Consider the following 138,443-nt stretch of genomic DNA (forward strand, 5'->3'; position numbering starts at 1 on the left):
TGAATATGTGATATATAATAACGGTTGATTTTGGTATAAAAGAATGACCTCATTCGTTTTGAAGGTCACTATAAAGGAGGCCATAAATTGAGTCTATGAGCTTTAGTATAAATTTGTGATGGAATCAAATTAGTATCTTGCCATGATCATGATTCCGAAAGAAAATTAAAAATACTGAGCTTATAGCTTACCATGATTAAATGTTCATGGATAAAGGTATGTACTGATATTAAGGTGGAAAAGTTACTATCCTAATACTTAAGTGGATGATGCTCTACTAAGTAGAGTGGTGATTAGAATATGCTACTAATATTATGAGATTTCCTATCATCATTAAATTAAATTTAAAGTAATCTTGGTGAAAGCCTCTTATGTTTTTGGGCATCAATGTACACTAAGATTGGACCAAGAAAGTGTTAGGATCATCACTTGAGATGTAAGTTGTTTAAAGTGATACAATAAGAATAAATATTAAGATATGCTGTTCTATTAGCAAATTATGTCTAATACCCTAAGAATAAAGTTGAGATAAAGTTAAGGAAGACGTTCCTTATGCTTCAATCTTTTGAAGCTTATGCATGAGCCTCTAAGTGATTGACTTTGCATTTGTAAGCCGGAAATCCTTATGTGTTTAATATTATCCAAAAGAGGTCCATTGGATAATGTACAAGACACCATAGCATGCTTGTTTATTATAAATTATTTAGCTAAGAGTTCTATAAGAGTGTATGGATGTAAAAGTGCACATTAGATTATGTCCTTCATTCTTGCAGAAAAGAGCAATAATATTGAGAGCTCTAAGCAAACTTGGCATAATGAAAAGTTGAGATTGCATAAGGCATGTTTTAAGTTATCAAGCTTTAGAATTATATTCCGGTGTTAAGTTTATGGACGGCAAATTGATACTGCTATGATTGCGGTATTCATTCGAGTAACAACATAATTATTGATGATGTCTAGACTACTGATGATTAAATATTATGTTGTGAAAGAAAGGTCCCAGAATCAACTTATTAAAGTTAAAGAAATAAGTTGAGTTTATGCTAGCAAATATTATTCAAGACTTGTCACTCATCCCATTTAATTTTTCGCGAAATTAAGTATGGGATTTGTGAACAGTCTTGGACCTGATTTTGGATACATGATCATTCCCAAATAAGTAATAAGCGTTCTATCGAGGTATTGTAGTGAACTGTGGGTAATGGAATCCCGGTAGTGAATTAAATACTACTGACGACGCATTGGTCCGGTCTTACTGTTGTACTGAGTGTGAACATAAGTTTAAAGCGAACCTAAGTTGTTAACCGTTCGATCAAGTGGGAGAATGTTGGAAATTTTGTGATCTCAGGATAACAACCTAGATCTGCATGGCAAATAATTTCCACAAATTAGAGATAACATACCAAATAAGTCATGTACCGTGATTGGCAGGTACACCTAACATTTCCATCTATAAGTCGGCCCCGGTCCCACAGTGCTATATATAAATATGAGGTAGAGGGGAACCCTCTCTAACCCTAATCAGCTAATCTCGCGATTAGCAAAACACCAATCAATTAGGGCACTGGAGGGACTGGAAGCGCGACTTCCTCATCTTCTTCGTGGCAGGCACCGGCGGGAGTTGCTGGTCATCATCGACATCAAGATCTTCATCAACAAGAGATCCAAATCTCTCTAATTGGTGAAGATTAAACTCTACTTCATCTACATCAGCCCTACTACTACAACTACAGAGGCGTTCATGGATTCAAAGGTTCTGGTCAGTATTAATCTAATTAATTTCGCATTAAGTAATTAGTGATCATGATTAGACTAAGCTGAGATCTTGTTCATGGATAATTAAAACTAACAGGGGCAGCTCTCCGGCCGCCAGCAGATGCACCGGCCTGGCTGCTGGAAGACTAGTGCGCGCACACTTTCGACTCAATTCATGTTGCTTTATTTGGTCTTGATTTTTGACCTGAACAGGGGGTTGCCAACACCATCATCATGTGCAGCTCGTCGTCCACGTGCATCCTGCCTCCGACCCTCCGGCCGTTCGCCGCTGCTGTCAGCAGCCAGTGGCCCCGTCAGTCCTGTTCTTGTCGGCCGTGCTCTCCATATCATAACAAGCAGCAGCAGCAGCAGCAGGAGGAAGGGTCTCGGTTCACGACGCCGCCGCGTCGTACGCCGTCCAGCCCATGTGGAAAACCGGAGCAAAGGCCGCCCATGTGTCATGCGTGTGCTCTCTGCTGCATGCGTCCACGGAGCTGCATACAGATGCTGCGTGCGAGATCGATGGCGGACCGGACCGGACCACCGCCGCGCGCAGACGACGAAGCGTTTTCCACGAGCTACTAACAGAGGCCGCGCGAGCGACGGCATGCACGCGTCGTCGTCGGCGTCCATCGTCCATCGTTCAGTGAGAGCGCTGATGAGCTAGAATGAACGACCCAGCGCAGTCGATCCTGTGCGTGCACGCACCATCTCCGGCTGGCGAGCGAGCGAGAGGCCGGCCGTACGTACGCGCGTGACCGCGAAGGTGACGGGGGGTCGGGGGAGACGACGACACGCACCTATACAGGCCCGCCGGTAGCTAGTACTCTTCCATAGGCGTTTGCAGGGAGGGAGAATTTGCCAGGGGACACTCTTCAAATGTGGTTTTTGCTCCAGAACACTAAAAAATGTGGTCTTTGTCCCAAAACACTAAAATTTTGTGGCCATTTGCCACATCACACTAAGAAGAATGGGATGGATGGTCTTATTAACACCGTTAGCTACAGTAGTTAAAGGGCCCACCTGTCATCCTCTCCAACGATATCTTCCCCTTATATTCCCAAGCAACGCAAGTGGCCGTGGCGGCTGGTGCCTAACCGCGTCTCCTTCCCCCGTCTCCACGCCTGAGCTTGCTGAGCTGCTGCCGCAGGGCCTCCGCCGCCCAGCTCCGTGCGAGCTCGGCGACGAGCGAGCCCACCGCGGGCCTGAGCCCCCCTCCCCCGTCGTTGAGTGCCCAGCTGCCGACGGCCGCACCTGACTGGAGCCCCCATTCCCCGCCCGCACTGCTGGCAGGAGGAGGAAGGAGGCACAGCAGCGGTGCGACGGCGCGGCATCGTCAGGGAGGTGCGGCGGCCACATCAAGAGGTGGCAACATCCAGGAGGAGCGGCGGCGCCATCAAGGAGGAGCGGCTCCTCACTGCCGGCAGCAGTCGCACCTGCGGGTGTCGCGAGCAGGAGGAAGAGGATGGAGGCACGACAGTGACGCGAGGGAGACGGAGGGCAACGGTCATGTGCTGTGGTAAATGGCCACAAAATTTCAGTGTCTCTGGGCAAAGACCATATTTTTTAGTGCTCTAGAGCAAAAACCACCTTTGAAGAGTGTCCCCCAACAAATTTTCCCTTGCAGGGACGGATCGAATGAAACTGATGGCGATGGCACACATGCACGGTGCAACACAAGTACTCAACTGAAACAGACCGGGTTCCCGAAAGGTGAACCCGACCCTCTGTATCGTCGTGATAGTCCCTGGATCAGTAGCTATCACATACAGAACTCATTTCAGTTGAATATCACAGACATAACTCACGTTTACTACATCACATGGGTTTATTTATTACATAATTCAAATGATTGTAATACAAATCTCAGATTACAAGCCCCTTGGGCTAAAAGAAAACAACAGAAAGCGGAAACGATATCTAATCTTCTGGGCAACTTCATCTTCTCGAATCTTCTCGATCCTCCTCCACAGGCAGCTCGGAGTGTAGCTCGGGCCATCCTTCACATCTCCTTCGGCTGTCGTCCTGTCGACTCCTTCACTCGGATATCGCATCTATCAGGCTATCCCCAAGGATGGGATAGGTTCACGTCACCATCCGTATGCAAGCTTTATGTGGATGCAAACGGTATAAGAGTAATGCCAATGATAGGCTATGTTTTCCTATGCAAGCAAAAATATATAAGTAATCCAAAACACCTTTCAACACGGTAGCTCCGGCAACCCGGACTCCCGGTCTCCTATCTTCCACTACAACTGTCTCAACCCTGTTTCGGTGTGGGAACTCCCTCTCCCCGCACCTTAGCTGCTATCCAAGCAGGAAAAGTGGTACTAGAGGGAGGTAGAAAATTATATGTGGTTCTAACTACAGTGTGGTGCCAGATCCAGAGTTGTACATGACCGAGTACGCGGATATACGTATAGTTTTCACCCTGCAGGGATTGTACACCTGTACCCACTCGCCCCGTCACCAGCCGACCCGTCGACCGACTGACTCCGAGGCACCAGTCAACGAAACTAACGGCTACGGCACCATCCTACTCCCGGTCTGGGGTGCGTCCTCCCGCAGTAGGTCGCCCGGGGCTGTGAAGCTATCTAGAATGGAATCTCCATGGATCCTGGGATCGGGGGATAAAGGGTCCTGTCCACTCCCCCTGACACTGAAACACTATCCTCCTGCAGTAATGCTGCCGCGCGTAGCTAGCTCGGGCTGGGTCCCTCCTCATAAAGGATAAGTGGTTTGCACGTTTGACATAGTTCCGTCACTAGGGCCACAAAGTCAAGTCCTTAATCCCGTTGAGGCGAGCGTCTTCGTCCAAGTTGGCATTCCGTCAACACGGTCTACAATCAATACCCATTACAAGTATCTCCTCCAAAACTACACCTCTACTATGTTCCCACAGGAACGGTCTAGCACCCGCCACAGGTGCCCGTCACCCATTACAGGTGCTCATAGGATTGTGCCCAACACACAATCCCCGGCTCCCGATCCGAAGATCAGGGAAAAGGGTCCGCTCGCCCCCGCTGTAACCTAATCACCAACTCCCATATATGTGGAGGCATCTTCCAGCAAGCAAGGACTATCACATCATATATTCCCATACCCCAATTCTCACTCATAGTAGCAATAGCATGCATCAATCAAAGCTAAGTACGGAAAACAAGGAATACGGAAAACAAGGAATACGAAAAGTAAATGGCCATGCAAGCTCATCTCATCACTCAATTTGGGAGCGCAGCGTATCTAGCAAGCAATGCCTAATAGGTATTCAATCGCGAATGGGCGTGAACCTGATAGGTCTTCGTAGTCTTCCTCAGTCTCTGACGCCTTCTAGTCGTTCGGTACATTCTTCTGGGTCCTCCGGGTGTCGGGGTAGTCCTTCTGGATCTTGTGGTCGTCCGGGACGTCGGTCAACTCCTCCACGTCAGGACCTAGTCGTAAATACACATAAATACCGGGGGCAAAGTGAAAGAATGCACAAAACTGCTCAAATAAGATCCAACTCACAACAAAACCTATTCTATCGGGTAGATCATGATTTTAGAAGAATTATGAAACTGATTTCATAATTTTCGGAGCTCCGGTTGAATTACTATGAATTTTCTAAGATTAAAGCATTTTCTGGAATTAATAAATGATTATCGAAAAAGGGAAAAACACAAAGGTGACACGTGGCAGCACCAGAGCGTGCCACGTGGCATGATGATGACGTCAACATCATCATGACGTCACCTGGGATCAGCTCTGTTGACGTCAGCAGTGGGCCCTGCTGTCGTCAGCGTTGACCGTTGACTGGTCAACCAGTTCAGTGGGTCCGCGAGTCAGTGGGCCCCAACGGTCAGTCTCTCTCCAGTCGCTTATGGGTGGGGCCCGCGTGAAAAGGTTAAACCAGAAAGAAAAAAGGGTAAAAGGATTTAAGGGTCTTTGGGCCGGAAGTGTTCCAGCGGCCCAACAAGGATCGGCTCAGACTTGTGGATCGGCTCAAAAGCGAAATTGGGCCAGCTCATGGCCCACTCGACTTGGCTCACGAGGATGGGCTGGCTCGGGACAAAAGGGCCGGCTCGGCTTTTGGCTTGTGGACTGGGCCTGCGGGGCATTGGCGGCCCAACCTCTCCTCTCCTCCTCTCCTTTTCCTTTCTTCTTTCCTTCTTCGGCTGACAGTCCAGGGCCACCCGTCAGTGCCTCCCTTTCCTCTTCCCCTCTTTTCCTCTGCTCCTCTGCTTCCTTCCGCGATGGTCAGGCCCGCCGGCTTCAGTGGTGGCGATGATGCGGTTCCAGGTCTTCGACGAAGCGGAGATGAGGTCCCACGGTGGCGGCGCAACCGGTCAAGGCAGAGCAGGGCAAGGCGGCGATGAGGTCCAGGCGAGGTCATGGCGGAGGGCGGCTTGCGCACGCGGAGTCTGGGTATCCCCGGGCCACGGCGGTGGGTGTGGCCCAAGGGCTAGGCCGTGTGCGCGCAGGGAGTTTGTGCAAGCGGCGGAGCTCGATGGCGGCGAGGTAAGGGCCTGGTCCGGGTGCGCGCTAGCGCGGCGGCGTCGGCAGAGAGGCTGGACGGCGGAGCAGAGCGGTGGCGACTGCGACGTCGGGCTTCCTCCTCTTCAAGGCGGCGACTTGGCTCCTTCCATGGCGGCAGAGCGGGGACTTGTCGGCAGCAGCGAGAGCAATGGGGCGAGGGTAAGGCGGAGCGGAGGCAGACCGAACGGCGACGGCAAGACGAGGCGAAGCAAGGCAGCTCGACGTGCGCGCAGATGAGGCAAGATGGCACATGCGTGGGCGCGTGCGCATGTACAGGTTGTGGCGTGCGCGCGGTTCCCCGGTAACTCAGGGTCGCGACGCGGCGGTGGGCTCGACGGCCTCAGCAGGCGACGGTGTGTGCACGACGTGTCGCGGCCATGGCGAGGCGAGGTGCGTGGCCAGGGTCGGCAGAGCGGCGGAACGCCGGTGCCAGGGGTGTGCGGCTTGTGGCCGGCGTGCGGGTCGGGTGTACGCACGGGGCGCGGACGGGCTTGCGTGCGCACGATGTCGTGCGCACGACGTTCGCGGCGAAGGCTCGCGATGGCTGTACACGACTCGAGCTGCTCGGGCTTGGTTCCAGGAGAGGCAAGGATGGGGTCGAGGTGGTGGACAGGGCTAAGGCACGGTGAGGTCCGGCAGCAGCGGCTCGGCGAGCACGATCGGAGGCTCGTGACGCCGGTGCAGGGCACGCCGGCGGCACACAGCCATGGCGAAGGCCATGGCGTGACCACAACGGCGTCAGGACAGGAGGGACGGCGTTGGGCTCCTGCAGACGAGCACGGTGGGGGGCTCCTAGGGTCTGCTCTACGGGTGGCTCATCGGCGCACAGGCCGGTGGCAACACAAGGGGGCGAGGAGCTGCGGAACGGCGGCATACCTCTTGGATTGGGGAAGAATGGAGCGGCTCCGAGACGATTTGAGGCCGTGGCGAGGCGATGCTATGCAGTGCAGCTCACGATCGTCGAGGTCGTCGTACAGGGCGCTGATCCGGTGGTGGCGACGTGTTCCGGGCAGCGCTCCTCCGTCTCCCCGGCTTCCCCTCCTTGGTTCTTCCGTCTCTTGGCGTGGCGCTGGACCGGCTACAGCGGCGCTCCTCCTATTCTTCTTTCTTGGCCCCGGGCTCTCCTCTCCTCCACTGCTCCCTCTCCTCCTCTGGTTCTTGGTGGCTGTGGCGGCGGAAGGGGAAAAGTACCCCGCGGGGGCTCTAGGGTTTCCCAGCGCTCGATTGGGCTCTTATAGGCGCGCTCTAGGGTTGCGCAGGCTTGGGCGAGGCCGGACGGCCGATGATTTTCGGCGTCCGCGCCGGGACGCGTGGAGGCATCCGGGGCTTTCGCGGTGGGTTCTTGGCGCGCAAGGCGTGGGCGACAGGGAGCAGACAAGGCGGGCAGATGGCAGGCGGCTTTTCAGCGGGCATCGCGGCGCGGCGACCTGGTGGTTGCGGAGACTTGTCGCGAGGCGGGGGCGATGGCGTGGGTACCCGGGTGGTTGAGGCCGCGGCGGCATCCGCGCGGCGTGAGGCGAGGCGGAGAGGAAAAGGTGGTGCGGCGGCCTCCGCGTGTTGTCGCGGAGCAGAGCGGGCAGGTGACGCGAGCGCGGGGCGGGCGGCAACGGCGCGCGGGGCGAAAAGCAGAGCAGGCGACGCGTCGCGGCGAGAGGGAAGGGAAAGGGGAATAGATCCCCTGGCAGGCGGGCCCGGGGCGGCAGGGAGGCTGGCGGGCGACACGGCCGTGCTGTGCATCCGCGCGGGCGAGCTGGGCCATGGTGCTGGCAGAGACGGCCAGTTGGGCGAGCGGGGCGAGCTGGGCCGCGTGTGCGGGAGCAGGCCGGCGTGCACGGGTGTGAAACGGGCCAGGCCAAAAAGAAAAGAAGGCCAGACGGGCCGGTTGCAGAGCTGGGCTAGGTTGCTGGTTGGTTTAGGTGTTGATGGGCTTAGGTGGTTTTGGGTCCAACCGGGCTGGATCGGTCCTGGGTTCGGACTGGGTTAGGGTCGGTTCAGGATAGGGTTTGGATTTAATTTGAATTGCCTAATTCAAATTAAATTCAACACAAGTGTTAGGAGCTGAAATTAAATTGAGGGGCACATCTCAATTTAATTTCCACACAATTTTCACACAATAAAATAAATCCAAATCTAACTTCGAATAAACAAGGTAGAGCCAAATAAATTCGCTAACTCCAAATATTCTCACACTAGCAACACATTATCCTTAATTATATTAGAAGTTTTTAATTACTAGGATTTTTGAGAAGGCAGAAATCCTACTTAAATTGATATTTACAGCATTGCCACGAAAAATTTTGAAATTCACATTTTTCGACTTTATAACATTTCGGAAAAATCCGGTACGTTACAACAAACAGTGGGTGCGTGCCCGGTCCATCCATGTGCCACGATGTCGGCAGCTAGCCGTACGTCGATCGTCACATGTTAGCTAGCTTTGTTGCCCTCTTGCTGCATGCAGGCCGTCGGTGTGGCGTCACTACAAGATTAGGAGTTTATAGCGACTATACGTATTAAATGGCCGACATACAGTATTTTAGCCAACAGTACAGTGGTACTCTTGTCGGTGATTGCTGGTCGGCAAATTTTGACCGCTAATGCATCATCACTCTCGGCGACAATTATTGTACAAGTCAAATATAGAGACCGAAATTATTCCGGAACAAAATAAAATATTCCAAGCTAGAGTAAAAATATTCTAAAGACATAAATTATTTTGGAACAAATTAAAATATTCCAAGATAAGATTAAAATATTCTAAAGATAGAAATTGTTCCGGAAAATAAAATATTTATATTATCTAATATAACCAAGGGCGATAGTATAGCTTTTAGTCACACGTGCGATGAATAGACGCCCCCTCTCTCCCATTTGGAGTAGCTAGTGCTAAAGTTTAGCACTTCCATCCATTAACACTTGAATCCAACAAGGCCTTACTATAACCCTTTTCCCATGCTAAAAGGAAAGAAAATCCAATTTACACCCTTGAACTATTGCAAAAATTCAATTTTCAATCTTTAACTACTAAATCGGACCACAGAGGCCATCCCACTGTCGAAAACCGAGCAAATTTTGTCCTTGGGCTGATTCCGAAGTTAGTTCTATATTTTGTAAAAAAATAAAAAATTTAGTTAGATTCAAAAAATCAAAAATAGTTTATTTTAAATCAAAAAATATGAACCTAGTACCAATTTTTTCTAAATATGCAACATATCTATTATTGCTCCATTCAAAATTTTGAATCTTAGGTATTCAAAGAAAATAGGCATAACTACAAGCAACAAATATTATGAATATTAAAAAATTGGATCTGAATAACTGACAAGTATTGTACCAATAGATATGCTATATTTTTAGAAAACTTTTGATAGCAATTTCACAATTTTTAACTTAAAATGAATTATTTATGGATTTTTAGTTTAAATTTAAATATTTTCAATTCTCACAAAATGGAAAACTACCTTAGAGGCTAAATTTATCCGGTTTCAATAGTTGGATGTCCTTATTTGTTATCCAGTTTCGCAGTTGAAAGGTGAAAATAAGACTTTGTGATAGTTTAAGAGTGTAAACCTGACTTTTCACTGGCTAAAAACTTAGTAAAGATTACAATTCCGTCAGCCACCTCAAATAAACCCTCTGCAAAAGTTGTGTGTTCTGGTAGTGCGAGGCGACGGCCTGCAGCAGCTAGCAATATGGGATGATCATTCTGTCACAAAAGAAACCTTAGCTAGCTAGCTAATTCTCGAGCTTCGATCAATCGGTCGCCTTCGGAACCTCGTTCAAAAAAAGATAGGATCGGAGCCACACCACCACAAAGCTAACCACCACTAGTGTACATGCATGCGTGCAGCTCTTCAATTCATGTCTCCGTCAGTCGATGGCGTTGCCGTTGCCGGCTGCCCCCATCGTCGTCGATCGAGATCTATCTCGATCCAGGCCAGGTCCCCAGGCAGGCTGGTAGCTCCCATAGCCCCATTACTGCAGCCGATCGTACCGGCTGCCCCCATCGTCGTCGATCGAGATCTATCTCGATCCAGGCCAGGTCCCCAGGCAGGCTGGTAGCTCCCATAGCCCCATTACTGCAGCCGATCGTACTTGCAGTTGTGGCACCGGTGCACACACAAAGGGTCTGTTTGGCAGGGCTCCGGCTCCACCAAAAACGACTCCGGCTCCGACTTCTCTGGTGGAGCGGCTTCTCTAGTGGAGCTGGAGCCGTTTTGTAAAGCGTTTGGCCAAACGGCTTCATGCTGATTTTTATAAATGGTGTAAGGATCACTGGGGTGTCCGACCCTAGAGGGGGAGGGGGTGAATAGGGTCGCTAATCGCTTTTTGTCCTAAGGCTCAAACTACTTGCATAAGATAAACCTAACACGTCCTACACATGCTAGTTATGACTAAGGTTTATCTATGCTACTCTCTACTTACCCCTAAAAACTTGTAATCTATAGCCAATCCTAATCAAACTAACTAGAAAAGTAAAGGCATGCAAGATAGAGTAAATGCGGAAGCATAATACGATAAGTAAAGAGGTAAGTGCAAGAGGGATGCAAACTCTCGAGTAGACACGGTCATGTAACGTGGTTCGACACAAACGCCTACGTCCACGGGACACCGAGGCTCTTCCGATCACGTCTTGCACTACGCCACCAAGGCGATGCCGGCAAGCAAAGGCAAGTGCCCACAAGACACTAAGTCTCGTGCACCGCCACCGTCTCTCTCGGTCACCCGGCCGAAATCCACTACGGAGCTTTTCAACCAAGGAGGGGGCCTCCTCTTCCTCCGCACAAAGTGTCGTTGCCACTCCACACCAAGACGGAGGGTCACAAGACGGATCACAAGTTGCTTGCCGCAGCAAGGCTTCTCTCAAGGGAGCTCTCGCAAGAACTAATCCCTATTACAAGCACTAAGCACTCTCACAAGTGTGCTTAAGCCTATATGATGTATAATGAAGCTCTAGGATGGTTGGAGATGATCTTTTACTCTTGTATGCTTGTATGGTCTCCAGCAACCTCAAATGACCCGGCCTTGGGGGTATACATAGGCAGCTCAAGCAAATATAGCCGTTGGAGAAAAGCTGCCAGAAAAACACTTAATGTCGGTTAATCCGACGTACCTCCAAAGCCATCGTCGGTTCAACCGGTGATACTAAACCGCCTGCCTCAAAAACTAGCCGTTACATATACAGGCAATCAACCGATGCTACGTCGGTTTAACCGGTGAGTGTAGTTGTCCTGTGAACTCTGAAAACCAACTCTCTGGACAACTGCACCGACGTTCACCAAGACCCTATCGTCGGTTCATCCGGTGTATAGAATTTCCTCTGTCTTCATCTGTCAATGCACCGACGTATACAAATTTCCTAACGTCGGTTCAACCGGTGAAACCAAACTTCCAGACGTGCTCCAAGTCAATGCACCGACGAGTGTAGAATACCCAACGCCGGTTAATCCGGTGCCAAACCCTAGCTCGCAGGCCTTCTCTGTGATTGCACCGGTGAGTTCATTTTGCCCTACGTCGGTTTAACCGATGATAGCAAAATACCTCAATCCTTGTCCCTTGGACCGAAACCCCCGTAGAGGCGGCCCTTCGGGCCTTGCTACGCCTCTCTTCTCTTTGTCATCACTTGAACCTAAAAGCCTGAGAATAGTCATCTTAACAATCACATTAGTCCAAGTGTTGTGCGTGTCATCAATCGCCAAAACATTATATTGAAATATGGCATGAGAGGCCATTTTCGCTACAAATGGATAGAACATGTGAAATGTCCAATATGCCCTTTGCTATTTGACATGTTTGTGTACTAAATTATATATATTTGTACCGAGTTTAAATCTTGAAGTCATGTGAAAATAAATAAATAAATAGGTAAATAAATAAATAGAAATATTAGTTAGGTAATAACAATTTGTTTTCTCATAATAATAATTTGTCTTCTCAATCGTCACATAAATCATATAACCATGGATACAAGCTCATGATGATTTAGTTATTGCCCGTGCAAGGTCATCACGGAATCTATTCATAGACAAATCGCTAGATTCTGGAGTTGATGTATCTCCTACATTTTGGATCCGTCGACTTCTTTTATACCTTTCCGGTATAGTGGGCATATAATCTGGATCCCGATCACATTTAGCAAAATGTTTATCTTGCGCATTATTCTCACGAATGAAGTTATGGAGGCACATGGTTGCAGCAACAATCATCTTTTACTTTTTCATTGGGAAACTAGGCATCTTGAGAAGTAATCTCCACTTCATTTTTAACACACCAAAAGCACGCTCTACTGCATTGCGAGTACTTGAATGCAAATGGTTAAAGTGTTCATGCTCACCACTTGGAGCGGGACCTTTCTTCCAATCTGGAATATGATACCTTGCACCCTTGAATGGTGCCAAGTATCCAGGCCTATTTGGGTAGCCAGCATCAACAACGTAATATTTTCCTAAAATAAAGTAAAAAAAATATATGAGCTACTTACAAATAATTTACATGTGCAGACTTGGGAGTACAACCAATGTTCATACCTGCAGGGGGGTGCGGAAACGTGTCCTCATCATGCCTTAGTGCATGAAATAGTACATTAGTGTCATGCATAGATCCAGGTCGTCCAATTGATGCATATGTGAATCGCAAGTCAAAATCAACAACAGCAAGAACATTTTATGTCGCTTTGCCAGTTCGGCCAATGTATCTAACAAGATCATGTGGAGGTGGTGTTGCCAAAATGTGAGTACCATCAAGAGCTCCAATGCAATCTTTAAAGTATGGCATCAGCCTACAATCATTAGTAATTCTTTGATGCGTAGTACGGAAGTTAGGATCAATTGGCCTTATGTAGTCCCCACACATAGCCACCACACAATTCAAGACCTCATCGAATTTTCTACTAATAGTCTCCCCAGAATGGCTAAAAATACCATGTATTGCACTATTGGACATACCATGCCCACATATAACAAGAAACATAGCAAGTGATTCTACAGAATTGATATGCAACGATGACCGGAGACCGTAGGTACTCACTAGCAAATCATGAAGCCGGTAAAACAGATGTGCATCCATCCTGAACATCTTAGGGCTTTGCCCAGTGTTAACTCTTTCCACAGTCCAACTAAAGCCACTCTGTATTGGAGTTATAGGATCATTCTTGTCATGATAGGTCATGAAATATTTGGAGGAAACAAGAGCAGTAGCAGATAGATTATTCTGAGCAGCCCTCATAAATGACATAGTTTTCATTGTCCAATCATCATCAGAACTAGTATCATCACTCTTATGAGAAGAACAATTAGATCTGTGCATGAGATAAAAACAGTCATTAAAATAGTATCATTATTACAGCAAATGTTCAGAAAACCCATTAAAATTGTACCATACAAACCAACAGATAGACAACATGTCAAATGAACCACAAAGAGATCAAATTCGAAGGATACATTGGTGATGCCACAAAGAGAGCAGTAGCAATGCTTTCTACTTAGACACATAATTTCTTGTCATCCACTCATGCTTCCTTGTCAACTATTCAAATCTCTCTTCATGAGTTTCCAAGGTCATGAACATCTCTCGTTCAGCCCTTTTGGTAAAAACAATAGATGCTATGAAATGCTCATTTGTCGATGGAACAGCACCACATTCCTTAACCAAAGCCATGACATCCTTAATGGAGCAACCAGATTTATCCTCCCTCCTTGCAATTGACTCACAAGAAGCGGTTGTTCTCTCATTCATCTCCACAATCTTACCCATCTGTTCATGAAACCATTGCCCAGTACTTGTCTTCGGTTTCTTTTCTTTGTTGTTATCAGCCCCTTTACCTCTCTTCCCTTTCCCACTTGTAGGTGTTACCTCCTCCGGCTCACTATCATTCTCTTCATTCACGGCTTCATCTTCGTCATCAACAGGAATGGGAGATGGTGGCGAGCTGAACTGGGAAGGTGCTACACCACTAGAGGCACACCAATGGTCATCACCGGTGTTACGAATATCTTGAAACATAATTTCCAATTGTTCCTCATTCTGAATGCCTCTATTCTTGAATCTGGTACAACCCTTTATTTTCTATAATGGAACAAATAATTTTCAGTTACATAACAAAGCATGACAATGGAGAAACAACTAATTTTCAGTCGCATACCTTTGCTTTTTCCTTCCACCAAGCCTCTGTCATGTCAATATCTTTCCCTGATGCACTCCATCCCAAACCAGTCTGCTTAGTGAGTTGCTTCCAAATACCGTAATCAACTTTCAGCTTATCCCATTTATTCTTAAACTGTTTTCTAGTATACAGAAACTCAGTCCTATCCTTGAACCTTGTTATCATATTCAAGTAACCAGTCTTACTCAAATGAGTTGTATCACGATTTCCTTTTTCCACTTCGTCTGCAAAAAGCTCACACACTATTCTAGTGTTCTCATCACACCAATCAGCTTCTCTGTTGCCAAGAATTCAGTACCATAAGTTACTATATCAAGTTACTACACAATCCATTTGAAGTACTGCCCATTCCATTGTGAAAAAATGCAAGCACACAATGGGTTCCATGTTCACATTCTAATGCATGATATGGCACTCCAATATTATCTAGAAAATTGGTAGCAAGGAAAGTGTTCTTACATTGGATCAGTGAGATCAATGTCGACGGTAGCACTGGCAGCACGAGCCGCTGCCCGCGGCCTAGGTGCACGGCCACCACGTCCTGCTCGTCGGCGAGCAGGGACACCTTCAGCGGCCTCTGCTTCTCCTATGGTTGCATGGTTCCCGATGGATGTCGAAGCCGGCGCCGGCGCTGCAGTCAACACGCTAGCGAGCCACTCCGGCCCGAGTGCCGCCGCCGCCGCTGCGTTGGTCCACCAATCCGGCAACCCACCTGCCATGGCACCCCCTCTGCCAAGCGCGCCGACGCTAGGCGGGAACGCGGTTGGGGCAGCCGCCGAGGAATTCGGCCACGCCGCGTCCGCGCTCCTCCCTCGCGCCGCACCTTGGCCGGCCGCCGCGCCATGGCCGGCCGTCACGCCTCCTCCTGCACCTTGGCCGGCCGCCGCGCCATGGCCACCCGCCGCGCCTCCTCCTGCGCACAGAGTGCCATCCGGCTCGTAGGAGAACCCTCCGCCGCCCCCAATGCCCGGATCGACCTCTGCAAGTGTGGATCCGTCGATTCCGGTGGCCGGGGAGCCCTCCCTGCGCGCCGCCGCCGCCGGCCGCCGGAGAGGATTCATCGCCTCTCTCTGGGAGCAGGGGAACGGGAGCAGGGAGCGCTCTTTTTTTTTTCTCCCGTCACGGGGCTTGGAGGGTTGGGGGAGGGGCAATCGTGGGATGAAGGGCGATGTCAGCTCCCGGAGCCGCGCGGAGCCTCGTTTCACTGGCTTCACGTCGCCTGTGGAAGCCGTCGATGGCTCCAGCAGGGGCTTCACATGTGAAGCCGGTTCCCGTTCGTCCGTTTGGCACGGCTCCTAGTGGAGCTGCTGGCGGAGCCGCGGGAAGAGCCGTGCCAAACGGGGCCAAAGTAGGTGGTAAAAAGCTGTCAAATTTGACTTAGATAATCTAAGGACGGAGTCTGACTCTAATTCTATATAATTTTAAACTAGAAAATTAAAGAGTCTAATTGGACTATGAAATGACTACTATGATGATGACCCATTACCACTCTGGCTATTGTTCTGTTCATTTCCGTCCTTTGGCTCCTTGATTGGCACGTGCGAGCCGGCAGTGCAGGCAAGCGGAGGACGGCTACGCCGTCGCGTCGCTGGCCGCCTCTGCGTGCGCGCAGGGTTGCGGACTTGCGGTAGTAGGTAGCGCATGGTTGGTTTGGCCTGGCACGGCACGCCGGGCATCACCAGGGTTTACCTTTTCGTTTTTTTTCCGAATCCCGCCATTTGCCGGAAACGAAATTTCGGCCGAAATTTCGCCGAATTTCGCTAATTCCGAACGGAAAGAGAATTCAAATTCAAAAAACGAAATTTCGGTGAATTCCGACCGAAATTTCGGTGATTTCGACCGAAATTTCGGTGATTTCGACCGGAAAATGATGTCCGTTGTGATTTTCGTACTGTTCCCGAGGTCAAATGAAAAACTTTTGAATACCAACTTTGTTCAGTTTTTCGAGATCTACAACTTTTGTTTCAGGAACTTTTTCATTTGAGCAATGGTTTGAAAGTTATTTAATTATTTCAAAAACTACCAATTAAAAGTCTTGTCATTTCATGCGACAACTTTCATTTTCTCTCTTAGGCCTCAACTGGACTTTTATTATTCTTGTTATGGCGGATATTCCTATAAATTTTTAGGGACATTAGTTGATCCAATTGAAAGTTGTTTTAAATCCAGGACAAACATGATTTGGCATCACAAGTCCCACCAAACACACATGCGGATCGAGGTCCGCGCGATGCCGCGCCCGGGCAGGTAGGTAGGTGCGCCCCGCGGTTGGTCGCGGCGACGCCCTGCGCCTGCTCACTCGCGACGGGCCACATGCATGGCTGCGCCCGGCGCCACGCACGGCAGCGGCACGGCACGGGAAATTAAAGATCTTGCGCGAGCTCGCGCTCGGGTCCTTGTGGTTGTGGTCGGTGCGTGGCTGCGTGCGTTCGTGCCAGGAGCACAGTAGATATCGGCCGGGGTGCTGCCTCCCTCTTTGATGATTAAACCACAAGGGGAAAAGATTCGTGTCCACTGGGGATCGGATCAGGAATAACTGGCGGCGTGTTGAGGTTAATTCCTCGAGTTAGAGGCGGCTACTGGAATTTGGAAGTAGTGCCCTCTGCAGCTGTACTCCATATGGAACATGATACTCTGTTCAGCTGGCTTGTCAGCTAACCAGCCAGCAGTGTTTTTCTCTCATTTCAAATCAGCACCAGCCATCAGCCTCCAACCAGCCAGAAGTACTTTTTTTTCATAACGAATCAGCACCAGCCACCAACTACAGCCACCGAACAGAGTGTTTACAAGCAAAGGCACTGACGTCATAAAGAACATAGAGTAATCTTTAGCAATAAGGTCTGCGCGGTCTCTAGAGTAGGAAATATTGTGCTCGTGTTTCGCATGGAGCCTCCATCAGCCTCTAGCCAGCCAGCAGTACTTTTTTTCCATAATGAATCAGCACCAACCACCAACTACAACCACCGAACAGAGTGTTTACATGCAAAGGCACTAACGTCATAAAGAATAAAGAACATAGAGTAATCTTTAGCAATAAGGTCTGCGCGGTCTCCAGAGTAGGAAAGGTTGTGCTCGTGTTTCGCATGGGCCTACAGACTGGCCCACGATTTGCTTTCTCCAGCCCACTAATGGCACAATTTCAGCCCATTATAAGCAGTACAGATGTGGTCGGCCCACGGGCTACAAGCCCAAAGTTATCCCAGAGTGCACCTAGAGTGCACGCCGGCGAGGGAGGAGGGCTCTGGACGTGGAACTGTGGAAGCGTCGCCGGATCCCGGAGGTGGACCCCCACTCCCGCCAGGCGCCAGCTCGTCTCAGTTAAGCAAGTTGGAAGAGCGTCGGGGCCAGACGCTTTGGCAATGCTAGTTTGGTCATACCAACCTCTGGCGCTCGAATCTTGATCCAGCACAATACCAACCTCTGGCGCTTGAATCTTGATCCAGCACAATACACATTTTAAGCTTCGCATACTCTAGCTCGTCTGGAATCTACTATGGAAATGGATAGTATTCATGTATGCAACTACAGCTAGACTGCTAGAGATTCCAGAACTGTAAGGAATCTCAAGCCGTGAAGCTCTGCAGTCAATAGTCGCGGAGGCAGGGAGAATTCGTTTCAGGTTTCTGAATCCTCATTTGACAATATATAGCCAGAGAAATTCAGAGTACCGCGACACAATTTCGTCCAAGAACACGTCGCCAAACCCAACAAAAAGTTACGAAAACAACGCAGCCAGACAGACAGCACGGGAAACATAAACGTGGAGATTAGAGCTGTGAACTCAAACAACATTGACATACAAAATCATTCAAATTTCAACAAATAAGAAAAACAACCACAAGGTAGCAAGGGGGGGATTAATTCACACAGCATGAGCCAACACACTATGCAGCAGCACTAGTATGTACCAAGCGGAGAACGGACAAGTGCATGATGAAGACTACCCGCTCGGCTACTTGGGCGGCAGCCCTGGCGGCGGCGCGGGCGGCGCGAACTGCTGCGAGGCGGCGGCGGCGGCCGCCTCGGCGCGGCCGCGGTTCCGGCCGAGCAGGTAGCACCCGAACGCCAGCACGATCAGCAGGAGGATCGCCGGGATGGATATCACGACCTCAAGCATGGCTGGACCTGGACCTGGACCTGCTCCAACCCTTCCTCAGCTTCCTCTTCTTTCCTCTGCAGGACTCAGAGCGACGTCTCAAGAACCCAACCCAAGAAACGATAAGCACCGACACCAATCCAGAACGCTGATGGCTCGCACAAGCTGCGCGAGTGTTGACGCTTCGGAACGAAATGACGTACAAGCCCGGGCTCCGGATCGTCTGACGGATGGAGAGGTGAGAACGCCGCGACAAGAGTTGTTAACCGTTCCGACGTCAAGAGAGCCCGGGCTTGTCTGGAAGATGCCAGGAGAGTGCAGGAAGGATCGGTGCTTCCATGGACGCATCATCCAGCGTGGCGAGTACAAGGACCTTGCAACAACCTTCTCAGCTACAGATGGACTGTCAAATCCAGATTTTCGGAGGATATGAAAAAGTTACTGGGTGAAAAATAGCCAGCATTCCGAGTAAAATCTGCTTTGGTAGATTTATGCATTTGATGGGTCAAGGGCTTGAGAGTTTATCAGATCAAATACCAGTATACCACAACTTACCGCTTGGTCACAACAAAGGCACGCAGCCCTGGACTCAATCGGCGATGAACTGATGAATGATACACCCTGCGAGTACAGGAAATCAGGAATGGGTGGAACACAGTACAGGAAATCATGAATGGGTGGAACACAACAGAATCACGGTGCGTCCACGAAGCACGGCTTGTATAGCAAATTAGCACAATCATATACAACACAGAAAGTCGATTTCACACAACATCGAGTTGTCCTCCCTCACTAGACAGAAACACCAGGAGACTTTTAGCTTCCAGGGAAGATACAGAAATGGCTACACGGTAACAATTGTCTAATTAGTTTCTTCTCTGTTACTCAGTTGACAACTAATTGAACCGATGAAATGACACGGGCAAAATGATCACAAGCAGATTTCGTCCAACCATGGCTATGTACTGTCTCGCCCAAGATAGTTTCCGTCTTGGAAAAGTGTCTTCAGATTACTGCAAGGCATAGAAAGCTGGCATTATAATCCAATGAAGATTCTTTAACCTCAAAAAAAGGAAAAGAAGAAAATAAAGGCAAAGAGGAGACATAGAACATCCAAGAGGTAGTGATGGAAACTATGGAGTAGTTTCAGTCACAGATGGCAAATACAAGTGACTGCAAAATATTTCAGGATAAATATGCTCATCTACACAGATAGCTTAATGGAAGTTTGTGCATGGATTTGCTACTGTATACTGTATCTACTCAACTATATTCATGAACTTGCATCTTCACAAAAAGATGTAACTTAAAAGTATATCTGCTTGTATAGCCATTTGAGTTCCTCACAAATACTGATTAAGGGGAGCATATGACAGCTGGAAACAGTTTTAGCTCAATCAGATAGTGCTTAGTCCCAAAAAGGTAAGAAGTTCGTACCTTTGGAAGAACCCAAGGAGATACCGGAGAATGTACCAAAAGAGGCAAACCATCAAAATATCTAATTATAGTCAAGGGATAACATGTTATTTTACTGAGACTCATAAGTAATCAGAACTTTAGGAGCATTTGGAGTGGCAAAAGGACTGCATCATTCGAAAACTTTAGAGCTCCTGCTATTCTTCATTGCAGTCAAAAAGCACCCAAACTTCCATGAAGACAGTAAGACACTAGAGATAGTTAAAAGGCTTTGTGCATGTATCAACTAAAGCTTTTTCTGTCAGCAATAAATATAAAGTATGAAGGGAACATAAAATATTTACTAAATAAAAGGTTGTGGGTTGCCTCCAAAATTTCTTGCACAGTTACAGGCTTGAGAAAGTGGGCACTGTAAATATCATTATCTTGTTTTCCAATATATGTGGGACATGAACATTAGCATTTATAGAACTTGGAATGGGATGTTGAAAGCGACAAGGAAGAACAGGGTGCATAGCACTCTTCATTGCAGGATAACCACGGTTGCATACTGTCCAAAAGCAGTAGCTTGAGGAGTACACCATGATCAGGGCAGGGTTAGCCTGACTCAGGGACACGAGGAATACTTTTATCTTAAACAAGATTCAAGTCCCCGACCTAGCTGTCTAGTGGTACGATATTTTTACATTCCTGCTGTTTTCTCTGCAGTTTTCAGAAAGAAAACGGCCATGTTATAATCCATATTCAGACTTCCTAAAATAGAGCTTTGAGTCACGTTAAGCCGGGATTACTGTAGGAGCTCTGCTAGTGATTGACAGACAAACGCACGCAACATCTGCAAGATAACTTTCTGAATTTCCTAGCTAATAATATATAAATTGCTATAAAACTCATATTCTCTGGATGTTTGGCGCTAAAGAACTATAGTCCTATTACTAGTGTAATCCATCAAAGGAGGCTCTCGTATTGGCAACTATCTATAGTCTTAAGAATTGCAGCGGGGAAAGGAACAAAGGCTGTAAATGAATGCACGCTGAAAGATCCCTAAATTCGACAGATCATAGGATATACATCCGCACGGTTTTTCCAGACTTAGCAAAACAAAAAAAAAAAGAGGAAAAAAATTACAACTAAACTGAGGCACTGAGCCGGGTGCTAAATGGATCTACCGAGTAATCGGGAGAGATGGGAACGAGACTGCAAGAGAAGCAATCGGGGGAAAGGATACTGAAGAGGTAGCGCTCCCACCAATCGAGCATGTAGAGGCCGATGGTGACATTGTATAGGTGGATCTTGCGCCCGATCCAGTTCATCCTCCCTAGTCCTCGCTCCTCCCCAGATCCAGAAGCGGCGGCTTGTCAAGTGCTTGAGAGGTAGAGGAAGGCGGTCTTGCTCTCTTGATGCGGGTCAAGGCTAGTCTCAGCCGTTAATCCTGATCCAACGCTCCAGATCGACACCTTGGGGCCCACCGATACAGAAAGCGTTCGATCTCCTGTCGACGGTCGAGATCGAGGCCCCACAAGTGGAGTTAGAGCCCAAACAGTACTACTACTCCTTTTTTCTTTTTTGAAAGAAAAGTACTACTCCTACTTAGTTAATGACTTAATGAGCTCGATCAGACAGAGTGGTGTAACCAGCATAAACTCCAACCTACAGAAACCTGTACAATTTCAGCCTTTCAGTTTCAGATGAATCGCCGGAACCAAAAGCTGATTGACAGGTGTAGGCAATGTTCCACTGAGATGATTGATGAACGTTAAGTGATAAAGATCACATCGCACAAGTTCCATAATCAGAAACACAAGCACAGCATACCGTGATCAAAATACAGCAGTTGGCAAGTACATACTCCAGTTAACAAACTCATGAAACGTGTGCTCATGCGCCATCACCATGCCACATAAGCAGCGGTTCCAGACTACTGGTTAATCCTCCAAAAACATAGATAAGTAGATAAGCTACAGTCTTCAACAGATACATGGCTTCCTCAAACCCCAGATCAAGGTGGCTTGCTGGACGCTCACTTTGGGTTTCTCAGCACGATGATGACTGAGTCACCCCTGAGGAACATCTTGCTGATGAACCTGTCCTTGTTCACAGGCAGAGCCTTCTTCTTGCCCTTGCCGGTCTTGGGGACCTGTGAAGAAATGAGACATGGTCAATTACGCTTTCGAAAATGAAGGACTTGAAGGATCCTAGGAAACAATCATAGCTTTAAAGCTCAGTTCGTTACCTCTGTCCACATTTCCCGCACGTTCTCAAGCACCATGTTACAGTGGCGATCAAAAGCACGAACACGGCCGAGCAGCTTCTTGTTGTTGCGGCAGTTGATAAGCACCTGAAGACATTCAGATATTGAAGTTTTAGCTTTGCTGACAAATTACGGACAAAATTCAGCAGTCAAAAAAGAGCTGCACATACTTGACCTGTTGACCATTAAATTGTTCTGAAGAATAAAAAGATACACAGGAACGCAAAACAAGACCTGATGGCAGATGAATATGCTGTAAAAAAAACTACTAGAGCATGCACAAAGGATAGATACTATATATAGAAACTTAAAACAATGCTTTTAGGCACCATAGATAGTCAGGTTCTTAATTGGGAGCACAATGAAATTAGATCTAACGTGAATAATGCTTTTATGCGCCATATGATAGTCAGGTTCTGAATTGGGAGCACAATGAAATTAGATCTAATGTGAATAACAGAGGCTGAGCAATATATGAAGTTATACCCATATGCCAACTAGTATCTATATATTTCGTATGGAATCCCAAAAAACAAAATCTAAGAACACAAGGAGCATAGTTTTCTAGCAAATAGCTGCAGGGGAAAAGGATAAAGTTTGCACCTGGGTGTTGTTCTTAACACTCATCATTAGGACGGACAGAGGACCTGTGCTAAATTCCTCCTCCTCTTTCTTTCCAGCCTGCTGTAAATAAAAATATAGAGTTAGCATTGTCCCAGTATACCAGAAGAGGTTAGAAATGCAATAGACATCAAAATCAAGCACACCAATGACTCTAGAAAGAAAGCGGATTTCTCTGCGATATCATAACAGCATCTATGCCCATGCAGAAAATGTTTCACTATCTATGATTTAACTGGTTGATGCAGCGCATAAGCTTAAGGCCTTTATTAGTTCATTACTGTAATAGGCCATTATGAATTACCAGGACCGATTGGTCCACTCAATCAAACAAAAAGCAATGCTTCTCTGTTGGCCTAAATGGATCTGATTTCATTCAAAGAGGACCAATGGGCAGTCTTGATACATATATATACTCCAAGACGGCATATTCTATTCTGGAAACGATAACACAAATAGGTTGTGGATCCAAAAAGTTGCAAGTGCACAGAAATAGCACCTTGCCTAAAAAATTGAGCATAAGGATTCACTAAGTATTTTCACGAAATATAATTGTTGGGGTTAGACAATTCAGGGCTCTGAGTGAAAAATTCCAAGGTTAAACTAACTAACTAGCCTAGGCCTAGGGTAAGGAAAACAAGATGGAAAAAAATACAAGGCTAAAAGCCTTCCAATATATCTTAAACTGAAATTCTAACCTAACGAATGGGGTTCCCTACAGTGATATCTACTTCTAAAAGCAGAACAGCAAATCCAAACAAGAAACCTGCAGCATAAACAGCACTAAGAGAGGAACTTACATTCTCTTCCGCCATCGCGTAGCCTCCTCCGCTCTCCTGCGAAGGGGGAAAACAAAGGGCAGCCTAGTTAGCCAAGCTGACACGCGCCGAAAAAAAAAACACAAACGCAAGAGAGATCAAGCCCGCATCTAACGGTCCGCGCCCGACGCTCAGCAGAAGCTAGGAACTAAATCAGAAATCTAGCGGCAACACAAAAACCCTAACCGAAGGGCGGGGGGGGGGGGGGGTGCCTAGCGCGCTTGGATTGGTGGTACAGCGCCGGCTACGTACCTCCTCCGCGCCAACGGCGAGCCGCTCCGGGTGGCGCTGGTGCGCTGCGAGAGGCGAAAACCTCGGAAATTTTTTGGCCGTGCCTCGCTTCCCTTCCCCCTCGCCTGCGTTTTTGAGCGGCGGCGTGGGTGTTCGGCACTGCGCCGACCCTGCCACAGCAGGGCAGCAGAGGCGGTTCTAGTGTTGGGCCGGGCTGCCACTTGGGCCTCCTCGCGTAGTTGTGTTTTCTGTTGGTCCGGGATGATATTTCGGCCCAATTGAGAAGACCAACCAATCTGGTTGGAACTGAACTGAATTGTATGTAGTAGAGAACTAGCCTGACAAAATCCTGAAGATGTAAAATTTGACACGCTGGCTGGGTTTTACAGCCATTCTTCTTCAGTGGGGGAATTGAGCGTAGGCTGGTAGCCATCACAGACTCACAGTGCGTTCACGCTTTTTCCCACCATGTTGGATCAAAGACAAAGAGCTTGGCAACCTCATCCTGTCGGGGAACTTTGCAAGAAGCACCAAGATAACTTTTTTTTGTGTGTGTTTCTGGAGCCAGAAGCAGCAAGACAACTGACGTACGCACGATTGATTTGCACGTAAAGATCGACCGGTAAGATCGTAGGCCGTCCGGCGGCGTCGCGCCCAGTCGATGGATCGGAACTAGCTCGGAATCTGACAAAAAGGACACTGCGATTCGATGCGAGAGAGATCTGCCGTAGCGTCGCCATGGCATTTGTCAGGATACGCCCGTTACGGTTCTGGGCGCAGCTGCAGTGTGAGGAGCATGCTAAGAACACACTCTCCGTGATGAGCAGAAACACAGAGATCATTGTTATGGAGCTAGTCAAGGGAGGGTGGAAGCATAATTATCGTTTGCTTTAGTTCTTTGTCTGGTTTACAAATTGGCGGTGCTTTTCTTTCTTTGTAAACGTTGTAATAATTGGCTGTGTACGTACACGGACGTAGAGGCCGGATTTATAATCCTTTTTCTAAAAAAAAGGATACGCCTGCCGGGCTACGCACCCTATCTTGATTCGGGCTGGCAGTGTTCGCTGGACTTGGTTGGGCGTCACATCGATCGATCACACAGCGACCGCCGTACCCTTTCCATTTTCGTGCAACGGGCAGCCCGGTCCAGAGAGAACATACACGGAGACGGAAAAAAGTCGTCACTGCAGCACAAGCTCGCCACGGGGACCTCGCGCGCAATACTCTACGTAGCTTCGTTCAATGTGACAAAGAGTACTAGCTGCTAGGTAGAGATGGTAGCCGCCGGCCGGTTTGGATTCTATGCTCCGGCAGCAATCAGCTGCAGCATCAGGGCATGCATGCAGTCACCTCGGCCCTCGGGCTCCAAGTGTAACACATGCGGTAGAATTTCTGTGGAAAGTGGCGCACACGATGTGCATAAACTATGGGGAAACACAGTTTACTAAGACATTCAGAACACATTATTAGCAATGGAAGCAAGGGAATAATGATGGGCGTGGAGCGCGCCCGCTTGATCAGCACTCAGCGGTCAGGTCAGTGATGAAGAGCAGAGCTTGCTGTGGGAGAATGCAACACATGCTTGTTACGAGACAAGACATGGGATATATCCTAGCTAATTGAAGCTGTGCTTTCTCTATAGATCTTGTTCAGGAAGAGGAACGCGCCTTGCTAGGTTTCCGGCTCGTAACTAAAAAGATGAGAGAGATTTGGACGACCGAGGAGAATGGTACATTGATTATTGGTGCTCGTAGCATGGACGTAAGTCAGTGAGCCTTGCTGTGCTGTTTACAGTGGTCGGGTCGAGGTGGATCGGAGAAGGCAGAGAAGGCCGAGCTATGCACCGGCCGTGCGTTTGTGCATGATTGTCTTTCCGGAGGACGCCCCACAAAACTTGTCGGGAAATTACTGTTGCAGGAACACCTTGGTAAGGTAGGTTGAAGGTAAGTTTGCATGAATACCTGTAGTGGTTGTTTAAGGGATCATACATGGCCATGGAGGATGCTAATTACGGGGAAGCAGAGTACTCCGGCAAGTACTGGCGTCGATGGGTTTCTTGTCGAAATTGCTCATTGATGGCTCTGCCTCGCCGTAATTCAGCTGTAACTGTAGTATACCTTTTTGGCCCAACTTAGCTAAAGATAAGCTGTGCCTGCACTTAAGCCTTAACCCCCAACCTATCCATCCATATCAGGCTATCGGCACCAAAAGCTTCCAGCTAGGGCTCAGTGCAGTGAAAATACCTTTAATTACTACTAATAGTTAGTAGACCGGCCCGGATCTATGTCTAATCAGCTGAAGCAAGGACCAAGCTAGAGACGATGTCCCTTGCTTGCCCTGCCGTATGTCCATGAGATTCAGTAACTCCATCGGCTAGTTTTACCTTTTTGATATGCCACTTTGTTTGATATACCAACAAAATGAACCAAACAGAATCCACAACCTGCTTGCAATCCGCCAGCAGGACGTTCCGATAGACCCTCCACCAGGCCTCCACTGTGCTGCATTTGATGTATCTGAATCCGGAAAAGCTATGGCTCACACGAGCGTTTCTGGTCTGTCTCTCACTCGAATTTCTGTCCGTCCGATCTCTTTCCGTCTTCGCTGTGATGTCTTTGTTCCTCTCCGCACTCCGCTTTGTCTGACCTGTGGGGTCATCTTTTTTTAAACATTTTGTCCGCGCCCGCCGCTTTTCTACGGCTTCCGCGCCCGCCGCGCTTTCTACGACTTTCTTATACATAGCTTTCTCTTTTTGTCTCTCTCAGCTCGTGTTGCTTTTCCCTTTCCTCTTGCACAGGTGAGGCGATTCTAGGGTTCATCCTGATTTCTTCCTTCACCTTTTGATTTCCACCAATTTGTTTGGTTGCTTGCACTCTCCACCCCGATCTGTTTGTGCTTCTGTATTTAATTCCATTTTATTTCCTATTTTGGTCTCGTTTTCTCCGTTAATTTTCGCAGTAATCTCGCGGCGCATTTGGTTGTTTCCTTATTCGAATCAGGCTCGCGGTTATTTGGCCTTTATGGTGATTTTGGCCTTGCCGTGATTTTCCTCTCTCTCTCCGTGACTTCTGGAGATGATGGGGGGCAGCCGGCGAGGGAGACCCCATCTGAGGCTTCCTCCAACGGGCACCGCAAAGCGCCCCCACCCTACGTTACGTAGGGGGGCTTTGGGGGGAGCGAGCGGTCCAACGGCTCCCTCCACAGCTCCCCCTATATACGAGGGGAGTTGAAACTCCCTTCATATATAGGGTGAGTTTCAACTCCCCCTATATTTCTAATCACACTGTTTTTTCATGATATTAATCTCGTTTGAGCCCCGTAACATGATGATAATGCGTATTATGACAATACAAATATTGTCTGATTTTTTTTAAATTCAAAAACGATAAATAAATAGTTAGTTAATGAGTGATAGTATATAGAGAGAATAGATATGGGGGGAATGGTTGGAGAGCAGGAGTTATAGGGGAATGAATCTTTTAGAGAAAGGTAGTAAAATATAGTAAATAGTACGTTTGGGGGGAGTTGGATGGGGGGAATGGTTGGAGAAAGCCTGATCTCTCTCTCCGGCTGTGTTTGGTTGGGGGTGTAAAATTTTTCATGAAAACTTTTTGCCCCTTTGACCACTAATTAGGGATAGTAAATGAAGTCTAATTACAAAACCACCTCCACAACCCCCCGTGTAAATCGCGAGACGAATCTAATGAGGTCTTTGACCGCGTGATTAGAGGATGGTACTGTAGCATCACTGTAGCAAATCATCAATTAATTATCGTCATTAGATTCGTCTCGAAAAGTTATATCCATCCCTGAAAAGGTTTTACAAATAGACTTCATTTAGTACTCCATGCATGCGAGATTCTCTTCTCGAAAAACGTGCGTGAAAATTTCACTGTTGTATCCAAACACGGTCTCCCTCTCTCTCTCCCCGTGACTTTTGGAGATGATGGGGGGCAGCCCGGTGGGAGACCCCATCTGATCTCTCTCTCTCCTCTCTCTCTCTCCTGCTGGAGCGTGCACCACGGCAGCGACCACAGGCGGCGCTCGTTGGAGGCCGAGGGTGAGGCGGCACTGAGGAGGCCTCGGTGCCGGGGGGGCTGCTGGAGCATCCACGTCGCGGCTACTGCCTACCTGATCTCTCATATGAGCTTGTTTTTGCATGTGGATTTGGCTTATTTGATTCTGCCTCCCCCTTCTATTTGATTTGCTTTCAGAATTTCAGTCATTTCCATGTTTCGTTGTAGTTTCTATTTCCCCCCTGATTCATACTTCATAGCTGTTGTAGTTAGATCTGTACCCATTTCGGCTAGTTCCTTTTTTATCTAACTTATTTTAGAATAGTTTTGTACCTGAAAATTGCACGAAATGGATTAATCAATAGCCGCTGACTTGTATGCCACTCATTTTATCTGTAGCCAAATTTATTTGTTACGACTTTATTTTATTTATTTTCTTGTTTTAATAGCTAATAAATTCTATATATTGCATTCTCCCATGGAATGTATACTTTGTTGTTTTGCTGATTTTTTTCTTCTCTGTTTTTAGCTTCTAGTGTACTTAGGTTTTTTACGGCTTACCTCTTCTGATTTGTATACACAGTTACATCTCTAATGAATAGGAATTGGTATTGTCTCTAGTGGGATTTGCACTGCATCCCATCCTTTGTAGATGCATTGTGCCATTTGTTTTGACAGCCTATGTTGTTTGTTTGGTTTCAGTACTACAATATAGTTTTTAAGATTTAAATCAATGAAGCATTGGTGGATGAATAGTGTTTTCTGAATTTGTTAGGTACTATTTGTTTCAAAATGGTTGGGGCCTAATGTGATTGAAAATTTGGATCCTATGCTAGGTATAATGCTGCCGTAGATACTGCTATTCTTGCTGTCTGTCTGTTTGTCGCTTCTGCTATCCGTTAGATGTAATCAAGTGACAATGTTCAGTGAGATTCATGCTCTGTTCCCTTCTTTAAATGTGTGGTGCTTTTGCTACCTTTTCCTATTAGTTTTCCCTTTTACTGTCACCTCAGTTTGTTGTTCATATAGGAGCACACCTGTACACTAGCAATTTTTTTGAAAATAGTACGGAGATTTCATTACTTTTGATGAATGACATTATCTGAACATGTTTGTTCATTACTTTTGATTAATGGCATTATCTGTTGTAGGATATCGATGCATACCTTTGCTGATTCGCATCACTGGTCATTTTGAAATGTATGTTACATGGTTTTGATGCCTTTTCGTAGGATTTTTTCTTTAATAATTTCTGTTGGTTCTTAATATTAGCTTTGTTGCATCAAAAACGTCCAGAGTATTCTAGTTTGACTCGTATTTTGGTATTAGTTTTAATTATTCTTTTTGTAGATGGCAAGGAAGAGGCCTAAGGAATTTATCGACCTTGACAACAGTTGGGATTCTTATGGTTTGGACAGTGAAGATTTGTCTGCTTATCTATCTGACAGTGAGAGTAATGACTTCGAAGATGACTTCGAAGATTCAGAAGTAAGTTTTTCCTCTTTGTGTTCTTTTTTAAATTTGCCTATACCCCTCTATCTTGTATTTCTAATTGTGTTTCCTGTTTTTATTCTTGTTTTCTATCAGGTTCACAGCTCTGGGGGCATTGAAAGCATCCAATTTGCTGCTTATCAACAAGTTTTGAAAAATGTAATTTACTTTATTTTCCCTCTTATTCCTTTTTGGATTTTCAATTTTAGTTACACTTAGACTAATTTTTTATGTTCCTTTTTGTGGTTTCAGTACCATGAATTGAAGGTTTTGAAGAGGCAGCTCGCGAAAACTATATCTCTTGAGGTTCTTATCTTTTTAGTCATAATTAATGATTTACTTTCTTTCTTGTTTTCACTTTCTTATTTTGATTCAATGTTATGTTTTATAACAACTTTTTCTTCTCTGTTAGGAGGCAAAGAAGCAAAAATCTGCTAAAAGGCCCAAAGAAGTTTTTACCAGATTTTCAGTCTCAAGCTTTTCATCTATTTTGGATGCTCTTACACCTGAAAATCGTGAAGTCATTGAAAATTCTGGGCTGGGATCTCTTTTGCTTTTCTGAAAGTGCTATGTGCCTAATAAGTTTGTGAAGTGGGTAGCTGAGCTAGTGAATTATAGATCAGCTGATATAGTTGTTGATGGCAAGGTTATCTCTCTTACAAAAGAATCTGTGCATTTAGTTCTTGGCCTTCCAATGGGAGATAAACATTTCCCTTCCGATCCTTCTGCGGGTAAAGCAATTGTGCTGTCAATGTTTGAGAAGCAGTCCTTGCCTTCAGTGAAGTTTTTTGCCAACAAAATTCTAAAGCATCAAACTCAGTCTGATGAAGAATTGATCATTTGTTTCATTCTTGTTGCAATGAACAGTTTTCTATGTCCTAATACTTCAAGTGTCCGTAGCTATCGATATTTTGGTATTTTTGAGGATATTAACAATCTGAATCAATATGATTGGTGCGGTTATATTCCGGACTGGTTGCTTGATTGTGTTAAATCCTTTAATCATGGCAAAAGTATAAGTTCAGGCTTTGGTGGTAGTCTTGGTGGTTGCTTGTACTACCTTGCTGTAAGTATTTCCTTTTTCTTGACTATAAATTTACTTTACTGTTAATATTATAGTTTATTTCTTACATATTCAATTCAAACATTAACCTATCTCTCCTTTTTTGTGTGTTTTTACTTAAACTGTTAGGTACTGTACCTAGATTATGTTGATTTTGGAGTTCGCCAAGTCTTAGATTCTATTCCACGTATTACTATTTGGAAGGATTCAATGATACAGACCTATGCTCAGCTTGACATGAAGTCTCCTGGTTCTTATGGATATCACCCCTTACTTGATGTTTCTCATACCTTCTATTCAAAGGTATTTCTCATTTTTTAAATTTTTAACATGTGCATTTGTACATATCACTTTTTTATGCTTTTTTTATGTTATTTCTATGTATGTATATTATTTACAGTACCACCATTCTCTTATTATATTATCTTTTTTTGGCCTAACATATTTGATCTCTCACTTGATCAGCATTGAGTTTCTTTTGCTTCAATTTTGGTTTATCTTTTTTTGACTTTCTTTAATATTTCTATTTTTTGTAGGATTTAAGGTTTCTTTACAATCCAATGTGTGTCAATATAGATTCTCATTTTGCTGAGAATTTGGACCAATTTTCTGGTCGCAAGCTTCCTGATTCTTTGAAGGCAAGCATTTGCAAGCTTATTCAGAACTACCTCTTCAACTCTTGGAGTGTCTGTTAAGCTGGATGTCAATCATGTTAGTGCCATGCCAGATTTGCTGAAATCTATGTTCTGTAAACTGTTGAATCATGTGTATTCCATTGATTCTCGCATTGAAAATTTAGTCCTGGATCTTCTTAAGCTCATTGCTAATGCCTACAAAAATAATGATCGTGGGTCAAATCATGAGAATGCCACTTCTACTCAGCATCCCAATGTTCATGAAGTTGACGAAGAAATGAATTCTTCTGGGTCAAGTAGGAGACAGAATCTTGGCAATTCGGGTATTCTTCTATTTTTTTGATTTTCTGTTAGCTTGTTTATATTCACTATTTTCTAACATTTATATCATTTTTTTACATATGTATAGATGCCCAGGATGATGTCCCTGGTTCTCAATATGAAGCTGAGAGAGCTACAAATCCATCTAGCCATATTCCCTGTGCAAATCTTGCTCAGGTTTGTTTTTGTTTGTTTTTTCTCTTTTTATTTTGTCATCTTATTCTTTTTGGCCTAATATCCTTTTTTTTGTCAAATTTCTTATAAATGTAGTTTTATTCTTCACCTTCTGGAGCTTCTGATGCTGCTAATAACACTTGCAAACCCTCTACCCCCTTGCCTGTCCCCAAATTACACCGTTCTCCTGTCAATTCTACACCTTCAAATGTAATATTCATGTTTAATTCTCTCATTTTGACTCTGATTTTTTTCTTCATTTCCGGTGTCCTAATTTCTTTTACTGGTTTCTTAATCCACTCTTTTTATTTTCTCATTTTTTTAGGTTGATAACGATGTCATTGCTAGGGTGATGCAAAATTTGACAAAGAACAGTTACATCTTCTTACCTATGTCTTTAATTTCAATCGGTACCTCAATTTTTTCTTTTTCAATTTTTTTAATTTATCTTTTACTCAATATTATTGGGTTTATATTTATTTTTTTGCAGCACACTTTTGTCATAATGAAATAAAAAAATCAGATGCTGGTCCATCTAAAATCAGACTTGATAAGGCAAAGAATTCATCACCATTTGTTCATGCAAAAGAGCCTGTTGTTTCTGCACCTAAGAAATTGAAGCATTCTGCTATTTATAATGCTAACCATCACACTCAGAGCGACGTGATTATGCTTGACAAGGAGAACTATTATGCTCCTGATTCAATTTCTCCATCTCCTAAGCCAGGCATGACCAGATTTTTTTCTAAGCAGGTATTATGTTTCCTTTTTTATTTATTTTTTGTTGTTTCCTTTATGTCTTTCATATTTTTCTTGTATATAGTCTTTTTCATATGCTAATCTGATTTTCTTTGTGTATAAATTATACTTTTTTTGTTCAATCCATTTTATAGGCTGCTTCTGATAAAGATAATGCATCACCTCCATTATCTCAAAGGGTATATTATATCCTGTTCTTTACCTTGTTTCTTTTTGTCTAGTAATTTTATTTGTTAGTTTGTCATTTGTAATATTATTCACTTCTCCAATCTTAGAACCCTTCCATTTTGTTTTATCAGACTCCAATTGTGATGCAAACTATAGGCTGCACTCCTCACAGTACACAAAGGAAATCTTCTGCCGTGTCTCAGTGTCTTAGGAATTCCAGCTCAATATTTAATTCTCGATTGACTGAAAATCACAGTGTATGTGTTCATTCTTTCTCATTTTCTATTTTCCACTTCCAATTTCAATTTTTTTATAATCTTTTATCGTATTCTTGTTTTTATATTTTTCTAGGATTCTCCTGAAGTTAAGATTGTTGGTGAAAGATCTCTAGATGATAGTGTTCGAGCTATGAGTAAAAAAATATGATATCATGTACAACTCAAAACTTCAGAAATCTTCTTTCAAGGGTTCCGCCCCTCAGGCTTTGTGCCCAGCCCCCTCTGCCCGCTTTGATGTAAATGATTCACAATCATTTTCTTTTAGAGCTAGGGATTCTACATCTGGTGGTAAATGTCATGTCCATGGCCCTAGACGTGTTGTTAAACCTGGACCTTTGTTCAAAGGTGGCTGTGTTACTGGTTCCAATACCAATAAGTTTCATGTTTCTAAATCTGAGATTGATAATTACAATAGTATTGTCAAGTTGGCTTTATCTGAATTTCAAGGGTTAGTGTTATTTTCCTCTCTACTCTACCCAGTTTTGAGTTGTTCAGTTTCTTTTTTGCTTTTCATTCTACGGTTTTGTTTATTAGTTTTATTCTATTTTTCATGCAGCGAGGATGCAGTCAATCTTTCAAGAGTCCGTTGCACCTTTTGGGCATTAGGAGACTCTCTTAAACCGGGTGGAGTTGTGAAGTTTTTTGTGGTTTCTGTTTTTGCCTATAGTCTGTTCTCAAAACCCAGTGGTCATCCTGTAAATTCAAGACAACATTATTTTTTTCAAATATTTCTGTAAGATTCTCCCTCTCCTAGCTAAATTTCCTATTTGTTTTTGGTTATCTAATGGCTTATTTTTGTTCTCAGTACCTTTTGCTCCTATCACTATCATTTAAATATATTTCGCATTTTCTAGGATCAATTGCTCAAGGATGTAGATGAAGCTGATCAAGATGTGTTGGCTCGAGCTTTTAGAAGATCATCAAAGGCTCGTCTTCTAAATCAATCCAATATGGTCAGTCAATTGTTGTGTCTTTTCTTTCAAATATTTTTTGACCATGTAATCTCCTTTATTAGCTAATCATTTTCCATTTTTTTAACATCTTTCTTTTATTGCAGTTGTTTTATCCTACTTTCTTCCAGGACCATTGGTTTGTATTTGTTGCAGACATAAAGGATCGTATGTACGTTATCCTTGATTCAGTCTTTAAGAAAGATGATGAGTATAAAGTTTTTGTCCGTGGAAGGCTGGTTAGTGTTTCTTTTTACCCTTTTTTCATGATTTTGCAAACACTCTGCCTATCCAAATTGTTATTTAGAGTTACATCATATTTGTGATTACAGCATATTATGGCATGTCAGTTTTTAATGTATAGGCTGGTTATCTATTTTTGTTTGCAGAGAAATTCTTTTCAAATCCACTGGGATAAATATGTGGGTCTGGATATGGGCTTTGAAAATTATGAGTTTGTTTACCCAGCAGTACCTGAACAGCCACCAGAAAATACGTAAGTTCACTGTTTTTACCCTTTTTTATGACTTCTCTACAAGTTTTTCAAGTTATCACTACTTATCACTATTCTCATTTTTTGGCAGCACTGATTCTGGAATTTACTGTATGATGTTTCTTGAACACTAGATGTCAACAAGAACTTCTCTTACAACTATTTTCTCGCACACTGATATACCACATATTCGCATTAAGATTGCAAATGATTTGGTTTTCCAACCGAAGAATTTAGGAATGAAGTATCGAATTGTCAATTTCAATGTGAAGGTTAGTTTCACTTTTTATTTGCCCATGGTTATATTTTATGTTATCATTCTTTTCTTATTCATTTATTTATTTTCATACATATTCTGAATTTTTAATGCAGGGAGACTAAGATAGCATCACCACCATGAATCGTGAAGGCTTTGTTTACACACCATTCTCAGTGCTGAGTTTAGATTTTAGATTTTAATGTGCTCATTTGCTTTGAGCAGTACAATCTCTGTAATAGGATAGATAAACATGTTTAGCACATATTATGCCCAGAACCCCTGAATCATAGACTCATAAGTACATTTGTGATCCTAGTACTCAATACATAATTCTGCTTTATAAGTTCTCTTGTTGCTGCCCATTTTTTTTCAACTCCCCGCATCACTCTTTCTGATTTCCTTTCTTCAATTTCTTCTTGCTTTTCCCCTGGGGACCTGCAAAATTATATTTCAGAGGAGTTTGTATGTTATATGCCTGCTCGACAAAATGTTTCTTTTATATTATGCAATTATTAACTAGTTCCAATGCAAATCTTACTTGAGGTGTTTGGGTTTTCTTTTTTTTCTTTTTTGCTTCTGCTTTTGCCATCTTTATCCTTTCTTGTTCCACCAGCGACATCAGTCTCTTTGGATTTTTTGGTCTTCCTTTCTGTTGTATTTTATCAGAATCCATTAGTACTACTATCTATGCACAACATTCAAGATTTTCAGTTCCTTCCCTGTTTCCTTGCTGTTGTACTAGATTTTCTGCTATTGATGATTCTCCAGTATCGTTTTGTAAAAGCAGCAAGTCAAGGTGTTCATTGATCATGTCAAACTGCTGGTCGAGGTAATCCATTGCTTCCTGTTTCTTTGCACCTTTATTTGTCAATATTGCAGTTTTTCTTGATAGCATATTGAACCTTAGCAATTCATGCGTATCACTTGTTTCAGATCTGATAGGATTATGCATTTTTTTTTCTTTCTTCCTCCATCTGTTTATGAAATATTTTCCAGGTATTTCTCTTATTTCTTCTTCAACAATCACCTTTAGTATGTGAACACACAATATTCCATCTTTATTGAACTTTCCATATATGCAACTGAATTCCTCTTTCCCTTGAGTAAGGTCTGTTAGAACTATATATCTCCTGATTCTTTCCCGCTTCTGAATTTGATTGGACTTGTACCATACCTCAAAGTACTTGCCCTCTTCTATTTCCTTGTATTTATATTTTTCTGCCAGCTTCAACTGATTCATGAATTTCAGAAATATATTTCTATTGTACAACTCCATTGCTTGATGTTCAATTGTGTACCCGTAGTACAATTCTTTTGGTTGCTTTTGTTTGGTTTGATTATCCTCTATTTCTTCCTTGTTTCTGATTCCATCAACTATTCTTTGATATTCCCGCAAGAAACTGACAATGTTGTATGTAGGACCTACATTATCTTTGAATCTTGTATTTGTCCCCTCACTTCTACCGGTGCTTTGGATGAAAGGAAAGAACTCATTCTTGAAATAAACTGGTATGAATCTCTTCCTCATGTTCCACATTTTTGTAAAGTATTTGTTGTTCTCCAATTTGAAATCATAGATCATTTTCTGCCATAGTGTTTCAAATTCCTCTTCAGTAACTGAATAGTTGACAATGTCCTCAAACATTTCTGGCAGTCCTTTGTTAACTGCAAAGCACTTCAAATTTTTGTTGTAGCACTTTGATTTTATATGAAAAAAACAATTTCTATGCTTGCTGTTTGGAAACACTTTCTCAATTGCTACTTTCATCACCTTGTCTTGGTCAGTTATTATTGATCTAGGATGCTTTCCTCCCATTGAATTAAGAAATGTCTCAAATACCCATTTGAAGGTTTCAGTTGTTTCATCCGATAGGAAAGCACACCCAAAAAGGCATGTATGCCCGTGACCAATTATGCCAACAAACGGTGCGAAAGGAAGATTATACTTGTTTGTCATGTAAGTGGTGTCAAAGCTTACACAATCTCCAAATTCTGAATACCAATTCACTGATATACCTTCCCTCCAGAATATATTCTTGACTTTCAAGTTCTCATCCACTTGAAATCTGTAATAAAATGTCGGATCTTCTGTTTTTCTTTTTCTGAAATATTCAAATGTCTTTGTCATGTCACTTCCAGTAACCTCTCTGTTGATTTTTGTTCTCAAGTTTTGCACATCTTTTGTCTTGTAGGGAAGTGCAGTCAGGCCTCCTCTCAAGTATAACAGAATGGCAATCATTTTTCTAGTTGGTATGTTGTTATCATTCAAGGTCCTTATAATTCCTTTCTCCATGTCTGTCATATATTTTTTGCCACTGAATATTTGATTCCTATCTTTTGGACTAAGTTCATGGTTATGTTCTAAGTCAAGTCTTACAACCTTCCAAATACCTTTGTCTTCCTTTACAACCATCACACACTTGCAATTTGTTCTGACCTGGATATTAGTTCTTCTTTTTTTCTGTTCTTCTGCTGGCTCATCTTCTATCAGTGTTTCTTCTTCATTGATCTCACATTTCTTAGTTCCTTCTTTTCCATAGCGATGACATTTCATCTCCTGTTTATAAATCTCATTGTTCCTTTTCTTGGCTGTAGTTCTAGTTACATGAGCAATGACAACTTCAAAACCAGCAAGGAATCCATAGAAAGAAAAAAAGTGGTGAGCATCATCTCTATCCTTAAATTCCATTCCTATTTGGGGTGTGTACTTGCTTTCAATTGCTGCATTATTCCCTTCTGAGGCTGCTAACTCCTCACTTCTAATGAATTCATCGAGTTGCTCTTCTGTCAATACTTGGCTGCCATTTATCTCCTCTGCATTTAAGATGTCTTCTGTGGCTTCATTTACTGGCTGAATGATTGCTTCTGAGTCACAGTTTTCTCTTGATTCAACCTGTCAATGAAAACTTGTTTTTTGTTATTATATTGTATAGATATACATTCATATATGCACAACAACTTAGTTTTCATTTTATTACTCACCTCATCTAACTGTAGTGTATTGAAAATATCATTCCTGCAGATTTCATCCTGTGTGTTGAATTCCCTTTCAACATTTGCATCAAACGTTGTTTCCTCAATCTGCAGAAGTATACATATAGTTATTTTTTATTGATTTTGCAAATGATCAATATCTTGTTCACTATTTTTTTTTAATTTTATCTGAAGACATTTTTCTTACCTCACTATTTGACATTGTGTCATTGTTCTGATTCCCTGTTTCATCAGTCAAGAACCTACTTACATGATTCATCTTCATGCCAAAAGTAACTACTTGGTTAGTACTTTTGTTTTTCATTGCACAAATTTATTTTCACCAAATGATTTGTCTTTTTTACCTGCTTTTGTGCATTTCTTGCCATCTCCTCTGGATTGGTATGAGCAGTATAGATTGTTTCACTAAGTGCTGGTATTTGAACATTCCCCACTGTCAAGTCCTGCAACTTCAAATATTTTTGTTAGTTGTCTATGTTTCATTAGTATGTAAACTAATGCAATTTTCTTAGACTAAAAATATCATCAGGAAATTAAATTCAAATTAGCCGGAGCAACGACATTATCCTTTTCAATGTTTTTTACCTCATATCCCAAATTTGCATTCAGAAGTCCCATCAATGATTCTCCTTGGTTCTGCCAACATACATGCACAAATCACAATAGTTTGTAGCTATGGACTCACTGTAATTTTGTAGGACTTGAAATATAACTTTTAACTTCATATAGCTATTTAGTTATACCAGATAGATCTCTGAATTGTTGTCCTATTCCTGTGAATTTCTGATTTGTTCCCATAGCAAATCTGTATAAAATCCCTACACAAATATCACTAATGTGTTAGTTCAAATGCATTTTCTCAAATAGCTTCATTTGATCCCCTTTTTAATCAGGCAGCCTTTTTTTATTTTTTGTACCTTTGGCTGTGTCATGATATCATCTAGATTGCTGGCTCCATCTCCATTAAACATTTCCTTTGACCAGAATTGGCTTGCTATTTGCATTTCAGAAGATTCCAAATTTGAGGTTTCATTGTTTCCAATCTGCTAGAACATTTAATACTCTAGTCAATTTACCTTTTCAGTAGTTGTTGATTGTTCATATATCCTTTTCTAGGGAGTAATTTCAGTATAAGTTACCTTATCAGCCACATTCAAAATAATGCCTTCTTCAGTTAACTTCATACTCTGTTTCTCTGCATTTATAACATCTAGTTCATATGCCCCTGCAGGTTCCTGAAATTCAAATATCACATTTGATAATTGCAATGTCAGGTAAGATTTTGACAAATTTTGTTTTGCTAGTTCTTTTCTGCAATATGCAACAGAAGATATTGTTCTTTTTCTGTGTTCTTTGTAATCAGGTTGTGCGTGCAAACCAAATTCATTACATCAATCAGGAAATACTACAACTCTGAAATTTTCATCTAATTGCAGCTGCTGATACACTAACTTTTAGAATTAAACTGACCTGATATCTTTTTAATTGATGATCATCCTCTCTTTTGTTTGATCTGCTTGTACTGTGACTCCTGCCCCCCCCCCTCTCGATTCCTTCTCCATGTTCAATCTGATGATTTGGTTACTGGTGTCTTTGTTTTCATTTTGTGGGCACTTGGATTTGTTTTGCATCTATTCCTCACGAGCAGTCTGCGTGTGGCAACAACCCCAACAACCCCACGTGAAAAGGTAAGCTACGGGTTCTCATCTACTTGTCTTGCAAGAATCCTACATAAACTTTACTTCTTATTTATTAGTCTGCCATTGCTTTTTCCTTTTTTGACTTTTTCTGTTTTGCCCTTTTCTGTTTTGCCCTTATCGAGTTGGACTGGGTTATTATATATGGGCTTTTTCTCTTTTTGGGCTTTATCTCTTAATCTTGATTGGATTGGGCTGTGATGCATCTTTTTGATTGGGCATTTGATCTTTTTTGTTTCCAGGGTTATTACTTTGTCCTGAAATCTGTTTTCTGGGCTATTTGGGCTTCTTTAATTTGTTTTATCAAATTTTGTTTTCTGTAAATTCATTATTATGAAATTTTGTTTTATGAATATTTGTTATTATGAAATTTTGGTATTATGAATATTTGTTTTCTGAATTTTGTTATTATGAAAATTTGTTTTCTGAATTTTGTTATTATGAATATTTGTTATTATGAAAATTTGGTATTATGAAATTTTGTTTTTTGAATATTTGTTAATATGAAATTTTGTTTTATGAATATTTGTTATTATGAAAATTTTGTATTATGAATATTTGTTTTCTGAATTTTGTTATTATGAAAATTTGTTTTTTGAAAAAATTTTATTATGAATTTTTGGTATTATGAAAATTTGTTTTCTGAATTTTGTTATTATGATTTTTTTAAAAAAATTTATTATGAAGTTTTGGTATTATGAAAATTCATTATAAAGATTTTTTTTTTGTTTTCTGAATTTTTTTATTATGAAAAATTGTTTTTTGAAAAAAAAATTATTATGAAGTTTTGGTATTATGAAAATTCATTATAAAGAAAAAAATTTATCAAAATTTGTTATTGTAAAATTTGTTTTATGAAAATTTGTTTTTTATTTTTTTATTATTTATTTTCTGTTATTATGCTCTATTTGTCTCAAATGCATCCCAAAATTTGTTTTTGGGTTATTAGTCTGTCATGAAATTTGTTTTCTGGGTTATTAGTTTGTCATGAAATTTATTTTCTGGGTTATTATTTTGTCATGAAATTTGTTTATATTCTCCTTTATTTTTTATTTTATCTGGTTTGTTTGGTATTGATTGGACGTATACAATTTTTTAGGTGATGGCAGCCTTTGTTTCACTCAATTTTATGCTGTTGTATTTTTTGTGTGATTTGGCTGGCGGAAACACACGTGTGACCTAAACGTTGAAATCACTCGAGTGAGGAATAGACGGACCCATCTGAATCTGCAGGTCCGCGCGCTGCTGGCTGGACTTTGACTGGTTCAACGACCGAATACCTGGTGGACGACGATCCACGCTGCTCCTGACCTAAGCTCAACTATTCCGTCGAGATATTGCCGCTGGATTTAAGTTAAAAAAAAAAGATATTGCCGCTGGATTTAGCGACATGCTGGCGTGGACTCTCGCACGGAAATAGAGAGAAATAGTAATCCCGCACATGGGCATGTTCACCAGCCTGCTCAACAGTCCGCCTCGTCTAGGACAAGCTAACAGCGTTTAATATTTTATTTTCTCTTCAAAAATATAAGCCGTTTAAGTTTTGTCCCGCCCCAATTCAAGCTTTGATCAAAATTTATAGAAAAACGCACCAACATCTGCAAGATTAAATTAGTTTTGTTAAACCACCATAAACTAATGTAATTTCCCTTTTTTTTTGTAGAAGTTCATATTTTGAGAAGTTGATAAACCACCACAAGAAAATGCACCATAAACTAATGATTATTTTTTTGTAGAAGTTAATATTTCAGAGAATGCCTTCACTTTTTTGGCATTGTTGCCTAATGTAATTCCTTTAACACAAGCCTATCAACCATGCTCCTGCACGGGTTAATTAGAATTATACAAAAATAAAGCTTATAGCTAATAATTATAATTATCTATCTCACATTCTTTTTTTATATTAAATATTCTAATACTTTAAAATATATAATTTATCATTATCTAGTTGCAATACATTTCATTTTGCATCATACCTCCATGTGTGCTTAATATATATTTAATTGAACCATTTGTTTGAAAATTGATATTTTTATATCTTCCATCATACATGAACACACAGTGACACATATTGTGTGTAGTACTTTTTATATAGAGTAAAATGCACCGTGGGTATCTGAACTTGCAGCGTTGTGTCAAATAGGTTCGTGAACTTAGAAACCGGACATCTAGCCCCTCGAACTTACGAACCCGTTCATCCCAGGTCCAGCCTAGTTTTGCATAGCATGCATGGCACTATGCGGCCAGGATTTGTTACATTAACCCCGGATTTGCTACAGTGTCGTGGTTTTGTTTTTCCCCTTTTCTAATTTATTTCAACCGAATCTTTGAAAAATCATAACTCTTCGATATGATATCGTATAAAGATGATTTTTATGTGAAAAATTGTAGCCCTCAACGAGATCTACAACTTTCTAGTTTAGAGTTTTTTCATTTGATGAAGTTAAGTTACCCAAAAAAATTATACAAAAGTACAGCACCATAATAATCACGTACTTCTGCTTGTCGCACTAGAAAATTAATATATTTTTCTGTTTGTTGTCAAATGAAGACACTTGTATACTAAAATTTTAGCACTCTAAAAGATCTAGATTCTTATAGTTTTAAGTTTTTATATTTGAAGTTGTTAAGATGTCGATAAAACAGTATAAAGCAGCATATTAAGTACGCGAAAGACGTTGAGGCTTTATACTATTTTATCAACATCTTAACAACTTCAAATGTAAAAACTCAAAACTACAAGAATCTAGATCGTTAAAAGTGTTAAAATTTTGGTATACAAAATGTCTTCATTTGACAACAAACAAAAAATATATTAATTTTCTAATGCGACAAGCACAAGTACGCGATTATTATGTTGCTGTAATTTTATATAATTTTTTTGAGCACCTTAACATCGTCAAATAAAAAAATTCAAAACTAGAAAGTTGTAGATCTCATCGAGGGCTATAATTTTCATACAAAAATCATCTTCATCTGATGTCGTATCAAAGAGTTATGATTTTTTAAAAATTCAGCCGAAATAAATTAAAAAAGAAAAAAACAAAACCGGTAACTGTAGCAAATCCGGGATTACTGTAGCAAATCCTTGCCGCACAGTGCCATGCAGGCCATGCAAAACCGGGCTGGACCTAGGGTGAACGGATTCGCAAGTTCGAGGGGCTAGATGTCTGGTTTCTAAGTTCATGGATCTATTTGACACAGCGCTGCATGTTCAGGTGCCCACGGTGCATTTTACTCTTTTATATATGTAATAACATAAAAAATATATTAATAATGATAGAAATAGTAATTTAAAAATTTATATTGTTGAACTTTAGTATTTTGTTATTATTATATAGTTAAGGTTCAAATTAGAGGTTACTTTAATTTTTAATAATAATATAATTGTATAATTTATATGTAAATTTAGGAGATTATTTGTATTATTTTTATAATATTATAGATGGGTAATTTACACGAAGATTAGGGGTTACTTTAGATTTTTTATAATAGTAGAGATGGGTAATTTAGATACATATTTAGGGGTACTTTAGTCTATTTTTATAATGGCAAATGTGGTTATTTTTTTAGCAAAGATAACAGATCCAATGTCTATTATAATTAGAGTTGTTGATAGATGGTCGGATGTTTTTTTATTTTTGTGAGAATTTCTAAAATTTCTCTATTAGTATCCACCTCGAATGCTTAAAAGGAACCCTCCAATCGATAATAGTAAGATTGTAAAGAAAATATAGGATATTTTTTCTAAAAAAATGGTCGTTAGCATTCGCGTATGCAGGCCTCATTTTGCGCTTAGAATCGGGCCCCAATTTGGAGGTACGGCCCTAATCAGTAATGCCATGGGCCTGCTGCTGCAGAGAAACGCCCACTGATGATGAGCTGATCCATCACTGCCTCATCGATACCCAGTGCCGCAGACTCCACAGGCCTACACTGGTGCTGTATATTGTAGCAGTGGGGCTACCCGAAAGCGATCCACTGTTGTGCTTGTGCATTGTTGTATTTAGGGCGCGTTTAGTTGCAAAACTAAAAAATTTTGGTTGTCACATCATCCCTTTGACCAGATGTCGGGAGGATTTTTCGGACACTAATTAAAAAACTAATTTCAGAACTCACTTGGAAACCGCGAGACGAATCTTTTGAGGCATTTGACCGCATCATTAGCACATGTTGGTTACTGTAGCACTTGTGACTAATCATACACTAATTAGGCTTAAAAGATTCGTCTCGTCATGTACATCCAAACTGTGTAATTAGTTTTGTTATTTAATTACATTTAGTGTTTCATACATGTGTTTAAAGGGGAGGTGAAAATTTTTGGGAACTAAACGCGCCTTATTATTGCAGAGCAACAATCGTAATTTCCTTTAATTTTATTTATTTATTAACTCCGATCCCGTGGTTGATCAGGCTTGTCCCGGCCGGCCCCAAAACGGATGCATGGGATTCTCCATCGACTGCCATTATCAGACTGCTAGCTAGCTGCAATAACGGGCTCTTCCAGCAGCCCCCAGCGAGACCATTGGATCCCAGCATAAGCCCATGGAGGCTGGACCTGCAAGGAGTATGCCTGCATATCCACTTCTTCTACTGAATTGCGTTTGCAGCATCAGACATTTGGGCATTTAGGCCCTGCACGATTCCCCTGCGCATGCATGCTTTGAATCGTTGATGCTTGTGTTCAATTTCTTCTGCGTCTCTTTCTTTGCAAGCAAGCATGTCTCTGTCTTCTTCCTTCTCGATGAACCCTAGTTTGAGTGTGTGGCAAGCCGGCGGTCGTAGCCGACACAAAAGCCGGCGGATGGCATTCAGTTTAGTAGGGATTGCGTACGACTGTCGACTGTCACCGGCCGCTAGCTATGCGAACATTGGAAGGGCGATCAACGGACTGATCGAACTGAGTGAGATACAGTAAATAAATTAAACTTCGATTCTTCTTTCCGAACTGATGAACGTGCTTTATAATTAGGCCGTGATCAGGCCTTCTAGTTTCCACCAGTTAGGTAGAATCACACACCAGCTCTCCGGATATGTTTCCGCAGATAATGAGCTCCGCTGGGGCCCACCGCCCCCGAACTAGTATATAACACCGAAAGTAGTGGTGGTGCAATCGAGTGCGGTAAAGCCAGCCATGCTGTAGTGGGATATCTCGCTCCATTCTACAGTGCCACCATTGCTGCAAAGGACTGGGCATATACAGAGGGAGGAGGAGAATGGATAGAGAAGATCACATGGAGATCGTCAAGGAGGAGGAGGAGGAGGCAGCCGTGGAGGCGATGGGCCTGTCGGTGGCGCCGTCCCGGTTCAGGAGGATCTGCGTCTTCTGCGGGAGCAGCCAGGGCAAGAAGAAGAGCTACCAGGATGCCGCCGTCGAGCTCGGCGAGGAGCTGGTGCGTCTCCTTCGTTTCTCTCCTCGCAATCTCGCTAGACGGCAGTTGCATCATCTTTCCGCATGCATGCGCCTCTGTGAATGCTGAAATGGCTGTGTTTTCTGTGATCAACGGTGGCATGGTTCCTAGTCCGCGAAGTTTTTCTTCAGCACGACTACGACGTGCCCATAGACGTTTACCGTGTTTTGTTCTAGCTTAAGTGCCATGGTCGTGGTACCAACTCTATGCCGTGCTTCAGACATTCTCGCATTCAGTGTGCTTGCTTAAAAGAAGATAAAGCATTAAGGGCATATTTAGGTCGAACCGTAGATCGAGCTGAATTCCAGCAGCAAAACCATTTCCAGGAATGCATATATACCTCGCTAGCTTTGTGTGCTTTTTACAAATAGGGACCCATGCTCGTGGCACCATATCCTCATTCTTATAATAGTGATGCTCCACTTGCTGAATTTATTTTCTGTTCCATTGAAAAAGGTCTCACTGCTGATCACCATCAGCAAGCTCCCTCCGTGCGTGCATGCGTTCAACTGGATTTTGAGCAAAGTTTTGGTGCTTCTCACACCCTCAGTTTCAGTTATCTATCTCCATATCTCATGACATTGCATAGTTGCAAACAAAATAAAATATGTACGATAGATCACTGCATTCTAGCTAGTATATAAACAAGAAGTGCCCATCAAGTTAACTAGTTCCGCCAGAATTGTTTATCACTAGACTTGTCATTTGTAGGTCTCAAGGAACATTGATCTGGTCTATGGCGGGGGAAGTGTCGGGCTAATGGGCCTGGTCTCTCGAGCAGTCTACAAGGGAGGGAGGCACGTCATCGGGTACGTAAACAGCAATGATGCCATGACGGCCAGTCTTCACTCTTCAGCACACATGCATGAAAAGAATAGCCAGAAACTTTTGTAAAATCGTGACAAAAAGAGTTGGATTGGTCGCATCCTCAGGTGCTAAATGCTATATAATTTGTCGTCTCATTGTCGATCCCTTGAATTTATGTGCAGGGTGATTCCCAAGACCCTCATGCCGAGAGAGGTACGATGACCACGCTCTCACTCCTCCCAAAAACACTGTCATAGTTTAATCACATTGCAAGCAATGGGATTCTACAAAGCAAAAGCATGGTAGATCAGATTATCTGACTTTTATATAACTGTTAGTTGTTAATTGATTAGGTAAGTATACTGTATACATATATATGCTGTGTAATGAAGAACTGTTTTTACTCGCAGTGAGGTATATTTAGTGATAAATGAAGATGCACCTACATATTTAGATGTTTCTTTTCTTGAAAGTGGAAACAAGGATGGAATCTTATCTGCTCTCGTCTGAAAGATCACATGGAATGTTCAGTGAAAATCTGGTTTTCCTTTCCCTCATAGATGAGATCTTGGCATCTTTGCTGATCCTGACTGCTGCTTCCGGTGTCTGCCCCTTTGTTCTTAAGGCTTTGATCCTTTAAGCAGATAATGACTTTATTAACAAAAGAAACGTCCCTCGCATTTACTTTTTGTCCCCCACAACAACACCATCATTACCTCCTGAACCATGCCGCCCTGCTGGCCTGAATAAAAATAAAATACTGTCACAGCCACCCATTTCTGTTTATGCTGAGTGTTGATTACAGGCATGCATGCATGCTTGCTTGTGTGTGCAGATAACAGGCGAGACCGTTGGGGAGGTGAAGGCCGTGGCAGATATGCATCAGAGGAAGGCTGAGATGGCCAGGCAATCCGATGCCTTCATAGCACTCCCTGGTACAGTAACTTTTTTTTTTAACTATCATCAAGCTAACCTAGCCGACAGGTTGTTCACTTTTTTACTGTCGCTTCTCTCCTTGGTCATGTCACGTATGTACTCGATCCATGCCTAGTGGAAGCGTGAGTCGAAAGTTGTAAAGCAGGATGCATGAGTTAGTTTGACTTTAAATTGACCGCCCAAATTGGCCTGTCTGGGTTGGTTGGTGCAGATCCTTGTGCGCATGGGTTTCACTTTATGGAAATTCAGATTCCTTTCTGGTCCAATTGGGTCAACTGAAGCATATTTCTTTGGTTAGTGATATAAATACTAATCCTACCAAACTGTTGATGTGACCAGTAATATGGTAGTTGCTTCAGTAATCCAAGCAGTGGTCAATATGTGCTGAGAAACACTAATCAGCGTCCATAGTTCTGATGATAGAAAAACTTTTAACTGTTCCTTCGGTCATGCAGGGGGCTATGGAACGCTTGAAGAGCTGCTTGAAGTGATCGCATGGGCGCAGCTTGGCATTCATGACAAGCCGGTACGTGCTAATCGACTATAGCTCTTCAGTGCCTACACCTCATGCACTAAAGATTCATGTACTACCAGAGTCACAAATGTATTTACAGTTTTATTTGGGGATGGATCGGATCTTACAGGTTGGGTTGCTAAATGTGGACGGGTACTACAACTCTCTGCTATCCTTCCTCGATAAAGCTGTGGAGGAAGAGTTCATCAGTCCGACCTCTCGCCACATCATCGTCTTGGCTTCGACACCAAAGGAACTGCTCGACAAGTTGGAGGTAACCTACCTGACAGAAATACTGCTTCATGTTTAAGTCATTATTGAACCGCATCTTTTTACCCAAAAAGATTATTAATAACATTTTTTCCTGAACGAGAAAGAACATTTGGCATTACAGTATAAGCTGTTCTGTTTTTTATGCTTGACACTGAAGAAAGGAGAGCATCGACTGACATTTATTCTGATCCTGGTTCACAGGAGTACTCCCCTCGGCACGAGAAGGTCGTGCCGAGGATGCAGTGGGAGATGGAGCAGCTGAGCTACTGCAAGAGCTGCGAGATCCCGGGGCTCAAGGAAGGGAAGCCGATCATCCAGGCGCAGCGAGGAACCATGCTCTGAAGTCTGAGCGGTAGGGTGGCCAGTTAGCTACTTACTACTACGTGCTAGCCAGTGGCCATTTAGGTTTCTCTGCAGGCCTCTGCAGGTGTGGTGATGTAGGAATTAAGATTCAGAACTTCAGAATTTTCAGATGCAGAAAGGCTGCTGGGTTTCTCTGCAAGCTGCGGAGAGACTTGTTGCCTTTAATTTATTTAACTTGGGGTAGAATGAATGAACCCAACGTTGGTATGCACGGATCCATCGGTCTACTATATATTTATGTGGGCTATATATATAGCAGCTGTATTAATCCTGTAGAGATGACATTTCTAAGTGTGTTTAACTCGAGCTTCTAACTAGCAAATGAGCTGTTGATTTACTGGATTAATGTGTGCATTCGTGCAGTGCCCTGAGGGAGCAGAAGATGACCGCATGCAGTGCCCTGAGGCATTGAGATCTGGGAGAGTTTATTTTTCTTTCTTCCTTCCTTTTTTTTTATCTGAGAGGACATCACACATCAGACTATCAGAGAGTTTGTAGAAGAGAAATGCGGCAGGTGCTGAAACGACCATGCGACTGTTGGCTGGCCCAGTAGGCTTTCAGTTTCGCTCGCATGTTGAGGTTTTGGGCCAGGAACTTTTGGCCCATTAGGATCAGCCCACGTGACATGCACCTGTTTCAGAAGTTGTTTGATCAAGGTAAAAAGATAGCCAAAAAGAAAAGAAAAAAGGAAAAGGAAATCGACGGAAAGCAGCTCCCAGCCACCGAGTCACCGGCCGACGATAGCACGGGCTACTGTCTACTGACGAGGCGATGATCACCGCGCCCGCCCATCGCCAGGTGCCGCCGTTGAGAACGGAGACAGCGCCCGCGCGTTCATCCTCTTCCCATGGATGGTCTGGTCTAAGAGGGGACCTGTGAGCTGATTCTGGGATGATGGTGCATGCAAGTCCAATCGAGAAGGGGACCACCACACCACCGGACGGGAACCCTCGAGTTCACTCCAGATCCAGGCGGTAGTATTTTTCTTCTGCGTTGCGTTGGCTCAAAGCAACAGGCAACCACACGAAATGGGAAAAAAAAAGAGAGGAAAAATTCACGGAGCAGTTGGACACGACGGTTGCGTTCCTGAGAATTACCGTCAGCTCACGCTATGCACTGTGTCAGTCTGAACTGCAAAACAATTTCGGTTTGAGGGACCGAAAAGTCGACCAGAGGGGTTGAATGGGAGCCAATTAAAAAATTCACGAGCGAAACCGATTTGATCAAGTCCTAAGAGTACACCCAAACCTTCTCTTCTAGATTGTGCAAAGTGTAGCTATAGCTGAGCTAGACACCAAGCAAAAACTCTAGTAGCAAGCTGCGGAGAGATCGGATCAAGAGCGGAGAGCAAGCAACAAAGATAGCACGGTATATGAACACCGGTTAAACCGACGTGCGAAGAAAATCTTCACCGGTTCAACCGACGTCACAGAGCCGGCAGCAGATAAGAATCACTCACCGGTTAAACCGACGCTATGGTTTAAACAGCGTCGGTTCAACCGACGATAGTACACCGGATGATCCGACAAAATCAAACTCAAGCGTCGGTGCAGTTGTCCAGAGACGCCTCAAAAGGGACTTAAAGAGCACTGGTTAAACCGACAAAATCCAACCCCAACGCCGGTGCAGTTGTCCAGAGAGACCTCTAAACGACTCAACGAACACCGGTTAATCTGACGATCAAAAGCCAGAAGCTCAATGCACCGGTGTATGCAAAAACATTAGCACCGGTTGATCCGACGCAGTGAAAAGCGAAAGTTCAAGAATTCAACCGGTGCACACGCAAGAAACCCTGTCACACTGAGAAAACCCTCATGACCGGTTGATTATTGGCGAACGCCGGTTCAACCGGTGATAAGGAAAAATCTGCCCGAGAAAAACTGCTCGATTTTCGGTTTGAGAAATCGATGATCGGATGATCAAACGAGGTCCGAAACCCACCAAATTATGTAGGCACGATCACAAAGACCTTGTGAACATGTCCACCAAAGGAATTGAATAATCACTCCATGTGGAGGGAGGAATCGAAGAAATACCGAGAAAGAACGGGGTTTTTTCAAGAACTCGAAAAGCTCCGATTGAGGGGACTCGTGATTCCGGGGATTTTAGCACTATGCGAGATGGATTAGAATCACTTCAAAGAGTCACGAAATCATCAAGAAACCGCCCTCAATCTCATGCACAAAGAACAAAACATGGAGAACCAAAACTCATCTCATGGAGGCCACAAAGTATGAAATTGATGCAAATTCAAAAGCCCGGAGGGCAAAAGGAGGTTAGGGCCTCATTTCCCGATCAATTTCAATACAAAGTCTCAAAAATCCATGGCTAAAATCTCAATCCCTAGGGAGGAGAAGAGAGGAGGAAGGAAGAGAGGGAGGGGCACCTGGGAGAGAGGGGTGCTGCGGTCTGGGCGCCGGCCAAAAAGAGAGAGAGGAGAGAGTGGGTGAGAGATATTTAAGCCCACTAACTCTAGAACTAAAAGACTAAAATACCCCTATACTTAACTAGACACTAGAAAGACCGTAGGGGCAAAATCGGAAAAAGATACAATGACTCATCCGACGGCCAAGATTCTTTCTTCGAGTCGAAGTTTTCTCCGCGATGCCGCCGTGGGGATGAAGATCCGGTCCGCGGTTTTGGAGGGTCCGCGAAACCCGGGTAGGTGGCCGGTTTTGAGAAAACCGCCAAAACTCCACGCGCAGGAAGATTCCCGCCTCCACGCCGTGGCACTAGACGCCGTTCCCGCCTCGGCCTTCTGACGGCCCTAGACGCCGCCCGACGCCCGTCACCTCCTCGCCCGCAGCGAGGCCCTAGACGCCGTCGACGCCCGTTTCTCCGCCAGTCCCGAGACCGACGCCCGTGCCTCCACGACTTGGCGTTTTCAACCGCTGTCCGCCAGACTTGGTTTTGTGGCGCAAACCAAGAAACCCTCCATCCACCGGTGCTTGCGCCTTCTATCCAGGAGTGGATGCCACAGCTGCCGCCCGGCCCGAGCTCCGGTCCCGGCTGCCCTTCACCGCCGTTCACCGCACGGTCCGTCGGCCACAGCACCTCCACGACAGCTCTCCGTCGACACTCGACGCCCGTGTACTTGCAACCAAAGACCAAGTATACGATCACACCGCACGGTTGACAATTCACTTAAAAACCAAGCATACGATCACACTGCACAGTTGACAATTCACTCATCACAGCCAGGAAAAGGTACTCAACATTCCTTACGGTTTCAGTTTGGAACCATTCAGAGCGCACGAGCATCATCAGAGGAGCGAAAATACGCTCTGACTGGAATTGGAGCCTGAAACAGAGGGTCGCAATGCACAATGCAGATTACTAGCATAGCAGCCTAGCACAGCGGGTTCCAAACCAAACGTGCCGCGGAACGACAGCCGACCATTCAGGTAAAGAAAACTTAAGACTTTTGTGTGGACAAAAATTGGCATGCGTTTTGGCTGTTTGGATCGTTGGTACAGCCGCATGAAAAGAGTGAGACCGAAGTCTCACCAAACGGGGCATTATATGGAGGAGCCGCTCGCTCCGTTCTCCCTGTCTCTACGGTTGCGCAGCTAGCTAGCTGTTGGGCCATTGCCTTTGCTTGCATTCGCAGGAACCCGATGCTTCCTCTACAACAACCACCTCCCCCTCCTTCCAACCTTGTCCTCCAACCAAACCAAGTGACAAAAAAAAGACGCCTAAAACTTTCCTTTCTTTTTTATCTCCCAATTATTGGAGGCCAGAGCAAATTCTGTTCGTTCTTTTTTCAGACTGGATTATTATTATTTTATTTGCCAAGTGATTAATTTTATTCGAGTGCAGTGGATGTGCTCTGTTTAGGTCGTAATGGCTCTCTCATGGCGCAGCTGGCATGCTGACTGCTGTTCGATTTCAGTTGATGCGTCGCCTGCATTATTTTCCAGGCTTTGCTGTTCCCGTACTTGGACGCCGTGCCGGATCCTTGGGAAATGCATGGGGTTATGGCTGTGTTTTCCAGACGAGAAGAAAATAGGAGCTGAAAACAAACATGTCACCTTCTCCGGAATGGTGATTTGTTACTTTTCGCGGCAAAAGGAACCAAGCGTGATGGCTAGGGAGGACCAAAACAAGCCACCATCATGCTACAGGGCAAAACAACCCAAGGCAAGGTGAAAACTGGATGTATGGGCAGAGTAAGCTTTTACAGTCAGCATCAGTCCGCACATCACGGAGTAACTAGTGATTAGAGAGACTTTGACTGTCGACCACAAGACACGCATAGGCGCACTGGAAATGTAGATATATGCCGAGGAGAAAAAACGTACAGCTTGATTCGTTCTTTTAGCCCTGCCATCGTTCACCCTTAAATTTTGTCACCGAAGAGGGTCACGGGTTGGGCATGTTTGCAGCACCTCTACGGTACCATGCGACGTCGCAGTTCACCTTTCCGGCACCAACTCTTGTTGTTCCTAGCACCGTTTTTCTATGCTGGTGGAGGCCCAAGATCAGTATTATTCTAGAATAGATGTTCGTTGTCACGTACCCAAGCAACATGGTATTTCCCCATCTACTGTAGCAACAACATGGCCACATGTTGCCCGATGCCTTGTAGGCTCGCCAAGGAAGCATCCACTGACCTGACCTGACCAACTGCATCGAAGCAAAGCGCCTAACCGCCCACCATACGCGCGCGCCTGCACCTTCCCCCTCCTGTAAACTCTGAACATAAAACTGCATCGCCCTCGCTCCCCTGCCCTCCCTCTTCCAAGGAGAAGCACCGCCTCCTGTTCTTGGAGACTGCTGGGGAAGACGAAGGAACAGGGAGCGGAGGGGAACAAGCAGCTGCGGCGACGGCTGGACTCTGAAGTAAGCTTCTGTTCATTCAGAGTGAACTCCGATCTTGATGTTGCTTGCTTCCAACTTCCCAGGTTCAGTACTTTTTGTGTCTGGCTTCCGTTTGCTGAGCTCATCTCTTCATTCTGTGCCTTTTGACGATGTAAATTGGAAACTTGTTCGTTCGTCCGGCTAGATTTGGAGAAGCAATTATTTTGCTGAAGAGTGTACTTGTCATCACAACATGCTTGTGCCCCTCAACATTGTAATGCATGCACTAATTAATTTGCATCGCTGTAATCTGATTATAAGCCACCAAAACAGCATTTACTTTTTTTTATCCTCCTTGTTTTCTCCTGAAAACGATAAATTGCAGTTTTTCTTTCTCAACAGAGCAATGGTCAAGTTGTTTCTTACATTGTTCTTATCTTAGCACACTAGGCATTTGAAACTCTCTTTTAACGAAATAGGCATTTGGAAGTCAACTGATCTAGTAGGCTGTTAGCCTGGGATCCCATGTTTTGTCAAACAAAAATGCATATGAAAGCAATATATCAGTAATCGCAAAGGCATCAGGTCAGTGCAGTTGATATTGACCTCTAATAAGTGTTTGGTGGATGGCTATTATTTCAACTGGAAAAAAGGCTATATAAGGTGTGATGATTTTCATGACATAATTGAGTTAAGCTGTCTACTGCATCTGCGTGAGTTTGCTACTTTAAGCTGATTAAAATTCATATGATTTTACATAAAAATCATTCTAGTATGATCAGTTTATTACAAAAGGAAAAATATGGGTTGCAAACTTTCACTATTTTAGTTGGCAACTGAAGAAAAGAAGTTATCCAAGCTGTTTTTTTTTAAAGGCAGAATCCTAAGTCAGGGAGATAGATGAGATAGAACTTTCCATCTATTTTGTATAAAAGTGAACTTATCATTGATATTGAAAGGTTAATTTAAGCATATTTCCTTTTCAACAACTTGGAGCTCACCAACCATGCAAAACAACTCCTTAAGCAACATAATAATATAGTATTTTAATAACTATTCACCAAACACATGAAGCGTGCAGTGGATTGGATAACAATTATAAGGCCTTGCATGTGTTTAGTTTCTTCTCTTCTGGTCAGCTTGATCATTTGAAAATGACTTTAACCACCTTCCGTTTGTTGTGTTCTGGGTCCCAGTAGCAGCCTGAGTAGGTGGTAGGTATCAGCTCACCAAATTATAGGACACAAGTGACAAGCCAACAGATTGAGTCAAGACTAGCCACTGACTTGTCCAAAAGTTAGGTCAGGTACAGTGTTCAGTCATGTTAGATAAAGCAGCATATACAAATGCAATTACAAAATTTGCACGTCATGATCTTGAGCTGACGAATTTAGTCAATATATGGGCATGTTTTGTCACCTAGGATGACTAAATTTAAGTCCATGACTGTTTGGATCCATGGACTAAATTTTGGTAGGACACATAAAGAAATATAGAAATATCCTTTTGCTCTTGGATTGTGCTGTTGTTGTGCCTGCATGCGGATAATGGGTAGTTTGGTCTTTTTGCAGTTTGCTGGCTGGTTTAGTCCAAATTGTATGTTTTGAGGATTAATGGACTAAGCTTTAGTTGAAGTGGAACTAAACTTTGGTCCACATTTTAGTCCACCTGTTTGGATCACCTAATGGACTAAACTTTAGGCTTAAGGTTTAATCCATGGATCCAAACGGGACCTTAGTGGCTTTATGTGCTTGGTTTGTGATGACCAAGGTCATAATGATTAGCCTTATGTTACAGTCAAATGCCAAGCTTACATCATTGTGACTGCTATGTGAAGCATAACAACATTCAACCTTGTGCAATCTAACAAGTAACAACCTTAACATGGATACCATCTTCGACATATGGTTCCTGTACATGAATCAGGCAGCTAAGATTTTGTGAACACCCCTTGTGTTCTAGAATGAACATCAATGGGTTCCATTGGCAGTGGCAACTGGCAACGAGGATGCTATAACGCTAACTACCTACCAGACTAGACCTGGGCACTCTGCAGCAGTGAGCTTGGGCATCACTGCTAACTTACAAGAATAAATAGATAATATCACTTCAACAAAAGACTGTATGGCTGAGCAATGAATTCAAGCCAATCAGGCACAGGGAACAAACTTGACATGCTTTTACTTTCTCAAGTGAGTACTAGTACACATACCTTGGACTAATTCTTTTTAACAAATAATTTGGATTTGGACAAGCAGAGAAACACCAGGTGGTCAAGATGTCAGCAGGTTTCCAGCTCGGTGTGATCGGGTCACTTGCACTCTCTGTTGCATCTTCAGTTGCCATTGTCATCTGCAACAAAGCTCTCATCAGCACACTTGGTTTTCCATTCGGTTAGTACAACGCACAAGTATTCCAAGCATCAATGGAACTTGAAAAATTACCAGAGCGTGGTGCTGACTTGCCTTGTTGCTGAACCTATCCAGCTACAACATTAACAAGCTGGCATCTGATGGTGACCTTCTGCACCCTCCATGTGGCACAGCGCTTACATTTCTTTGAGCCCAAGGCAATTGATGGACAGACGGTGATACTCTTTGGGTTGCTGAATGGCACCTCAATTGGCCTTCTCAACCTTAGTTTAGGATTCAACTCCATTGGATTCTATCAAGTAAGCTCCATCTGGGTATCTTTCTCTATATAACATGATCAAATACATTAAACTTGGTATGTTCTGCAGATGACAAAATTGGCCATCATACCTTTCACTGTGCTATTGGAGACAATCTTCCTGAAGAAAAGATTCAGGTTTCAGATATAACTGAGCTTGTCTTATAATATCAGACCTCATTTACGGTGAAAGTAAAGGAGATAAATTGACAGGGCTGAAATCTTCTGAATTCATCATTTACTTTTGATTGAGGAGAACAATTAGGTTTTAGATATTTTCGCATAAACTCTTGGACCAAATGATAATAAAATACTTGTTTAGTTTCTTGGGGCAAAAATCATCTTTGTGGTATTAACTGTTATTTCCACTAAGCTAATATCAATTCAATGATGTGCAGTGAGAGTATCAAGCTTTCTCTTCTGGTCTTACTTCTTGGAGTAGGCATTGCTTCAGTTACCGATCTCAAGCTAAATCTGCTCGGGTCCATCCTTTCTGGCCTCGCCATTGCCACCACTTGTGTTGGCCAAATTGTATCCTACAATTAATACCCATACGATTATCAATAAAGTCGACCTCACTTCTCACTGCAATGTACAGTATCAGTAAAGTAGGTCTATTATAAAAGAAAGCATACAAGGACCCAGTAATTATAATCTTATAAGCTGTTAACAGAGCTTTTAGGTTCTAATTGTTATTTTGAGTTTATGAATCACTTGGCATGAATCTGTCACATGCTTCATGTACCACAGCCACATGCTATTGCTATCCTTAACCAAAAGTTTTTTTAATGAAGCTCACAAATACAATACAGAAGAGGTTGAAGGTCTCCTCAACACAGCTATTGTACCAATCTGCACCTTACCAGGCAGCAATTCTGTTTGCAACTGGCCCTTTTGTGGATCAATTCCTTACTAACCGCAGTGTCTTCGCACACAAATACTCTGCTCCAGTTTTGGTATGTTCTCAATACTTTTCCCAAATACATGAAAATGGTATTCTTGTAATTATTTAGGGATATCAACTGATTTAAGATTGGAGAAGATGAAGGTACCCAACCAGTCAATTCTATATTTGCAGAATATAAAAATTCTGAGATCTGCAAGATTGCTAGGGGTCAGGGGTGACAAGTGAAACTAAAAATGTGTAGTTCTACAGTAAGATTCCAAAATGTTGAGTTATAAAAATAATTTCATGAAGTAACCATCATGTGGGTAACCTGGGTCAAAATTGGACAGCCTGAAAACACATATTGATGCATAACTAAATTCATTGGTAATTCAGTATGATGGTGGGGCGGATAAATGATGACCTTTAACCATGTGAAGTGCTTTACATGCAAATTTATTCCATGTATAGTAAAATAGTCCAGGGATACCTTTAACCATGTGAAGTGCTTTAATGCAAATGTATTCCATGTACAGTAAAATAGTCCAGGGATACCTATGGAAGTAAAAATCAAATCTTGGTACAATATACCAGCATTTTCAAGACAATATTACTCAATTGTCATGCTCTCTCCCTCGCTCCCCCCCCCCCCTTCTCAGTCTCTCTAACATGAAAACTGATCCTCTCTATATGAATCACGTGTAGGGTTTTATTGTCCTATCTTGCTTGATTGCGGTGTCTGTGAACTTCAGTACATTTCTTGTGATTGGAACAACATCCCCAGTGACATACCAGGTGCTTGGCCACCTTAAGACATGTCTGGTTCTATCATTTGGCTACACTCTATTGCATGATCCTTTCACTCTACGGAATATATTGGGCATTCTGATAGCCATATTTGGGATGGCACTGTACTCCTACTTCTCGGTCAGAGAAAGCAAGAAGAAGTCAACAAATGATGCTCTGCCAGTTTCACAGGTTTGTTTTACCCCAATCATTGAACAACATACATTAGAATTTGTATTAATCATCATGAAGACAGAGTTGTTATGGTACAAAATAAAATGAAACTGATAAGCATATAACAGTCATGCCAATGACTGTCCTGCTTCGTATACTCAGCAGCAATAATCAAGAGTCATTAATCAAACTAAATATATTAGTGTTTGAACCTTTTACAATGGTGCAACTACGATGAAAAAAACATTGAAATTTGAAAATTAAATAATTTTAAATTGGATAGAATTGGTATTACTGACCCGAATAAGTATTTTAAACTGCTCAGGGAATAAAAAAGGTAACAAGAATTTGTGGCACAGTTAAACAAACTATGGTGCCTCCAATATTGCTAATCAGATTGAAGTTTGTAACTTGGAGAATCATGTGGCCCATACTGTAGTGAATTATTTAGCTTCTTGATGGAATTTCAAACATAGTCTACTCAGCTGCAACATAATTTACATGAGTGTCTGCAGTAAAAAACTGCAAAATAATCCTTGAAATACTCTTTAATTTACAGCCTTTTTTCAGTTCACCCTTTTGATGTCTTTCATATGTATGTAGATGCCAGATAAGGAGGCTGAACCACTTTTGGCAACAAAAGACAGCAACGACACCAAAAAAGCAAATGGTCTATCTCACGACTGCTAAGGCTTTTCTTGTAGTTTAGGTCTAGTATGAACAACTGCCCTTCGAATTTAAAGGACCTGAGGAAAGCCATTCTTTCCATTCTTGATTTCCTTTATAGGAACGGAGATTTTTATGTGTAGAGAGTGTATATTTTGACAGTACAATTATTATTTGATTGTATTCTTCACACAGCAGTTCCATCTGAAGCTTTACTCGTGCAGATCTCAAACTATGTTTTAGCACATGTAGTTTTCTACTTAGCCAGTCCAACAAAATCAAGTAATAAAATCTCATGACATTCCACAGACCACTTCTATACTGCTACTACAGGCACATAATAAACCTGCTAGTCTACCATCAGCAGCAGTGATCTGCATTTGTTGCTCCAAGTGGATTCATTTATGCAAAAGTGATCTGCATCAACTATGTATGCCACAGCTAGCTTGCATGAGATGTGTTACTACAAATTTATTTAAGGTGGAGCACTCGCGAGCTGCGACACTTAAAAGGCAGGGATTCTCAGAAGCAAATTAAAAATTAAAATACCAGGTCTTTGAACATTCTGTAACAGCCAAGATTCTTCACTTGTTTGTTGGCTTGAAATATACTGAGTAAGAATATGTGACATTTCAAACAGGTGTTACCTTTCCCTCATCTATGAAACAGCAAAATCATTAAATCAACTTAAGTAGGTCGCTCCACACATTCACTACTATGTACACTGTCCAACCACGATTTAAGACATACCTCATGTAGACTAGTTCAAACTAAAACCAGAGATGGTGAAGCAACATAGTTATAAAAAAAGGGGGGGGGGTTCTTCTGGTCTCAGACCGTACCTTTTATTTCCATTCATCCAGGGAAAAGGAAATCACAACCTCCCGTTACTGAGTTATCAAAATACAGAACACCAGTAAGCTCTGTGTACCTTCTCCAGGTTTGGCACTGCAATTCTGGTAAACCTCTATTGATTTCCATGGGCATTTGACAAGAACTTGTGACATGGTAAAAAAAACCACTGGAATCAGCAATGACTGTTGTGAACCAACTCAACCGTATTCAGCTAATATTTCTTCATTCAACAAATCGGGATGGTCAAAACTAGCATATTTACACGAGTGATGTGAAAGCTCTGGAATATAACCTGCCTTTACCATTTCTATTCCAACTAGCTCCAGCATTGTGTATATTTCATCAGCCTCTGGGTGTGATCTGTCCTCTACAATAAAGACTTTTAGCTCGCCCTTGAGTTTAATCCAACTCTTCCCAGGTGATTTATGGACACCGGTGCTTCTCATAGCCTTCTTCAATCTTGCAAACTCGTCCCAATTGCCAGAAGAAGCATATATGTTGCACAACAGGACATAGGCTGCTGAATGAGAAGGATCAATATTTAAAATACCCTCTGCTGCTCTCTTCCCCATCTCCACATCATTATGTGTTTTGCTAGCAGCTAGCAGAGTCTTCCACATTATAATATCAGGCTCAAATGGCATTTGATCAACAAACTTTGCTGCCTCACTTAGTCTCCCAGCACGTGCCAGCAAATCAATGACACATGAACAATGCTCTCTTGTTGGGACAATGCCATATTCAGGCTCCATAATACTGTAGTAATAACAACCTTCATCAACAAGTCCTACACGGCTGCATGCAGTGAGAACACCAACAAAGGTTACATGATTTGGCTTGATTCCTAGGTTTCTCATCCTGGCAAATAAATCAAGTGCTTCCTTGGCATAACCAAACTGGGCATAGCCAACAATCAAGCTGCTCCAAGAGAATACATCACGACCAATACCCATTATTTCGAAGAGCTTGTTCGCATCATCTAAACTTCCACATTTAGCATAAGTGTCAATGAGCCCATTACTCAGCATTGTATCACACACCAGTCCAACCTTGAAGGCATATGCATGGATCTGTTTCACCATTTCAAGGTAACCCAACTCAGCAGAAGCACTCAGAACATTGTTTAAGCTGATCCTATCCAGACTTGACACTGATCTGTGCAAGAGGCTGAATAACCTAAAAACATCTTCCAAATGCTGGTTCTGTACACAAGCAGTAAGAATGCTGTTCCAGGTGACAACGTCAGGATCATTTGTCTCATGAAAGACATCCATTGCAGAGGGGAAATCCAAACACCTAGCATACATGCTGAGTAAAGAATTGCATACAGTAACATCCCTGTCCAAACCTAATTTGACCAAGTAGGAGTGGATGGCTCTACCTTGACTCAAAGCATCATGGCCGACACACGCACACAACAAACCCCTAATAGTGATGCCATCAGGCCTCAGACCAGAATCTCTCATCTCATTGAACAGGACCATAGCCTCACTAAGGAGACCCTCAGCAGAGTAAGCATTTATTAACGAATTCCAAGAAACCAAATCAGGTGCCTCGATCCTGTAAAACACTTTCCTGGCTGAATCAAGCTTATTGCACCTGGCATACATGTCACTTAATGAGCAACCTGCATACAAGTTGCGGTCCAACCTATACTTGACAGACAAACCGTGAATCTGCTCCCCATACTCCAAACTATCAACAACTCCGCAGGCCCTAAAGACGCTTCCAAAATGGAACTCATTGGGGTGATGCATGCCCTCAGCAATCATCTCCCTGAAAATCCGTAATGCCCCCATTTCACACTCTTGCTGTGCAAGCCCGGCGATAATTGAACCCCACGAGATCAAGTCTTTGTCCCTAATCCTCTCAAAAAGTGTGAGCCCATCCCCAACCGAGCCACTCTTGGAGTACATGGTGACGAGCGCGTTCTGCACAATCAAGTCACTCCCATCCTCCGATTTTATAGCCTGCGCATGCACCTGCCTCCCGAGCCCCACGTCCCCAAGCTCCGCGCAGGCGCGCGCCGCACTGCCGAGCGCAAACTGGTCGGGCGCGGTCCCCGCCCTCAGCATGGAGGAGAAGAGGCCGACCGCGTCGGCGCAGTGGCCGTTCTGCGCGTGCGCGGCGATGACGGCGGCCCAGGAGACGGGGTTCCTGTCGGGCATCCCGTCGAACACCGCGCGGGCGGAGTCCGGGGCGGCACAGCGGCCGTACATGGTGATGAGGTGGTTGCTGAGGACGGTGTTGCGGGCGAGGAGAAGCCCGGCGCCGGCGCGGGAGGAGGCGAGGAGGTGGCGGTGGACGAGGCGGCCGTGCGGGAGGGAGCGGAGGCGGGAGCAGGCCCCGACGAGCGCGGCGTAGGCGGCGGCGGAGAGGGGCGCCGGGGCGGCGGAGGCGGGGAGCGACTCGAAGGCGCGGAGCGCGGCGGAGAGCCGGCCCGAGTGGTAGAGCTGGAGGATGGTGGCGCTGGGGTTCTGCATCTGCGGCCGCTGGCAGTCGGAGTTGGAGGCGGCGACGGGGAACGCCGCGGCGGGAAGGCCATACAGTAGAGAGACAGGCAGCGGTTGGCTCATTGTGAATGTCAGATGCTTTGGGCTGCCTGGAGTCTGGATTTCTTTCTCGCGCGCGGTGAGGGCAGCATGGCTCGGCCCAATGAAGAAAGGCCTCTCAACAGTGGTGTCAGTTCCAGGCCCAGAATGGATATTGGGTTAGATTTAGGCGGGACTAGCAATAGGTAGCTCCAACGTTGCTTTCTTCTTCTTCTTTTTTTTGTTTGTTAAGCAACAAATATACTCGAAGTAGAGAGCAATTCGCACATGTCTGATCTGACATTCCGGAATGTCATAAATGATGTGTTCCTGCTGTGCTCGTGTGAACCCACCCTCTCCTCCGATCATTACAGTGCCATGATGCAGCACGGATTTCGTATTCCATTTCCACGCTAGCTGCACAGGCAGGAGTACAGCACGGGGCGCATGGTGCACCGACGGCCCGGTCCAAGACAAGGGGCCGGGAGAAAAACATGCCACCGGCACGTCCCATCCCAATGGGCAGTGGGACAGCACACATGAGCATGACGTCGATCTCGTCGGTATGGCGTGGCCTCTTCATCACAGGCAGGAGCGTGTTTGACCTGTGCCGATGCATGTGGGGCGCACGCGTGCACGGCATTATTGCCATGTCAACTACTCGTTCCTTCCTACGGTGTCACACTCACATGATCCCCTTTCCCATCCTCGCTGCCGTTGACAAACCGGGTAAGCGCCGTGCTCCGGCCTCCGAACGCGATCCACGCGCCGCGCGCGCCGGGCGCCGCACGCCGGGCACGTGGCCGGGCGCGGCCGGCGAGCCGGCGCGGGAGGGCTCCTGCTGCTCCTCCTCGTGTGCCCGTCACGTGGGACAGGAGCACGCACCAGATGTTTCTTCTGCACCTGTCCCGAGGCCGACACGATCGATCCCAACCAACAAACACATTCCCTCTCTCTCTCTCTCCTTGAAAGAGGATGCCTTTTATCTTTTTTTTTAAAAAAAAACTAGAGATGCCTTTCTATCAGTTCCGAAAATAAAGTCAACCAGCGGAGATGTCTGTTGCACAGAAAAAGGAGATCGATCCAAGAGATGTTGGTGCTTGTATTTTGTAGTAAGCACCATGCCCGCGCTCTAAAAACGCGGCATAAAAATGCGCCCCGTTCCACGATTTTTGCCCGCGTTTTGCTCTGGCTTCATCTCCCTGGATCCAGTCCAGTCCAGGCCCTCGATGTCCGCAAGTCAAACTAGATGTTCGGGGGCGATAAGCCCATTCTTATTACTAGCAGCAACACCATGAAGAGGTCAGCGTGCTCCTACTGGTTTTTTTTTAACGTGCGAGTCCGTGATCCCGAGGTGCCGGGGTTCCTGCATGGCGGTGCGTCGGCATGGCCATGGATTTCTCTACTCTCTGTGGATGATGATGACCGCGGTTTTCTTTCCCTGTTTTGCTGCAACAGTTGACCAGTGCTTACACCGTGCTGATGAAAACCAGCGGTGATGTACACACACAGCAGCCAACTGTGGAGTATGGACCGGATCAGGTTCAGTTCGGAGCACGAGTCTTTGGCCAGAGCCTTTGTTTCGCCAAATCAAGTTAGGTCATGCTATTACGTTAACAAAGAAAAAAGGAGTCCATTTTGTTATCAGCGCGGTAAAAGCTCGATCATTAGGCTATCCGCACTCGTCATACTCTATTTTCATTACCTAAAAGGAATATTCTGTTCTAGTCATCAAGATTCCCTACTCTATACTCAGTTTCTCCGTGCCCATTCATCCCCTATATCTCTACTCTATCCCAACTACCAAGAGCTGGACCCATGTGTCAGAATTATTTTTTTCCTCCCTCTCTCTCCTTCCTCCTCTGCGGGCTTTTTTCTTGGAAAGTCATACCGGAAGATGGCGTTGCGTATGGTTTAGGGTACCCGCTGCGGACAGCCTTACAACCAGTTCAGCAGATCTTGCATGTACGAACTTTTTTTATCAGTTTATGCATGCCCATTCAGACATTCAGTCAGTGATCTGTTCGGGTAGGAGAGCTCTTGCATTGCATGCATCATGCATTGCAGGTACAAGATGGCCGGAGTAGGGACACAGGCGCAGTCCTAGCTGGGGGCCGGGCAAGAGGGGACTTTTGCCCATGCCACTGCATAGGTACAAAACGCACGTAGGTATCCTAGTGCTGGACATGGAATACAAAACCGCTCGATAATCGCGATTATCGGTGAAATTTATCGTTACCGATGCTAGCTGAAAACGTAAACCGACTGGAATTTCAGTGGATTTCAATGGAAAATTCAAAATTTTTTAAAAAAATTCATAAAAAGTAGAGAACTTATTTTTATAAAAAAACTAGAGCTTCTCTTGATTCCAAAGTTTTGTCACATGTTGAAAACAACAATTGTTTGCTTAGGGAAAAAAATATTTTTTATCTAACTACCCCCGTTACCATCCACTAACCCGTTAACCTGTTAACTCTTTCACCACTCATATTTGTCTGTGGCCTCACGAGGACCACAACCACTCTCTCCCCCAGGCCCCAGCTCACTTTCCCCAACCTGCCTATCCCTTTCCTCACACGCGCAAGCACAAAGCAAGAGAGTGGGCGATTTCAGCTCTGTTCACCGATTTTCGTGTGATTAAGGCCGATAATCGATATATATGCGGCGATTATCGATGATGCTGCAGCTGGGAGCGAGGGAGCTGTGATTGTGGCATCGATAATCGAGGTAAATCATTGATTATCGATTTGTATCGGATGATTTTCAGTTCAGGTCAGCTTCTTTTGTATTTCTACTCACCGATTTGGCCAAATAAACTACATTGGTATACAATATTCCTTGGATGGTTGGTTGTATCACAGATCTAAAATCTAGGCTACAGTTTTAGATATTAGTCCCGAAGAAAAGTTTATTGTTGTACAATATGCTATGTTAAATAGAAAAACAAGGTGCATGCCTTTACTTTATATTGTATGCCTAAATGGTACAAATTAAGAGTGAGTACCATTTATTCGTAGCATAATTTTGACACAGACATGGTTCGATTTCCCTCTTGCAGGTGAATGTCTGATAATCAGGACTTGGTTTGGGAACATGGAGAGAAGATTGGCATTGGCTTCAAGTGCAAGTATTGTCGTGTTGAAAAGGGTGGAGGAGGGGCAACACGGCTAAAGGAGCATTTGGCACACCGAGAGAAGAATGTGAGGTCTTGTCCCAATGTTCCTAAAGAAGTGAAGGAGTACTTCGGGCTTCAGATTGACAATAACAAGCAAAGAACGAAAGCAAGACATCGTCGAAAGCTAAGAGAAGATGAAGCAGCTAGAACTAAATATGTGGACTTAAAGAAGGTGATCCTCGGGAAGGTGATAGCTCCAGCTCAGTGAGTTCAATCTTCAGCTATCCACGTCCACCCTCCTACCCATATCCATACCCACAACCATGCCCATATCCGTACCCACAGCCATATTCACACCCACCACCATATCCAAGCCACTTCATTCAACTACCGGTACATCTTGGCATGAGCACTAGTGGTCAGATTGGTGAATTACAGGTATGTATGTACCTATATTACAATTTTATCATTATGTGTTCCCCTCTTATTTGAGTTCATTTCAATATTTAGGAATATTATTATGGATATCACACGTACCAGCAAGAAGAGACCGAAGGATGATTAAATTGATATGCCAAATGTCTTTATGTATGGACTATGTGCTTGCTAGTTTGTATATGGCTTGTATACACTATGTACTCTTGTTTTCTATGCACTATGAGGTTTGTATGAACTATGCACTCTTTTGTTTATGTGAATTATGAAGTTTGTATGGACTATGCACTCGTTTGTTTATATGGACTATGCACTTCGTGGTTTGTATACATGTGCAAATTCATGTGTTTTATGCAATTTCATGGGCAAAATATATAAACATGTTTATTTCTTAGTCAATTCCATATGCAAAATTGTGCATATATGTGTAATTTATCTAATATAATACAATACATAACCTAAAAAACTAAATGCTATCAAACCTTTATATTTTTTCCACTGCCAAAACATATTTTGAGTAGGCGAAGCGATAAATCGTTCGGTTTGCATCGATTATCGACGATAAATTGTTGATTTTCGTTTTTTTTAAATTTGGGTCCCTTTACCGATCGGTTTTGGCGATTTTTCACCGATTTTCAACCGATTATCGTTACCAGAGCTCACTGATAAATGTTATATCTCCCGTAATGTAATCCTTGGTGCTGGATCGGAGGCGTCACTAAACGCAAACAGTGGGCGTGTCGCCGTAGAACAAACAAAAGCCTGCAGGCAGATCCAACACCGCACGTATGCCGCCAAGGCGCCAGTCTGAAAGCTGCCTGTCCTCCTCCTGCAGCGCAGCGCCCCCTGTCCGGAGGAGGGAGGACCTTTGCACTGTGGAACTGAAGACGTTTCCCATCACGCATCATGCACACTGTCAAGCTGACAGCGAGATTCCAACCCCCTAGTAATGAAATTTTTTTTTTTGATGCAGGCTGGTATTGTTTGCATATGACCTTCGAGAATTTCATGGGCCAATCAGTGGTAATCGTCTGATGATTAGTCGAGGCGTAAGCCAGTAGCCAAGGCAGGCAGCGGTCGGGGGTTTACTCGGGTCGCAGTCCCGTCTGCGTCAGGAGCGGCTCCCGGAGCTCGGTTGGTTTCTTGTCGGCTTCCCTTGCTGCCACCACACGGTGCTCGCTCGTTCGAGCGAGAAGAGAGATCCTCCATCACATGGGTGTAGAGTTGTGTAGATTACTACGTGTCTAGCATGTAATCAAGATACGGGGGCGTATCAAAATCTTGTAAAATACTCTGGCGTGCGGCCTTGTCGTTGGTTACATTGGCTCAGGACTAACGGTAGCTTTCAGTCAGTCATAGTGTATGCTTCGGAATGCAACTTGACATGCCCTTTTTTTTTCTTCTGTTGTTGCGAGGAATGAAGAAGAGATGGCACCGACCCTGGGCGCGCAGGCGCAGCTGCAGCTCGGCCTGAGGAAGGAAGGAAGCCAGATCGGCCGGTTTCCTGCACCGTGCGGCGGTGACCGGGACGGCTCGGCGGCGGACAAATAATGCCCGGCGACACGGCGATCCGCGGTGGAAGCGAGCGAAGGGGCGTGGGCACGCATCGGCGGCGACAAAAGAATCCCCTGGCCCTCACCCACGCGCGCGCGCGACGGGACAGCACCGGCCGGCGGCATGTCTTGCGCATGGTCCGGTCCGGTCCGGGCCACGCGTCGCGTCGGCCCCCCCGGTCCCCGTCCAGCCCACGCCAGCGACGTCGACTTGTCGTCCCAGGCAGCACAGCAGCGGCGTCCCGTACCGGTCCTTGTCCACACGGGCCCGTGGGCCCCCCGCGCGCTCTCTCTCTCGGCCGCTCGGGGGATGGCTACGGCACGGCTACTTGCTTGTCGCAGAACGCTTCCAAATTACTAGTAACCCTCTTCCATCCGTTGGCCGAACCAGGGGTGGTCTCTTGACTCGGACACGGGGTGGCCGCGGGTATCTCTCCGCCCCGAGCGGATCGAGATCCGCGGAGAGGACGGAGGAGGGCTCGGCCGCCGCGGCTCAGCGGTGGTGGAATGGAACGACGGCGCGCGACATGCGCGCCGGCGCCCCCGCGCTCGTGCGGGTAACGGCAGACGCCGGCCCAGCTGCTGCCGCGCGACGCAACTCCGTACGCCCACGTACGCACGGGCCGAAGTCCCGGTGTGGAAGCCAAGGCAGATAGATAGTACGTACGGCGGAGACGTGTCGGTAACCTCAAGTTCGTACGCACGTGATTCACAGAGCTTTGTGTTGCTGTACAATACTTGAGCTGGATGGGAAGGGCACTTTGGGGCCAAATTAAGCCGGATCATTCCGAGACAGCAGCAGCAGCCTGCTTATACAAGTGTAGAAAGCGATCCGGGACGGGTGACGCAGGCGCCGTTTATGTTTATTCGACAGGTCAAGATGCTCGGTCGGTCCGGGGGACGATGAATCGATGATGATTAAAAAAAAAGAAGAAGAAGAAGAAGGGGGCCAAGCACCGCTCAGGGCCGGCTCGCCCATCACCTTCAACGTGCCCGTGTTTGCGGGGAATTAAACTCCGTGTCGGCAGTGCGTCGTCAAAGCCTTGCGAACAACAAAGATGCTTGCTTGCTTGTGCCGGTACACACCACCACCACCACATCGCCGTTCCGCTGCCCTCTACTACTACTAGTCACTAGTCAATTCGGCGGCCTTGCTTTGGGAGCAGCTGAGACCTGGCTCCTCCAAGCTCTGGCACCCATCCGCGCCCTCCATCCTGCCACCAACAGCTCCAGATCGAGGGCGATCGGCCACCGTGCGCGCCGGTGCTCCGCGGAACGGCTGCTGACGGCTCAGCAGCGCCCCCCCCCCCCCCCCCCCCCCCCCCCGGTTGTCCAGGGCCAACAGCTCCACCCCGAGTCGCGCTCCGCCGCTCATGCACCGGCGCTTATAAGCAACGGCAGGCTAGGCTGCTGCCAACAGCGGAGGACTCCTTCCACGTCCCGCCCGAGCCGCCCGCTCCCCGGCAACCGCAGCTCCAGCGACGCCCCCTCCTCCCCACTACTAGTAGTAGAGTCCACCCACCACACAGGCACATCCCCTACCCGGAGAGGCAGAGAGAGCTCTCCTCGTGGACTAGGGACTAGAAGAGGAGGAGAGCCATGTCTGCCGCAGCCTGCGCGCCGACGCGGCTCGGGATATCGCTCGCGTTCGCCGACCGGATGGCGCCGCCGCCGCCCCAGCCGCCGGCGCTCGAGGAGGAGGACCCGGCCGGCGAGGGGTGCGTGAACGCGCAGCTCTGGCTCGCGTGCGCGGGCTCCATGTGCACCGTCCCGCCTGTCGGCGCCGCAGTCTACTACTTCCCGCAGGGCCACGCGGAGCAGGCCAGCGACGCCGTCGACGTGCTGTCCGCCGCGCGCGGCGTCCCGCCCTTCGTCCCGTGCCGCGTCGTCGCCGTCAGGTACATGGCCGAGCCACACACCGACGAGGTCTTCGCCAGGATACGCCTCGCCCCGCTCCGCCCCGGGGAGCCCGTGGCGGACGTCGGCGACGCCGCCGCGGGCGAGGCCGGGGACGACCACCAGCACCAGCACCAGCACCAGCCCAAGCCGGCGTCCTTCGCCAAGACGCTCACGCAGTCCGACGCCAACAACGGCGGCGGCTTCTCCGTGCCGCGCTTCTGCGCCGAGACCATCTTCCCGGAGCTGGACTACCGGGCGGAGCCGCCCGTGCAGAGCGTCTACGCCCGGGACGTGCACGGCGTCGAGTGGACGTTCCGCCACATCTACCGGGGCACCCCGCGCCGCCACCTGCTCACCACGGGCTGGAGCAACTTCGTCAACAAGAAGAAGCTCCTGGCCGGCGACTCCATCGTCTTCCTGCGCGGCGAGAATGGCAGGGTCCACGTGGGCCTGCGCCGCGCCAAGCGCGGCTTCGGCGCCGGCGGGGCCGGATGCGACGACGGCTCCCCCTCCCTGTCCGGTTGGGACCCCTACGGGGCCCTGGCGCGGGGCAATGCCGGCGCCGGCGCGCGCTCGCCGAGCGGCAAGGTCCCGCCCGAGGACGTGGTCGCCGCCGCGAGGCTGGCCGCCGCCGGGCAGCCGTTCGAGGTGGTGCACTACCCGCGCGCCAGCACGCCCGAGTTCTGCGTGCGCGCGGCCGCGGTGAGGGCGTCCATGCAGGTGCCGTGGTGCCCCGGCATGCGGTTCAAGATGGCTTTCGAGACCGAGGACTCGTCGCGGATCAGCTGGTTCATGGGCACCATCTCCGGCGTCCACGCCGCCGACGCCGCCCGCTGGCCGCAGTCGCCCTGGCGGCTCCTCCAGGTACTTGAACGTGAAGCGACGCGCACAGGCTCCAGGATCCTTCTTGTTGCTAACATGGTGGCGGTTGGTTGTCGAATTGCAGGTGACCTGGGACGAGCCGGAGCTCCTGCAGAACGTCAAGCGCGTGTGCCCGTGGCTGGTCGAGCAGGTCTCGAGCATGCCCAACCTCCACCTGCCCAACTTCTCGCCGCCGCCGCGCAAGAAGCAGCGCCTCCCGGAGTTCCCCTTCGAGGGCCAGCCGCTTTTCGACCCGCCCTTCCCGCCCGCCCGCCCGCTCCCTCCGCTGGCGCCCCACCCGCGCCCCCACCACGACCACGGCGGCCTCATCCCCTTCTTCCCCTTCCCGGACAGCAGCGCTGCTGCAAGCATACAGGGAGCCAGGCATGCGCAACTCGCTCCATTCTTTTCGGATCTCCACATCGGCAACCTGCAGCAAAGCTTGCTGTTCTGCGGCGTCCGCCCCGCCGATCACCACGCCGCCCCCGCCGCGCCGAGGATCAGCACCGACCTGGCAATCGGCAACCCGCCGCCCCGCCGCGACGCGCCGCGCTCTCCACCAGCTGCCGCCGACAAGGCCGACGACGTCAAGCCGGTGGGGATAATGCTTTTCGGGCGGGCGATACTGACCGAGGAGCAGATGAAGAGCAGCAGCCCGACCTCGCCGGGAGCCACCAGAAAAAGGTCGCCCAACACACCGGATCGCTCCGGCTCCGGCTCCGGCGTCACCGAGGGCAGCCCTGCAAAGAACAACTTTGGGCTGGAGCCCGGGCACGGGCAGTGCAAGGTGTTCGTGGAGTCGGACGCCGTCGGCCGGAACCTCGACCTCTCGGCGCTGGGCTCGTTCGAGGAGCTGTGCGCCCGCCTGTCCCGCCTGTTCCGCATCGACGACGCTGACCTGAGGAGCCACGTGCTGTACCGCACCGCCGCCGGCGAGGTGAAGCACGTCGGCGATGAGCCTTTCAAGTGAGCTCATCAGCAACTCCCTCTCTCTCCAATTTGCTTTCATACAAATCCAAAGCTAAACCTTTGTTTTTCCCTCTCATCCGCAGTGCGTTCGTGAGATCAGCGCGGAGGATCACAATACTGGGTGACGCCGGCAGCGACAGCACGGGGAGCCAATGAGCAGTCCCCCGAGACCAGCTGCAAATAACTTAGGGCGGCGCTACACTCCTAGGACGCGCGCAATAAGCCGGGTGCACGGCTGAAGGAGCTAGCTGCATGCGGTTTTCTTCTTCCGATCGGCAGGCCTAGGGAGTTCACAGCTTAGCCAAGGGAGCTAGGCTGATGCGTGTGTTCAGCTAGGTTGATTTTCCTCGTCCCTTTTCATCAGTTTAGCTGTTGTTGTTGATGTTTTCCCCCCATCTGATAACGCAAACAGGATGTTGAAACTCGAAGCTCTGTGCCGGTTCAGAAGCAAGGCCGGCTGCTCCTAGTCCTGGGCTCTGTTGGCATCCCGACCCGGTGGCAGGGAGACAGGAGCAGCAGGTGAACCGATTGAATGCCCTAGAATATTTCATTTACTCGTCGCTGCAATGCAAGCTCTGCCTCTGATAGTCTGATGAGATGAGCCTGGGGGGGCTGTGCTTCAGTGCTTGGGATGCAGCTCCAGGCATTTCATTTGCTCCTTCGTTTGTCTGTGGCAGGCAGGTGGCCGGGCCAGCGAGCCAGATCCTGGGCCTCCTGTTGCGTATCCCTTGCTGCCTTTGATGCTGCTCTGGTGAGTGGTGATGCCTCCAGTCCAACCAGGGGCCTGCCTGTCCTTTGCCTGCCGCGGCAAAATAATTGTGCTGCTTGCCCGTTTCGCTCCCGGGAATAGGATCCACTCCAACAGTAGTGTAGTGCCGCTCCCACTGCCGCCCTGTTCATCGTTGCTTGTTTGTTCCTGCTGCTGATAAGTTCTTGCCTGCTGCTACCACTGGGTGCTGGTTCTTGTCTTCTTGGAGCTTTGCTCTACTGCTAGCTCCGGGTGCTGGACGACTGATCAGCGAGTACGTGATGGAAAACAGGAAACCACTGGCCTGGAGCCTAACTGCTGACAACACGAGGAGGAAAGAGCGAGCGTATCTGCGGCCGTGTTCGGAATTAACCGTGCCATTCGTGCCTAACTCCGATCATTTTTTTTGTGGGGAGATCGAGGGTCGTCTTCCGCGTCCACGACAGGCATAGCGACCGGTCGGCAAAGGTTTCGTCAACGTCGATCGGTGCAGATCGCACGGTACGCGCCGGAGGCCCCCCTGGACCAGCCACCACCAGGAGACAAAGTTGGCTCCGTCGCGAGCTCATCGCCCCGGTTTCTGCTTGCTTGTTCATGTTGGGTAGGTGTTGTTGACCTCGCGTCGCTGTCGCCACGGCCGCGCAAGAAGAAGACGGGGGCAGAAAAAAAGGCACACGGCGAAAGGCAAAGGCAGAGCGCGCGAGGGCGCACCAATCGGCCGGGCGCCGGCGCGGCCTCGCCGGCTCGCCCCGTCACCACCTGTCTCCCATCTCCGGCGCGACACGACGGGTGCCGGCCGTCCTGCGTTTCCAACACGACGCCGGCCGACGGGGTCTGGTTAGTGGTCAGAGAGGACGCAGCGGCAGGAGCCGGAAATAGATTAACTTAGCGGCAGGTCATTAGCTAGCTAGTAGGACTTAATGGATGTGCCCGTCTACCTAACCAGACCCGACCAGACCAGAACAAACCATCTACTAGGAGTAGCTCTCCTGCTGTGACATTGACAGCAACAGCTGGTGGGGGGCATAATTGCAGGTCAAGGGACCTGCACATGTTTAAGACTTCGGACGCAATGCAATGCAATGCAAAGTCGCCGCGCCACGCTTTGCGGCGCGAGTGTCTCTCCTGATCGACAGCGGGCTTAAATGCCTCCCGCGTCGGGATCGCAAAACTAATCAATCTGTCAGAGCGTACGGAGAGAGAGAGAGAGAGAGAGAGAGAGAGAGAGAGAGAGAGAGAGAGAGAGAGAGAGAGAGAGAGAGAGAGAGAGAGAACTTAAGCTGGGTGGGCGATCTGACCGCCGGCGAGAAACGCGACCGGGAGGTTGGTGGCGCCATCGTCACCTGAATCCTAGTGAGAGCGCGCTCGTGCTGGTGGTGAAGGGTCGGCGTCGCCGTGTCACTTGGAACGGGCGTGCTCGATCGATCGGCCGTGCCCGTGCGTTCTAGCTGGTTGGTCGACCCGTCTGCTTGCTTTCCCTTGAGAGAAGAGGGAACGGTGCGATGTTTCGAGCGGAGATCGACGTCGACCGGCCGAACGGAATCACTCGCGTACCCACGACTAGCCAGCTTGCGTTGCGTATCAGATCATATCTGCCGGCGCCTTGAGGCACTCTGCGTTCTCAAGCGTCGGTTCCCTGAGCCTCTGCTGGCTACTGATGGTCGACTCACAGACAAGCAACGGACCTGGCCGGAATAAAGAAACGGCGGCGGGCGGCGGTGCGGCGTACGCGGTGGCCGGAGCGCCCGGGGGCGCCGGCGTGCCGGGTGCCGAGCCCCAGCGGTGGGGAGGCCGCCGGAGAGGCAACAACAGATGGACCGCATAGGCGAGCGCGAAACCAAGCACGCGCGCTCTCTCCTTCCAGGCTTGCGCCGGGAGGGAGAAAGTCAGCAGGGTCAAGAAGTCAGCGGGCGAGGCTACCTCGCCGCGGCACACTGCGCCATGTCGGAGCTGCTCAGCTACTTGCCTGGCTGGGAGACACGAGCTCCGCTTCCGACGAGCAGCGCGATTATAATTAGCCACCGATCCAATCGCCAACCGGCCTGCCTTTTCCCTCTTTGTTTAGGCAGGCGCGATTAAAGTAAATCAAGGAGGAATGCGGGGTGCCCGTGCGGGTGATGCGCCGGCGACGACATCGTGGGCACCGCCGGCCTGACCACGGCGGCAGTTGACCTTCAACGTTCTGAATCAGCAAAAGTATTTTTCTCTCAGATCAAATTAGCACCATTCACTAGTCAACAGTCAACTTTTCTCTCACAACAAATCAGCACCAGCCACAAACCACAGCTAGTAGAATAGAGTGTCTGTCGCCAAACTGTAGCTCAAGTCAAGAGATGCTAGCAAATGTCGACCGGTTCTATCCTGGCAGGCAATAGAGCCATTTACGTTCGACCGACTGACGCACCTGCCCAGTTCTAAAATGATTCTCCCATTAGTAGAGCAGGACATCGTCTCTGGACAGACACTTCGATGACGCACACTGGCGGCACAGCCTGCCTGCCTGCCTGTAGTGCACCAAGGGAAACTTTGTCCCGGCGCCTCACGTTCGCGCGCGCCCAGCAACAAAGCGGAGGCCCCCCGGCCGGGCCGGCACCACACGATCCCTAGTGGTCCGGACCGTGCCAGCCACAGGCGCAACACGTAACATGGCCGCAGCAGTGCCTGCCCAAGTTTGAGGCTTTGAGCTCCTCCTCCTTGCTTTCAGTGCCCCTCGCACCTCGCGGCCACAAAACAAAAGCCACCCGGAGGCTATGCTAGCCGCTAGCGTAACTGGAAGTCGAAGATGGCCTCGCTGATCCCGACGCCACCAGCGCTTCCTGCCCTGACGACACGACCCCAGCTAGGCCTAGGACCCCTTTGTTTGCGGCGATCGTTTCGTCATGGTTCGTTTGACCGGCGTGGGAGGGCGGCTTCGGGCAGGGAAAACCGGCGGGACTTGCTCCCGTGCCGCCCGGGGCCTCGGCGGGCGCCTCTCGGCTTTTGTTTTTGGGGCTCCGCTCCGATCCTGCCCCCTTCCCCTACCCGGCTGGCTACCCCCGTCGTCAAACCCTGGTGGGGTGGCCTCGGTAGGGCGCGCCGGCGGCCGGAATGGAAAACTCCATGCCCCCCGCGCGCGCACGAGTGGCCTTGGGCGTCGGGACTCTGCTCGTGGGGGGTATGATGGCGGCGTCCTCGGTTCGGCCGTTTGTCTGGTCATCCGGTGGAGTAGGTTCTCTGTTCTCCTCTCCGAAAAGAGGATTACGCGTGTCCGCTTCCGCCTTGGACTGAAGCCCGGGAGGAACGATTCAGAACTAAGCCAGATCCGGCAGGCAAATACTTTTGTTTTTAAACAAAAAATATCCGGCAGGCAATTTACTGGTGCTCAGTGCTCAGATGATGCTCTGGATTCTGGAAGCAGACAAACGAGAGCCGGGCACATCGTTACGTGAAAAGTACTCTGGGTGAGGTCGGAAATGGTGGATCGAACGATAAAGTTCAGGCTTCCGGAATTCTTTCTGTTATTTTTTTTAAAAATTACGTTCTAAAGGCTTCTGGTGTGCTTTGGCTGAAGACATTAAGGAACGATTCAGAATTAGGCTGACGACCACGATGGTCCGGAAGCAAACAAAAACCTTGATGAGTTTTGGGTCAACCAAATGACCCAAAGAAAACAAAATTTGCATCTCTAAACCACGAATACTTCATGGAGTCTGGATGGATTTGATGTTGGAACACAAGAAATTGAAAATCTTGAACAAGTGTAGCAGAAACAGATCGAAAATGCAAAACCATCCTTTCGTGTACACCAGCACAATCCAATATTAATGTTTTCACATAAGACAACTAATTGCTTAGAAAGAAAACACAAGTATGAATCTGCAAATCACGTTTTCAACCGGGCTATCCTGTACTTGTGTACGTTTGATGCTCATTTTCCCAAACTCCTGTCGACTTCTGGCCGTGAATGTATACATTCTGTGGGGCTGTAACTTGCTATGTTTGGATGGTAAACTAATAGGTATAGTAGCTAAATACAGGACGAATGAAAGCTGTGACTACATCTAAGTCTGGTGAACAAATGTTACTGCCTAAATATTGACACGAAGGCCCGTCAAGAAAGCGAGTGTGTAAGGGGAAGTGGACTTGCCGAAGGGCGTGGACCACCGTGGCAGCTTCTCAAGGACATTTGTGACCTGTGGTGTAACTCTATTCACATCTGTTCTGAGTTTTACTAAGAGAGGAACATCCGTTGCTTCTTTAGCTTCTTTTCGAGATGTTTCGGTAGCACTGTTCGACCAGTACAGTGTTAGCTGGAATTTTGTTGGTGAGTTTTTGCCGCCAGCAAACTGGATTGTATGCCATCCATCCACCTCAGTCTTGTCACCAAGTAGAACCAGTTTCTCTGAATCCACTGAGCACAAAAAATGAAATAAGTCAAATAATGTGGAAAGGCCAAACAGCTACAATAGTACTTTAAGCATGTTCAAAGCCAAATTGGTACTGATTGGTACCAAGTGCGCCCGCTCTTTCTCAGTGCTAGCTAACAAGACGAAGAAATGAACTCACTAGCTATGTACTTGCATGATTTTCATCAGGGTAAAGGTTATTAGGAATTAATTATATCTATTAAATGGTTCAACTCACCTTGAACTGTAAAGTCATCAATTTCTTGTTTGTTGATTCCAAGCGACCAGCGTGTCGATGACTTTGTATCAACCAATATTACTGTCTGTCGAGCACCATCTGTAACTGAATCACTTTCTACACGGAGCATAGGAACTTCAGACTTGCTCCATCCCGTACTGCTATCTTTGTAACTCCAACAGCCATACTTCATTGTAAATGTTACAAAGTCAGTTGTCATATTCCTTCCGCAAAAAAAGTCTTCATCTCCAAGGTCTACCAATTCCTTTGTTAACTTTCCAGGTGTATTGGAAAACAGAGAAATATAGGATAATGGTTCTCTATTTCCATCATCTATTCCTGTAGCATCCACGACATGTACAACCTGAGCAGAGGCAAATCATCAAGTTACTATATTGAAGTCAAATCATAAAAAAGTTACTACCTTACGTATCAACACTAACACTCCTCTTTTTTGGTTTTTGGAACCTAGGGACAAATCTGATAACGGAATTTCACAATTATGTATAAGAAACAGCATATTAGGCACTGATCACAAATGTGGTTGCTGGCTCCCCTGGTCATAAAACAATTTTGAGATAAACTGAGAAGGCATTGTAGCAGAATAGTAGCATAAAAGAAGTGCTTACATTTACAGATCGAGCCACATCCCCCGTAAATGCTGGCACAATACCGCTTGTCACTAATGCCAGTGAAAGACCAAAGAATATGCATAATAGCAAACCAAGAGTTCTTTTATCACCTAAAGAAAGCATAGTGTGGTATATCAGCTCACTTCGAGAAAACAACTAAAAAAAAAGCAAATGCATATAAAACTAATAAATGCAGAGAAGCGTAAAAATATCAAGACAAATCAGATGTCTGGCTGTACAGAGAATGCCAGATACAAAAGGTAGGGACCTTAGTCTGACCAGTGAAGATAGCAGGGAATGTACAGACATCAGTTACATATCTGCAGTACACTCTTACATCAACGGGCTGGTGTCAAGAGAAGAGAACCAAATACACAAGTGTCTGCTGGTGGAGAAAATGTTCATACACAGACTAAATTACTAATTACACAGCGAAGAACCAAACTGAAATGTGGTACAACACAGGACTAGCAGATAAATGAAACCTCTTTCTTTCTATATGGCAGAGGAAAATAAAGAAATGAAACGTAAACAATAAATAATGCAAATATCAATATTGATATTACTTTGACAGGAAAGAAATATGACAATATACCCAGCATGTCATAGTTTACCTGAGATATGAACGTATGAAAGAAGATACACAAACATGAAACAAATGACGATTGCAATGGCAACAGCAACAATTACATTTCCAAGCCAGTCTGGCAGTCCACCAGGATTCCTGCATACCAAAGCAAAAAGAGGTTAACAAAAGTTTGGTTATTTTTCAAAGAACAGCAAAGATTAATAAAAAGACATGGTACATGGGAGGTTATGGGCTGAATACCTGTCAACACGTACAACACTCCCGACAATTACATCTGCCATGCGAACAGCCAAACCAGCAGAGGATACAACTGGTGCAGCCATACCCAGAACCAATGTGACAACTTTAAGCTGTTTAGGTAACCGAACAGGAGAAAGAGTAGCTTCCAGAAAACCATCTGCGAAGAAACAACAGTCATGAATGCTCAAGGTGATACCAAGCTATTAACGTACTCAGACTGTACCAGCAACTTACATGCAAAAGCAGGCGAAACAAGCCAGATGAGTGCTATATATGACGATCCAACCTTGAAATAGGTTCCCAGTATTAGAAGTATTAGCCACTGGACAAAACCAGATTTAAAAATCCATCTCTCAGCTTCTAGGTCAATAACATATTCCCTTGTGTTATGAGTTAGGCCTGGTTTTGTTCTAGAATACACACACCGAAGCTGCCTCTTCAGGAGATTAAACCCAATATGCTGACCGATAAATGCTCCAAGCAGTGCAGGTGAACCAAATAAGCCAATAATTAACCATGGATTTGCAACATAAGGAACAGGAAACGGACATATATGGGGCAGAATAAATGCTACCACAACTGGTAAGCAGATGGAAAATATCAGCATTAGAATTATGCTCAGGCATGATAATCCAAAGGACACAAGCCCAGAGCGTCCACCCATAAGTAATGATGTTCCCCATATCAGAAGTGACTGCAATATGATTGAGTTGTGAAACATCGTAGCAAGTCGCTGTGAATAGACTACCATGTACTTGCCCTGCAAAATTGTAACACAAAAGTGAAGAGGAAAATCAGTTGAATAATTTCGCATAATCTGTAAATTATATAGTTGTATTGTATCTAGCAGACTAGCAAAGGGGCAGAGATTTGATGACACAATCGCAATCATTTGCAGAAACATACAAATAGAATTTACTGTACCAGAATGTCAAAGAAAACAGCCTTATTCTGCTCCGTGTTCTCTTGCTTTTGTTGCTGTGCATTTTTCAAAAAATTTGGTGATGCTGCAGAGTGGAGTAGGAAAGCAAGCATGTTATCTCCAATATGCTGAAGAGACCCCGGTTTCAGAAGCTTCATCTTGTCATTCTGCACAGAACATAACAGAAACAATCACAAACCAGAAGTTGGAATGTTGATTTAAGAAAAATTGGACCACCAAATATGTATTTGACCTTATATCATTATATTTAACAATATAAACCAAGGTGATGTTCAAAAAGTTGCATAACTACAAGACTTCTAAGCAACAGATCCACATGAAAAACCTTGCAGCATTATAGTAATAATAACTTAATATGTCAGGTCCTGTGGGCAACACCCTTGATCCTTGACCTGCACCCGACCCTACCATATCATAAATCCTCTATCTAAACAGCTCTGGTCTGTATTCCATGTGGACAAAACAGTTAGATACCTAAGAAGTAAACTTCATCTGCCATCTACTTCCACTTTGTTAAGCATTGACTCCCTGTACTGTATCCTTACAAATGGCTACATGTGGGATGGAAAAAAATCAGTTTAAAGTCTTAGTGTTGTAGTTTATCAAACAACATAGTTAGAAAAGCTGAGTCATTGACAAATAACATAAATTAAAATTAAAAAAAACATCAAATACACAAAGAGTTGTCAACGGATAGTATGGACAGGATTTTTATTCATAATGGAAGTTCATGAACTGGCATTTTGTCCAGTCATGAAAAGGTCCAAACTCAGATAACTTTGGCATTGATATAGCAAAGAGAACCAACCTTCGTGTGATATACCGATGTTGTATCTGTATATGCAAAATCAAGTCCAGGAAGACCAGCAACTTCCTGATATATTTGAAAATCTGTAGCAGATTTTATTGCTCCAGAACGAAAAACATCCTGCAATTACAAAATGTCAATCTGCAAGGGAGAAGACAAAGATATTTGTTGTGAAGCACCAAAACGACAGATCTGGAACCATGTTCTCTCACTTTAAGCTCCATTTTAGCACCGACTAATTGTGTTTGGGGGGCTGAGAAACAATCTAATATGTTTCCTCACAAAGATGGTAAGCCTAATTTAATAGATTGTTTCTAAAACCAAACAGGACAACACAAAAATAACATATGCTCTCGGCTGCTTGGTTTCATGAAATTATTGAAGCATGGCTATACATGTCGCACAAAAGCTTTATTGAGATAGGGAGGGAATGCTGCTACCTGTAAAGCTATCTGAGCAGATGGATATTTGGCTACAGCTGCAAAGCTCTCCAGGGCCCAATAGTCAGTACCCTGTCAACATTAATAGGCTGATTAGGTTTGTAATTATTTCTTATTACAAATGGAGCAAAAAGGAATTATAATACAGAGCATTCAAAACAACAACCAAAGTAGCCCCAGAAACCGTCATGCTTATTTGTTTTTTCTTATTTCCCACCATATGAAAATCCAACAAAACCTTAGTTCTAGGTTTGCCCAATTTTTTTCAGGAAAAAGATTTTTACGAAGGTCAGCACCAATATTATGAGACAGAAACATACCTGAAAAAGAGTGGATTTCCCACTGATGCCCATAGCTTCCAAATCAACAGCAAAACGTACTGAATTTCTCCAGTGGTGCTGCAAAAAATTACATTAGGATTCAGGAAGTTACATGTAGCATGCATTTGCATAGTGGTACCATGACACGTGTCTTCCAAAGTTTAAAAGAAAATGAGTACCAATTAGGAGGTTCTATTACAGTTTACGAAGTGTCATGCAGAGGATTGCTTATGGACATTAATAGAAGGGAAAGGGACCACTTTAGTGAACAAGTCAGAGAGCAGAAAGAGAAAGGAAGTAAGTTATGATGGTTTTGAGGCAAAGTAGATACTTTTTTTAAAGACCAAGGCTACACCGTGCTTCTATCCAATATGCGCTTACAGTTGTACTCATTGCTGAATTAAGGGAAACATTAGCACTAACACTTAAGAGATGATAATCTAATACGCCACAAAAATGGATAGTAGACGTCTCCCACATCACCACATCCAAAAAGGCACATTCACGAAAACCAAATCCTACTGAACTGCATCCAAGGACAAATTGGGACATCATAATGGTAAGAAGTTAGCCATAACAGAATGATGGGTGATGGCTATTGGCTGCTAATAGATCCAAATAGCAGCCAAGTCTGTAGTCCATACTTGCAAGCAGTCAATTAGGCATCCTATTTCTTCTACATATTAGTCAATCTACTTGACTCCAACTAGGATATACTCCCTCCATTCACAGATGGTAGTCTTATTTGGGATGGACACAATGACCAAGGCAAAAAAAGTTGCTTATCAATCCTACTTATCCCTCCCTTCATTATTTACCTAGTGAAAAGGAGCGATCTTTAATGTTTAAACCTCATGAAAATAAACTGTCTTTAATGCCCCTCCTGCATGCAGCCGGTTTTCATCCATAGGTACGTGAAATCGAAACATTGCGTGTTTCCCGAGGCACAAATTTACTCCTACACACTTAATGGGTGTTGGGCCCGAGAGACAATGGGTGGGTGGGTTCAAATAAGACTATCAATCTTGAAATTTCAGATTTTAAAATAAGACTATCATCTGTGAATGGAGGGAGTATAATAGACCAAAGTTAATTGGACCTGGAGGTTAGATACATGGTTACTTGACCTGGACTGGACAAGCAATATCTCATGAACTGGATATGGCATATGTATGAAGTTTCAAGAGACTGACCTGAGTTATAAAACTATGGGCGCCATCAAGACCCTCTTCTTCTCCTGTGTTAAATAAAAACAGGACACCACTCTTAAATGTATGTGCCCACTGAGCTACTCCCCGTGCAAGCTCTAACATGACTCCAACACATGAACTGCAATCTCCAGCACCTTCCCTGGAAAGTAAAAAAAATAAAAAAAAGGTTTTCCTCGAAAAATCAAATGTTGAAAGTCACTACAACTTAAAAGATATATCAGTAAAAACAACTAATGTACCAAGAAAACTGAAAAATGATGTTTTACTGTTACCCCAACATGAATTGCTATTCAAGTTAAACAGATTGACAATGTATACAACTTATGGCACCGTACGTCGTACACCATTATTTGTATGTTTTTTTAAAATCACTTGAACTCACACCCAACATTCCTCATCAAGTTAATGATTAGCAACCTTTTTCGTAGCTAGAAACATTTCATCTTCGTGTTTGCCAAAGAGAATATGAAGCCTTACGTTGTGGAAACAGTGTCAATATGTGAAGAAACCAGAATCAAATTTTCTTCAGCTTCAGGCATATACTTGGGAACAACTCTCAGTAGCACATGCTTCAAATCTGAATACAAGAGAGTTTTTCCCTTGAAAAGACCTTTAGATAGACGATTTGCGCCGATATCTGTGTGAAACAGCTCCAATTGAACATCAACCTCCCAATGAGCTGTCGTCTTTATTTTTTCTGCTACTGCATACACATACTATCATGGGCATGTCAAAATGGCTAGAACAACCAAAAAAAAATTCCACAAAAATTCTTAGTTTCAGTAATGTTCGTGATCATGTTATTATAAGCTGAATCCACAACAACACTGAGATAGTGAGATGTAAGGCAAAGATTAAACAATTAATAAAGAGAGGTGGATCCTAATTTCAGCTTGTGTTTTTATTGTCATCAGTTCATGGCAAAATTGGCTGCCACTAGTTATCCGTTAGCTGTACATGGCACTAGCAGCAACAATTGATGGTAGATGAATTCAAATGTGGGATCAACTTAGTCCTGTTGTGTTGTGCTGAGCTGTGGGGAGAACTTTATCTAGTGATTTTTTAGTAATTATGCTGAAGAATGTTAGGTCACTTAGGTTCAAGTTCTCTACTAGAGAGATATCTTGATTAATAAACAGGTTAATAGAATAAATGTGCCCAATCGCGTCATGGATAGGGACAGTTTACTTGGAACAAAAATGTAAACAGCGAGACTGAAGTGTTAAAACTGTGAAAATAAGCAGTATGAATCAACAACCTGGATGGCAAGATCAAGGGAGTCTGAACCAACTGGATGAGGACCCAAGCTTGTTAAATACTTCACATGCTCAAGTGCAGAAGCTTCCGAGAAACCCCTCTTGCCAGCCTGCTTGGCATCTAGGGGCAAAGGAAGGTTTCCAAACTGGATACGATAAACAGACCAGGATCCGTGAAGGAATATTATCAACAATCCCAGCAACAAATAAGCACCCCTCCTGTGCTTGGGGTTGTTCTCATTTGGATCAACTGCTTGATCAACTTTAGGCTTCTCACGGGTTGTCATAGAAGAGCCTTGCCCTCGAGGCATTCTGCTAATCTTAACTCAAATAATGTAAAAAAAACAAGATTTATCTTCACAAGTACCACTAGTTCTAGAAAAAAAATAAACAATTAGCTCATTTTCCGTAGTATTTTTTTAAGTAAAAGACACCGTTTAGCTTTTCTGTTGACAATAGGATAACAATTTTTAAGTTCATCCTATCAAAATAAGGTTATCCATGAATCAAAACAACATGAATCGAACACAAAAAAGTAAATTGTGTAACTTTACTCAGTTCAAATCAAAACCCAGACATTCCAATCAGAAATATGCATCCTGTCAAGGTGATGTGATTTGAAGCACAGTTGTACCGAGACCCACGGTTACACTGTCATAATTGGACCACCCAACAGTAACTTAATAAAGGACCCAACGCGGCAAGTTTTAAAGAAGCTAATCTGGACCAGGGCAACAGATGACTCTTTCATAGGAGAAAATCAGACAACACAAAAGCATGTGGCAGACTACCGCAGGGACTTATGAGAATGTGAGAAGAGGAGAGGAGACAGACTGGTGTGGCCTACTCAGTTTAAGGACGGACCAGTCCAGTAACCTTTTGAAGTAAACTTTCTTACCGTAAGAAATTCACAGAAGTGACGAAAAGTAAGGCCGGCCTCAGATTGCCAGTATCAACTATCAAGTACTACACACGAGACTTGACAGACATTGGACTCGCACATCCATCTCATCCCTTCCCGTACCGAAGCGTAAAAATAGCGTGGGATTCCTGAATTAGATCTAAAAGCCGAGATCAGGAGCGAGCTTCAGGTGGAGAATCGCGGTGCTCAGTTGAACCCCGACGGATCATGGAAATACTAGCAGCCCCCACCCCCAAAACCAGCAAATCCGCAACAATTCCGGTTGCATCCCAGCCAAAAGGACTTGGATGTGATAGCTCATAGCGAAGTAAAAAACATGCTATCAAACGAAGCACACTCCTAGAACAATCCATCCGAGAACCTTACCAGCAGCCGAAGGAATCAATCACGGGAGTATCTCCGCCCGATGCCAGTTCACTAGAGAGAAGGACAACGACTTGCGGAGGATGATTTCCGCGGGACGGCGCGCTTCACTTTGGCCGGCGAGCCCGCAAGGAAGGAGGCGGCCGTTCTGCAGCGAGGGTTCCGTGAGACTGCTGGACTCGACGCGTTGGGGTCGTCCCTCGCGCCACCCGAGTCCGCGAGGATGGAGGGGAGGATGATGGGTTGTTGAAGATGAGGGAATTTATTTAGTTTGGGAACGCGTGCCTGATAGGCTGGGTAGCGACCGTGCCTGATTTACTTCCTCCTTCCACAAGCGCATCTCTAAAAACGATTCGCGCAAAAAAAAAAAAGTCGGCGGCGAGCGTGGCCACCTCGCCGGCTTTTCGCGGCTGCGGGCGAATTCCGATCATTTTACAAAAAATGCCCTCAATTTTCGTCGAAATCAACATACAATCCCTCTTCCGCTTCCTCTTCCCTTCTCTCCTCCTGGACATCGCCGCCGCCGGCACCGCCGGCGCCCCCCACGCCGGCGCTAACGGTGCAGGCCCCTGCTTGGGCCGCCGGATCGACACCGGATTCGCGCACCAAATCGAGGCCAACCAGTGTGCCATGTCCACATGTTTTTCCTGGCAGTCCGATCGGGCGCACGCTCGGCGCCGTGCGCTCGTCAGCGCCACCACGCCTCCTCCCCATCCTCGGCCGGCTGAGCCGGTCACCAAGGGCCGATGGCTCCGCCAGTAGCGTCGTATCCCGCGCAAGCAGCAGCACCACAAGGGGTCCCGGCGAGCCCCGGGCCCGCCGGCGCCGTGAACAGCTCTGGCGCATGTGAGGACTTGGCGGCGCAGCTCCACAAGCGCCGTTACAACCTGGCTGACTCGCCCAAGGGGAAGTAGGATGCGCTCGTCGCCGGCAGGGAAGAGGAGGGGCCACAGGCGGCGAGCCCTCCATCCAGTCTTTCTTCACCTCCATGCTCTTCGGATCTTCAGCTAGCGCGAGGACGAGGACGAGATGGCCACACGCAACCGCAATGCCGCCGCCGCTGCTCCGCCGCTTCACCATCACAACCGAGGTGAGCCCATGGATCTCCTGAGTTCTTGGTTGCTCCCTCCACAGTTTCTTACCCAAGGTCAGATTTTGGGTGATCTCGGGAACGATTATCCTCTCTAGCAAGTTTTTTCACTCGATTCACAAAAAAGATTGGGCGGCTCCCTCCCTGATTTCTTGCTAAGGTTACATTTTGGGTGATCTCGGAAACGATTAGCCTCTCTAGCAAGTTGTTTCACTCGATTCATGAAAAAGATTGGGCGATCTATGTTTTTTCCTCTCTTCGACTGCCGGATTTTGGAAGAAAGATACTTTTTTCCACAACCTGTTAGCAAGTTGTTGCAGGAAGCCGCAGGTCAACCGCCCCATCACAAGGAGCTTCAGTAATTCAATTATCTAGCTGCTTTAACCCTTTCTTCACTCGACACTCTGTGTTTGGTTTTCAATGCTTAGGTTGCCACCATAAGCAGGAGATATTAGTGGACTTGACCACAGTGATACTAAGATCTTTCAATATTCTTTGGTGAATTATTAGTTGTTGCGAAATGAAGTGTTCACTCAATCTGGACTAATTTGTTTAAGTTCGGTATGGTGAGATTCCAAAAGCTATTTTTAGATGTACTCCAGGTATGATACATCTACATTTTTCTATTAGATAAAAATAAATATACATTGAATGATGTTCAATTATAGACAAGATAACATCAACCTTCTCAACAGTATATGTGTATGTTGTTATCACTTCAAGGCTAATTTTGCATATATACATTGAATGATGTTCAATTATAGAAAAGATAACATCAACCTTCTCAGCAGTATATGTGTATGTTGTTATCACTTCAAGGCTAATTTTGCATACCCAATAATCTAATCCTTTCAATGAAGGGATCATCCTGCTGAATAAAACCAAGTGGTACAACCCTTATTTTCTAGACCCAAAATATACTATAATTATTATATGCATGAACTAAAGTTTGCATGAACTATAAAAACCTACGATGCGAAATATGGGACCCGTGCGGCAAAGCCGCGGACCTTTCTAGTGCACATACGAAGATTCAAATTTTGTTATTTTTGACCAATAATTTGACTATTAAGTACATCTTGTTGCAGGTTTGAATAATGTCAAATGTCATAAGGTGTAAATTGGTGACCTACTCCCTCCGTCTCACAAATACTGTTCGTTTAAAAATTTTCAAATATACAACTAGTGGTGGAAAATACCATATTCCCAATTAACTATATCAGTTGTGATTGAAGATCACACTGTTTATTTGATTTCCTTATATCCTCAATAAATACAAATGGGTGATGAGAGGGTATTTTGGTCAATCTATATGTATAAAGTGGGTTGGAAACTCCAGAGATAGTTGTATTTGGAACAAATTTTGAACTCTTAAGATAGCTAATTTCGGGACGGAGGGAGTAACATCTACTTAAACATTTGATTGGCTCCACACCTTCTCTATGCAATTATTTCTTGGTACTTGATATTTGTTTAATTAGATGAACTTTACTACATTCTAAATAGACAGTCTTTGTGTGACAAAATTTGGAGGCTAAACAAACCGTCTTTGTGGGGCGGAGAAATTATGCATTTCCAACTCTTTTCAGTTCAAATATTTATTTACACTATTTTTTAATATAAAATTTTAAAATAGCAGAAATATTTGAAAAGATACACTGAGTCACCAATTTACACCTCTATCATAGCCCAAAGCCTAGATCCCGGACGGACACGGGAGAGTATAAATCCGTTTCTAAGAGTTCTGCTACCAAAGAGCACTTGACAGTTTATCATGCCAATTCATCAAGCATAAAGAGAGCGGAAACTTGTTATAAAATTCCCAGACAACATGCAAATCAAACACCAAAGTTTTTAGAGCAACTCCAATAGTTTCCTATTCCTCTTCCCCATTCTTATTTTTTTGAGAAAAGAAAAAAAATTATTTTCAATAGTTCTCCATCCTAATTCTCTATCTCCTAATAATTGGCATATTTCCCATCTTTTTTGCGTGTAAAGATGGGCACCACTCCGTGACTCCCGATCGGCCTCCCCGCGGGCGATTTTTTTTCGCGCATCTTCACCCCGCCCTCCTCCTCCTGCTCGCCATCGCCGTCGAGGAATCAAGGCCGCCGCCGTCCTAGGATACGGTTCAGGTACCAATGATCCCATCCATCTTCTAGGTTTTCATTCCGCTATGGGTTGGCGCCATCTATGCTGCGCGGCCACCCTGCGCTGGTCGTGCTCTGCGCTGGCTGCCCTGCCCTGTGCCCCTCGTCGTAGCCTGCGCTGGCCGCCCTGCCCTGTGCCCTGCGCATGGCTGCCGCTTGGAGTAGGCTGGCCCTGCTGTGTTCTTGGGCTGCTGTTGGTCTTTATTGTTGTGTCCTATGATTTGTTTAGGATTTAGAAACAGTTTGAGAAGTTTGTGGCGCGAGGCAGGGAGGGGCGGCAGGCGGCCGTCGCGCGACGACCGCGGAATTTTATCACGTTGGGCTATTTCTGTTTTTTTATGGAATATAAATTGAGAACTATTGGAGATAGAGTTTGTTTTGCCTCTCCATATCTATTCGAAGAGCTGACAAACAAGATTTTAAAAAAAATATTGGGAACTATTAGAGATGCTCTTAAAGCGGTAAGGCGATACGAGATGATGGAGAGCCGCTCAGTCGCCTAGGCGGGCTAAGGCGATCCTTAAGCAAGGCGATGGGGAACCGCCTTGTCACCTACACGACACCTTAAAAATCCTGTCAAACACATGGGATACTAGGATATTTTGCCACTTATGTGTTCTCTAAACGTTAGATTAAAATCTAAGACCTTTCTATCTTGTGCGGTTTGTTAAAAAAAAACTAAGAACCTTTCGGTCACAAGATAGTTTCATCAGATACTCCATATGACTAATGACAATGCCAGATTTGAAGAGGCGAACCTTTTGTCCCAGGTCGACAAGGGGGAGTATAACATGAGTACATGACCTCAAATGGAAATGTTTACACACACAATTCATTTTACTGACAACATTACATAACCGCGTCAAATGCAAATCAAAAGAACGGCGTGTAAGCATTGGGACAAAAGGATTAAAGATCAGCTAGACTCCAGCGGTCCAGCCTAGCCTGGCACCACGTTGCTGGCACCTCATCAAATGCATGTAGTGCACCAGAGTGGGGCGGAACTCCATACATCTTTGACACTCTGTTAGGGGTACATAGAACTTGGTATGTATTTTTCCCTTGAAGATATTGTCAGATCAGACACTACTACATGTCAAATACTGTTCTCTGCAAATCAGCTAGCCTGGATCAGCAAGGCGTTACCTACTTACCTTGCTCCATTCTTCTTTCTCAGCAGATCGACTCGGCGCTTAGCCTCTCTCTCAGCCATCTGAACATAAAATTCAGCCCCGAGCATGTTGTTTACCTCAACATTTGCTGTCACACTTGCTTCCGCCGTCTCAATTATCAGCTCAACAGTCAAAGTGAATCCTAGGGCTGAAAGTACACGCACGGCGTTGGCAAGCCGGCAGATATGCTTCCTCGTTTCTAGTGGGGTGAAATTCTCTGCATCATCACCGGATTTCTGCTGATCTTCTGTCGTTTTAGTTTTTTCACCCACCACAACATGCTCACCTACCCAGATGAATCCGTTGCAACCAAGAATCAAATCAACATCATACTGTGCGAGATGATGGAAATGCTGCTTCTTTCGTTTAACCAAGTATGGAGGTACCATCAGCAATTGACCCCTCTCAAGCTGCAGCAATACAACACATCAAAACATATCAGCAACAACCAATTGTAATCTTAGGAAGCAGTGGAAACATTTGAAAGACAAGAGTATAACTAGAACAGTCACATACAGATCATAGACCTACTTAAGATATTATTAACATGAAGACAACTAGAGTATAACATGAAGACAACCCCTCAAAACATATCAGACAAGGCCAAATGTTACCTCAGGAAGCAGAAAAGAACTTGGAAAGACAATAGTTTAATTAGATCAGACCTAATTAAAATATTATCTACAAATCAGAAATTACATAAAACATTATCAACATTAAGAAAACAAGAAGGCATGGAGGCTTAAGTCACATCTATGAAATATCCGTGAGCATTATTGCACCTAGTGATCTGCATGCCAACTTTTGCACTCACATTAAATGCCCCTTAACTTTTACAGATAGTGCAAGCTAAATTGGAGGCATTAAAAGGTGACTGGTAATGGTTCAAGGGTACACTAGCATAGGCTGTGACACCTGAACTAGTTGGGAACTGCACATTAAAGATAACCACCAGAGTAGCTTAACTGACATGTACCTTTCCATACTTTTCACTCCTTGCTTGTAGGTGCAGAGATCCATCAAGTTGGAAACCACGAACTTCAGCCTGGTAATCAGTTACACAGTTCTCGGTGAAAAAAGAAATTGAAATTATGCATCAAACTATAAACCATAGACGTAAGAGAAGTTCCTTGTGGGGAATGCCAGAACTACATACAGTTTTTCAAAAAAAAAAGAAGAATGTCAGAACTAAGAAATGCATCAGAAACCATTTCAGCTTGTCTAAAAAAAACTTCCTTATGAGTTTGAAAAAGGGAAGGGCGGGCCTGGTGCAGCGGTAGAGCCTACCGTCTGTAACCGGAAGGTCCCGGGTTCGAGCCCCAGCCTCTGCACATTTGTGTGGGTAAGGCTTGGGGCTTAAAGACAACCCTTCCCCAGACCCCGCACAGTGCGGGAAGCCTACAGCACTGGGTACGCCCTTTTTATGAGTTTAAAAAAGGCATTGCTTCTAAGCAAATAAGAAAATAAAGGTAAAAAAGTTGAAGCATACACTAGAAGTCACAATAAGAGTAAAATGTCAATATTTAAAAACGGGACACAGAATATTAGAACTGGTGTGCTCATTCAAAGTCTCTTGATGGTTCAGCCTATTCAAGAAAAAACAAAATCTTGAAATTAAGTCATTTGAGTCAAAGCAACATCACATGGGCCTTTCTCAACATATCAGACAGTTTCTTTTCAATGGATTGATCTAGTGTAGGCGTGCAAATATGGTTCACAAAGAATAAGTGATCAATGGTGTTTAGAGAGTGGATGTGGTAAGTGTGGTAACTATATGCTTCATTTCATTCTTTACAGAACTATTTGACTGAAAACAAGTGCAAGGTCCAGGTATGGCATCCCAATTCACTAATGATGGACCATACAGGTGCAAACTTGGACAATCATGTGTTCATCATCCGCTCATCGCCAAAGATTAAATTCTACATAATACGAAATATGAAATATTTCCAGGTGAATTGCAACTGTGTAATAGAGGTGCAACAGTGTAAAGAGTGTTTTAGCAGCCCTTGAATCTCTGCAGAAGACTCTGGATTAAAAAAAGGAATGTTTCAAGTTTCGACTAGGTACTAAGGGGGCACACCCAGTGTGAAAGCTTCCACAAAATGCGGGGTCTAGGGAAGGGAATTCCTAGACTGCCTTACCCTTGCAAAATTCCTTAGAAATTCTGCAAAGAGGTTGGTTCGAACCCAGGACCTCCAGGCCACAAGTGGAGAGTCTCTAGGTGGCATCACGTGGAATGGTTTCAAGTTTCAACAAAAGCGGTAAAAATGAGCCTCAAAATGCCATTAACCTTAAGAGAATAAACAAACACAGCAGAGTTGCTCCAGGACTACTTAGACATTTGCAAAAAGGGAAGTCCAAGCAAATATGATAAGGTGATTCCTTGGTGTAAAATATTGATGAAAAGTGGGCACAGCTCACACAATTTTTTGTTGGTGCTACTGCTGACATGCTAGATATAGAAGCAAAACATGTCAGCGTAACAACCTAGTTAAAAATCACTATACAGAAGATGAACTGAGGATCAATTCCAGCACCAAAACAAACAACTACTTCAAGAAAGAGGGCAAGTATTGCACTTACACAGATAACATCATTTTCCTCAAAGATACTCCGCATATTAAGTTCATCAACAGCAGTTCTCCTTCTCTAACAAAGGGTGCAGTAAAAATAGTTAAGGGGATACCAGATAAGAATCATGAGTGAAATTAGTAATGGAATAAGATAGCGCTCATTAATCTCATTTGAACTGACACAATATTTAGGCTGAATGGCTGATATATTCCAAAATATCCTGACACCACTACAGTTGCACTCCACGAAAGCAGTACAAATTTTTCAGCAAAACAGGAAATAGATTTCTTGGTGTCTAATGTGTTACATGTATCAATGGTTGTGCTCAGAACTTGCTTATGACATTACACAGTTAGCACTTTTTATCCTCAGAATAGTATATCAAATGAAATCCGTGTTTACTGCCAGTCCAATTTTAGTATGTTACAGCAAAGATGCAAAAAATCTACCTGAATGCCATCAGGCAAATTCATGGAAGAAAGCATCAACACAGCATCCTGGCTAAAATTTATCTCCAACCTCCAGCGCTTAGGAGCAATCTTAAGAAACCATAAAAATATATATTAGATAAAGTATGCTGTCTGCATCATTAGGTAAATGATATCTGATTCTGAGTGACAAATATGAGTATTATAAGATTCAGATTTGCCGAATAACTCTGAACACAAAATGGATATGCATGAAAAATAAATATCACAGGTCGTGAAATACCTGCAGTTTGCCATAGCTACGACTCAATCAAATGAAGGTACAAAAGTTCTGGCATATGTGTATTCATAATTTCCAAGGTTCAAAAAAACAGCATTAAACATCATTTAATTGAGATTAAATGCTAAACAGAGGCCTAATGTCTACGTTTAATCTTCCTAGGCGCTAGTCAATAGGCTAGTGCCTGCCTAGCACCTAGCGTTTTCTTGAACATTGATAATTTCTAAGCACATGAAGTGTAAAGCATCCTAGTGACTATATGCAACTAAATCTCCATGACAAGCCCATTTTCTAGATAAATGAAAAGAAAGTCCAAATGCTGACAGAAATCATGAACTTGCACACCTCAATGACACGCCCAACTATGATATCACCAACCTCCGGCTTATATCTGAAAAGGTTGAAGATGCAAAACTGAGGCTAAGCTTTCAACTTGTGAGTTTATTTTTGTAAACAAAAACATAAAGAAACATTAAGTATATAGTAAACCACACTTCCACAACACCAACAAACGGACCCTTGCAGTCTGATTGTTCAAACATATTAATTCAGAAAAAACCTACTAACATAATACTGCATCTCAACATGGAGCTACAATACTTTACACTGACAACTTGAGAAATGAGTTCCAACCAAAACCATGCATGCTGAATTGGCATTACAGTATGTCAGTATTATACAACCCCTCCCAACTATTCCAATCAAATCTACCACTCAATTCAGTGCATCAAAAGTTAACAATAAATAATTTCCTGTGATGCTACAACTGTGAAGTCAGTCCTAAAGGTGAATCCCCAGATGGAATTCCGCTGTTGCCAAAGCTATCCAACAGGGGCACCAATGGGGACAAAAAAAAAATCAAAAGGGCACGCAATACTTCACACTGACGACTTCTGCAATGAATTCACAAAACCAAAACTATACAGGCCGAATCGACAATGCACAACCCTTCCCAACTATTCCAATCAAACATAGCACTCAATTTAGGGTCATAACAATATTGACCGTAAAAGTCAGTCCTAAAGGCAAATCCCCGGATCCAATACCACTCTTATCGAACCTATCCAACAGGGACACCAATGGGGACGAACAAATCAAAAGTGCGTGCGCACCTCGCCCGGAGAGTACGGACGTAGACCAGCTTGTTGACCCGCTCCACCATCCCGCAGAGCGTCGCCACCACCTCCCCGTCCTGGCCCGACGTCCCGTGCCCCCTGCACCACACACGCCCATCAGCCGCCACACGAACGGGCAAGCAGGGAAGGTCACAGAGCGTGGGGCTGTACTTGAGGATGTTGTCCTCCTGGTTGACGGGGATGGTGTCCGCGACGGTGACGGCGGCGGCGGACGCGGCGGCGGGCACGAGGGACTGCAGCTCGTGGAGCGCCGCCTCGAGGCGGACCCGCTGGGTCTGGTTCAGAGAGAGGTGGAGGTCCCTCATGGCCGATCTCCCCGCCTCGGAAGCACCGCCGCACCGGAAGAGGAGTAGGCGGGTGGAGGCGATCAGGCAACGGTGCCGAGGAAGGCGGGGTAAAACCCTAGCAAAATCGGTGTTTTTACATTTTTAATTATAAGGAATTGCACTTATCAGATTATCACTATTACGATGCCACCTACATCTATACCATAAGAGAGAAGTTTGACCTACAAATTTACCACATTTGAGGATGTGGCAGCCACGAGACCGGTCCACGCTGGCGCTGAGTCAGCAGGCACCGACGCCGTTTGGCCCCCGTTACTGCGCGCTGGACCCGGTTGACGCCGCCGCCGCTAACCCTATCCGGCCGAATCGATCCCCTCTCTCCTCCCACTTCCTTCCGCCGCATTCTTCTTCTTCCTCCTCTTGCCGCGCTGCTCCTTCTTCCCTGCTCGCCCCGCCGCCGCCTCCAGCTCCCCTCCCGCCGCCCCTGCGCCAAGGTGGCCATGTCCCCTGGCCTTCTGTGACGGATTAAAGGTATGTACCCTTAACTCGGCCACGCGGTGCGCCATGATCCAGTTTGTATTGGACTTAGGGTTAGATATCATGGACGCCGAGTTTGTGTTGGGCCTTTGCATTCCTTGGATGATCGTTTTCCATTGTTTTTTTGGCTTCTGATGTAGTGGGAGGGGTGGTTGTGTCGCAATGGGTAGCAGTGAATGCCCTCCTTGGTAAGTTCGTACTGAACAGAACTGTCTAGGATGAATTTAGGAGTTGGTCGCGTCTAATTCCTCATTTCTTTTTGATTGTTTACCCTGATGCCAGGATCGATCCTGGCAATGCGTTTAGACTAGTGGTTAAGGTTGCTAAGTTTGTGGCTGATGGCGAGTACGGCCTAGTTGATATGGTCGAGCAGCAACATGACCTATGGCTGGATAGAAACTGCAAGTATTCATTGGCCCAATTCCACGATGAGTTAGCAACAAAAATAATCTGGGGGCCATCTCAAACACTTGCATTGTGGGTTCTTGACCAAGATACTGGGTCTGAGTGGAAGATTAGGAGGGATGAGCACTTTGACCAGATGATTCGGGACAGATGGAATGAGAGGTTGGCTGTGATTGCAGTAGATGTTGTGACGAAGAATGGCTACACTGAAAATGCTACCTCAGGTGCTTCAAAAGGTAGATGTGTCTCTGGTGTCACTAGTGAGCGTAATGGAGGACAAAGTGCTGATGATGCTGAAGGTTATGGTGATACCTACAGTTCCCCACAACAAGCACCTACTGATTTGCCTATAGCAGTTGACTGGACTACTCTAACAGTAATAGGGCAGGCTGATGATGATGGTCTTGCACAAGCCGTTGCTGATGAGGACAAGGTTTATGAGGCAATGGGATTTGAAGATGTAGAGCCAACACCAGAAGAAGGTACAGAAGAGGTGCCCATCCCAGGCATGTCAGCAGAGATGCAGGCTGATATGGAGGAAGCCGCTGTTAATGTTGATGACACAGTCCATAAAGAACCAATGCATGAATGGGATAGGGATAATCCAGAAATGAGTGTTGGCACATTGTATCCCAGCATGAAGGAGTTCAGGCTAGCTGTTAGGCAGCATGCAATAGTTCATGAGTTTGAGTATGATACTGAGCATTCAGACAAAGACAGGTTCAGGGCTAAATGTTCTGCTGTTGCCTGCCCATGGATTATTAGGGCTAGAACCCAACATGATGGCAGTGTCAGGGTATGCTTTTTTTAATGTAAATAAACTGTTTATGTTGTGTTTCTTGTTGCTGTTCCCATGTTTTTTTGAGATCATCTCTGACATTTTGTTTTTCAATATGCAGATTCAAATTAATTAATGGGACCATAATTGTGCATCTACCCAAAAGGTTGTAAGCAAGATAGCCAATATAGGTTGGGTGGCAGAGAGAGCAATCCCACTTCTCAAGAGGGACCCACAGATGGGGGCAAAAGAACTCCAAGAAGAGCTTAATTACAAGTACCAGATTGAGATACCATATCAGACAGTGTACAATGGTAGGCAGAGGGCAGCTGATAAGCTTTTTGGTAAGTGGGATGATTCATTTGATTGGTTGTATAGGTTTAAGGCTGAGATAGAGTTGAGATCACCTGGGAGTGTTATAGAGATAGCTACTGTCACTGACCCCAATGATGGAAAGATTAGGTTTAGCAGATTTTTCTGTGCATTCAAAGCAAGTATAGATGGCTTTCTGAATGGTTGCAGGCCTTACCTTAGTATAGATTCCACTGCACTCAATGGGATGTGGAATGGTCACATGCCAGGAGCCTTAGGTTTAGATGGCCACAATTGGATGTTACCTGTAGCATTTGGATTGTTTGATTCAGAGGACAAGGAAAACTGGATTTGATTTATGGAACAACTTAGAAAGGCTATTGGTCCCATGGATAAGCTAGCCATCTGCACTGATGCATGTAAAGGGTTGGAATCATCTGTGAAGGCAGTGTTTCCACATGCAGAGATGAGAGAATGCTTCAGGCACTTGATGGATAACATGAAAAAAATACTACACTGGTGATGTGTATGATAACATGTGGCCTGCAGCTAGAGCCTATTCAGCTCACAAATTCAAGTACTTCTTTGATAAAGTCTTTGAAGCTAGTCCAGATGTGCAGAAATGGCTGACACTGCACCATCCATTTCTTTGGGCTAGAAGTAAATTCTCAGATGACATCAAGTGTGACTATATCAACAACAATTTAGCAGAAGCATGGAATTCTTGGATTAAAGAGCACAAAGATCTTCCTGTGCATTGCATGGCAGATGCAATAAGAGAGAAGATAATGATCTTGTTTGCCAAAAGAAGGAAGATTTCTAGAGCTTTGCCACTTGGTATACTACCTGGGATCATCCATCAACTAAATGCAGCATCTAGAGGATTAGGTCACCTAAAGATTTCCAAGGGCCACCCAGACCATGCTGAGGTTACAGAAGTCTACAAGGATGAAGAAGTTAGAAGGCATGTGGTGTACCTATCTCAAAAAATATGCACATGTAGGCAGTGGCAGATAACTGGACAACCATGTCCACATGCCTTGGCTGTGATCACTAGCACATGTGATGGCCATAGAAGTTGTACTCCCAGAAGCCATTAATCAGACAACAACAACTAGGAGGTACTTTTTGTTCTGAAATGCAACAACACTTTTGCAACACATGAACCATTAGCATAACTTTGCACAGGTCCCTATTTCCTGGAGATGCTCTGGAGGTTGAAGTGCAAGCACCTAGGAAGATGACTCCAAAGAAGAAAAAGTTGGCAACTAAGGTGAAGAAGACACCTGAGAAGAAAGGAGCCACAAAGAAGAAATGACCAGCCTCACTCTTCTTCTTTTGCCAAAACAATCTTTTGAACGGCCAAAACTGTCTCTTGCATGGCCTTATTATTATGTAATGTTAGGCACAAACCCACTTTGTTGGAGATGCTAGATGATGGTCTGTAATGGCACAAAACAATATGTATGCCAACAATTGCTATCTAATGTTAGGGATGTTATGGACTCAAGTTGCCAGAATATGTTTCATTGCAAATGGTTCATATATCAGGTTCATTGCAAGAGATTCATACATCTGGTGCATTGCAAAAGATTCATACATCAGATAATGGTTCATACATCAGGCTCCAACAAACACAATGCTCAACTCAAGCCATTAGAACTGATCTCACAACCATTGCTAACACAACAATGCCGAAAACAACAAACACACAATTCATTTTCCATGTCAGATTCTCTAACTTCTCTAGCCTACTGCGGTTCTCTTCCTCATCGTTCATGCTGCCGTGCGATCCTTCTTCCACTTCTTCGATCTGCTCACACTTGATAATGACAATCTTCTTGAGAATCAGCTCATCCAAGTAATCCTTCTGAAATCGGTCGAAGTCACAATACTTCGGATTCTGCAAACACCACCAAATCAAAACTATGATGCTCCAAATCAAATCGCCAAATAAACTAACATAGAGGGATGGAGAAACTGACCCCATTCCTCGGACACTTGAAGAAGGTTCGCCCGTTGTTGACTGTATCTTTCTTCGCGCGAAGCTCGATCACACGGGCTAGGCCGCAGTCGGGGCATTCAATCAAAGGAAGTCCAGATTCTTTGCCGGTTGGATACACCACAGCATGCACGCGCGTTGAGCTACAGCCGTGTTCCTGCCTCCTCCCTGACCTACTAGCGCTCGAAGACTCTGCCCTGTGGGACATGGCCACCTTGGCGCAGGGACAACGGGAGGGGAGCTGGAGGCGGCGGCGGGGCGAGCAGGGAAGAAGGAGTAGCGCGGCAAGAGGAAGAAGGAGTAGCGCGGCAAGAGGAGGAAGAAGAAGAATGCGGCGGAAGGAAGTGGGAGGAGAGGGGGGGATCGATTCGGCCGGATAGGGTTAGCGGCGGCGGCGTCAACCGTGCCCAGCGCGCAGTAACGGGGGCCGAACGGCGTCGGTGCCTGCTGACTCAGCGCCAGCGTGGACCGGTCTCGTGGCTGCCACATCCTCAAATGTGGTAAATTTGTAAGTCAACCTTCTCTCTTATGGTATAGATGTAGGTGACATCGTAATAGTGATAATCTGATGAGTGCAATTCGTTATAATGGTAAAAATGTAAAAACCCCAGCAAAATCCTCCTCAAGTCCGGCAAGTCCTCTTTCTGGCTTTCTCTCCACCGGGCAGTCCGGCACGCGCTTTTTTCTTTTTTATATTAAAAAAATCAAAATTTCAAAAATATATGTCCGTTTTGAAATATTTCAAAACTACCCCCGGTCGCCCTCCCATAGGGCGACTGGCCCTAATTGTAATTTTTTCTTTAAATTTGCAACAAGGTCCCTGGCCAAAAAAAATGCAAGGGGGCCCCAAACGGGCGATAGGGGGCCTGTCGCCCTCCCCTCGGGCGACCGGGGCTTGCTCCCCTATATAAGCCTTCTACCCCCATTCCCTACTCATTTGAGCCCAAAAATTCCACCAAAAATCTAGAAAAAAGAGAGGGGTGAGAAGAAGGGAAGCGGCGAAGCCCTGCCGGATTTCGCACTTGCGATCTGCAGGTTAGTACATTTAATTTATGTATTTTTCCATTGGTATTATAGAGTAATTTAATTTAATTAGTGCTATAGTAGAATTATTTAAGTAGGTGTTTAATGATACTTTAGTTTTTAGTTACGTAGTAGTAAATTAGTTTATAAAATTAGTACTACACATTTATTATTACAATTGCAGTACTATTAGAGACGTGTTTATAAATTAATTACGATTTAGAATAGAATTTGGCATATGCAGTATAGAATTTGAGTGTCATCACGTAGTTATGAATACTTATACGTTATAGTTGAATTCCATACTTAGTTTTTACGGATTATTGAATAAGGTAGTGAAGTAAAGAGTATAATTCGATAAGTATTCTGTGATGTACAGATATGTCGAGCAAGATGCAGTTTCAAGTATTTTATGGTGACTACAATATTTTGTATGGGCCAAATGGAGTAGACCTTTCTGCCTTTAAGTGCACATCTAGCGCCATAGATAAACCTCTGGAAAGGAGTTTTGGTTCCATATGTAAGTGGCTGCAGCGTGGGTTCCGTGTTGATCCGTTGACACATGTGATGACCGTCCAGTCTCTTGTTAATTGGGAGGTAGAAAGTGATTTATGGGAATTGATGATGATACACAGCACTGATGACTGGCAGAAGTACATACAAGCAGCTCTAGAGCGTGGGTGGCCTCTGGCCATTCTTGTTCAAATCCGGGAGAAGACACAAAATGAAATCCAACATGGTGCAGATCAAGCAACTCCGAGTATTCGAAGAGAGATCAATTATGTTGAGCAAGATGAGTCAGAAGAGATAGAGAACCAAAACATGGGACCACAGGGCCTTGCTGATGAGGGAGAGAGGATACATAGCATTATGGACGAGATGGAGGCAGAAGACCAAACCGCAATAGAGATGGAAGAATATGAGGGCTCATCTGATGACGAGCAGTACTCATTGCCAAAAGAGTGGAAGGAGCATGGTTTTGGCAGTCATGTCCTAGAAGACGTACGAAATCAGGAGTGGGAGTATAGAGGGAATGAGGTAGTGCAAGGTGCAACATATCCAAACATTGAAGCCGTAAAAGATGCTGTGAGACTACGGGCAATATCATTGAAACGAGAATTTAGAGTCGTAAAGTCAAGCAGTAAAGAATATGAGGTGAAGTGTGTGAATGATGGATGTTCATGGCGAGTACATGCATTCAAGGAAAAATTGAAGTCGAACTGGAAATGTTCCATTGTGACAGAGCACACTTGTTTGCTGTCAGAAGTTCTTCCCTCGCATCGCAATATATCATGCGACTTTGTTGCAAAGCAAATATACGGGTTGATTATGGACAACCTAAATTATGAGCCAAAATGATTGTTCGACACATTGAGCAGACTTACCAGTACACCATTAGTTATTTGAAGGCGTGGCGGGCTAAACAAAGGGTGTTCGAGATGCGGTTCGGCACATACGAGGCATCATATGATAACCTACCTCGTATATTATCCCAGGTTGCTGCTAGAAATCCTGGAAGCTTTTATGACACATACCTCGTACCAGCCGTGACTTGGGGGCAAAGAATTATGCAACGAGCCTTCTTTTGCATAGGTGCTTGTGTTAGAGCATTTCAGTGTTGTCTTCCGGTGATCTGCATTGATGGCACATTTTTGACTGGAATGTATAAATGTTAGATACTCACCGCAATCGGGTTAGATTGCAACAACCAAATAGTTCCGCTCGCATTTGCATTTGTTGAGAATGAGAACTTAGACAGTTGGTATTGGTTCCTTGAACGAGTGAAGGTTCATGTTGTTGCTGCACGTCCAGATGTGTGCCTTATTAGTGATAGGTGTAAGCATCTAGGCCCTCAATGTATATTTCGGTGATTAATGACAACCATTATTGTGACTAATGAGTTTGTGCAGCTTAATAGATCATTATCGCTCATTTGGTCATATGTCAAAAGAGGCCCCTCAATTTCATTATTCAAAAAGGCGATCTCGGTATTCAACTCAATTTTATGTCAAGACTAAGGATCTTTCTAGTCCTAAGTGTCATAAGGTTGAGAAGGACACTTAGGTTAGTATAGGTTTTATAGTTTTGTAGTGATCGCACTATTAAGAGGGGTTAAGGCTAAGTAACTTGAGCATGGACATGGTCATTTGAAAATGGATGCACACTATGGTCACTCAGGTTTCTAGAAGTTCAAATAAGTGGTTCTCAAACTATATCTCAAGAATATTTGGATTTCATTCAAGACTCAAATCAGAAAAGACAAAATCAGAAAAAGTCTATACACCGGTTTAACCGACGCTCTCAATTTTCTATACGTCGGTTGAACGAAGTCAGCAGAGTCTGGACAAATTCAATACACCGGTTAAACCGACGTGTTTAAATTTAACGTCGGTGCATTGGTCCAGAGTTGGTTTTTCCAGGGAAATTCAAGTTCTATTCACCGGATTAACCGACGCTGTTTGAATCAAGACGTCGGTGCAATTGACCAGTGAGATGGTTTTTCAGAGGAATTTAAAAGTTGTACTCACCGGTTAAACCGACGATAGGTTTGAGTTAACGTCGGTGCAGTTGTCCAGAGACTTGATTTTTCAGTGGTTCAGTGGACAACTACACTCACCGGTTAAACCGATGCTACGTCGGTTAATCTGCCCCAGTTGTAACGGCTAGTTTTCAGAAGAGGCAGTTTACATTCACCGGTTAAACCGACGATGACAATGGGGGGGTACGTCGGATTAACCGGCGCTACGCAGTTTTCTGGCAGCTTTTCTCCAACGGCTCTATTTGTGTGAGCTGCCTATATATACCCCTCCAATGGGTCATTTCGCCCACTCTTGACACCAGGCAACATCCATACACTCAAACTATAGTCAAGAGCCACATTGAGCTTCATCATTCACATACTTGTGCATTCAATCAATCAAGAAGCAAGATTAAGGACTTGAGTAGAGAGTAGCTAGTGTGCATCCGCTCTTGGTGATCGGTTCTCGCTCAAGTGAAGGCCTTAGCTTGTTACTCTTGGTGATTGGCATCACCTAGGCGATCTTGGTGATCGAGGTGTTTCTCGCGGAGCTTGCCAAGGATTGTGGGAGCCCGGAGAAGAAGATTGTACGTGGCTTGATCTCCACCACGCCGGGATGGTGAACGGAGACTCTTAGTGAGCGCCCTCGTCTCGGTGACTTGGGAGGTGACAATACTCTTTGTGAGTGTCACAACGTGGATTAGGGGTGTGTGCCAACACATCGATACCACGGAAAAAAATCCGGTTGTCTCTTGTCCATTCCTTTTATTCAAGCATTTTCTTTCATGCAATTTACTCATGTGCTTGACTTAGAGATCATAACTTAGCTCTACCTTGCTAGGCTTTACTTTGTTTTAGCTCTCTTAGCTTGTGTTAGAAGCTTAGTTATCCGGTTGGTGAATTGGTGCCCTACTAGCATTGCATAGGTTAAGATTGCTTTACTTTGTTTTAGATTTTGAAAAAGGCCCAATTCACCCCCCCTCTTGGTCCATCGATCCTTACAATTGGTATCAGAGCCTCGTTGCTCATTTGGATCATTAGGCTTCACCGCCTAGAGCTATGGCCAAGATGGGTGGTTCGCCGCCTCACTTCGAGGGCAAGAACTTTGCCTATTGGAAAGTTCGCATGGCCGCATACCTTGATGCGATTGCCCCCGAAGTGTGGTTGGCCACTAAGACCGGATTCACCGGAACTCCCACCGCCGAACAATTAAAATGGAATGCCAAGGCTAGAAATGCAATTTTTGAAGCCATTAGTGAGGAAGTCTTTGCTAGAGTTAATGACATGGACTTAGCAAGTGATATTTGGAAGGAGCTCATTGAAATTCATGAAGGCTCCACTAAAGTTCGTGAGCAAAAATATCACTTGTTTAGAGCTAAGTATGATTCTTTTAAAATGCTAGCTCATGAAAATTGCAATGATATGTACTCTCGCTTGAATGTCATTGTCAAGGACATTAATGCACTTGAAATATCCAAAATTGACAGTGCCTCCATCAATCGCAAGATTCTCATGCTCCTCCCGAAGCCCAAGTATAACATCATCAATGCTATGCTTCAAAAGGAGAATCTTGACACAATGGAAGTAGGAGAACTTGTGGGCGAAATTCGCGCTCATGAGATGAGTATCCTTGGTATGTCCGAAGAGCCAACTTCAAGCAAATCAATTGCTCTAAAGACCAAGACAAACAAAGCCCGCAAGCTCAAGATGATCAAGCAAGATTCTAGCTCAAGCAATGAAGAAGATGATCATCATGAAAGCTCATCCGATGTTGAAGATGATGGAGAGCTTGCTCTTATGATGAGAAAGTTCACCCGCTTGAATGACAAGATCAACAAGAAGGGGTTCAACTTTGACTCTAAGAAGGGAATGTTCCGGCCAATGGATGTCAAGAACAAAATTTGCTACAATTGTGGAGAAAAATGTCACATCCGTCCAAATTGCCCCAAGCCGGACAAAAGAAACAAGGATCACAAGAGCAAGCATCGCCATGATTCAAGCGATGATGAAGAAGAAGAAAGGAAGAACAAAAACAAGAGACTTGGGAAGAAAAAGAGCCATGACAAGAAGACCAAACTCTTCCCAAAGAAGAAAGGGCACACCAAGAGAAGCTTCTTGGTGGAAAAACAAGAGTGGGTGACCGATGTCTCATCAAGCGAAGATTCAAGTGATGAAGAAGACATAGTCACCATCGCCCTCACAAATGAAGAACCATCACTACCTCCACCTCCAATGTGCCTCATGGCCAAAGGTAACTCTAAGGTATGTGAGAGTGAAGATGATAGTGATGATGAGCTTGACCCTAATGAGTTTGCTAACCTCATTAATGAGTATACATCCGTCATCAAGAGGGAAAAGGGCAAAGTCAAGATTCTTGAGAGCACTCGTGCAAAGTTAGAGTTTGCCCACTCTGATTTGCTTGGCAAGTACAATGACTTGCTCAAAAAGCACAATGAGTCACTTGTACTTGCTAAGCAAGTTGAAGAGAGCCACAAAAAGCTTAAACAAGAGCATAGGGAGTTGGCTCACAAGTATCAAGAACTTGAATTTGCCTATGAAGCAATTGACCCAAGTCTTGAAAACTTTGCTCATGAAACTATTGAGAAGGTCAATGCTTCTACTTCATGTGATGACCTACTCATTAATGCAAATGCTACTAATGCTTTGCCCAAGCTTGCACCTTCTAGGGAAAAGGAATTGATGGATCAAGTTGCAAGCCTCAAGAGTAGTGTGGAGAAGCTCTCAAGAGGAGAATACATCCACAAGGAAATTCTCTTCAACAATGCACGTGACTATGGCAAGAGAGGTCTTGGTTCATTTCCGGAGCCAAATCAAGGCACTACTCCTTCTCCGGAGATCAAGATAAGCTTCATCAAGGAAGTTGGTTTATATTGCCAACATTGCCAAGTCACCGGGCACCACACTAGCGAGTGCACTTTACCATCACGTCCTCTTCCTAAATTACCCAAGAATTATTCTTCAATGTTTCAAAATAACCATTTTCTCTTGAGTAAAGTGAAGGGCAAGGTGAAGGCCAAATTCATTGGCAAACTCACTAAGGAGTCAAAGAAGAAGCTCCCCAAGCAACTTTGGGTCCCAAAAGCTCTTGTCACACATGTGCAAGGCCCAAAGCTTGTTTGGGTTCCTAAAACTCAAAAGTGAATTCTCATGTGTGTAGGTGAACTACAAAGCCGGTGGAAAACATTGGGTACTTGATAGCGGTTGCTCTCAACACATGACCGGCAATGATAGCATGTTCACCTCCCTTGAAGACCCCGGCGATCATGAACACGTCACCTATGGTGATAACTCAAGGGGAAAAGTTTTAGGTTTGGGTAGAATAGCAATTTCTAAAGATTTATCTATTTCTAATGTTTTGTTTGTAGAAGCACTTAGTTTTAATCTTATTTCAATTGCTCAATTGTGTGATCTTGGACTAACGTGTGCCTTTGACAAGAATGGTGTTGTAGTAACTCATGAAAAAGACAAGTCATTGGTATTCACGGGGTTTAGACATGGCAACATTTACTTGGTGGATTTCTCTTCAAAGCAAACAAGCACCATGATATGCCTCTTCACCAAGTCTTCTCTTGGGTGGCTTTGGCATAGAAGAATTGCTCATATTGGCATGAGCAACCTCAAGAAAGCCCACAAGAGAGGGATGATCACCGGCTTGAAGGACGTCACCTTTGACAAGAACAAGCTATGTAAAGCATGTCAAGCCGGGAAGCAAGTTGCAACACATCATCCCATCAAGACGATGTTGTCTACCTCCAAGCCGCTCGAACTACTTCACATGGATCTCTTTGGTCCAACTACATACAAGAGCATTGGTGGTAACCTCTATTGCCTAGTAATTGTTGATGATTTTTCACGTTACACTTGGGTTATGTTTCTAGGCGATAAGGGTGAAACTCCGGAAATCTTCAAGACATTTGCAAGAAGAGCTCAAAGGGAGTACAACTCCCCAATTGTGAAGATCCGGAGTGACAACGGCACCGAGTTCAAGAACATGAAGATTGAAGAATGGTGCGATGAAGAGGGCATCAAGCATGAGTTTTCCGCCACCTACACGCCTCAACAGAATGGAGTGGTGGAAAGAAAGAACAAGACTCTCATCACCCTAGCTAGAGCAATGTTGGATGATTATGGCACGTCCGAGAAATTTTGGGCGGAAGCAATCAACACGGCGTGTCATGCATCCAACCGAGTGTATCCTCACCGACTCCTCAAGAAAACTCCATATGAGCTCATCACCGGGAAGAAACCAAATATATCATACTTTCGAGTCTTTGGTTGCAAATGCTTCATCTACAAGAAGAAAAGGCTTGGTAAGTTTGAAAGTAGATGTGATGAAGGTTTCTTTCTTGGTTATGCATCAAACTCCAAAGCATATAGAGTATTCAATCAAACCTCCGGGTTAGTTGAAGAAACATGTGATGTGGAGTTTGATGAATCTAATGGCTCCCAAGAGGAGGTTGTTGGCTATGAAAATGTAGGTGATGAGGAGATTGATGAAGCTTTGAAGAAGATGTCCATTGGGGATATCAAGCCGGAAGAGGTGCATGAAGGCAATAATCAAGGGGGAGGACCTTCCTCATCTACACCAAGCACCTCCACGGCACCCCAAGTGGATGAAGATCAAGAAAAAGATGATACACAACCTCAAGAAGATGTGCCAACGCCAACACCCCAAGTTCAAGAACAAGAAGAGCAAAGTGTTCCACCACAAGCACAAGTCACTCATGATCCACCCCAACAAGCATCAACGCAAGTACCGCTAGTGAAGCATGGTCGCATCTCCAAGGATCATCCAATTGGTCAAATCATTGGTAGTCCTTCCAAGGGAGTAAGAACTCGCTCTAAACATGCTTCATTTTGCGAACATCACTCGTTTGTTTCTTGTATTGAACCCACTAGCATAGAGGAAGCACTTGAGGACTCGGATTGGGTGATGGCCATGCAAGAAGAGTTGAACAACTTCACCCGCAATGAAGTTTGGGTCCTCGAAGCTCCTCCGAAAGACAAGAACATCATCGGCACCAAGTGGGTCTTTCGAAACAAGCAAGATGAACATGGGGTGGTAATACGCAACAAAGCAAGACTTGTGGCAAAAGGGTTTTCTCAAGTCGAAGGTTTGGATTTTGGTGAAACTTTTGCTCCGGTCGCAAGACTTGAAGCTATCCGTATCCTTCTTGCTTACTCTTCACATCATAACATTAAGTTGTATCAAATGGATGTGAAAAGTGCATTCTTAAATGGCGTTATTAACGAACTTGTTTATGTTGAGCAACCTCCCGGGTTTGAAGATCCGAGGAATCCTAACCATGTTTATAGGTTGCACAAGGCACTCTATGGGCTCAAACAAGCTCCAAGGGCTTGGTATGAGAGGCTTCGTGACTTCCTAATCATGCAAGGCTTCAAGATCGGGAGGGTGGACACCACGTTGTTCACAAAAGACGTCAACGGGGATCTTTTCATTTGTCAAATTTATGTTGACGATATTATCTTTGGCTCAACTAATGATTTACTAAGCCATGAGTTTGCTACCATGATGTCTAGGGAATTCGAGATGTCCATGATTGGCGAATTGACCTTCTTCCTTGGTTTTCAAGTCAAACAAATGAAGGAAGGGACATTCATCCATCAAGAAAAGTATACTAAAGATATCTTGAAGAAGTTCAAGATGGATGAGTGCAAGCCAATCAAGACACCCATGGCAACCAATGGGCATCTCGACTTGGATGTGGACGGTAAACCGGTTGATCAATCCCTCTATCGTTCTATGATAGGGTCTTTGCTTTACCTTACCGCATCTAGGCCCGATATAATGTTTAGTGTGTGCTTGTGTGCCCGCTTTCAAGCTAACCCAAAGGAGTCACACCTTTCGGCTGTGAATAGGATCCTTCGGTATCTCAAGCACACTCCTAGCATAGGCTTGTGGTACCCCAAAGGCGCTAGTTTAGATCTCTTGGGATACTCGGATTCAGATTTTGCCGGAAGTCGTGTGGATCGCAAGAGTACCTCCGGGGGTTGCCACTTGCTTGGGCGTTCTCTAGTTTCTTGGTCAAGTAAGAAGCAAAATTCCGTGGCTTTGTCCACCGCGGAAGCGGAATATATAGCGGCCGGTGCATGTTGTGCCCAAATCCTATATATGAAGCAAACCCTTTTGGACTTTGGTGTGAAACTAGATAGGATCCCACTCCTTTGTGACAATGAAAGTGCCGTAAAAATTGCCAAGAATCCGGTTCAACACTCTCGCACAAAGCACATTGATATTCGCCATCACTTCTTGCGTGATCACGAAGCCAAGGGGGACATTTCCCTTCAAGGTGTGAGATCCGAGGAGCAATTGGCGGATATATTCACAAAACCTTTAGACGAGAGTACCTTTGTTAGGCTAAGGAATGAGCTTAATGTGTTAGATGCGGCAAACGTCATGTAAGTTGCCATGTCATATAGAAAAATGCATACATATAGGACACTTGTCTAACCATGGTAAGATAGTGATGAGCAAGGGTTTAGCTAGAGGTGGTGGTCCACTTGTTTTCCTCTAGGCTTGTAGAAAGGCTCATCATGAAGAAGCTTCCCGTGGGTTCAAACTTGACAAGTAGATCTTAATTTCTTGTTATGCATTTCTTGTCATATAGATGTGCACTTCATGTTTACTATACTTTCGCATGTGGTTGTAGCTTGCATTATCATTGCATGCGTAAGGGTCACAAAGGAGATCACTTGATGAAAATGAGACTTGTTTTCATATACAAGATCTTAATTCATGAAAAGTGAAAAGAGCAAAGTGTTAGGTGCGTTATTGCCTAGTGAGCAATGTCATGATGAGTTTGAAGTTTTCTATCTTCAATATTCCTATGACATGGCTCATACATTTTATTTGGCGCTTTGTCTCTCTTGCGGCTTTTCCTTGTGTTTGAAAAGAAATTTATTTAAACAAGTGTGCTATTCTATTTATTTTGAGGGGTAAAGTCGCCTATGCAAGTCCATTAACTTGAGTTTATTTGAATCTTATAAGTTTATTGGACTTAGCATAGAAGAGTGAGCTGAGAGAGGGTTTTCGGGTTCACCGGTTAAACCGACGTTCAATGGAGCATCATCATCGGTTTAACCGGCGTTACTAAGTTTTGTCTCAGCTCAGTCAAGTTTCAGGCGTTCAACCGGCGTATACAAAAGTCAGAGCATCGGATCAACCGGTGATAGTAAATGCAAATCAGACCTAGCAATCAACCGATGTTTTGATCTATCAACCGACGAGTACACTCTTGACATCATCGGTTCAACCGGCGTTCAGTTTCAGATCTGCAGAAGCCTCGGGTGAACTACACCGACGCAATCAACCGGCGTTCAAACCCTAGGCGTCGGATCGACCGGCGTTAAGGAAAATCGCGGGCCCACCTGTCATATATGTGTCTTGCCCGCGGACGCCTGGCTTCCTTCCTCCTCTGTTTCGGCCGACTCCTTCACGCCGCCGCCGCCGCCCGACTCGCTCCCATCGCGCCGCCGCCGAACCACCGCACCGCCGCCGTGCGCTCGCGCTACCACCACCGTGCGCCGGTCTCGCACGCTCACCGCACCGCCCGCGCAATCGCTTGCGCCGCCTGCGCGCGTAGCCGCCGCCGCCGCCGCTTGCACCGTACGCCGCCCGCACAAGTCTCCATCGCCAAGTGCCGCCGTACTCCACGCCATCCACATGCTCAGAGCCGCAGCTTCCACACATCGAGCAGCCCACGCAGCCGCGCCGCCTTCACTTTTTCACGCCGCAGCCGCAGCCGATCCGTACACGCCAAGTGTTCGATCGTTTGCCTGTTCGAGATGGGTCGCGAGAAGAGAAAGGGAAAGGAGGTCGTGGTCGAGAAGCCCGCTCGCAAGCGGACTCGTGCAGAGAAGGAGGCCGAGAGGGCCGAGATGGTGGCCAAGGCCGCCGAGGAGCAGGCATCAGGTCGCGCTCGTCCGTTCCAGATCAGGGAGGACCCCAGAGGCAGAGGCAGAGGCAGAGGCAGGGGCATGGGTAGAGTGAGAGGTGCCAGGGCCACCAGAGCCACAGCAGCAGCAGCAGCAGCAGCAGAGTCAGATCAGTCAGATACAGCTGCAGATTCTGACTCAGAGACAGCACAGTCAGAGGGGCAGAGTTCTCCACAGCAGTCGTCTGAGAGAGGCTCCCCGGCAGCGACAGAGCGTCGCACTGGACCGAGGACTCGGGGAGGACACCAGCCACAGGAGCCCCGCAGGTCAGCAGCAGCAGCAGCAGCTCGCAGAGCCGAGGCCCTAGAGGCCGAGCGCGCAGTGTTCCGTATGGACACTGTTGTGCGTCTGGAGCCAGGTGTGATGCTCCAGAACTTGACCCGAGCCAATGCGGCCAAGGTCAAGAGGCTCAGGTGGAGTGTTGACGAGGAGGTCTGGTTCCCAGTGACCCGAGACAGCAGAGTCGACAGGAGGTTCTGGACTTTGCTACAAGCCAGCTTCTACGAGACTTTCCAGCGGAGGGGCCACCGGATCTTTCAGCACAGGGTTCTTGACTGGGTCTCACTGAGGACAGCCGCAGGGGGAGCAGATGTGAGAGCACACTTTGCTCACTTCAGAGGTCTGCCCAGACTGCTAGAGATGGAGCAGAACCGTTATATCGAGGACTGGGTCAGAGTGTTCTACGCTACAGCTTGGATAGCCCCCGAGCGCAGAGCCGTACACTTCATGTTTGGAGGGCAGGACTTTGGTTTGTCGAGGGCGACCATTGCTGGTATTCTTGGAGTTGACCTGGTCGACGTCTCGCTGCACGAGAGGGTTTACGGGGACTCAGATCCACCCCGCAGGGCGATGGTTGGCGGGATTGCTCCTTCTCACGAGGCGATCACTCAGTGCTTCCGCCAGCCGTTCCCAGCCTCTTACGCCAGAGTGCCGAGCTTGCTGACCCCAGAGGCTTACGCTGTTCACATGGCACTCCGGAGGACTCTGTTACCGAGGAGTGGCTACCCAGAGGGGTTCACAGGTTTGCAGCAGCTCTTGCTCCTACACATCCTCACTCACGAGCCATTTGATATAGTTGACTTTATTTTGGCTGAGATCGAGGATGTGATCACTGATGGGATGGGTGTGGTGCGACAGTTTCCCTATGCGCACTGGATCAGTTACATATGCTCTATGATAGTGCCAGCAGAGTCACCCATCAGTGCCCCTTACCGTCACGACGAGGCTCCCAGGTTCCCTGTCTACCGACCCACAGCTCCACAGGACAGGAGGAGGGGCAGACACGCAGATAGAGCAGCGATGGCTCGACTGTCACCGGAGGTTCAGGCACGAGTGGCAGAGGAGGATGAGGCACTCCTAGCAGCAGAGGCACAGCTTCCCGGGGGAGATGATGAGATTCACTGGTCTGAGCTTGAGTCAGACTCCTCCGACGACGTTGAGTACTTTCCTTCAGCTGCCCCAGCCAGTCACGATCACGAGGCAGGAGGTTCAGGAGAGCCAGCACCTCCGACTTCAGCAGCTGCTACAGTCTCTGAGTCTCAGGTGACTCAGCCGTCCGAGCTCACTTCACTACTACAGCAGCTCGTGACCCAGCAGAGGGAGGACAGACTTGCTCAGGAGGAGGCCAGGAGAGCCCATGAGGCCCAGATTGCTGCTATACAGAGAGAGGCTGCCCGAGAGTGGGCTGCGACCGAGGAGCGTTTTGTCGGCCTCATTGACAGAGTTTCACAGAGGACAGACGCTCAGTTTCAGCAGATGCAGCAGGGGATGATGGCGATGTTCGGGATGATCTCACAGCTTTACTCTCACACCGGACTCGCCCCGCAGCAGCCAGGACAGCCAGGCCTTCAGGGTGTTGGAGCACCTCAGCTTGCCGTCACACCAGCTCCTCCTCCTCCAGCTCCTACTGCAGCCCCAGCTACTACAGCGACACCGGAGACCACGTTCTCGATGTCAGCACTCTTTGGGTCTGCCGGTCGTCCGCTCTTTTCACCACTGCCGGCGACCACACTCTTTCAGGACTCACCGTCAGCGGTTCAGTCGGTCGCCCTCCCTTCCTCACTTCAGGCAGCACCTTCAGGGGGAGGAGCAGTAGAGGAGTCCCTGCTTCCACAGTCGACGCAGCCGGCAGCCTCAGCAGTCACCTCTTCAGATATTGATACTTCTTCTGCTGACCCGGTTACGACTTCTACGGATCCTCTACCAGGCAGTGCTAGCACGAGAGCCTCCACGACAGTCACCCCCCCCAGTGAGCTCAGACCCAGACCAGCAGCTTCCGTCTGTCACCGAGGGTGAGAGTTCTCCGTCCGACGACGACGACCCGGACCGCTTCGTCGCCGTACCACGACAGCACGACCCGTAGCTCGCCTTTTGGTGCTCTGATGCCAAAGGGGGAGAGGTGTTAGGGGGAGCACCAGAGTTAGGGGGAGGGTAGAGCTAGAGAGAGCTCGTAGTCATCAGGACTTTGATTCTTTGTATCACATTTGGTGTTAGTTCATGGATATGTACTTTTGTCGCTTGAGTATGCCGTGCTTTGAGACATATCTATGAATTTCGTTTGAGCCGTTGAGCTCTTTGGTCCTTCTTTTCGAGTTCGCTTGTGTTTATCCTGCTTTATCTTTCTCGCTCTCTCGTCATTTATGTTTGTGTTGTCATCAATCACCAAAAAGGGGGAGATTGTAAGCATCTAGGCCCTCAAGGTATGTTTCGGTGATTAATGACAACCATTATTGTGACTAATGAGTTTGTGCAGCTTAATAGATCATTATCGCTCATTTGGTCATATGTCAAAAGAGGCCCCTCAATTTCATTATTCAAAAAGGCGATCTCGGTATTCAACTCAATTTTATGTCAAGACTAAGGATCTTTCTAGTCCTAAGTGTCATAAGGTTGAGAAGGACACTTAGGTTAGTATAGGTTTTATAGTTTTGTAGTGATCGCACTATTAAGAGGGGTTAAGGCTAAGTAACTTGAGCATGGACATGGTCATTTGAAAATGGATGCACACTATGGTCACTCAGGTTTCTAGAAGTTCAAATAAGTGGTTCTCAAACTATATCTCAAGAATATTTGGATTTCATTCAAGACTCAAATCAGAAAAGACAAAATCAGAAAAAGTCTATACACCGGTTTAACCGACGCTCTCAATTTTCTATACGTCGGTTGAACGAAGTCAGCAGAGTCTGGACAAATTCAATACACCGGTTAAACCGACGTGTTTAAATTTAACGTCGGTGCATTGGTCCAGAGTTGGTTTTTCCAGGGAAATTCAAGTTCTATTCACCGGATTAACCGACGCTGTTTGAATCAAGACGTCGGTGCAATTGACCAGTGAGATGGTTTTTCAGAGGAATTTAAAAGTTGTACTCACCGGTTAAACCGACGATAGGTTTGAGTTAACATCGGTGCAGTTGTCCAGAGACTTGATTTTTCAGTGGTTCAGTGGACAACTACACTCAGCGGTTAAACCGATGCTACGTCGGTTAATCTGCCCCAGTTGTAACGGCTAGTTTTCAGAAGAGGCAGTTTACATTCACCGGTTAAACCGACGATGACAATGGGGGGGTACGTCGGATTAACCGGCGCTACGCAGTTTTCTGGCAGCTTTTCTCCAACGGCTCTATTTGTGTGAGCTGCCTATATATACCCCTCCAATGGGTCATTTCGCCCACTCTTGACACCAGGCAACATCCATACACTCAAACTATAGTCAAGAGCCACATTGAGCTTCATCATTCACATACTTGTGCATTCAATCAATCAAGAAGCAAGATTAAGGACTTGAGTAGAGAGTAGCTAGTGTGCATCCGCTCTTGGTAATCGGTTCTCGCTCAAGTGAAGGCCTTAGCTTGTTACTCTTGGTGATTGGCATCACCTAGGCGATCTTGGTGATCGAGGTGTTTCTCGCGGAGCTTGCCAAGGATTGTGGGAGCCCGGAGAAGAAGATTGTACGTGGCTTGATCTCCACCACGCCGGGATGGTGAACGGAGACTCTTAGTGAGCGCCCTCGTCTCGGTGACTTGGGAGGTGACAATACTCTTTGTGAGTGTCACAACGTGGATTAGGGGTGTGTGCCAACACATCGATACCACGGAAAAAAATCCGGTTGTCTCTTGTCCATTCCTTTTATTCAAGCATTTTCTTTCATGCAATTTACTCATGTGCTTGACTTAGAGATCATAACTTAGCTCTACCTTGCTAGGCTTTACTTTGTTTTAGCTCTCTTAGCTTGTGTTAGAAGCTTAGTTATCCGGTTGGTGAATTGGTGCCCTACTAGCATTGCATAGGTTAAGATTGCTTTACTTTGTTTTAGATTTTGAAAAAGGCCCAATTCACCCCCCCTCTTGGTCCATCGATCCTTACAATAGGCATGCAGGTCTGCTGCAATCAATACTGAAATTGCAACGTGAAACTGCGATAACGCCTCCATTGTGGCCCGATGTCCAAAACAGGTGGTGCATTAGGCATATGGGTGCAAACTTCTATGACCACTTCAAGAACAAGGATCTTAAAAACATGTTTAAGAGGTTGTGCACCCAAAATCAACAGAGAAAATTCAATGCATTATGGCATATGCTTGATCCGTTGACTGCAGAGCTAGTGAAGGTAAGGGCATCAGGAACAGGCACGAGTCAGGCTGCAGAGGTTAGGGATTCAATTGAGAATCCATTTTCACACTGGATTCGAGGTGCACCTAAGGAGAAATGGTCATTCATTTATGATACCAATGGAATACGGTATGGTATTCAGACAACGAACCATGCAGAGTGTTTCAATATAGTTATGTGTTCTTGTCGTGCCTTTCCTCTTGTGGGAATTGTTGAGTTCATCATGTATGGGTGCATGAAGTATTTCAGAGAGCGTTACATGGCTGCAAGCATAAACATCAGCAACTCCCAAATTCAGTTTTGCACAAGTGTGACACAATATATGCAAGAGAAGATTAAAAAGGCCAAACTGCACCGCGTCATATCGACAGGTACAATGGAGCATAGATTTGAGGTTCTATGTAAGGATAGAACTAGTCGTGGTATCCGTAGAGATAGGGTGGTACAGGAGAGTTTGATTACAGTAGATGGCAAAGCCTTCTGCTCCTGCATGAAGCCTAAGTTATTGCATTTGCCATGCTCGCATCTCATTATGGCATGTGCAGAGTCTGGGTTGCAGCCAGGAGTATTTGTTTCACCTTACTTCAGCAAGGAAGCAGCTGTATCCACCTGGGGCATGAGGTATACGGGATTGGAATAGTGGGGCCTTTCATTCAGGATAATGAGAATAAGATGTTTATTCCTAATCCAGCCACTAAGAAAGACAAAGGCCGCCGTCAGACACGTCGTATTCGGAATGGTATGGACGAGTCCGAAGCAAACAAGGCACAAAAGCGTTGCAGCCAATCTGGAGTATTGGGTCACAACTACAAGAAATGTTCTCAGAATGCACTTCACGATGCTGCTGACGTCGGTCCTTCCGGAAATCCCAGAGATGGAGCACCTCCTACGTTCAGACGACCATTGGCGAGAATTGCTCGTTGAAGGCATTCGGTGTCATGATCCACAATTGTATCGAACATATCTGTAATATGTAGTAATCGTGCGTCCAGTTTGTATGGAACATATCTGTAATGTATAAATATCGTGCGTGGAGTTTGTATCGAATCTATCTGTAATATGTAGTAATCGTGCGTGGAGTTTGTATCGAACCTATCTGTAATGTATAAATATTACGCGTCCAGTTTGTATGAAATATATATGTACCTATGTGTTCTCATATATTTTTTAATGCAGGTATGGAGATGGACTCCTTGCTAGACCCAGTTATCGACTCGAGCCACAGGCCTTACTTTGCAGCAGTTGAGCACCGAGCCCTAGAGGTGCTACGTCCTCGTCCACCCGGGGAGGCGATCTCTATACACAACGATTGGTGTGACAGGTATGTAATGAACTATTATTGTTTATCACTTATGTATTCGTCGGTATTTCTTTGTTTCGACAATTTTGTTTATTGCGAGTTACGTGAGGCCGGTCTACTGACTCTGGGCCGTCGGGATGGATGGTGGTCAGCGTTTCTTTAAATGTCCACACGCATGGGTAATACTCGGTTGTTTCATTTCTTTATCTTCAATGAGACACCTTAATGAAATTTGTTTTGCATTCTTCCGATGCTCCAGAAAACTGTGGTTTACTAGGTGGGTCGATCCTGCACCAATTGATTCTGTTCAGGAGTTCATCGAGTACCTCCAGATAAATATCTTTGATCTGGAATGCAAAGTGAACCATTATGAGGAAGTGAGCGAGGAAAACAAAGTCGACGAAGATGATGATACCAGCAATGCTGCCGGTTCACAGGATGAACCATGCACTATTCCTTACTGCAACTGCCCTTGTCACAAGAAGAAGGGCCCTGCGCCTCCGGCACCACCGCCTGCACCACCTGTAATGGGTGGATACTGCGGAGAAGGCTCAACGCAGTTTGCTACGTGGGGATACGGCTACTAGGACTACCCTAGTGCTAGTGACATGCTGCATCGTTGTGTTTGTTGTGTTTTTTTTTTAAAACTACATAAGGCATGTTAGGTTAGTCCAGAATCTGTTTACCGTAGTTTGCAACGGGTTCTGCCATGCCATTGCATGTGTGATGTGTGTTTCATTATCGTTGTATTATGATGTAAACTTGATGGTTCACATTATGTAATGCATTTCTTAATTCTTATTTCTTATCGTTATATTAATTAAATGTGTGCTTTTTAGTATTCTAGTGACATGAAAAGCTCCGAAAATATTAAGGACAAGTTCAAAGATTTCATAGATTTCCGGCTCCAACTGCAAATTAATGGTAAAAGTTACAACACACAGAGTCGAGCTCTCAACTGAAAACATAAACAACTAATTGCAGTGGCATGTGCATGCGACAAAGTAATTTCTTGTTGCATCTAAACCTACCATGCCTTATGGAATGTAAAATGCCGGAATTACATGGTACTACTCTACTGAGTGCACCGAGAATATTTGCCCTTCCTAATTGCTTCGGGGCCGGCTTCCTTCGCACGACGTGCCCTCTCTCGCTTTATCTCCCTGTCAGCTTCACGTTCGGCCGCCGCCTTACGATCCACCTCCTCCATCCTCTTGCGGATCTTTTCTTGCTCTTTCTTGCGCTTCTCCTCTTGCTGTTCCTCGTGCTTCATTCGGCGCCAACGTTCTGCAGCTCACCTTGTTTGTTGTTCCACAAAGTCTTTTGCCTGCTGCGACTGCACGGTGTCGAACCACTGCATAAAATCACAAAGAGGCGGAGGAGACTTTGTCCAACAAAAGTTAGAATCATAACTCAATGTTAGGTCACAAAGAAAAATAGCGTATGTTGTCCTGCTACATTGGTCCGGTCTTTGCCGTATCGCTTAGGTGGATCATATTCGTAGTTCTCACACATAAAGAACCTCATGCCGTAGTCATCTCCTAAAACCTCAGATTGCATGAACTTGCATAACGAACCGCAGAAGCACATTGGCACATCAATTCCTTCAGGTACGGTGGCTTCACACTTGCTCCACGAAATATAGGTTGATCCTGTTGAAGACATTGGCGCTATAGTGTGGTGCGCCAAATGACAAACAATGATTTAAATAATGCACATATCGTATACCAAATCGATGCGTGAAAATATAGCTACTGTCATAATTCTATTGTCTTATGCTGCAATATCAATACGGTACTGTCATAATTCTATTCTAATGCATAATTAATTTAAAAACAAGTCTGTAATAGTACTCAAATTGTAATACTAAACAAGTGTTCTAAAGCACCAAATCTAATTCAGCTAATCCGCTAATTAAACTAAATTGTGATACAATATCAACGGATTCATACGGAAGTTACCGGTAGATCACAAGTGCGGAATTCGGCAAAGCTTCGCCGTATTTCTTCTCCTCACCCCTCTCTTTTTTTCTGAATTTTTAAGCTCAAATGACAAGGGAATGGCGGCCATGGCTTATATAGGGGGAGGACCCTGTCGCCCCTGGGGTGGGCGACAGGCCCCTGTCGCCCGTTGGGGGGGGCGACAGGCCCCTTGCATTTTTTTTTGGCTAGGGATCTCGTTGCAAATTTGAAGAAAAAAATTACACTTAGAGCCTGTCGCCTTATCCTTGTAGTTTTGAAATATTTCAAAACGGACATATATTTTTAAAATTTTGATTTTTTTTAAATATAAAAAAGAAAAAAGCGCGTCCGGCACGGATGCGCGCGGTGTTAGTTCGGTTGGGCTGCGTGAGGAAGCTCGGTTGGGCTGTTAATGGGCTCTAGTTGGCTCAGGCCCAAATTTAAATGAGGCCCTGAAATAACCGTGTGAAGAAAAAAAAAAGGAAAAAAAGGAAGTTGACCTTCCTGTTATGCATCTATAAAGCCCATTAGGCTCAAATTAGCTTCAACATGTTGAAAAAATAGTTCAACATTGAAAATAGTAGATTCAACATTTTTTACAGACTATTTCAACATCTCAAAAATATAGATTCAACGAACCAAAATTTAGATCAACATTTTTTTTCGGTTCATCTTCAACGGCGCCGGCGGGGAGTGGGGGCGGCGGTGTGCGGCGCACCAGCAGCACAACAGTCGCAGCGGCGGCGGCGGCAGTAGCCGGGCAGCGCAGCAAAGCAGCAGCACGCGCAGAGGCAGCAGCAGCATGCGCGGCGGCGCAGCAAGCATGTGCGGCAGCAGCAGCAGACCACCAGCAGCATGCACGGCAGCAGCAGTGCGGTAGCAGCACGTCGCAGCGGCAGCGCGCAGGAGCGGCGGGCGGGGCGGCGGCGGCGCATTGCGAGGAAGAAGGAAGGAAGAGGAAGAAGGTTAGGATTGAAAAGATCTAATGGTTGAGAAAATTTGCACGAATCTCAAACATTGAAAGGTGAAGAAGAAAAAAAAATTCGAAAGATGCATATGATCCCCCCACCAACCCGTCCCTTGCAGATTTTTAGCAGTGGCTTCATTTTTACCCTTGGCACTCAGCACTGGTATAGAAACAAACAAGTGCAAATGATGAAAAAAAACCGGTGACAAGCACAACCAAACACTGGGAACGTGCAAGACGCCAACACACTGTTTGCTGCATCCAGACAACAGTATTTTTCTCTCACACTAAACCAGCACCATCCAGCAGCCGCCAGCCAGCCAACAGTACTTTTCTCTCACAACAAATCAGCACCAGCCACTAGCCACAGCACAGCGAACAGAGTGACAGTCGAAGATGAGGCCATAAACAAATTTAACATAACATCCTGTCTGACAAATGTAAGAAAAACTAAGCAACATAATCCATAACACATGATATGTTGCAGAACTCATTCATTCAGTACTTGGTCCCCTTCACGGTAGCTCCTACCATGCTTGCTTCTTCCCATTCAGTACTTGATCTGCTTCATGATAGCTCCGACATTACTTGCTTCTTCCCCTCTATAGCAGAAACAAAAAATGGGAATGTCAAATGTAATAATTTATATCTTTTTAGATTAAAGAAAATCTCGGTCTTAAACATTCATAGGTGAATGTCTACGATCGCAAAAAAAAACATATCTGACCACATAGCCAGAAGCTTACATGAGTGCTTAGACTCTAAATCTCCAATCGAGAAATACAAAAGACAGAAAAGAAAGAAATTCTTGCTTCTTCCCACAATCTTCATCCAGTACTTGAAATTAAACAAGTGTGTTGGTGGTGGTAGCAATACCGTGCCTAACGGTCCTTGGAGCCATGTAGGAATGCGCTGAAGTCACTAGCCAGCAGAGAGGGCTCAAGCTGCGCCAAATTGTTCGTGGGGCTCTTTTTGGAGTACAGGACCCTGATCTGCACCAAGTCAAGGCGAGCCACATAATGGGCATTGGGCACCAGCTGCCTCCCGATAATCTGCCCGTAATAATCAGCCGTGTCCACGAACTCGATATCATTCAGAAAAGCGTAAACGATCCCATCTTCGTCCATGCTGAGGACAGGGAACATCGGGGCCTGCCCCGCGGCAGCCCCATCTCGCTGAAGCTCTCGCTTGCCCAGAGATCCCCCACACGCACGGCCGGGCCTTTTCTCCACTCCCTCAGATCGAGGGACAGAGCCCAGGTTTCCAGCACCACATCGCTGGACTTGGACAAGGAAACTTCAGTGTAGCCGAGCCGACCAGAGCAACGAACGTGAGGACGCCGCGGACGATGCCCATGGAACGAAACTCCTGCACCTTGCGCCCGAGACGGACATTGTTGGGCGTGTGTCAGTGGCGGATATAGGATTGGAACTTAGGGTATGTCATGTTAAAATTTCAACCTACAATTCGGTATTCGGTACAACCTAAAAAAATTCGGCACACAACAAAAAAATTACATGGGCAATTTGGTATGTAAGCAATTAGGTTCAATACTTGCATAGATTACAATATAAATAGTAGAAGCACATTAAGGCCCCGTTTGGAAGCCATGTTGGATTTTAGATGGATTCTCAAAATCTGGATTATGACTAAAATCTGAATGGTGCTGTTTGGATTCTTGGATTCTAGAATTAGATTTTATGGATTTTGGTTCATGAATACCTTCTATGCCCCTTTAGTATCTCTTTTCTCTTTGCCACCAAATGCAGCACTACATCCAACCAATACACATAAATCGGATCATGCAAGAATCAAGATATACGCAAACATTCAGACTTTCATGACTTGTGTAAATAAAAAGCAAATATCAAGTCACGATATAGAATAAATCCCCCCTGTGTGTCAGCGTGTGTTCATGTTTTGACTATGCAGTGCACAAGATCAAACTTCTTAATACAGTGATTGCCATTCTTAATCCACACAGTTTAACCCTCAACAGACAAGCTCCTTAATAGTTAATATAGAATTACGAGCAGTCCAATAGTTGCTGAATTCGTGCTGGCTTTAGCCACCGGCTAGAGCGATCCGTGCATTGCTGCTCATCTAGGATCGCATCGCAGAAAATGTTGTTGTCGTCCGCCGCCCACAGTCGTGTTGAGAAGGTGCGCCGAAAAAAAAGAAGAGGCGTTGACAGGGAGGGGCACCGGGGATGCCTGCCCGGTCGCCGTCTGGCCGTCGAATGCGCGGAGATGGGCAGCTTCGGCCGATCATCCACTGCTTGTATGCTCCATGCCAGGGCGAACCGGGTGGCGGCCCCTCGGACGCTTGGGCGGGGCCGACAACCTTGCCGGGACGGGCGACGCCTCAGGGGCCGCAGGCGGGGGCAGCACTGTCGGGGAGGAGAGCCGCTGAGGCGGGGACGGCCGCACGAACAGCCATGCGCTGGGAGAGGAGGCCGGGTCGTGTGTTGTCGGCACGGCCACGGCCGAGGAGGGGGATGGGCGTTGCTGGGGCTGCCGCGGCCGTAGTCGAGCGTTGGCGGCGCGGCAGCTGCTGGGGAGGGGGACGATGGCGCTGCGCCTTGCTGGCTGCGCACAGGGAGGGGCAGCTAGGCAGGACGAGGCAGACGCTGGCGGGCAGGGCCGGTAGCGGCGGCGGGGACGAGCGGCGGTGACCCGAGCGGCCTGTGGCTGAGGGGCATCCGGGGTGGGCCGGATGTTAGGGTATGCCATGGCATACCCGGACCATCCTGTAGGTCCGCCCCTGGCGTGTGCAGGGAGCGCCCCTGCGGCAGCGGGATGAAGCTGAACTCGGGCCCCCGGGGCGCGAACAGGTCGCAGATCAAGACGCCCGCGAGGAGATCCGCCCAGCAGACGCGAGAGCCCCCGAGCGCGAGCGCCATGTCGATGTGGAAGAAGCAGGTGGGCCCGCACAGCTCGGGAGGGAGCGGGAGGCGCGCCGCCGTCCGCGTCCATCCGTCGCCGCCGCTGCCCGAGTCCGAGTCCGGGCTCGCGGCGGGCGGCGACCGCCACAGGTAGAGCTGGGCGTCGGGGAGCCCCCCCGGGTGGTACGTGGTGACGAGCTCGGCGAGAACGTAGGCGCCCTCGTCCTTCCCTTGGCCGCGGCGCAGGATGGCGGCGCTATTCCCAAGGCACTTGATGGTGGGCACACGCGGAAACGGGAGGCCGGCGGCGGGCGGCTAGCTGAGGAACCGCGGAGAGGGAGCCGCTCGACGCGTCGTAAACCGGCTAGTATCCAGTCCGAAGGTAGCCACCGTTGCCAGGTCGGTACCTGTCGGTGTAGAGGACGACGACGAGGCCCCTGTCGGTGCTCGAGATCGTGCCATCGTGCACGCTTTGCATCGGGTGGGCGGGAATCCCCCGCAGCATGGACAGGCGGGTTGCTTCAGGGGGGTCGGCAACGGCCGGATGCGGCTCCATGGCCGCCACATCCTCTTCCACACTCGGCTCTCGGATCGATCCGCCGATTGCGGCTGCTGCTTTGCCGGCGCCTCCGGCGAAAACTCCTGCATCAACAAACTTCACGTGGCGGTCGAGCAAGACCCATGGAGGTATAGCTGGCCAACTGGGCCGAGCCCGTTGGGCCAGCACGAGCCCGGCCCAAGAAAGCACGGCACTAACCCGGTCCGGCCCGGGAGCATGCGGGCTAGTGCCGGGCCCGTGCCAGGTGCCGGGCTGTGCCTGGACCGCGATCACGGCCCGCGACACTAGCACGGGCCCGGCCCGACAGAGGCGGCGGCACGGGAAGGCACGGCCTCGGCCCGTGAGGCACGGAGGCGGCCCGATGGGGCACGGCCGCAGCCTCCCCCCGCGCCCCCGGTGACCGTTGGATCAGCTCATTGGGGAGGCGATCTGCCTGTTGGGGGCTGGGCTATATATGCCCTGGCGCCGGCCGCCCTCCCTCCCAACCCTAACCCTGATTCATTTGCTCCCCCCGGCAGCCGCTCACCTCGCCTCTCTTCTCCAGACTCTCCTCTCGTCTCTGATCTCTCACCCTCTCGCCTCACGGCCTCTCCCCTCGTCTTCCCGAGCTCCGGTGAGAGGCGGGGGCCTGGTGCCGGCACTAGCAGACGGCACGGCCTTGGAGACCCATCATCTCGATCTCGCACAGACCATGTAGCGTCCTCATCTCCTTGTCGTCCTCCTCGTCATTTCCGTCGCCATCGCCGCTGCCGGACTCTGGTGCTCCGGATCCGGATCTAGCGTAAGTGAAACGAATCCTCTCCCTCTCGTTCACTCTCTCTCAGTCTCAGACTCTCACTGTCTCACTTCTTCTGTAGATGTAGAAGGGATCCGTTGAGGAACCAGGGCCGGAGGCGGAGGGCTGGATCCGTGCTTCATCCACATCGCCGGTGCTCCTGGTGCTCCAGCTACAAAGGTAGGTCCCAAACCCTAATCCTATATCCAGTCATCCAGTACTGTTTCTTCTCCAAGATTTAACCCTAACCCCTGTTCTTTTCTGTGTTGCATTGTAGCTGTTGAGGAACCAGGTCACTGGCGCTTGAGCATGGCCGGATCTGACGAAGAGACGGTGGAGGTGGGCATGAACGAGGAGCGGCGGTTGTGCGGCTTGGCCGGAGATGACAACGAGGACAACATGGACGAGGACCGCGCGTCCCTATTCGGTGCAACCGCTGATGATGCTATTCCCGTCGACGGCGATGGTGAACACGTTGAGGAACCACCTGCACCTGACGGTAACACCGCCAAACGCCCACACCCCTCTACCTCTCCTGTCTGGGCTGACTATGAGAAACTATTCAAGGAAATCAATGGTAAGACAGTCAGATATGGAGCTCGATGCCTTCACTGCTCTAAGGTCTACTCTGCTTTCTCTAGTGGTGGCACTGGTCACTTATCCCAGCATATTTTAGTTTGCGTTAAGAAGCGTGAAAAGGATCGCATGTCTCAGTCTCAAATCTCTTTTACTGCTGATGGTAGTATGCGTACTTGGGACTACTGTCCTATGCGCGCTCGTACTGAACTTGTTCGATTGATTGCTAGACTTGTGTTCCTATCTCTCTTGGTGAATCTAAGGCTTTTATCGAGTACATTAAAAATGCTCACAATCCTAAATATACTAAAGTGTCTAGGCAAACCACCTCTAGAGACATACTGAAGTACTTCACTGATTGCAAGGCTAAACTTGTTGAGACTTTTAGTACTTCTGTTAACTGTGTGTGTCTAACCTCTGACATTTGGTCTGGTAATGCCAAAGAGGATTACATTAGTGTTGTTGCTCACTACATAAACTCTGACTGGCAACTAGAGAAGAGGGTGCTTGGTCTGGTTCTTATTGATGTGTCCCACAATGGACAAAATATTGCTGACCGTGTAGCATCTGTTCTTGCTGATTATGGTTTGTCTGAAAAGGTGTTTGCTGTTACTTGGACAATGCATCATCTAATGCATCAGCCATGCATAAACTGAAAAATATTCTGTCTAAATACCTTGGTTTTGAAGTAATTGATGAATCAGAGTACGCATCATCTAGTTTAAACAATGCAGTCAATTCTATATTCTTGCATCAGCGTTGTGCATGTCATATTCTGAATCTGATTGTCAATGAGGCACTAACTACTCTTAAGCCTTTGCTAGAAACATTTAGAACTGCAATATCATTTTTAAATTCATCTAATCAGAGGATTGCTACATATAAAAGCTACTGCATTGCAACTGGTGTTAGGCCTAGAAAGTTTCAACTGGACATGGAGGTTAGGTGGAATTCTACCTACCTAATGCTTAAACATCTGTTTCCTCATAAGTTCCCTTTCACTACTTTCATCCAAGCTCAGTATCCTAGGGATGAAGGTGAGCCTTTGCTGTTAACTGAGGATCATTGGATGATGGCACAAAAAGTGCTATCCTTTCTTGAGTTGTTTTATGATGCTACTGTCACATTGTCTGGTGTGTACTATCCTACATCTCCACTTATGATTCATTATCTTGTTAAGATTTCTCTGCACCTAAAAAACTATGCTAATGATGTGCACATCAGATCTGTGGTGCAACCTATGATAGACAAATATAATAAGTATTGGAGGGACATACCTTTGCTTTACTCTTTTGCATTCATCTTGGACCCTAGAGCTAAAATGAAAGGTTTTACTAGGGTGCTAAGAAGGCTAGGTAATCTCACCAGTACTGATTATTCTGCTTATTTGGTTGGCACTAGAGCTAGACTTGCTGATGTTTACAATAAATATGATGAGAAATATAGTGCTGTTAGGTTGAGGAGGACTAACCCTCCTGTCCTGTCTGGTAAGTCAAGATCTGCTTGGGATGAAATATATGATGATGATGGTCCTGTTTTGGGTGGTGGTATCTTGCCTGGTAATCCTAACATGTCTAGAGATACATCTGCAACTTCTCTACTGAATGCAGTAAGGTCATCAGCTTCTAATGCTTCTGAACTTGTGTCCTACTTGGACTGTGACACTGTAAATCACCTAACTGATGACTTTAACATCTTGGCCTGGTGGCATCAACACAAACTTACATATACAGTACTGTCAATCATAGCTAAAGATATCTTAACTGTTCCTGTGTCTACCATATCTTCAGAATCCACTTTTAGTATGACTGGCAGGATTATCGAGGAGCGGCGAAGGAGTTTGGAGCCTGAAATGGTGGAGATGCTAACCTGCATCAAAGACTGGGAGGCTGCAGAAGCAAGACTGCAACAGAATGTGGAGGACAAGGAGCTTGAGGAAGCTTTTGAAGAACTTTATCTTGATTCATGATCATTTATGTAATGGCCTGCAATATTTAGGACTTGGACTCTAGAATTTTAAGTTTGAACTGTGATGTAATGAACTACTTAATTGGAGCTTGACTGTACTCTTTTTCCATCTCTAGGGTTTCTCACAAAGGTGAGTTTTACCTAGAGAGGTTTTTAATGAGACAGCCATTGCACAAGCTCTTAATAAAATTGATCTTTTGTTAACTGTCTGAGTTTGGTTTGTGTCTGAATTTGATTCAGTTCAATTTCTTATCTGTTATTTGCTTCTATATGTTTGAAACTTGAAAGTGCTTGAAATTTAGAATTGAATGAGGTGTTTTGACAGTTTGGCACTATAGTGCTAGTGCCGGCACTGGCACTACTGTGCCCCTTGGCACGGCACGACACGGCAAAGTGTTGGCCGTGTCGTGCTAGTGCCTGGACTCCGGCACGGCGGCACTACTGGGCACGGCACGGCTAGTTTGCCGTGCCACTTAGTGCCGTGCCTGGCACGGGCGTGCCGTGTAGTGCCGTGCTGGCACGTTTGGACAGCTATACATGGAGGAGCCATGATCGTTAGAGGTTTGTGGTTGGGTTGAACAAGGAGCAGCGGCGCGCGGCTGGGGATTGCAGTTTGTTTATTAGGTCGGGGAGCTCGGCCTCGAGTTCGATGAGGTATGGATGATGCATGCAGTACGTCTTCGACCAAAGCTTGAGATCGATGCGGATGCGGTATCAGTAGGGCAATCAAGTACCGACCTGACCATGCTCAAGCTCAACTGCAGTCAGCAGATCGCCTAATAACGCAGAAGATGATGCTGCCTCTTGCAGAAAGGCAGACACATTCTGATCCATCGTTGTCTGCGGCTCTACGCTGGCCGGGCTGGCCAGGATCATGCGATTCTAAAAGCGTTGAATGATATCAGACCATAAGAGTTACAATACCAGGCAATCAACCATCTGGTGGTTATTCTATTGCCTCCTCCTACATGTCTTTACTGTGCTGCTGATGAAAAAGTAGATTACGTTCGTGCAGTGGCGGCGACACCGTCGCTCCCAGATTATTTTACCTTAAAATCTACAGTAATAACATGACTGAACATGAGTCTGCAATCTACTAACAGTTAATTGTTGTTATGATAAGTTGTAAGACAACTGAACTTCAGAAATCTAGGTATCTTGGTCTTTTTTTGCTATTTTTAAAGTAACAAGATCGCAGTTATACAAGTTTCAAGCACATTAAAGTTAGCGGACATCAAAGGTAACATTGTATCTGAAATCGCATATGTTCTTCATCACCGCAGGGACTTAGAAAGTGGCACTACTGCAAGCAAGCAGCACTAAGACAAATTAACATCCCATGGCTCATCATTTGAAGTACTTTCTGCAGAATGAGTCCGCAGCATCAGGGTAGTGAATCCTGATGAAGTTCTCTAGGCACTTCTTGTAGGAGAAATCTTGACTTGATCCGTCTGAGGTTGCAACGTACAAGCACCTGCTGCTATGGAAAGTTTGATGCTTAGCAACCTGCAACCAGGGAAACAGTTAATCACAAGGATATTCCCTAGTTCTCCATCTCATGCAAAGATGAGCTGATAGGGCTTACCATAATGTAATTGCCCTGACCGGACATCTTCTCCTCCTTCTCCGGGTGGTACATTAGAACATTGTTGACGATGAACATCTCATCATCTAGAGAAAGCTTCATGCCATCCCTGCTAAGTATTGAATGAGAAAGACTGTCAATAGGGATAAAGACACAAAAGGAACCACCTGGTGTCTCCAGGGGAAAAAAATAACAGGGTATTATCTGTTGTTGCAGTTTCTTGGACCTTATGATGCTCAGGCTAAATCTATCATGGTTTTCTTAACTTTCATCATGTTATTTGAAGACTCCTAGTTGCTTTGAAAGCGAGGTTTTTTCCTTCAAAATGCATCAGGCCAGGAAACGCACCTTGATTCACGGATGATCCTCTTTACATTTTTCATGATTGGTTCAACTTGTGCATATATTTGCTGCTCCACTGGTGTGAAATTATAACTGATACCTCCTTGTCTAGCAATGCAATTATTCTGGGCTCTCGAGTTCCTGCTGTTACCACCTCCATGGTGTGCTCCTGACTTCCACATGCCTCTACCACCACCTCGACCAGCACCACTATTCTTCCTAGTGCATCCAGCTGAGCTAGATGATTCTGCAATGCCATATTTCTGTGCGCCTGCAACATTTTTGCTACACCAACTTGGCTTGTCACCTTGGTGTGTCACAGCTGAGGTCCAGTTATGATTTGGTTGCTTTCTCTCAAACACTTGGCCGCTAAACCGTTTCTTGTTCCATCCGCCAGAGCTAGTTGATCCTGCAAAAGCAGAATGCAGAGGACCGCCCAGTCTACCATTTTTCCAGTTTGCAGCTGAGTTCCAGTTACTCTTATTTTGCATTCCTTGGCGTTCCTGTCTAGTGCTGTGTATTCCAGTCCTCCTACCCTTAAAATCAAGCAGTAGGGAATCAGCTTTTGGCTGGTCTGTCCAGGAGATTGGAAGGTTTTCACCCAAACATATCACCTCATCCTCTTGAACTTGATCCTCTGGAATCTTGTCGACATCATACAAGCATGAACTATGAGGAGTCACTGTGTTCTGTTCAGCAGCTCCTATTGTTTCTACTGTTGCGAGGAAGTCATACAAACCATACCCTCCAAGTATTTTGTTGCTTGCAGACTGTGAAGGACCAAAATAAGTTCAAAACAGATGGGAAATAGTGAATGATCCTGTTCTGTGCAATAAGAGTGGCACAAATAAGTTAAATGGCCAACGTACCTGGTTCTCATCCTTCCAGTGAATTTCGAAAGTTGAGGCAGTCCCGATCGCTGCTTGATTACCCCAAGAGCAAGCTGATACAATATTAGCCAGCTGATCAGAGTCGACCTTCTCTGCACTCTTCCGAAAGCATTGTATTGGTCTCTGCAGCATGTTTCCTCATTTTTGTATTATGGTTGACAATATAGGCACTTGTGCACCAAATCCGGGGAACTCAAAATAAATGGATGGCACTTACAGATAATGTAGCTTCCATAAATGGCGCCTGAATCTTCAGGGATTGTAATGTGGCCTTGCAACCTGATCTACCGAAGCCATGCAAGCTACCTGTGCAGGTCATACTGCTTGCCACAGTTGTCAGATGCTCTGTGAGAACTGATTTTGTAACCATTCCAACGGCTTTGGAAAGGTGCTGAAAGGATGATCCAGGAGGAGAGCAGAACATGAGAAACCTGTAGTTGGTCTGAATTCATCAGAAAGGTAAAAGAAAAGAACTGACCTGCTTGACTCTATCAAAGGCACAGGAAATGCCAAACACTTCATAGACTTCTTGGATATTGTAAGGCGTAGACCTGGTGGTGTCAATGAGATCCATCACAGGGACACATGCATCCATTGCTACTCGCCAGGTGCCACCACACTCTGCAGCCGCCGCCTTTTCCACTGTGATTTCCAGTGCCAGTTCCCCATTCTGTTCTGCACTGGAGTTCTGGACCGTACACGTTAGTTCTGGTTGAACCCATATTACGTTAGCCTCCTTAACTCGAGGATCACCTGTGAGATGAGGCAAGAGTGGTTCTTAAGTAAGCAGAACTTCATAAGTCATAGTATCAGCATAAGTATTTGGATTTTCCATTTGATGTTATGTCAATGTGGGTTGTTTTAACCTTTTATAATCGTGTCCAAGAGTATAGGAAAAATGGCATTGGTCATCAGCTCAACAATATTAGTTTCAGATAGTTCTGTGGTGGTGCTTGCATCAAGGAAAAACTGCAAGCAGGAAACTTGCAAGGCTTTCTCATTGTATATATTCTGGTCACACAAACAGTGTTCACTGCAAAGAAGGAATACCATATTTAATTAGTTTACTAAGAAAGTAGGAGCTAGAACTAATAGTTTTTGAGGTAAATAGTAGATTAATACAAGTTTAACTGATATCTCAACCATGCATACGTTAACCTTGCACTTGCACTAAACCAAGAACTCAAATATTATAGGTTGTGAACAATAAATACAATCTTTGAATAGTCTTCAGAAGAAATGAGAAATTAAAAATCCATGTTACTTCAGTGCTATAGTGTAGAAGGGTGAAGCACCTTGAAATCATTTCAGTTGTCTTCAAAATTTGCCTCAGCTGTCTACTTTTGTTTACATGTTTACTAATAACTTCCTGACATGTTTGAAGAATATTTCCCATTGTTATCTCCATTCGATTCAAATTCTCCTGCAGTAGCAATAGACAGCTATATTGTTAGTGGCAAGACAACAGGCAGATATTATTTCAGAACTAGAATGATATACCTTTTCTAGATGTATGTGACCAACAAGACAATGTGCTGCTTGAGTTTCTTTCGGCAGGTATCTGAAATAAGATAAAAATTCAACTGATGATAACATATATTGAAAATGTAAGTTATTGTTATTGTTGTAACTCCAAATTGCAACTAAAGCACTGGACTGATCAAAGTTTAATAAGGTGTTGTTCTACAGAAGTTCAGGTTATCTATAATTTTCAAGTGTTATTTAGGCTTTTGAATTTGTAATAGTACTATCAATGAACAGTTAGGCATAGCATGCTTTTCAATCAAGTAAGCTAGCTATATTTGATAAAAGCATTGTGATATGAATATAAACAATTAAGAAGTGCATACTTGATGGAAACGTCAGTGGCACAATCCTCTAGTTTGATCCTTTTTAAGCAGGATTGTACCCTAAGTGCTGCTCTTTCCATGCAGAATTCAAGTCCACAAAAGCATTTGTCTAGATACAGAATTGCTTTTTGGTCAGTGGTATCAGTTATAGAGGTAGCTTTGGTAAGAAGTACTTCCTGTAAAGTAACAAAATAGAAGTTATTATACTCTACATTGAAGTTTTACTTGGAACAGAACGGATGTGGTCAGCACTTCACCTTCATTGAGTCCCAGGAGGACATGTTGTTCTGATTTGGATCTAACACTGCCTTATATGCAGCATTTGCAACTGCAGTGGCTGCCAAGATACCAACAGGATCACCTGGTGTCACAGGCCTTGATGCATTTGTCGAGCAAAATTGTACAATCAATTTGCTGCATGAAGTTCTTATGGTTCCATCATAGCATACTATGACATCCCGGAGTATTGCCATCATGTTCTTGAAAAGGTTGCCAGGTTCTGCTAGTCCTTTAGATGATGAGCGCTCGATCTTTTCCCTTACTGATATTGAATGGAGTAGTTCCTCATGTGGGTTTAAACCATTGTAAAATGAACTCCTAACAACATCATGCGCCTTTAAAGGATCATAACACTTGGTGCTTCCGCTAGACTTGTTCAGAAACTTGTAGCAAACCTCCACTAAGTTGCCAGAGTATAGTGTGCCATTATTTTGCAGTTGGCGGCCCAAGAAACCAAGCTGCTCAACTAATTTTCTCAGAGCTGAATCACTTTTGGGGTCAACCAGCAGACCAAGGGCAGAAGCATGGGCAATGAAGTCCACAATTGATTCTCTATATTCATCGAGCTCAAGCGAAGTACTTTCAATTACCTTCTGCATTGCACTTGGGACATCAAAATCTCTCAAGCTTATGCTGAAACCATCCATAAGCAGTGATTCCATTAGGAGGGGTTGTAGTAGATTTAGAAGCTTCATGGCCTCCCTTGGACCCTTATCTGAATGAGTTGATGAGATGATGGCAGTTACTAAGGATCCAACAGATTCTTTGTTTGTTTGGCTTGCCAGTAAGGTTGTTAGTGCACCGGTAGTCTGTAGAATCTGAGGAATAGTCCAATAATGATCACCATGTGGAATAATCCCTGGCAAGAACATGGCAATTTGGTTTGCCTCTTGTCTAGAATACCTTCTGTCACACATTAACTTCAGAGCTAGTAAGCAGTCATTCTTGATCTGAAAGTTCAGCTTCGCATTGTGGGAGTTCACCAGCTGATTCTCCACGGTGAAGAGCTCTGTAGCTTCGACTCTTGCTGAAACTGATCTTGGGAAGAAGATGTGAACGCAGTCGCCATCAAAATCTGCTCCAAGTGGGCCACAGATGAGTGGGTTGATCTTTATGGTGTGGTCATCATGGACATGGACATATAAGGCTTGAATTGAGTGCTTGTCAATGCTTGGTGATCTATTGAGGTAGACCAGATCTCCATCAAGGACTCTTCGGTCTACGGTTTCACCAACCCTCAGCGTGGTGCGTTTCTTGCTTCCTTTCTCCCCACTCAAGTCATATGTGTTGGAATTGACATCAGTGTACGTCAGACATAGTCCTTTATCCGTCATGACTTGCAGTCTAGCAATGTTGTAGTCTGTGACATGTTCTTCTACTGACATTCTTCCTGCTACTTCATCAGGCACCCCTACTACATCAAGACCAATGTATGGGTCACCAGTGATCACTGCACGGCACGTGAAGCTTGAACTCTTACTGATGAAGAGTGCCTTCATCCTTTGCTGCCACTGTTTTGGTTCAGGCTTAGTAAAGGTGACACTTTGGGTACCCTTTGAAAGACATGAAGACAAATTACAATGCTGCTGTAACATAATTTCTAATTATTTTAAAGATGGACCTATTACCTTTGCTGTTCCTCCCATATTGATGTAATTGGCAACAGCTACCTGAAGATCATCTTCACCTACCTCACTTGCTTCGAAGTTTGGGTGGCTAATACTTGAGCTTTTGATCTGTTCTATTATACGTAGAACTTTTCGCAACAAGTCTTTTGATGTGTCCTAAATCAGAAAGGAATCATCATGAGTTATGGTTCATTTAAAAGAGGGGAATAGAGGTAGTGTTTTATGATGAGGTACTTACAAAAGGGCACATGGCTGTGTTGTTGTCTAAAAGATTTGAAACATGCAGGCAATTCGGGGGAACACAGATGTAACTCATAATAAATCCATTCTGAAGATTATATCCCCTAGAAGCAAGCCTCATTCTTTTTTCTTCAGAGATTTTTTGCATTATGTTCTGAACCTAAAAAACATAAGAACAAGGTGTGACAATCTGCTAACAACATCTGAATGGTTTCAGGAGTAGATAGATGTTCTATAGAATTGTTGAGTACCTCTTTTGGGTGTAAGGGACGGCGGTGACATGCCCGCTTCGTGTGGAAGCCAAACTGATCAAGGAAGCTCCAAAATCCATCACCAACCACTTCCTTTAATGGTGCTTTCAGTTCCAAGCTACGGGCGCCATTGGATTTCTTAACTTGAGTGACACACAATGGTGGGATATCCTGGAACAGGGTTACAAGGGCGGTTCACGGATTGGTAAGAACAAAGAACAGGGGATTTCAAGATTTGATATTAGTAGCATTCATCACAGTGTTGTTTGGCTTTGAGGCAGTTACATTGGATCTAATGACAGACAAATATGAATTGATATTTCAGGACAAGTGAGCAAATTTGTATGGACAGTATGATATGACAGCAAGCATTGTGACTTTGTGAGATCAGTTAAAAGTTACCGGACAATAGGAACATGAAGTGAATTTCCTTTCCTTCCCAGTGCCCTTCTGTTGAAAATGTGAGGAAAAAAAGTTGAGATATCATGTTGGTAACAGATACTAATATGATTTCTGTTCCAGCAGCAGGGTTTTTAGCTGTAGTACGTACGTTGGGTTTCTTGAGGCGGAGGCAGCAGAGGCAAAAGATGTTGAGTATCTTCCCCAGTTCGGTGACGTGGCTAGGGTGGTAGATGGGCGCGGGTAGCTCGATGAAGCCGAAATGGCCTTCACATTTGTCGATTTGGGTGGCGCCACATGACTCGCAGCTGCCAACCTGCAGAGGCAGCCCCAGCGAGGGATTGTCCTGGAGCTGGCTGCCATGCGTGATCGGGAAGGGCTTGCCTAATGCGTCCACTGGCTGCGCCTTGAGCTGTTGTCGGCGAATGCATATTAGTATTCATCAGACAAGATCGATCAGCCAGAGAGAACGAAAGCTGATCCATGGAGACAGAGAAGAGATGAGAGCCGCTTACGATTTCCTCGTTGCTTGCGACGCTAAGCTTGACCCGGCGGATGGACCCCTGCGGGATGTGCACTCCAGCTGCTGCTGCTGCCGCCGACGGGTCGTCGTCCGCCATCTCTGTCCAAGAAACAGAATGAGATGAGCTCTGTCGGTCTCCAATGAGCAATCAACCCGAATACATGATGATGCAGGCATGCAGGATTCTGTTGCGTTGTGAGCATGGTTTAGCGAAATCAAAAGTACGATCAGCACAGCACAGCACCGCACCAGGAATCAAAAATTGCAAGGATGCAGCGATCAATGCAAACGATTATGAAAAAAAATGCAGAGATAGAACGAACAGGAAGAACAAGTGCTACTGACTTGTTTAGTTGAGTGGGAAAAGAGAGGGAGAATAAGAGCACGAACCAACTGCTAATGGAATCAACTACCTCAAAGGGAAAATAATAATTATGAAAAATTGCAGTGATAGAACGAACAGGAAGAACACCAAATGCTACTAAGAGCTTGTTTAGTTGAGTGTGGGGGAAGAGAGAGAGCAAGAACACTAGATGCTAATGTAACCAACCACCCGGAAGGCTTTTGGGCCTGAATGGACAGGACTCTTGCTTCTTACTATAGTATGGGACTTTCCCTTTTGAGTTTTGAGTACGTTGAGTGAAGTTGCCTCTCTCTCTCTCTCGTAATTAGCGGTCTTTCTTTTTTTCGCCGTTTGGCATCAGCTTTCTCTGGCTCCCGTGGCAGCTTCCACGGTAATGCGCGCCTCCATCGTCGCCCTCCTCGCCGTCACTGCCGCGGCACTAGGGCCACCACCCTAGCTCCGGCCCCAAGGCGGTGCCCCGAGCGGCTGCAAATTCCTTAGATAGCGGCGGCGCGTCGATTCGGGCGAAGTATACGGCTCGGGGAGGAGCCGGCCGGGCTGCGGGAGCGGTGGCGCGTTGACCCGGCGACGACGCGTCGATCCGGGCGAAGGAGGCGACGCACGGAGGAGCCAGCGAGCGGGAGCAGCGGCGCGTCCATTCTAGCTAGGGGATGAAGTGGTGGAGATCGAGGAGCGCAGGGGCGGAGGGGGAGCTCTGAGATGGCGGCAGAGGGAACCGGTTCTGCAGGACCGCAGAGGGACTCGGTGGCACTGACCTGCGGGTCCCATAAGTTCAGAGGGCCACAAGTCAGTGGGAGAGTCTCCCTGCAGTACTGCAGAGGAGACTCAGGAGACTCATCCGCGGCAGAGGGGGTGGGGGCGATTATGTGTCGCTGAAGGTGACAGTTCGATAAACTATCACATGAAGCGGATGATTTTATTGGGCCGGTCCATTTAATTGTTTGATTATTGCGGTACTATCTAAATAGGAGATAGATTGTTTATCTGCACGTAGAAAAAGAAAATAAAGGATCGGCCCATTTAATTGTTTGAGCGTTACGGTGTCATCTAAATTAGGAAAGAGATTGTTTACATGCATACAGAAAAAGACAACAAAGACGATGTCACCAACATGCAAACAAATTCAAAATTAAAAAAAGTTATAAGTATTCAATCAAGTATCCAAATTAAATTTAAGTCGCACCATTAGTTTTCTTATAACAAGATCTTCAAAACAAGACCACACTTGCCTATGGTTGGATGATATTTTCAAAAAATCATTTCCTATAATAATAAATAATTAATTTCGGATCCTGGGAACAAATAATTTAACAACACGAATAAATAATTATTTTTTTGAACAAAAAATTAAACATAACGAACAAATAATAATGTACAACAAACAAAATATTACACACCGCGAATATTTGATTGTACAGGATAAATAATGAAAACCATATCACGAACAAATGAGTCAATGTTACGGAACAATTTAATTTACAAAATGAACAAATAATTTGATGTTGCGAACAAATTATTTAGATGCATATTACATAGAGATAAATATATCTACACTATAAAGAATTATTTTTTTAAGCATCACGAGCTAACACAAAGTAGCATATACAAAGTTAAATCATTTCAAACACCAATTTATGAATCTACAAGACAAATAAATTAGTATAAACTGAGTATGACTGGCTTTTAAATGTAAACAAATAGTTTTATACTATAATTTATCATTCTTCACAATCTGTATAAAGAAACATAAAAAATAAAAATAGAATTGAGGAAGATAAATTTATAACTAGAACCGTGTGTATATGATCTAAGAAGAAGTAAGTATAACGGCTAAGAAAAAAAGAAAATAGAAAAAAACTATCGTAACACAGGGAAGGAAAGAATGTACACAAGAAAAAAAATCATATCAACAAAGAGAAGAAGAAATAAAAACAAAGGACGGAAAGGTAAAAAGAAGAGAAGCTCCTTACGGGATAGAAGAAATAAAAATAGAAAAATATAAATGCATGTGAGACAATATAGCTATAGCCTAGCTAGTGGCTAGATACCTAATATGCCATATTCTACAATTGACAGCAATAGTAAAAATATATTCACTTACACCTTCACACGCGATATGTCTCTCCATGCAGCTACCTTAGATAACCTCACATGTAATAGATACGGTCTATTAATGGCTGCACTGATCTGTTAGACTAATTTACTGCTACAGCCCATATAAACTTATCTTCGGGCGATGGACCAAGCGGCTATGGGCGAGCGATATATAGCCTTGGCGGCAGAGGGGAGCAGGAGAACGGAACGAGAGATCCTCCGCGCGCGACGAGTCGGCTGCGACTGCGAGGCAGAAGGGAACAGGATTACAGGAACACACGCTCGGTAATGGCTTATGGGCTCCTATACTTGAGGCCCAATTTTCCATGTGGCGCGTGGAGGCCCATGACAACAGCCTCTTACTGAGTGGTTAGAGCAGCAACGAACTAAGCCCACGTTTCATTTCCTTTTCTTGGAAAATTCACGAGATATGATTGAATCAGACAGAATAGGTAGTATCAGTCTCCGTAGAAAATGTTTGGGTTTCAGAAATGAACAAGATCGATCCTTTCAATCGCATTTTCCTCAGTCATCTAACATTTGCTTCTACTGTTGTTGATTGGTGTGATTATTTCGGAATAGCAGAAATTCGTTGCCGATACGCTTACAACTCTGCTGAAATGCGCAGCAATGGGTCTGAAAGAAGTACATCACATTCTGAATGACCTGAGATGTGGAAATCCGAAATTCTTAGCCACTCTCAGCATGGAAATTTCAAGTTCTGATTCTACAGAAGCAGCTGCAGCTCCGAACAAAAAACATGAAGCATCTGTTGTTTCTTGGGCTCAGCTCCTGACGGCCGGGCTCAGCTCAGCTCCTTCAAGTCTTCAACTTCGCGTGGGGCTGAAACGGACGCTCTCTTTTCTATGAGGACAACAGGCGATGGAAGCATTGGCAGTTGGGACCCACCAAGTTCAGAGGAAAGAAACGTCTATTCACCGTGTGGAGTGGCATGCGGCCTTTCAGGTCGGATTGACCCTGTCGAAAGAGGAGAGTGATGCCTCTTAACAGCAGATGCATGTCTGCTGCCCTGCCCATTTTCCTCCATGATCGTTTTGTTGACCCTCCGCTGCTGCTTCATAGATGGAATGACTCGAGTTCACCGCGGTTCGTGGCTTTCGTCTGAAACAAACAAAAGACGTGGTGAAATGTAGCCATCATTCCCACCAACACAACACTTGAGCAGGGATCGCCTCTCTAATCAGTGGGCAGAGCTATGCACGGATAAGCCGGCTTTCCTTCTTGCGGTGCCAGTGTAACATCCTGAAACAGGCATCCAGCAACGCTCTTCTTTTTGCTACTCGTGCCATATGGATGTAGTAGCGGGCAAGCATTGATGAGCAGGCAGAACCAGCAGACTGCCACCCATGAATGATCACGTCACACAGGCAAGTGCAGGGGCAAGGGTGCAGAGCAGGGAGCACCGCATCCAAGCACTTGCAGGTTGGCAAGTGCTGAGGTAACCGCCTTGTCACGTACACTGTGTCGGGTCATCGCTGAGATATTTTCTTCTTCTCCCCCCTAGCGAACCACCTTTCACTCGCCTATAAAAGACCTCGTGCCCTCCCGGGAAGGCCACCCAGAAAAGCCTTCCCCTATACCCTCCGTTTCCGTAACCCAAGATCTTGCTGTTTCCAACCCAAAAACCACAGGTAAGCGTCTTTATAAGTGCTAGTCTTCCGGTTAAGCTTAGTACTTAGTGTATAAGTTGTGATCCATCGAAGGTTGGCTCTGCCACTCGGGATCACAAAAGGGTCTGGGCTTCATCGAAGGTTGGCTCTGCCACCCGAAAGCCAGCTTCATCTGTTGGTAGGCTCTGCCTCCCGGAAGCAAAAGGCGGTTCTGCCGTCAAAAGGACCCGGTACACTAAGTAACTAGAAGCTGACCGACTCTGAATTGAGTTGGTGTAGGTCCTCAACTTAGTAGGGCTGCCTCAATCACTAAAATAAAACTTATGTTGCAATTAAACTAGTAACGTAAAATAATACTAACGTTATACGAGGTATTACATAACTACTAGGTAAATTATTTTATACTCTTGCTTTGCGTTAGTACATTCGTTCCCTCCAGTAACCAGCATACGCATGCTTGCACCCACGACAAAAATCATCTCGTCTCTTTCCATAAAAGCCTCTCAAGTCACCGTACCATGCCATAATTCCCAGACAATCATGACAGCGCCTACCTCCTTTGCCATAACTTCATCATTCCCTGGAAGCCATAGAGTACCCACACCATTGACCTTGAAAAGACCCGTCATAGCAGCACCCACCTCGCTAAAAAAATCGGGGTCGCCACGAACAGTGCCGGCCGAGATCTTTTTTCCGCCGAACCGCCTCACCCGCTCGCCCTCGCTCGCGCACGCGCGACACGCCGGCCCCACGACGGGACCGCGTACTGCCGCCGGCATCATGCCGTGCCGCCCACTCCCGCGTCCCCACCTCACCCACGCCACAGCAGCGCCCTCGCCGGCTTTGCCGCCTCGGCGCTCGCGCCTTCAGTGCTGCCACTGTTCGCGTTGACGGCGAGCTACCGCAGCCCACGCCGTCGCCGTCCTTGCGCGACGCCGCTGCTGCTCTCCTCGCCTATAAAAGGAGCAAGGCCGTGATGAGCCCCGTCACCAGCCCAAGCACACTGAGCCGCTTCGCTCCGCCAGCTGAACTACTCCTCCCGAGCCCAGCTCACTCACGAGACGAAGCCCCAATAATTGATCCTCTTCCTCGAGCTGTTCCGCGCCAAGGTGAGATGGCAGGCAGCTCCCCCGACCATTAACTCCACTAATAAAGGCCCAAAACACCCACCAGACCGTGAGCACTTAATCCAAAACATTCTACCAATCAATACTGTAAACTCAAAATCTCCTTCATATCAATTCCTTTTCACGTAACTCTTTTTCCTCCTATTTTCATCTCCATTCGAGCTTATTGCTTGCTTGTGTTTGTTTGCTGGTTGTGCCGTTCTCGCCCGTAGATCACAGAGTGACCGAGGAGGAGCCCGCCAAGGAGCCAGAAGACCCGTACCACGAGCAGGAAGCCGCCGCCGCCGACGCGTACGCAAGCGAAGGCAAGTTTCATCGACCCCTACGTAAGCGGTTGCATCCATGTGAGGACGTTTAGCTGTAGCCTAGGTCTAGGATCGATTACATATACCAGTACTTGAGTGATTGAGTGTGCTCATACATGCATATGAGTAGTTATGCATATCCAGAGTTGAGACTAGGATATGAAGGGTTTTGGATGAGGCTAGGGCAGCTGGGTATGCTGGAGCCGGCGCTACCGTGGTGGTAGACTGGCAGGTGAGTGCTACCATGGTGGTAGGCTCGAGTTGATATGTTGAGGGATGATTGCTGCCCTGGTGAACCATAAGGACCGAGTTGTTTTGACATCTCACCTAGCTTACTTTCAGTACGACCACATGAGTTTGTATGGGCAAACCTTAGCCTAATCCCACTGGTTAACCTGGTAGTCGTCCGAGGTGGATATGTTTTGGGGTGAGACCTGGATTGGTCCAGACCCGAGGGTTTGGGGGCGACTAGTCGGGGTTGAGCCACGGCTGGGTGTCGGCTATGTCGGTTGTCCGTTCGGGCAGCCGAGCGTGTGGGTACAGTGTACGACCTCTGCAGAGTGTATAATCCATTCGAATGGTCCGTGTCCACGGTATGGACAGGCTACGGTGTGGTCCTGACAACTAGTGAGCTACCTATTGTGGGTTGTGTCGGGAAGAGTTGCATACCATTAGTTGCATTGTTAGTAGAATGTGCTTATTATGTGTCGTGCATGTCAGTCCCCTCCTGTAGGGTGAGGTGGAGCTTGCTGAGTACTTTCGTACTCAACCCTTGTTGATCATTTTTTTTCAGAGGATCCTGACTTTGTGCCCGAAGATTACGAGTAGGTCGCGTCCGCACCCAAGGTGATCGAGTGGAGCCGGGATGGACGAAGAGCTAGTCTTGCATGTCGTTATGCTAGTTGTGATCCTGTGGTTATTCTGTGTAGCGCTGTGTTGTCACTTTACTCCTCATGTACGTGTTAAATAAAGCTCTGTATGACTCTGGACTCCACTTGATGTAACATGTATTATGCCGGAGACCTTATTCGGTAATTAATATATGGTTTAGCCTTGATCTTCGGGTCGGGGCGCTTCAGCCAGCCAACCATCTGGCCATTCACCCCCCGCCCGGGACATTGACAGCTCCACCACTAACACCTCGAACCGTACCGGTTTGTCCAGAGACGTAGGACTGAAAAGCGGATGCCATTAGAAGGAAATGCACGATCTGATCAAGAAACTGTTGGCCAGTCTGATTTTGTGCCGAATCGTACGTGATCGCCTCAGATGCGTCCTGCTAAATCAGAGCAAGCGTGATGGCAAACCATCTGTTCAAACACAAAGGATTGAACATTTCATCTCAGGCCGTCGAATCTTAGAGGCTGTCGGCCGGTGATGCCGGTAATCAGTGAGGAATCTGTACCCGGTTAGTACCAGCGCCCCTGTTTGTTCTCCCGTCAGAGCAAGTGCTGTCAGCCTGTCAGTACTATATTTGCTACCAGTAAAAGGAAACGCTTTGAGATTTGGCGCTGGTTCTAGAGGGATGCTTTTGCCTAATGGGGTGACTGGAAAGTAGGGAGCGAAGGACCGGACCGGACGGGGATGCTTGGCACAAAAGTCATGAGGCAAATCACGTCATCAGGAAGCTGCGACGGCGATGCAAGTTTTGTCCGAGCTCCGACGAACTTGAGGCCAGTTTTGTTCGGCAGTTCGCACGACTGCACCTTCCGTCTGGAGCCAAACCTCTCGTCCGTTGGCTAATCCGGTCGCGTCCTCGCTGGAGCTTGGTCACCCGGCGCGACGGGCGGCTAATCCGGTCTGGATCTGACGCCGACGACCGAGAGGGACGCTTTCCGCATGGAGAGCGGCCGTTCAGAGTTTCAGACGAGGACTTCAGCTTGCAGTTGCAGCAGGGACTGCAGC

General features: G+C 45.6%; 10 protein-coding genes, 4 long non-coding RNA genes and 1 pseudogene across 36 annotated transcripts; 7 read left to right on the forward strand and 8 right to left on the reverse strand.

The window, feature by feature from the left end:
- Positions 1-14,410: 14,410 nt before the first annotated feature.
- On the reverse strand, positions 14,411-15,049 carry LOC120642636. The gene is made up of 2 exons (XR_005662672.1): positions 14,891-15,049; positions 14,411-14,708 (listed from the first exon to the last, which is right to left on the reverse strand). It is a non-coding gene; the product is annotated as an uncharacterized LOC120642636 (long non-coding RNA).
- Positions 15,050-21,693: 6,644 nt separating this feature from the next.
- On the reverse strand, positions 21,694-24,046 carry LOC120642591 (small nuclear ribonucleoprotein Sm D2). Of its 2 annotated transcripts, none has more exons than XM_039919185.1 (5): positions 23,886-24,046; positions 23,616-23,651; positions 22,798-22,875; positions 22,177-22,281; positions 21,694-22,080 (listed from the first exon to the last, which is right to left on the reverse strand). In XM_039919185.1, exons 2-5 carry the CDS (start codon positions 23,628-23,630, stop codon positions 21,964-21,966), a joined length of 315 nt encoding a protein of 104 aa, XP_039775119.1. In that variant the 5' UTR covers positions 23,631-23,651; positions 23,886-24,046; the 3' UTR covers positions 21,694-21,963. The 2 variants fall into 2 exon arrangements, with proteins under 2 accessions (XP_039775119.1, XP_039775118.1); XM_039919184.1 differs by having other exon boundaries at positions 22,798-22,878.
- A 5,302-nt stretch (positions 24,047-29,348) lies between these two features.
- Positions 29,349-34,457, forward strand: LOC120642467. 8 transcript variants are annotated; one of them, XR_005662596.1, is made up of 17 exons: positions 29,349-29,368; positions 29,468-29,530; positions 29,624-29,677; positions 29,784-30,437; positions 30,564-30,737; positions 30,971-31,145; positions 31,317-31,392; positions 31,479-31,567; positions 31,661-31,774; positions 31,890-31,938; positions 32,055-32,119; positions 32,222-32,313; positions 32,458-32,502; positions 33,326-33,464; positions 33,624-33,722; positions 33,827-34,215; positions 34,304-34,457. XR_005662596.1 is itself a non-coding variant. In XM_039919008.1 (9 exons), exons 1-9 carry the CDS (start codon positions 31,155-31,157, stop codon positions 32,915-32,917), a joined length of 897 nt encoding a protein of 298 aa, XP_039774942.1. In that variant the 5' UTR covers positions 31,152-31,154; the 3' UTR covers positions 32,918-32,984. The 8 variants fall into 8 exon arrangements, 3 of the variants coding, with proteins under 3 accessions (XP_039774942.1, XP_039774943.1, XP_039774940.1); XR_005662597.1 differs by having other exon boundaries at positions 29,468-29,677; positions 29,787-30,437; XR_005662598.1 differs by lacking the exon at positions 29,349-29,368 and having other exon boundaries at positions 29,787-30,437.
- A 396-nt stretch (positions 34,458-34,853) lies between these two features.
- LOC120642616 lies at positions 34,854-36,691 on the forward strand. Its single transcript, XR_005662651.1, has 3 exons — positions 34,854-35,980; positions 36,345-36,428; positions 36,664-36,691. It is a non-coding gene; the product is annotated as an uncharacterized LOC120642616 (long non-coding RNA).
- A 1,019-nt stretch (positions 36,692-37,710) lies between these two features.
- LOC120642634 lies at positions 37,711-38,996 on the forward strand. Its single transcript, XR_005662670.1, has 3 exons — positions 37,711-37,748; positions 38,697-38,739; positions 38,829-38,996. It is a non-coding gene; the product is annotated as an uncharacterized LOC120642634 (long non-coding RNA).
- LOC120642633 lies at positions 38,022-38,512 on the reverse strand. Its single transcript, XR_005662669.1, has 3 exons — positions 38,383-38,512; positions 38,209-38,283; positions 38,022-38,101 (listed from the first exon to the last, which is right to left on the reverse strand). It is a non-coding gene; the product is annotated as an uncharacterized LOC120642633 (long non-coding RNA).
- Positions 38,997-44,378: 5,382 nt separating the features above from the next.
- Positions 44,379-47,788, forward strand: LOC120642537 (probable cytokinin riboside 5'-monophosphate phosphoribohydrolase LOGL6). Its single transcript, XM_039919110.1, has 7 exons — positions 44,379-44,555; positions 45,285-45,382; positions 45,563-45,593; positions 46,216-46,315; positions 46,772-46,842; positions 46,961-47,104; positions 47,305-47,788. The coding sequence occupies exons 1-7, from the start codon at positions 44,379-44,381 to the stop codon at positions 47,443-47,445; spliced, it is 762 nt and encodes a 253-aa protein (XP_039775044.1). The 3' UTR covers positions 47,446-47,788.
- A 4,298-nt stretch (positions 47,789-52,086) lies between these two features.
- Positions 52,087-57,754, forward strand: LOC120642487 (UDP-xylose transporter 1-like). Of its 2 annotated transcripts, none has more exons than XM_039919041.1 (8): positions 52,087-52,308; positions 54,525-54,659; positions 54,753-54,937; positions 55,007-55,074; positions 55,335-55,467; positions 55,731-55,892; positions 56,528-56,800; positions 57,386-57,754. In XM_039919041.1, the coding sequence occupies exons 2-8, from the start codon at positions 54,545-54,547 to the stop codon at positions 57,470-57,472; spliced, it is 1,023 nt and encodes a 340-aa protein (XP_039774975.1). In that variant the 5' UTR covers positions 52,087-52,308; positions 54,525-54,544; the 3' UTR covers positions 57,473-57,754. The 2 variants fall into 2 exon arrangements, with proteins under 2 accessions (XP_039774975.1, XP_039774974.1); XM_039919040.1 differs by having other exon boundaries at positions 52,128-52,370.
- On the reverse strand, positions 53,170-60,883 carry LOC120642378 (pentatricopeptide repeat-containing protein At3g53360, mitochondrial-like). 3 transcript variants are annotated; one of them, XM_039918876.1, is made up of 5 exons: positions 58,291-60,875; positions 55,367-55,472; positions 54,711-55,057; positions 54,479-54,618; positions 53,170-53,469 (listed from the first exon to the last, which is right to left on the reverse strand). In XM_039918876.1, exon 1 carries the CDS (start codon positions 60,784-60,786, stop codon positions 58,501-58,503), a length of 2,286 nt encoding a protein of 761 aa, XP_039774810.1. In that variant the 5' UTR covers positions 60,787-60,875; the 3' UTR covers positions 53,170-53,469; positions 54,479-54,618; positions 54,711-55,057; positions 55,367-55,472; positions 58,291-58,500. The 3 variants fall into 3 exon arrangements, with proteins under 3 accessions (XP_039774810.1, XP_039774809.1, XP_039774808.1); XM_039918875.1 differs by having other exon boundaries at positions 54,732-55,472; positions 58,291-60,883; XM_039918874.1 differs by having other exon boundaries at positions 54,711-55,472; positions 58,291-60,883.
- A 6,434-nt stretch (positions 60,884-67,317) lies between these two features.
- Positions 67,318-70,697, forward strand: LOC120642392 (auxin response factor 8-like). Of its 3 annotated transcripts, none has more exons than XR_005662591.1 (5): positions 67,318-68,700; positions 68,783-69,663; positions 69,750-70,002; positions 70,079-70,185; positions 70,344-70,697. XR_005662591.1 is itself a non-coding variant. In XM_039918899.1 (3 exons), exons 1-3 carry the CDS (start codon positions 67,537-67,539, stop codon positions 69,820-69,822), a joined length of 2,118 nt encoding a protein of 705 aa, XP_039774833.1. In that variant the 5' UTR covers positions 67,318-67,536; the 3' UTR covers positions 69,823-70,098. The 3 variants fall into 3 exon arrangements, 1 of the variants encoding a protein (XP_039774833.1); XR_005662592.1 differs by having other exon boundaries at positions 70,290-70,615; XM_039918899.1 differs by lacking the exon at positions 70,344-70,697 and having other exon boundaries at positions 69,750-70,098.
- Positions 70,698-74,169: 3,472 nt separating this feature from the next.
- LOC120642374 (endoplasmic reticulum metallopeptidase 1-like) lies at positions 74,170-83,078 on the reverse strand. Of its 5 annotated transcripts, none has more exons than XM_039918869.1 (14): positions 82,765-83,078; positions 81,479-81,796; positions 80,698-80,923; positions 80,203-80,359; positions 79,010-79,087; positions 78,690-78,761; positions 78,250-78,369; positions 77,423-77,587; positions 76,733-77,258; positions 76,499-76,655; positions 76,284-76,393; positions 75,667-75,779; positions 75,038-75,401; positions 74,170-74,804 (listed from the first exon to the last, which is right to left on the reverse strand). In XM_039918869.1, the coding sequence occupies exons 3-14, from the start codon at positions 80,757-80,759 to the stop codon at positions 74,482-74,484; spliced, it is 2,247 nt and encodes a 748-aa protein (XP_039774803.1). In that variant the 5' UTR covers positions 80,760-80,923; positions 81,479-81,796; positions 82,765-83,078; the 3' UTR covers positions 74,170-74,481. The 5 variants fall into 5 exon arrangements, with proteins under 5 accessions (XP_039774803.1, XP_039774800.1, XP_039774804.1 ...); XM_039918866.1 differs by having other exon boundaries at positions 80,698-80,936; positions 82,765-83,073; XM_039918870.1 differs by having other exon boundaries at positions 81,479-81,788; positions 82,765-83,048.
- Positions 83,079-85,815: 2,737 nt separating this feature from the next.
- LOC120642525 lies at positions 85,816-113,278 on the forward strand. 4 transcript variants are annotated; one of them, XR_005662610.1, is made up of 3 exons: positions 92,003-93,619; positions 93,723-93,945; positions 113,217-113,278. XR_005662610.1 is itself a non-coding variant. In XM_039919092.1 (2 exons), the coding sequence occupies exons 1-2, from the start codon at positions 92,780-92,782 to the stop codon at positions 93,735-93,737; spliced, it is 855 nt and encodes a 284-aa protein (XP_039775026.1). In that variant the 5' UTR covers positions 92,003-92,779; the 3' UTR covers positions 93,738-95,433. The 4 variants fall into 4 exon arrangements, 1 of the variants encoding a protein (XP_039775026.1); XR_005662609.1 differs by lacking the exon at positions 113,217-113,278 and adding an exon at positions 95,102-95,433 and having other exon boundaries at positions 93,723-95,034; XR_005662611.1 differs by lacking the exons at positions 92,003-93,619; positions 113,217-113,278 and adding an exon at positions 85,816-85,986 and having other exon boundaries at positions 93,723-95,433.
- Positions 86,727-92,003, reverse strand: LOC120642505 (exosome complex component RRP4 homolog). Its single transcript, XM_039919064.1, has 7 exons — positions 91,745-92,003; positions 91,571-91,672; positions 90,804-90,849; positions 90,200-90,289; positions 89,760-89,825; positions 88,150-88,218; positions 86,727-87,583 (listed from the first exon to the last, which is right to left on the reverse strand). The coding sequence occupies exons 1-7, from the start codon at positions 91,897-91,899 to the stop codon at positions 87,152-87,154; spliced, it is 960 nt and encodes a 319-aa protein (XP_039774998.1). The 5' UTR covers positions 91,900-92,003; the 3' UTR covers positions 86,727-87,151.
- Positions 113,279-116,555: 3,277 nt separating the features above from the next.
- LOC120640244 lies at positions 116,556-119,834 on the reverse strand (annotated as a pseudogene).
- A 4,336-nt stretch (positions 119,835-124,170) lies between these two features.
- On the reverse strand, positions 124,171-132,095 carry LOC120642362 (DNA-directed RNA polymerase V subunit 1-like). 3 transcript variants are annotated; one of them, XM_039918840.1, is made up of 18 exons: positions 131,616-132,095; positions 131,010-131,116; positions 130,646-130,906; positions 130,498-130,545; positions 130,096-130,266; positions 129,843-130,004; positions 129,605-129,760; positions 127,955-129,529; positions 127,698-127,873; positions 127,348-127,408; positions 127,143-127,270; positions 126,714-126,880; positions 126,326-126,600; positions 126,065-126,238; positions 125,827-125,970; positions 124,964-125,727; positions 124,616-124,727; positions 124,171-124,536 (listed from the first exon to the last, which is right to left on the reverse strand). In XM_039918840.1, the coding sequence occupies exons 2-18, from the start codon at positions 131,112-131,114 to the stop codon at positions 124,378-124,380; spliced, it is 4,638 nt and encodes a 1,545-aa protein (XP_039774774.1). In that variant the 5' UTR covers positions 131,115-131,116; positions 131,616-132,095; the 3' UTR covers positions 124,171-124,377. The 3 variants fall into 3 exon arrangements, with proteins under 3 accessions (XP_039774774.1, XP_039774775.1, XP_039774773.1); XM_039918841.1 differs by having other exon boundaries at positions 124,616-124,724; positions 131,010-132,095; XM_039918839.1 differs by having other exon boundaries at positions 131,010-132,095.
- Positions 132,096-138,443: the final 6,348 nt, after the last annotated feature.

Source organism: Panicum virgatum, chromosome 7K (genome assembly GCF_016808335.1).
Source record: "Panicum virgatum strain AP13 chromosome 7K, P.virgatum_v5, whole genome shotgun sequence".
Taxonomy (NCBI): domain Eukaryota; kingdom Viridiplantae; phylum Streptophyta; class Magnoliopsida; order Poales; family Poaceae; genus Panicum; species Panicum virgatum.

Excerpts from the sequence above, each read along its gene's own strand:
- LOC120642378 (XM_039918875.1), bottom strand. The coding sequence starts at position 60,879 with ATGAGCCAACCGCTGCCTGTCTCTCTACTGTATGGCCTTCCCGCCGCG.
- LOC120642362 (XM_039918840.1), bottom strand. The coding sequence starts at position 131,114 with ATGGCGGACGACGACCCGTCGGCGGCAGCAGCAGCAGCTGGAGTGCAC. Across the intron at positions 127,409-127,697 it reads GCCACTGACGTTTCCATCAA|ATACCTGCCGAAAGAAACTC; the intron begins GTATGCACTTCT and ends ATCTTATTTCAG. Across the intron at positions 126,239-126,325 it reads CCTTTGATAGAGTCAAGCAG|CACCTTTCCAAAGCCGTTGG; the intron begins GTCAGTTCTTTT and ends TCATCCTTTCAG.
- LOC120642467 (XM_039919006.1), top strand. The coding sequence starts at position 31,155 with ATGCCAGATTTGCTGAAATCTATGTTCTGTAAACTGTTGAATCATGTG. Across the intron at positions 32,503-32,622 it reads CACCTCCATTATCTCAAAGG|ACTCCAATTGTGATGCAAAC; the intron begins GTATATTATATC and ends TTGTTTTATCAG. Across the intron at positions 32,749-32,842 it reads GATTGACTGAAAATCACAGT|GATTCTCCTGAAGTTAAGAT; the intron begins GTATGTGTTCAT and ends ATATTTTTCTAG.
- LOC120642374 (XM_039918866.1), bottom strand. The coding sequence starts at position 81,787 with ATGCCTCGAGGGCAAGGCTCTTCTATGACAACCCGTGAGAAGCCTAAA. Across the intron at positions 76,656-76,732 it reads TGTTTCGCCTGCTTTTGCAT|ATGGTTTTCTGGAAGCTACT; the intron begins GTAAGTTGCTGG and ends GTTTCTTCGCAG. Across the intron at positions 75,780-76,283 it reads TTCATACGTTCATATCTCAG|GTGATAAAAGAACTCTTGGT; the intron begins GTAAACTATGAC and ends TGCTTTCTTTAG.
- LOC120642525 (XM_039919092.1), top strand. The coding sequence starts at position 92,780 with ATGGTCGAGCAGCAACATGACCTATGGCTGGATAGAAACTGCAAGTAT.
- LOC120642591 (XM_039919184.1), bottom strand. Across the intron at positions 22,282-22,797 it reads GTGTTAAGAACAACACCCAG|GTGCTTATCAACTGCCGCAA; the intron begins GTGCAAACTTTA and ends GAATGTCTTCAG. Across the intron at positions 22,081-22,176 it reads TGCGGGAAATGTGGACAGAG|GTCCCCAAGACCGGCAAGGG; the intron begins GTAACGAACTGA and ends ATTTCTTCACAG.
- LOC120642505 (XM_039919064.1), bottom strand. The coding sequence starts at position 91,899 with ATGAGGGACCTCCACCTCTCTCTGAACCAGACCCAGCGGGTCCGCCTC. Across the intron at positions 90,850-91,570 it reads GTCCGTACTCTCCGGGCGAG|ATATAAGCCGGAGGTTGGTG; the intron begins GTGCGCACGCAC and ends CAACCTTTTCAG. Across the intron at positions 87,584-88,149 it reads GGAGTGAAAAGTATGGAAAG|CTTGAGAGGGGTCAATTGCT; the intron begins GTACATGTCAGT and ends GTATTGCTGCAG.
- LOC120642487 (XM_039919040.1), top strand. The coding sequence starts at position 52,346 with ATGTTGCTTGCTTCCAACTTCCCAG. Across the intron at positions 55,075-55,334 it reads TTCCTGAAGAAAAGATTCAG|TGAGAGTATCAAGCTTTCTC; the intron begins GTTTCAGATATA and ends AATGATGTGCAG. Across the intron at positions 56,801-57,385 it reads ATGCTCTGCCAGTTTCACAG|ATGCCAGATAAGGAGGCTGA; the intron begins GTTTGTTTTACC and ends ATATGTATGTAG.
- LOC120642537 (XM_039919110.1), top strand. The coding sequence starts at position 44,379 with ATGGATAGAGAAGATCACATGGAGATCGTCAAGGAGGAGGAGGAGGAG. Across the intron at positions 45,383-45,562 it reads GGAGGGAGGCACGTCATCGG|GGTGATTCCCAAGACCCTCA; the intron begins GTACGTAAACAG and ends ATTTATGTGCAG. Across the intron at positions 46,843-46,960 it reads TTGGCATTCATGACAAGCCG|GTTGGGTTGCTAAATGTGGA; the intron begins GTACGTGCTAAT and ends CGGATCTTACAG.
- LOC120642392 (XM_039918899.1), top strand. The coding sequence starts at position 67,537 with ATGTCTGCCGCAGCCTGCGCGCCGACGCGGCTCGGGATATCGCTCGCG. Across the intron at positions 68,701-68,782 it reads CGCCCTGGCGGCTCCTCCAG|GTGACCTGGGACGAGCCGGA; the intron begins GTACTTGAACGT and ends GTCGAATTGCAG. Across the intron at positions 69,664-69,749 it reads GTCGGCGATGAGCCTTTCAA|TGCGTTCGTGAGATCAGCGC; the intron begins GTGAGCTCATCA and ends TCTCATCCGCAG.